Genomic DNA, 144,179 nt, shown 5'->3' with positions numbered 1-144,179 from the left:
CACAGTTACATTAAAACATACATTTATAAAAACATTAGCAGGTGTGCAAAAGGCCCTGTCTATGACATCACTTGCTGCTGCAGCCTGGCACAGGTCAGAGTATTTTGGCTATTGACATTTTCAAATGGTTGTATAATAAAAACTATACATCCTACAGCGAAGAGATTTATATTGTGAGAATCACAAGACCCATACCTACATTTCAGTATGCCTCTGAAGTATTAAAAATGAAGGCACAGTCGCAGTTTAGAAATTGCCCTTCAGGTTTGAGCTGGCTAGAGTGGAGTTTCAATGAATGTCAATGGACGGCATGAGTTGCAAACAAATGGTCATATTGTGAAAACTATAAGGACTATGGCTTAGCCATGGACATTTTTAGTGGCAGCAGGAATAGCTAAACGTTTTGATATAAGATTTGTGTAGGTGGGCTTGAAATTGAGGGAGTGGTGGCAGTTTAGAAATCATGTCCTGATTTTTCAGCTTTTGCCAGCTCCCACTCTAGTTTTGAACATTTGCCATTCATTCCTATGGGACAAATTTCACCACAAGAACGACGATATTCCGTGAACCATTCGGCGAAACGTTCCACAAAGTAATAGCAATCCAATCGGGAACAATCCGCACGTTTCGGTATATTTTTGTCTATGTAGTGTAAAAACTGTGGGACGAGTTAGGGTGGCAAATTTGGCTATAATAAGAATAATATTTTTGTGAGATAACATTAAGTGGTCTTGCTATGCAAGAACACTTAAATATGGTAACTAGGAGCCAGATTGTATGGACCCTTGTTCCCATTACACTAAGGAACTTAAACTCTGTCTGCTGTTGAAAGAGGCCACTGCCATCAGGGATCACCATTACCATGAAGGGGTGTACGTGGTCTCCAACAATCTCTAGGCAGGTGGTACATGTCAAAGTAACGTTCACATAAATGCAAGGACCCAAGGTTCCCAGCAGAACATTGCCCAAAGCATAATACTGCTTCCACGGCCTGTCTTCTTCCCACAGTGCATCCGTCTCCAATCTCTTCCCCAGGTAAACAACGCACACACACCTGGCCATCCACCAGATCTAAAAGAAAATGTGATTCATCGGACCAGGCAACCTTCTTCCATTAAACATGTGTAAAACATGAAAAAAAACAAATAATAAAAATAAATAAATAATGATTTCCCTGAAATATAATAATCCCCAGGAATCTTCTAAATCCTCCAAACACCATACCACAGGGGAGAACCCTGGTACAATATATTGCTTCTCTGCAGCATCAGGACAGCAAGGCAAGGTGACTTTATTTACTAATCCGATCATATTCATAATCCGTTCATATTACCCACTGGATAGAATGAGAACTTCACTTGAGAGGGTCGTCTTCAATGAACATAAAATACACTTTAATTATAATAAGAAATAATCATCATTAACCGTCCATAACCTACAAAAAAAAATAATAATAAATATATATAATATAATATAACATTCAGAGTTCAAAACACTGCCCAGATTAATAATACAGAGATATACGATAACAAATAGCAGAGAAGAAGGTTTAACAGAGCTGAACAAATACATCATCTGATTCTGTTAGCTTCCACAATGCTTTATATTGTAATAATCTTTATCAGACCTAGCGTTGCTTCGTACCACCAAATGGCCAATTGTACACGTCTGGCAGATGTTTCACGCAGTGTGTGCACACGTGGTATTCTGGCCCTGGGCTGAGGATGACAGTTATTATTACTATCTCTCTAGGAATTAGAAATAATAAATTTATACATAAAACCCTGATTTCTTTCATGACCCCTCCCTGTACGTCGCTACAATAAGATGTGTGCTTCCCTTTAACATAACTTGCCTGAGTGTCCACTCACTGCTAAATGTGAATAGAAGATATTTGTGACTTGCCTGAGTGTCCCCTCACTGCTAAACGTGAATAGAAGATATTTGTGACCTGCCTGAGTGTCCACTCACTGCTAAACGTGAATAGAAGATATTTGTGACCTGCCTGAGTGTCCACTCACTGCTAAACGTGAATAGAAGATATTTGTGACTTGCCTGAGTGTCCCCTCACTGCTAAACGTGAATAGAAGATATTTGTGACCTGCCTGAGTGTCCACTCACTGCTAAACGTGAATAGAAGATATTTGTGACTTGCCTGAGTATCCCCTCACTGCTAAACGTGAATAGAAGATATTTGTGACCTGCCTGAGTGTCCACTCACTGCTAAACGTGAATAGAAGATATTTGTGACCTGCCTGAGTGTCCCCTCACTGCTAAACGTGAATAGAAGATATTTGTGACTTGCCTGAGTGTCCCCTCACTGCTAAACGTGAATAGAAGATATTTGTGACCTGCCTGAGTGTCCCCTCACTGCTAAACGTGAATAGAAGATATTTGTGACCTGCCTGAGTGTCCACTCACTGCTAAACGTGAATAGAAGATATTTGTGACCTGCCTGAGTGTCCCCTCACTGCTAAACGTGAATAGAAGATATTTGTGACCTGCCTGAGTGTCCACTCACTGCTAAACGTGAATAGAAGATATTTGTGACCTGCCTGAGTGTCCACTCACTGCTAAACGTGAATAGAAGATATTTGTGACCTGCCTGAGTGTCCCCTCACTGCTAAACGTGAATAGAAGATATTTGTGACTTGCCTGAGTGTCCCCTCACTGCTAAACGTGAATAGAAGATATTTGTGACCTGCCTGAGTGTCCCCTCACTGCTAAACGTGAATAGAAGATATTTGTGACCTGCCTGAGTGTCCACTCACTGCTAAACGTGAATAGAAGATATTTGTGACTTGCCTGAGTGTCCCCTCACTGCTAAACGTGAATAGAAGATATTTGTGACCTGCCTGAGTGTCCACTCACTGCTAAACGTGAATAGAAGATATTTGTGACTTGCCTGAGTGTCCACTCACTGCTAAACGTGAATAGAAGATATTTGTGACTTGCCTGAGTGTCCCCTCACTGCTAAACGTGAATAGAAGATATTTGTGACTTGCCTGAGTGTCCACTCACTGCTAAACGTGAATAGAAGATATTTGTGACTTGCCTGAGTGTCCCCTCACTGCTAAACGTGAATAGAAGATATTTGTGACTTGCCTGAGTGTCCACTCACTGCTAAACGTGAATAGAAGATATTTTTGACTTGCCTGAGTGTCCCCTCACTGCTAAACGTGAATAGAAGATATTTGTGACTTGCCTGAGTGTCCCCTCACTTCTAAACGTGAATAGAAGATATTTGTGACTTGCCTGAGTGTCCCCTCACTTCTAAACGTGAATAGAAGATATTTGTGACTTGCCTGAGTGTCCCCTCACTGCTAAACGTGAATAGAAGATATTTGTGACTTGCCTGAGTGTCCACTCACTGCTAAACGTGAATAGAAGATATTTGTGACTTGCCTGAGTGTCCCCTCACTGCTAAACGTGAATAGAAGATATTTGTGACTTGCCTGAGTGTCCACTCACTGCTAAACGTGAATAGAAGATATTTGTGACTTGCCTGAGTGTCCCCTCACTGCTAAACGTGAATAGAAGATATTTGTGACTTGCCTGAGTGTCCCCTCACTGCTTAGTGAATAGAAGATATTTGTGACTTGCCTGAGTGTCCCCTCACTGCTAAACGTGAATAGAAGATATTTGTGACTTGCCTGAGTGTCCCCTCACTGCTAAACGTGAATAGAAGATATTTGTGACCTGCCTGAGTGTCCACTCACTGCTAAACGTGAATAGAAGATATGTGATGTGCAGGGTCTCTGTTTATTATCCTAATATATAACCAGTTCATGTTTAGAATTTGGGAAATCTGCCATTAATCTGCTGAGTTGGTCCTCCACCCCATGTGTGCTCTGAGCTTGGATTTGTAAATCTTGTAGGAGAACCATTTGTGACCAGGTGGAATGTATTTACTGGGCTAACGGGCTCTGGAAAAGTTAATCGTCCAGTGAGCCCTGCAGGCTCATTACCGCATTTAAATATTATCTCATTAAAGTGTCACTCCAGATAGATCGAATGACAACTCCATCATTAGACACATTTGGGCTCTGCTGAGGCAATACCTTGAATTCCAAGGACAGTAAAACATTAATTTGTTTAAATTCACGGCTAACAGTTAATAACCCTTTTAATGCTTGGAGTGTTTTCCTCACTTGTAAAACTTAACTCTTAGATAAACATGCAAAGATCATGCTAGTATTTAGAAAACTGGGCAGACTAGATGGGCCGAATGGTTCTTATCTGCCGTCACATTCTATGTTTCTATGTTTTACTCCATCATTGTTTGCCGGTGGTCGTCCAAAGAATCCTAATAGCTGAATTCCCATTGTGTACTGGGTACTGTGCACTATATCTGAGTCTCTGCTTGCACATATCTCTATATCAGAATGAAGGCATTCTACTGTCTGAATGACTGGTCAATGGCAGCAGGGCCTAAACCCATCGTAACCCCACACTCTATGGACATGAGATCACACTTACACCACTATAAACTGTGCCTGTGCTTTAATGACATTATAAAATGCAGTGTAATAGTCTCCTTAATAATCTGCTCCAATTTATGTCAATGCTTTAAACGTGAATGGCTTCTCTTTGTTTCTGCCGTTCGGTGAAAGATGTCCGTGTGTGTTTAGGGTCATTGATTCTTCTCGTGGTTGTACACCTGATATTCTGCTCTGGAATCTAGAATTCAGGGTCTGTTCCCTCAGTGATCTCCAGAAGCTCTGAATCTGCCCCAAACCGGAGCTCCAGGAATGGCATAGGGCTCTTTTATTGGGTAGAAAAAGTCTCTGAAAATTATACAGGAATACTTCATGCCCAAAACCAATACATAGTAATGTTTTGCTGAAATCCTTGATCCTTTCCCTCAGACAATGTTTAACATAACCATTTCTGAGACGAAATCCGACAAAGAGACATTACAGCTGCTTCCTCCGTGAGATCTCCAGTTCTCCCAGGTCTTCACCTTCAGTGACATCATACAAAGGAGAAGCGTGGGATGAGCGCAGCGCGGAGATTGGCGAACATACTGTGTATGTCCATAATACCTTTCTGTGAGAATCATTGGATTGGACCAGAAATGACCAGGATTCATGGCACCACTGATAAATAGATTTCTCTTTTACATTAATTTGTTCCTTTAGCTTTCGCTTCATTTACTTCCAGTACATAAAGTAAAGATGTTTCCGGATCACACAGTAACTGGAAGCAGGTGACGGAGTTCTTTTTAGAAATTCCCGTTCACAACTATGGCTTCTTTATAACTATGGCTTCATTCCGTCCTTTGCTCCTGCAGTTATTGTAGTTGGACAAGCATTCCTGGAGAGGGTGAAGAGAGAGTTTTTTCTTTCTATTTCTCTATGTCAGCATTTTCTCATCATTAATACATACAAGCAGACAGATGGCAGACAGGCAGATAAACAGACAGACAGGAAGACAGACAGACAGACAGGTCCAATTTAACAATGAACAGATTAACAATCTTACCTGTCTCTTTCTCAATACTTTCTTGAGGCTTCCATGGCAAGCGGAGTTCTCTGATTATCTCTGTCCATACATTTATATCCCTGGTTAGAGCAGAGCTGTATTTCCAGATTCAGAGGACGATGGAGGGAGAGACGAGGATTGCCATTCGAGGAGAAGGCAGTGAACCTGACTCAGAGTAAGACGAGACACTGTTTCTGTTGTTGGGGTAAACATAGCAATCCATTTAACGTGCATTTATTGTCTCGTGGAGAGAGAATAAGCCAGGGCAAGGAAAGGCTGGGAAATGAATCAATATTTACTTTATCAACATTAATACGTATGGCATCTGAATATGGACCATTAAGGAAGGGAATCGACTTACATATAGCCTCCACCAGGAAGAGATTCATTTGTTTTTTTCTTTATGTAACAGGACTCCTATCAATAAATATTGGGGCATGAGCTAGATACTCAGGATCATAGGTGTTAAATACTTGGAAGTAACAATCATTTGGTCATTGGTTAACACTGGCTTCGGTCACCATCTCATGGGTAATGATTCTATCTGGCTAAGGATCATTGGAGTTTTAGTTAGTCAAGACCTGTTAGCCCATTGCTTGGCTGAGTTTCAGTGGAGATTGTCTAGCAGTTTATCCTCTCTCTCTCTATTAATATTATTCTCTTTATAGCCTTCGAATAAAAAAGCCGGAGCCCTTGCGTTTCTCACTAAATGAAACAAAGAATAAATCAGCTGTTGCTCAGAGCCAGATGTCCCTGTAACGTATCCTAAAAGATATGTCTCTGGCAGCGTGGTGCCTCCTCGTGGGATGCCGTAAATGTACCTAACTCAAGGCCGCGGTGTGTCCTCTGCTTGGCTAAGCCACTTAAGCCAAGCTGGAAAGATGTGAAGAGTTGATAAGCGGAGATTAGTGCTCTCATTGTTCTGCGGGAGCCTCATCCCTTAGCAATCCTTCTGCCTCCATCTGTAAAACCGGTGCAGAAACTGTTATCATTAAACCTCACCCTTGGAAACAGAACACGATCTGTTATCGGGATGAAATATCCTAAATTCATGCTAAAACCTCACGGCAGCCAAATAATACGTCTGGATCTTTTCTGGATTTGAAAGCTGTCAGACAATAACTTGGTAGAACATGTCCCTTTTGTGCCATGAAAGCATTTAGCTGGTGAAGATGAACGTGCAGCGAGTTCAGCCATTTTGGCTGGTAACTGGGTATAGTAGATTATATTTCTTAAACACTGTAATCATTTATAACTGGCGGACACAATGCCCATAGTTATTGGCAGGTCGGAAAATTACTGTGAAATGAAGGATAACAGCTGGGTTGTGCGTGGCGCGGCGTCCACTCTCTGCTTGGGAAATCTGACATTGAGAAATTAAGGGAGTCTGGCTAAGGCCGGGAAATAGAGTGGCATCAGAAAATGGAATACGTACTGATTGATCGGATCAGTTCAATGTGGTTTCTAACTGTAAAAACCAATGCTTTTTGGACCAAGGCTTGAGGTTAACGGCAATTTATCTGTTCTTTCTTTGTGTAATAATACTAAAGATTAGCAACATTTGGGATATTCCTGAGACCTCGTAGCCTCTACAGAAATCTTAAACACTAGGGCCTCCATTTAATATTTTTAGATAAGATTTTCAAATGATTTCATATTTTGAAACATATTTGAATAAGTTGAAATATTTTTTGTTATATATTTTTACTATATTTACAATTTAAAAAATACTTTTTAAAAGTTTATCCAAAAATGTTAAGCTATTTGAAAAGCCTATGTATACATATTAAATCAAGGCCTAGCATACATCCCAACTCGTGCGTCCTGCTAATCGGGATGCCGGTGGGAGGGGAGGTAATGGGGGCAAGTCAGTGACGCAATTGTGTCAATAGCTGAAATCCACCCAGAAAGGGGTGGGAGGGTCCAATCTAGTTAATGACAGGTAAGCCTGGCGTGAATGCAAACCGAGACTGGAGTGCACAGTTTGAGAGCTCCCTGCAGGATTCTAGGGCCCCAATCATAGCACCAGCGAGCCTCATGATGCACTGCCACTATGATTGTTGGGGACAGTGCCCTAGCAGGAAACCATGGAACTAAGGTGTGATGGTGGGGCAGGTTGGCGGTTGGCACATTTTCTCCAGACGGTGTAAAGATGTACCTTCCACACAGATCAAACAAACAGTGCATTTCCCCAAACAATGCCGCCCCTTTATTATGGTAAGTAAAACATCGCAAGGTCGCCTTAACCCGAGACAACTAGTTTTACCTCTAGAAAACAAACGCTGGTTTTATTTACCATAATACTCTTCTTGGGCAAAAAAACAATATTGTGCAAAGCAAACCTTACCTGTTACCCGAGTATTAGTATTTCCAGTAAAACACGGACAGGGTTATTTTATTTACTGGAGCGTAATTTCAAAGTGAATTTCAAACTTAAGGCCAGAGTTGCAGAACTGAAAACTCAGCTGACTTCAGTGGCGTACATACCGCGTTCGCATGGGTCGCAGCTGCGACCGGGCCCGTCACTCCAGGTGGCCCGGCCGACCTGCGGTCCCATGCGACCGGGTACCAGCCGCCATCTTTTGCGGCCCCAGCCCACGCAGCAAACTGCCGGCGGCCGCCGTCCAAGGGGTCCATCGGGTAACGAATGCTGTCAGGGCCACCCGATGGATGTGGATTGTCAGGGGGCCCGGTCAGCGCTTGAAGCACTTTATCAGTGTGACAAGGCCCCCTGTGATTAAATCACATGCTGGGAGGAAGTGACTGCACGTCACTCCTCCCAGCTAACACACACAGTCTGTCTCCCATCAACCTGAGCCACCAATGGACCCCAGGTACCTAAAAGGTAGGAAACAGGAGGGTGACCTTAACATTGTGTGTGTTTGTTTGTATGTGTGTGTGTCTGTCTGTATGTGTGTGTGTGTGTCTGTCTGTATGTGTGCCTGTCTGTTTATATGTATGTGTCTTGTGTGTGTGTGTGTGTCGGTCTGTTTGTATGTATGTGTGTGTGTGTATGTCGGGGGGTGGGGGGCCCACGGATCAGTTTCGCACCAGGGCCCCATGGATTGTGTGTACGCCACTGGCTGACTTGGAGAATGTTTCCATCTCGGCTATTTTGACCTTAATTTGAAATTCCCTTTATCTTCACCTTGTCTTCTCACTTACTTAGTGAGATTCTCTCTCAGGACTTTCCATGTTTCCGATGTGTATACCAACTCTCCTTCTGTAAATCCCTTTAGGGGACAGGAGGTGGGATTCAGCAATAAACCTCATCTCCCTCCATCCTTATTACTAAAGAAACACTATAGTGTTAGGAAAACAGAACTGTCCCTCTATCCTACCCCCCATTCTCACCCCGGCAGCAAATAAAGGACCCATCTTCCCTTACCTGATTAAAGCACTCAGGTCCTTTGTCTCTGGGTCAGGCTCCTCCTCCTCTGGCATCAGCCAAAGTAACCTAATGCGCATGCACGATGAGCTCATGCATTAGGCCTTCCCCATAGGAATGCATTCGAAGACGCTGGATGTCCTCGTGCAAAACGTGAGGACGTCCAGCGTCATTTCACAAAGGGGTCTGAGTGCCTATAGTGTCCCTTTAATGAAAATCCATCTTACACACACATGATCATGACATGCAGTAACTATTCAGGGGCTTACATAAAAAAATCTATGGAAATGTTGACGTTCCTGCAACAAATCTGCAAGAAATAAGAGACTTTGTGCGAACTCGTAGGAGCTGACTATTGCTCACTTCAAACCTGCCCCCGTCCCCAATGATAAGGATCAATGTGCGATCTGCTTGTTGAAGAGACGCTTCCATGAGACATAAGAAGCTGCCTTCTAGTTAGAGCACTCCGGCAGGGAACGTTGCCCCCCATCATTAGTAATTACTGTGGGTTTGAGTCCTGAGCATGAGGCCAAGATCTTATGAAATAATTACTGACCGATAACACCGATATCAACGTCAAATTATTAGATACAATTCTAACGAGCCGTCTGTGGCCTCTCCTCCCCTATTACCCGTTCTTGCTATGTTCGACGTGTGAATAGAGAGGTATATTCCTATCATACGTCTCAGCAGGAGTAGAAAATGAAATGTAATAAGCCACAATTAAAGTGACACGAAGGGCAGATATGACACTGCGCAATAAGCGTAATTCACTGATAGGTGGAAAGAAGACATATCAGGCTTATTAAATTTCCTTGTGCGGCTAGTTAGCTCCTTAAAATGAATTATATTGGGAGATTTCTTATTTCTAAATGGACACTAATAAAGAAATGCTGTTCAGGAAGAGGCATGTTTTTACTGACAATTCTGCTTGTACTGAACTAGGATTCGAAAGTATTTTTGAATCCAATGAATCATTAGTCGAGTTTTACTAAGTTACGTCTATGTTGTCTAAATATGTTTCGATTCACTAAAACTGAACTTCAAAATCCCAAGTGCTTTCTAAAAAGGCAAAGGTGGGGCATTTTATGCAAATAATGTAGTTTACCTATGATTCTTGATATATTGGTGCTGTTGGATTGGACCTATGCTGCATTGGTTGGTGCACTACTGTTTGCATTTGAATTTGTCTTTTAAACAACTACTAGTCCAGCCAAGATGAGCCCTGTATGTAGTGCCATCAAGGACTCAATCTGTGATGTGACTCACACACACAAAGCCTCCAAAACCACACACAGCATTATACACACAAAGCCTCCAAAAACACACACAGTGTTATACACACAAAGCCTCCAAAAACACACACAGCCTTATACACACAAAGCCTCCCAAAAACACTGCCTTATACACACAAAGCCTTCAGAAAAAACACACAGCCTTATACACACAAAGCCTCCCAAACACACACAGTGTTATACACATAAAGCCTCCAGAAAAAACACACAGCCTTATACACACAAAACCTCCAAAACACACACAGCCTTATACACACAAAGCCTCCAAAAACACACACAGCGTTATACACACAAAGCCTCCCAAACACACACATCATTATACACACAAAGCCTCCCAAACACACACCGCATTATACACAGAAAGCCTCCAAAAACACACACACAGCCTTATACACACAAAGCCTCCCAAAAACACTGCCTTATACACACAAAGCCTCCAGAAAAAAATACACAGCCTTATACACACAAAACCTCCAAAACACACACAGCCTTATACACACAAAACCTCCAAAACACACACAGCCTTATACACACAAAGCCTCAAAAAACACACACAGCGTTATACACACAAAGCCTCAAAAAACACACATTGCCTCATACACACAAAGTCTCCAAAAACATACACAGCCTTATACACACAAAGCCTCCCAAACATACACAGCCTTATACACACAAAGCCTCGTAAACACACACAGCCCCCCAAACATACACAGCGTTATACACACAAAGCATCCCAAACCCACACAGCGTTATTGTCAGGGACCAGGAACCAGACAGAGACGGAACTAGATGCAAACACACCTTTATTAATAAATAACAAATAAATAACAAAAGCAAAGTCCAGGAATCAAGCAGGGGTCAGTCACCAGAGCGGGTAGTCAGACAAGCCAGGATCAGGAGCACGGAGAGCAGCGGAGTCAGGAACAAGGCCGGAGTCAGGAACCAGGAACAAACAGGAAACACAGGAACAAGACCGGAGTCAGGAACCATGAACAAACAGGAAACACAGGAACAAGGCCGGAGTCAGGAACCAGGAACAAACAGGAAACACAGGAACAAGGAGACTTCTGGGAAACAGGAAACCACGCAAGGGCAAGGAGGTTCTGGGATTTGCTGCTTAAATAGGCAGAACTGATTAGCAGCAGGGTTGATTACTACTCTCAGGTGAGTAACCGTGGTAACAAGCAGAAGGAGCTCATAGTAATTGCAGCTGAAAACTCATTCACTGAAACAGAAAGGGTTGCTGTTTAAAACAGCAAAGAAACCCTGACAGTACCTCCCCCTCAACGACTCCCCCCATCTCTGCTGGTGGGTCCGGGCTTCATGGGGAAGCGGGCGTGATAGGAACGAAGGAGGGATGGTGCATGGACATCAGAGGCTGGAACCCAGGAGCGTTCCTCTGGACCGTATCCTTTCCAGTGCACCAATTATTGGATCTGTCCTCTGAAGACCCGTGAGTCAATGATGCTGCGTATTTCATATTCCTCATGATTGTCAACCAGAACAGGACGTGGACGTGGCACTGAGGTGGTGTAGCGATTACAAACCAACGGTTTCAAGAGGGAAACACGGAAAACATTTTAGATGCGCATGTTAGCAGGAAGGTCAAGTGCATAAGCTACAGGGTTAACCCTTCGAAGTATACGAAATGGCCCAACGTATCGGGGTGCCAGTTTTTGTAAGGGAACACGGAGGCGTAGGTTGCGGGAAGACAGCCAGACCCTCTCTCCGATCTGATAGGTAGGTGCAGGAAGGTGTCTGCGGTCGGCCTGGAGTTTGTAGTTCTGCATTGCGCGTTGCAAAGAATTCTGAACCTGCACCCAAGTGGAACGGAGTTCCCTGAGATGTTCCTCCAATGCCGGTATCCCCTGTGGCAAGAACGTATCAGGCAACATGGATGGTTGAAACCCATAGTTTGCCAGGAATGGGGATAGCCGGGAGGAGGCATTAATCGCACTATTGTGGGCAAACTCCGCCCAGGGTAGCAGATCAGACCAGTTGTTCTGGTGGTCAGAAACTGTTCCAGTGTTTGGTTAGCTCGTTCCGCTGCACCATTGGATTGCGGGTGGTAGGCCGAGGAGAAGGAAAGCTGAATTCCCATTTGTGTACAAAAGGCTCTCCAAAATCTGGACACGAACTGGCTACCCCTATCTGAGACTATCACTTTGGGTAACCCATGCAAACGAAAGACCTCCCAAGCAAAAATTGTTGCAAGTTCACGGGAAGTTGGTAGTTTTTTCAAGGGAATGCAATGCGACATCTTCGAGAATAGGTCAACAACCATGAGAACGACTGTATTGCCACGGGAGACCGGAAGATCTACGATAAAATCCATGGACAAGTGGGTCCAGGGTCGTTCACCATTAGGTATGGTTTGCAGGAGACCCACTGGAGGGCGTCGTGGGGTTTTGTTTTGAGCGCACACAGGACAGGCAGCTACAAAAGCGGTGACATCCGAACGGAGACTAGGCCACCAAAATTGCCGGGAGACAGACCAGATTAACTGGTTTTTGCCTGGATGTCCAGCTGCTTTGGGGTCGTGGTATGTACTCAATAGTTTCGTACGGAGGTTAATAGGTACAAAACAACGGCCATTAGGTTTCTCTGGAGGAGCATTAATTTGTGCAGCCAGAATCTCCTCGCCTAGGGGTGAGGTGAGGTTAGTACGGATGGTTGCCAGTATATGGTCCGGAGGAATCACAGGAGTAGGGGTTATCTCCTCTCTAGATGGAGGGGAGAACTGTCGAGACAAGGCATCAGCCCGAATGTTTTTAGTACCGGGCAAGTAAGAAACCACATAATTGAATCTTGATAGGAAGAGAGCCCATCTAGCTTGCCGGGGGGAAAGACGCTTAGCTTCAGAAAGATATGTAAGATTCTTGTGGTCTGTGAGAATGAGGATTGGCACGGAAGTACCCTCAAGAAGGTGCCTCCATTCTTTGAGAGCTAAAATTATGGCTAGAAGTTCTCTATCACCAATCTGGTAATTGCATTCCGCCGGGTTAAATTTCCTCGAGAAATACCCGCACGGATGCCTGGAGCTCTCAGGGTTAGGACGTTGGGACAGGAGGGCGCCTACTCCTGTCTCAGACGCATCGACTTCAAGAATGAATGGTAAGGCAGGGTTAGGGTGTGCCAGTATAGGAGCAGCAGCAAAGGGGACTTTGAGAGACTCAAAGGCAGTAATGGCTTCTTGTGACCAATGCTGTGGATCAGCATCTCTCCTGGTCATGTCCGTGAGAGGTTTAACCAAGGAAGAAAAGTTGCGTATGAACTTCCAATAATAATTGGCGAAGCCCAGAAAACGTTGTATAGAGCGAAGACCCGTAGGTCGAGGCCATTTTAGTACAGCCGAAAGTTTCGCAGGATCCATAGAGAATACAGCATCTGAGATAACATATCCCAAGAATGTGACCTGTTTGCAGTTAAATTCACATTTCTCCAATTTGCAGAACAGATTATTTTCTCTAAGTCTCTGTAGAACACGAGAAACGTCTGCGTGATGGTTCTCGAGAGATGTGGAATGGATAAGAATATCATCAAGATAAACCACCACACATTGCTGCAGCATATCTCGCAGGACGTCATTTATAAATTCTTGGAAAACCGCCGGAGCATTGCAAAGACCAAAGGGCATTACTAGGTATTCGTAATGGCCGCTCCTGGTGTTAAATGCGGTTTTCCATTCGTGGTCCTCTTTTATCCGGACGAGATTATATGCCCCACTCAGATCAAGTTTGGTGAAGACCGTTGCTCCCTTGAGGCGGTCAAATAACTCCGTGATTAATGGAATGGGGTAGGCATTCTTAATAGTAATGCGATTCAGACCCCTAAAGTCGATACAGGGTCTCAACTCGCCATCTTATTTTTTTACAAAGAAAAAGCCGGCCCCGACAGGAGAAGATGACTTCCGAATAAAACCCTTAGACAGTGCATCGGTAACATACTCCTCCATGGCTCGATTCTCTGCTACAGACAGTGGGTAAATCCGGCCACGGGGAGGATTGGCACCAGGTTGGACTTCGATACCACAGTCATACGGACGGTGTGGTGGCAGAACCCTGGCTTGACCTTTATCAAATACATCTTGGAATTCTTGGTACTCAGCGGGTAAGGAAGAGGCAGAACATGTGCCCAAAACTTTGACCGGTTTCTGGAGACAGGAATATGTGCATTGCTGGGACCATGATAATATCTCAGCTTTGCGCCAATCAATTGTGGGGTTATGCTTCTGTAACCAAGGGTATCCCAAAACAACCTGGTAATATGGAGAGGAAATGACCTGGAATTGGATTGTCTCATGATGTAGAGCCCCTACAGCCAGAGATATGGGCACGGTTTCTTGGGTCACGTGGGTTGGCTGTATTGGTCTGCCATCGATGGCTTTGAAGGCTAGTGGAAAGTTGCGAGACTGTAAGGGTATAGAGTGCTTTGATGCAAATGCACAATCTATAAACAAGCCTGCGGCCCCAGAATCAAGAAATGCCCGGGTTTTAATGGATGAATCAGGCCAGGAGAGGATAATAGACACCAATGGTTTGCCCACACATATCTATGGGTCTGCAGAAAGACCACCCAAGATCTGCCCCTGACAGTATCTTGGGTGCGGGCCCTTTGCCGGACGAATCGGGCAAAACTTTAACATGTGACCGTGGTGTCCGCAGTATAGGCACAGACCCTCCCTCCTCCTAAAGGCTCTCTCCTCGACCGAGAGGCGTGAGAAGCCGCCTTGGCTCCACACAGACAGAGGACTCAGGACCAGGAGGCATGGGAGGTGAGGGAGGTTTGGGTGGGCAAGAAAAGCTTGGTGCCAAATCTACAGGAGGCCTCCACAGGCGCTCCCTGGATGAGGATCTCTCTCGGAGTCTGATGTCAATGAGGGTGACAAATGATATCAGTTCCTCGAGATCTTTAGGTAATTCTCTGGCTGCAATCTCATTTTTAAACACATCGGAGAGACCCTGTGCAAAGGCAGCCACGAGAGTCTCGTTGTTCCAGCCACCTTCTGCTGCTATGGTACGGAATTCACTGGCATACTCGACAATAGTTTTTGTGCCCTGAGCATTAGACATGAGTAGTTCGGCAGTAGGGGTGGAGCGAGCTGGAATATAAAAAACCCTTTTGAAGGACGCAACAAATTCAGGGTAATTGTAAATAATAGGCTTCTCTGCCTCCCAGAGAGGTTTTGCCCAAGCTAGGGCCTTTTCAGACAGCAAAGAAATCATGAAGTGAACTTTGTCACTGTCTGTAGGAAATGCCTGGGGCAGGATTTCAAGGTATCCTTTAACCTGATTTATAAATTCTCTGCACTGAGCTGGGTTGCCCCCAAAATACTGAGGGAGCGGGACAGACCCAGTCATTCCTCTAGCCGCTACAGGTTTGGAGGCTACAACCGGTGCTAGAACAGGAAGTGAGGCAGAGGCGGCCACAATCGCAGGCTGGCCGGGTACTGGATCCAGATGGGCATACTGGTCCAAATGGTGGTTCTGCTGGTCCCACCGGGTAAGTAGGTTAGGTATAGGTGTCTTGCCTGTACCATCTGTATTCATGGCCCTTGCGTAATGTCAGGGACCAGGAACCAGACAGAGACGGAACTAGATGCAAACACACCTTTATTAATAAATAACAAATAAATAACAAAAGCAAAGTCCAGGAATCAAGCAGGGGTCAGTCACCAGAGCGGGTAGTCAGACAAGCCAGGATCAGGAGCACAGAGAGCAGCGGAGTCAGGAACAAGGCCGGAGTCAGGAACCAGGAACAAACAGGAAACACAGGAACAAGGAGACTTCTGGGAAACAGGAAACCACGCAAGGGCAAGGAGGTTCTGGGCTTAGCTGCTTAAATAGGCAGAACTGATTAGCAGCAGGGTTGATTACTACTCTCAGGTGAGTAACCGTGGTAACAAGCAGAAGGAGCTCATAGTAATTGCAGCTGAAAACTCAATCACTGAAACAGAAAGGGTTGCTGTTTAAAACAGCAAAGAAACCCTGACAGTTATACACACACACACACACACACACACACACGCACAGCCATCAGCCTCCTAAACACACACAGACTCCTAAACATACACTCACATACAAACACACAGCCTTGCAAACAGACATACATGAGGTGGCATGACAAGATCTGCAAAGTGTTCTGGAGGCTCATTCTAAACAGGCCTCGCTTTCATACTCTACCTGCTACACCGGAGTGCACTGATGTGGTGGTGGTTCATCATTCCTGCTCACGGTTGGAGGTCTGCTCAGAGGTGCGCCACGCCAGCTGCCCAAACAACAAAAGGGCTCCTCAAATAGAATATGAGGGCACGGGGTACTGCCCAGAGGAGCGAGAAGGTCCTTGGATGTGCAACGCTGACCTTCCTCAAGACATGAGCTCAGGGAGGAGAAGACTCTGGGTACAACTGACCTTCCATGAACCATATGCATGTAACCCAGCTGTACTTGCGGAACTGTGGGAGGACTGGAGGCACACTCAAAACTGGCTTGTAGAAGGACATACATGAGGTGGCATATTATTTTGCTGGATAGAGGTTCATAGGATTTTTTTCAGATACGTAGACATATTTCCAAGAAAAAGCTTGTGAAATTCTGGTGTCCTGTATAAAAAAGAACAGGCAACTAACGTGACACTCATACTTTGGGCAGTGTAAAAAAAAAATAGTTAATTAAAACTGGCATCCTGGACCTTCAAATGGAGACATATCTTCTCAGTTGGTATATGGAGAGATGGAGGCAGACAAAGAAGAACTTGGGACCTCATGGTGCTAGGAGAGGGCCGTAGCTCCAGGACATGAGATCATTTACCTTCTTCTGCAGCTGGTTTTTCTTTGCCCAACTTTTAGACATTTGGTGAAACTGCGCATTTAGGTGCAAATCTTGACAGATACTCAATGACATCCCTGGAGTTTCGTGAATTATGAACAAATAACTTGCAACGTAAGTGCTACAGTCTGGAATATACCGACTGACCTGGTAAAGGGCTTTCTCTTAGCAGGCAACAATAAGACAAACCTTTAATGACAATTTCCAAAGCTGGTGGTGTGGAATAGAGCAAAATGAAAATATAAACTATAAAAGAACATTTGCAGGGGGCTGGGGCTGACAGCTAAGATGGCTGGACGTGTTCCTTGAGAGCTCTGGCACAGTTGTGCTTAATTACGGCTTTTACTACAATCTAGCTACTTACAGCCTTGTAAGAGTGTGGTTTGATGCTGCACCGAGTGGAAATTCGTGGATGCACATACCATATCAATCTGCCGAGCATTCACGCAGCCTGGCAATGCGGCATAGCATGAATGGCGGCCTGGTGTCTGAGGAGGTGGCCGCTCTCCCCACTCTATGCTCATCCTGAACAACAGCTTTCTTGTTGGCCCGCATCCCCCATGTGAATTGGTAGGTTTATTCTGGTCTCCGCTGGGGAAACCTACCAACTTGTACCAATATTATCTCTTGCTGAGCCGACGGCCGCATGCTGAGCCCAAGATGGCTGCTGCACCACGGCCTCCACAGCCTTAGGAGTGCTCAGAAAACCAGCGATGAGGGGGAACACCTCATGGCACAATTTGACAAAATCTGCAAAGTGTTCTGGAGGCTCATTCTAAACAGGCCTCGCTTTCATACTCTACCTGCTACACCGGAGTGCACTGATGTGGTGGTGGTTCATCATTCCTGCTCACGGTTGGAGGTCTGCTCAGAGGTGCGCCATGCCAGCCGCCCAAACAACCAGAGGGCTCCTCGAATAGAATATGAGGGCACGTGTTACTGCCCAGAGGAGCGAGAGGGTCCTTGGATGTGCAACGCTGACCTTCCTCAAGACATGAGCTCAGGGAGGAGAAGACTCTGGGTACAACTGACCTTCCATGAACCATATGCATGTAACCCAGCTGTACTTGCGGAACTGTGGGAGGACTGGAGGCACACTCAAAACTGGCTTGTAGAAGGACTGTGTCCTGAGGCCTCCTCGTGGCAATGGATGACTCCCGGATGGCAGAGATGCTGTTTTGTTCACAATACAGGGCTTTCTGTTCTCTCCCCTCTCTCTTCTTGTTTACATGACATGCCTAGTACCCAGAGATATTAACTCTCATCTGTCTTAGCTATTACCCTAGCCTGTTTAATAATACTTTTTTTTCTTATACAAAAATTGTGCATGTTCTCCATATGTTTAGTAACACCTTGTCTAATTCTCCTATATTGTGTAACTTCATTGACATGTCACTGTCTGCATGATTGTTACATACTGCACAAAATAAAATTTAAAAATGACAAAAATAAAGAACATTTTAAGGTCTCCGCCCGCTCCTCCACCCTGTCATGTAAGTCTCCCTCAGTCAGAAGCAGAGCATAACCTTACCTGACTGAAATAAACCAAGCATCTAACGTGACACTCAGCCTCGTATTCATATTGCGATGACGTCGGCCAGAGTTGCCATGGAGATCGATGTGATCTTTGGTCGGGTAAGCTTGTGCTCCCAACTAAGGGTCACGTAAATCGCTAGACAATTGGACAGAGCCTTCTATTTAAACAGGATCTGCCACGTTCCAGGATATTTAGGTTTTGTTTTATTATCCCTATATTATATTTGTGAGGTGTGAAAAATATAATTATTGTAGAAATCCACAACTCTATATCCATTAACTGGGCACCGCCATCTTAGCTCCCTGTCAATCATTGTTATAAGCTCCGCCTATTACACCTGTCAGTCAGCAAAGAGGAAGCAGACAGCGAGGAGGAGACATGTAATAATGTTTCTATCTCTCCTCATTTGCAATTTGTGCCCTGACTGAATAGGGTTGTGATGTAATTTGATAAATCTAATATGAATTTAAATGAAAGCAAACCAGAAAAAGGTTAAAACAAGTTATAGATGGTTTGTAATGTTTTATTCAATGGTGTAATTCACAGAAGTGACCATTCCCCTTTAATCCCGCTGTGAGACCCTTAGAATTCACGGCCTCTGGCTTACCAAATATACACTCCAGCATAAAAGCCTGTGTACAGGGACATTGACATGAACTCTTGTAGGAGACAAATAACCACGTAAGGATTTATCACTGTCTATGCCATCATAACAAAATGTTACGGAAAAATTACATTCTGAAATTAAATGGCCCACTGCTAATAATAACAGCGGATGTTACAGAGTGCTCATTGCTAAATAAACTAGAAATCCCACACTGACCCAAATGTGACGTGCGCAATTGTAACATTTTATCCTCAAAGGAATTAAAAATGAAATGTAAGAAAAATAAGATTGTGTAAGAAAGGGTAAACACAAACTGCTATTCTCATATTAAAGCAGGTATTTCAGGATGTAACCACTGACCTGGGGTTTGCTCTGTAGTAATACTGACACCTGATCAAAGAGGTCTCGAATTAAAACGATGGAATATGGAGGGCCGACCTGATCCACCGACGCTGCCGTGATGACTGGGCAATAGAATTTCACTGAACAAATTAAACGGTGGACGTCAGCAGAACGATGGCGTTAACGAACCCCTTCTCACACGCACATCAAGTGTCCTGTCATTTCAGCCAATCCCCACCACGATAAGTGTACAAACCGTCACTTTACAAGGCACTCGTCATTCCTTATTCGCCCGCCCCAATAAATGCCACGACTTAACGCAGTGGGGTGCAGCAGGGATAGGTAAATAACACTCTAACCTCATTCACATTTTAGAGTTTACAATTATCAGTTCGTGATGATGTCTCCCTGCTGGAATCGTGACATCAACTCAAAATAAGGGAAACAAAGAAAATCATAAAAAGTGGAGAGGAAGGGGTCTGACCCTGGTGTGTTCTATTCTACCCCCTGAGCTACTCCCATATAGTACATCTAGCAAGGGTTGGGGACGTCTGTTTCCACAGATATTACCAGGACAAACACATAACAAAAACAACTCTAAAATAATGATAATAATCAAATAATGTACTGACTGCACTCCTTGTCACATGGGAAAATGTCAGCTTCCAGGCTGTCACTGACTGATACAATGCAGCCTTCTCCACCTGCCGTCATTCCTGTAACCCTGTACAAACCAGCACGTCGGCTAAAAACAGGGGACGGGTGACCCTGGAATGTCATTAAAAATCATCTGCATTGTTCTCGTTATACAGATCCCGTACTAATTATACTAATTATTCAAATGGAAAATAAACAGCATTATCTTATAGACGTCTTACACTACTGAAATATCAACTATTTCCCATTTTTTTCACCAGGATTGTATAAATTTAAGATATTGTATACTATATTTTATTTTCTTGAATTTATTACGTGATGTAAATGTAATTTATAGCCTGTAATAATAGGTTTACACATTTTTTTTTCAGATAAAGAAATGCCTAGACAAGTCTAATAAATTGCAAGGAGATTTAGATGTTAAAAAAAATCTCATTATTTTATATGATTTTGATGGAGAAAAAAAATCATCGCCTCTTGGTAATGGGGTATCTTCACAGCAGGGGCTCTGATGGAGGAACGATACAGACTTGTTGTCACCCACTCTTAGATTTTAATGGTTCTGCCATTTACCACGCCAAGATGCTCGGCTTGATAACCTCAGAAAATACTTTGAAAGTTACATTCATCACTGGGCTCTGTCAGAAAAATCTCACTGGTGATAGCGTAGACGCAGAATTCCCTGGAAAGGTGGCAAAGCGTAAAACATTTTCAGCTCTCTGTAAAATGCTGTCTTCAGCGTGATATTAATAATAGCAACTGCAGTGATTTACATGCAAATTAGTGGAGAATATGCACAGTAAAAATTACAAATTCTAGCTGAGTATTTTTGTGGACAAGTGAAAAATGTTGACTTACGGATATAAATGTCTACATTTTGTTACAGTGACCAGTTTCATTTGAAGGGGGCGTTCTGCTCCATCTGCCAGTCCTGTTTCAATCACTTGGCTTCGAGCTGACGTGGTACCAATTGTACCTGTGGACAGCACTGACAAATGTGATGGAGCTTTATAAATAAATAATAATAATGTGTCTTTCACAATGACATAGAAACCAACGGCAGAATTACCACCGGTGCCCGCACTCTGGGGGGATCCATTGGTGGTCCATGCACTTAAGGGGCACCCCATGGGTAATGTTTAACGTGGCCCACGTGGCACCACGGCCCTTTAACTATGCGACTTGGCCCCTATAGTATTGGATGCTGGGAAGTAGTGGCTTCTGTGACAATGTCCTAGTGATGAATCTTGTCCCGAGCGTTGACTGGGATTGTGATTGGAGAATATGTGTCATTGTCTGTCTGTCTGTCTGTCCCAGGCGATCCTGTATACATTATCACTCGCCCATTAATTATACCACGCACCTCCAGCTCCAGGACGGGCCTTGTGAGGTTATTAGTTGCACAGAACCTGGGTATTTTGGGTCTAATGTCTATTCAACGCTATAAATCAGGATCAATTCGTAGGAAAAGTAACAATGCCAGAGCAATGCCCATGGCACACGTATAGGATTTATTAATGACAATCCATTTTCTTAGCCCAACCTCTGGGGTTAAAATCTATCTGGAAGCACGTCTGAGATTTTTTGATACTGAATTTGTTGATGGCGATGGGGTCTGACATTCTTCACACCTAGACGTTACCCATTGTGAAAGAGTTAAGCGCAGTGCTTGCCCCTCCCCCTCCTCTGCTCGTTTGTGGCTCTTATTTCCATATGAAGACTTTTTGCCAATACATTAATCATCGGTGTCTTCCTGGGAGAGAATATCCACAAACCTCCAGAATTACTAACAGCGTAAAGTCAATGATGGATCACGTCTCCAGTCCTGATTATACAAAGGTTATCATATTGCATTTATCATCTCCCGGAAAGTCAGGACGCAGCTGCTGAGAACAGGAGTTTTATATCCCAGAAATTGTACAGAATAACCTGCTACTGGCTATCGGAATACAGTTTATTAACATTCTGATTATTATTTAAAACACCAACATATTCCACATATTGGGACATTAAAAGGGCAAACAAGCATTTCAGTGCAACAAGTTAGAAGCAGAGATGTAGATTATATGTAAATTAAATCTATATGTGTTTACAGCTATAATAAGTAAATAAATCTCTCCCACTCTCTGTTAACCCCTTCATGACGGAGTCAATAGTACACTTTCTGATTAAAACAAAATGTAAACAAAAACTGGAATTTGTGCTATATGTCTGTTCAACCGCAATTCACCTCATTCATATTAAATGCACCCACACTTACTATATATATCATTTTGTTCAGGAGAAACTGGGCTTTCATTTCTCATGAACTATTTATATATGATCTATTGTGAATAAAATAAAAAAACTGTGAGAAATTCTTTCTAAAAAAAAATTGTAGTTCTTCTAACTGTGAATGTCATAATACTGTTTGCTTTTACTGCAATAAAATGCACATATTTGTATCCAGCAAAGTCTCACAAGTACAACAGTTCCCCCCATTTACAGATTTTACAGTGTTTTGGAAAGTTACAGGGTCAAATATAGCACATTCCATTTTTCATTTTTTTTCACGTAAAAATTTGCCAGATTGGTTACGTTGCCTTTGAGACGGTGTGGTAGCCCAGGAATGAGAATTACCCCCTAGATGGCATACCATTTGCAAAAGTAGACAACCCAAGGTATTGCAAATGGGGTATGTCCAGTCTTTTCTAGTAGCCACTTGGTCACAAACACTGGCCAAGGTTAGCATTCATATTTTTTTTGTGTGTGAAAAAAAGCAAAAAACGAATATTTGGCCAGTGTTTGTATACCATCTCTGTGTTAACTTAAAGTATTGTTCATGTAGACTGATACAATGCATGGCGGTTCTCGTGATTCGCCAGGCATTGTTCCAAATCTCTGAAGAAACAGTAAAAGCACAATCTCTCTCCCAACTGGACCCCGGTTTAGATTTATTTAAGATAGTTCTCTTATTTAGAATTTTACCAATTATAGCAATTGTTTTAGAGTTAAAGGACCACTCTAGTGCCAGGAAAACATACTCGTTTTCCTGGCACTAGAGTGCCCTGAGGGTGCCCCCACCCTCAGGGTCCCCCTCCCGCCTGGCTCTGGAACGGGGAAAAGTGGTAAAACTTTTTTTTCCAGCGCCGGGCATGCAGTTCTCCTCCTCCGATCCTCCTCCTCTCCGCCTCGTCGGCTGAATGTGCACGCGCCGCAAGAGCTGCGCGTGCATTCAGCCGGTCGCATAGGAAAGCATTTACAATGCTTTCCTATGGACGCTTGTGTGCTCTCACTGTGATTTTCACAGTGAGAATCACGCAAGCGCCTCTAGCGGCTGTCAATGAGACAGCCACTAGAGGAAATAGGGGAAGGCTTAACCCATTAATAAACATAGCAGTTTCATTAAGCTGAAGTGGTCTGGGTGCCTAGAGTGGTCCTTTAAGTTGTGTAGTATGAAGAATGTCTATTAATTCTGGATGACTTGTTAGATCTGAAGTAAGAAAATGTTTAATCCTAATATATTTAAATATTTCTCGTGATGGAAGAGCATACCTTGACTGCTGACCCTCTCCCTTTTCCTTCTGTTACCCTTCCCACCAATAACTCACATACAACCAAATTGTGAGTAAGGGCAACGGCCACAGCTTTTATTAGCAAGCCAGCATAACTTAAACAACTGTCAGCTGCTGGACTTTCCAAGCAGACCGCTAACCATAACTTTATTCTTCCCCTAGCCTCTTCAGCCTGAAGTCCGTCCTCAACCAGACCAGTCTGCGACTCCCCAAGCCTGTCCGGGCAATGATCTCAGTTCCACTTGCTGGCAAAGGACTAACCGACAAAATAAACAGAAAGAAACAACACCAAACACATCACATTCAACAATAACATATCTGGTAAGTCTTTTCCCAGTGTCCCCGGTCCAGGTGCATCCCAAACATTGTATCCCTTGTTGCAATGCCAACCTCTTCGGCAGCAGTCATGCTCCCCCTCCTTATCCATTCCGGGGGTTGGTCTTTCCTGCAAGTTGGAAAAAGGTCTTAAGGTTTTCGTTCTGATAACGATCTGAAATTATTTTTATATCGTAGTTTTGCCATTGTGAAATATCTAGATCTTCTATATACAGTGGGAGAGACTAAATAGGGCTAGCTCTAGTAATAGGATTTACGGTTTGTCCCTTTTCAATTCTCTTTCTGAATCTAAAAAACAGGTAATCAATACCGATATTATGTGATTCGATATTTTGAGTTGTGTAAAATGTTCATAGTCCAGTCAGAGGAAAAAGTAGGGATCAATCCCTCCACATTTACTCCTTTCTTGATTATACCATCCCAGATTTTTATTTATTTTAATGTTTAGCATAAATAGATGGGAGAGCGTACATATTTCATGAATTGTTTTGTAGATCAGGATATCCCAGTCCTCCTGAATTTATGTTTCTCTTGAGAACATAACCAGGTACTCTTGGTTTTTTAGCATTTTACACATATAAAGACAAAAAAAAAATCTATTTCTTTTATTATATTAGATGGAACTGGGATCGGAATAGTTTTATACAAATATACAATTTTTGGAACCAAATATGATTTAAGTATGTTTACTTGTCCGAGCCAAGAGATCTCTAAACCCCTATCTACTGTTTCCCTAAGATCTATAATCAAATCCATGTCGTTTTTATACATCTTAGACTTTGATTTTGCGCACAGTTTAATCCCTAAATATTGTATTTCTTTGTTAATCCAATTTAATGTTTCATATCTTTCACTTAAAGATAGATAATTAGAATTAGAAATATAAAAAGACATCATTTGAGTTTTTGAATTTTTTTTATTTGAGAATAGACTAAATGTCTGTAATATCCTAAGAAAAGAACGTTCTGGAGAAGATATCGTTAGAAGAATGTCATCTGCATAAAGGGAAACCAGGTGGTCCTATTGTCAAACCCTTATTCCTTTAATTGCAGCTGTCCTTATTAATCGGGTCGCCAAAGTTTCCACTGTAAGAACATAAAGGAGGGGGGCCAGCAGACAACCCTGACGGGTGCCATTTTGAATCTTCATGTTCAAAGAATTAAAAAGAGGGCCAATAATCCTTGCAGTGGGAAGCATGTATAGTACCATAGTCCTTTCAGCAAATGGGCCTGTAAGTCCAAACACTTGCAAAGTCTGAGCCATAAATCTCCAATTTACCCTATTGAAGGCCTTTTCGGCATCTAAGGCTATAATAAAAGACGGGGTTTTCTTATGGTGGATTTAATCTATGATATTAATGACTCTGCAAGTGTTATCATCCCCTGATCTGCCCACTACGAAGCCCACTTGATCGGGATGTATCAAATCTAAGATGACTAAGTTTAATCTCTGTGCCTGAATTTTAGAATATATTTTTATGTCTATGTTAATGTTAATTAATGAAATTGGTCTATAATTAGTTACCTTGGTAGGGTCTTTGCCTGTTTTTAAAACAGGTGAAATAGTGACTTCGAGCATTTCTTGAGGAAATCCATTTGATCCAGCTATGGCACCATACACGCGCTCCAACAGAGGAGTAATCTTAGGTTGTAGGATCTGGTAAAAAAGAGCCTGTAAAGCCATCAGAACCTGGCGCCTCCCGTCCCCCTTCATATCATTAATTGCATTCATGATTTCTATCTGTGAAAAAAGGTTTAAGTATATTTCTTTTTTCCAAAGATAGTACTGGAAGGTCTAGAGATCTTAAGAAATCTTCCATATCGTCGTTTTTATTAGGTTCGGGTAAATTATATAGGGGTTTATAATATGATCTAAAAGCCTTGGCAAACTGGAGAGGAGAAAGACAAGCCACTCCCTCATTTGTTATTTGTTTAATTCTATTTCTTTGATCCTGGGCTTTTCATTTATTTGTTAAGGCTCTGCCTGCTCTGTTATTTAAATAATACCATCTTAAGACGTGTTAATGTGTAATTAGTTTGTTCTTAATCTCTTGTTGAATAATTATTATGTTTCTACATATTTCAGGAGAAGGATGTCGGTTGTTCGTTCTCTCCAGACCGGCGAGGCAAATATGAAGACCAGCCAATGGTTTACCTTGTTTCCGTTTCTTATCGATTTCCTGTTTAATCAAGTAACCCCTAAGAAAACATTTCAACGAGCGCCATAAGGTGAAATCTGAGACAGCTTCATTGTCATTCTCCTGAAGAAGAAGTTCATCAGCCTTCAATAACTCTGTCTTATTAGACTCAGAAGTTAATATAAAATCCTTTCATCTCCATTTTGAACGACTCTTTAATAAGGATTATTTTTTAAAGACATAAACACAGGTGCTTGGACTGACCAAGTTCTATTCCAAAGATTTAAAGTTGCTTTCATTAAAAAAAATCGATTCGGGAATATGAATCATGAGGATTTGAAAAAAAAAATCTCTTTCTTCAGGGTGTTGTATTCGCCATATGTCATATAGTTTGTATCTATATATAAACTTTGCCAGAGCCTTCGATTGAGTCAGATCTCTCTTGTTAATTTCAGTATTTTTAATTAATCTTTTTCTATCAAGCTGAGGACAAGCTATAAAATGTAAGTCTCCTGCCAACACAAGAGTACCCTTAGAAATCTGTTCAACTATTTGCATGGTAGAATCCATAAACATTATTGGATGATCCGAAGGTGCATATTAATTTATTAGTGTAAAAGTAAACTCGTTAATCTTACCAATTAAACTGAGATATCTCCCCATATCATCAGAAACATGGTGAATGTAATCAAACGTAACCCCTGAAGAGATTATTATAGCCACACCACGTTTTTTTTCCTACCTAAAAAACTAGCTGTATAAATATTTGGATATTTACGATATTTCCATAATCCATTATCTATATTTTTCCAGTGTATCTCTTGAGTAAAAGCCATATCTATGTGATGTCTATTAAAAAAATCTAGAAAACATGCTCTTTTAAAAGGTGAATTAAATCCCTGTGAATTGATGGTAACAAATTTGAATGACATTTATCCCCATTTTCCCACCCTCGAGAGCCTCTTTCCCACATGTACCGCAAAACACATATTCCCAATTTAACCAGTATCCATCCAAAACATTAACATTCATTACACTTTGGTGTCTACAAAAAGAGGCACCCACAACATATACTCTCATAACACGTAGTTGGAATTGAAAATCTTCCATCGCGTGTTATAAAAAAGTCCCTACAAACCACCAGGGACATTACGTATTACGTACAGTGCAATAGAGTTATAAATAAAGAACAATAGGGTGAAAGGGAGAGAGAAGACCCTTGTTATACCTTCCTCTTTTTCTCCTCTTCTCCCCTTTATCTGACAAGAGAATCCAGAATATACAATAAGAATTATGAAAAAGAGATCGAATATTCTGAACCTGTGATATTATTAAAACTATTTAGCGTTGATTTACATGATGTCTAACTATATTGTCCCCTTATATATAGTACCTAGTGTATCTAATATGTATTTAGAATGTGATCTGTCTCCATATTATCAGTACCTTTATATACGGTAAGTGCACTTATACTTGACATTAATTCTAGACATTGGATATAAAAGTGATAAAACAATTCATAATACATTGATGCTGTGATTCAAAGTACCATTTCACCCTAACATTAATTCTAAAGTTTAAATAAAGTGATGAGACATTTTGTAATATCTGATAATATGATTCGATGTGCTTTTTCATCCAGGTCCTCTATGGACCGAAAAAAAATCTCTTAAGTGCTTGTTTATGCTTATTAATATTCCCTTTTATCCTTTCCTCCTTTGCTCTTTTTCTCCCTGTTATCTAACCGGAGAATCCAATATATACAAAAGATTTTTTTTAAATAGAGATTAAATATTCTAAACGTATGGTATTATTAGAACTGTTTAACGTTAATTACGTGTCTAACTGTATTATCCCCTTATACATTGTACCTAGTGTATCCAATGTGCATTAATAATATGTTCTGACTCAATATTATCAATACCGTTATATAGGTGCACTTATACCTGACATTAATTCTAGACATCAAATATAAAAATGACAAGACATTATAGCATTACTTCTATAGTTCAAATATAAAAGTGATGAGACATTTCATAATATTTGATAGTCTTCTATGGACCAGAAATAAAATAATAATCTATTAAGTGACCTATTTATGCTTATTAATATTATTTTATACATAAGTGAATTTTATCGCCGTGGAAAGGGGGAAAAACTTTTATTTATTTTTTTATTTAAAAATTACAAATTAGTTTTCCTTCCTATCCCCATCTCCCTTCTTCTTCCTTTTATAATGTTTTCTATAGAATCATACGCTTTGCTGGTTATCTTATTATTATTATGTTATTATTTATATAGCGCCCACAAATTCCGCAGCGCTTTACAATGGGTGGACGAACAGACATGTAGTTGTAACTAGAGACAAGTTGGACACACAGGAACAGAGGGGTTGAGGGCCCTGCTCAATGAGCTTACATGCTAGAGGGAGTGGGGTAAAATGACACAAAAAGGTAAGGATAGTATTAGACTAGTGACAGTTGCAGAAGATGAATCAGTTGGGAGCTATTAACAGTTTAATTGATCAGTTTTTATGAGGAAGTGGGTTTTTAATTATTTTTTGAAGGAGTTGAGACCGGGTGAGCATCTAACGGAGGAGGGAAGTAAGTTCCACAGGAACGGTGCAGCCCTCGAGAAGTCTTGAAGGCGATCATCAGAGGTGGGAGTACGGACAGAAGACAGACGTAAGTATTCAGTGGTGCGTAAGGGCTAGGGATCGACCGATATTGATTTTTTTAATACCGATACCGATATTCTGTGAACTTTCAGGCCGATAGCCGATATAATTTGCCGATATTCTGTACATTTACCATTTTGGAAAATAAAAACAATTTCTAAAGGTAAATGCACAAAATATAAATGCCACGTGTAGTGGATGCAGTGTGTTTAGACAGGGGAGCTGTGTGTGTTTGTGTAGTGTGTGTGTAGTGGATGCAGTGTGTGTTTGTGTAGTGTGTGTGTGTAGTGGATGCAGTGTGTGTTTGTGTAGTGTGTGTGTGTAGTGGATGCAGTGTGTGTTTGTGTAGCGTGAGTGTTGTGGAGGCAGTGTGTGTTTTTGTAGTGTGTGTGTGTTGTGGATGCAGTGTGTGTTTGTGTAGTGGATGCAGTGTGTATTTGTCTAGTGTGTGTAGTGGATGCAGTGTGTATTTGTCTAGTGTGTATATAATAAAAGCAGAGTGTTTGTGTAGTGTGCGTAAAGTGGATGCAGTGTGTGTGTAAAGTGAATGCTGTATATATTAAATGCAGAGTGTGTTTGTTTGTGTAGTGTGTGTATATAAGAAATGCAGAGTGTGTGTGTATTTGTGTAGTGTGTGTATAGTGAATGTAGTGTGTTTATATAATGCAGTGTGTTTGTGCAGTGTGCATTATATAAACACACTACACAAACACACACTGAATTATATAAACACACTACACAAACCCACTGTGTATATAATGCAGTGTTTATATAATGCAGTGTGTTTATATAATGCAGTGTGTTTATAATGTAGTGTGTGTGTATATAATATAGTGTGTGTGTATATAATGCAGTGTGTGTTTGTATAGTGTGTGTGTATATGATGCAGTGTGTGTTTGTATAGTGTGTGTATATAATGCAGTGTGTTTGTGTACTGTGCATTATATACACACACACACTATACAAACACACACTGCATTATATACACACATACTATACAAACACACACTGCATTATATATACACACACACTATACAAAACACTGCATTATATACACAGTATGTTTGTGTAGTGTGTGTATAATAATGGAGTGTGTGTGTAAGGGGGCATTTTTAATTTTTATATTAAATTATAATTTTTTTAATATATTTAATTATTATTATTATTGATTTTTTTTTTGTCCCCCCTCCCTGCTTGTTGCCTGGCCAGGGAGGGGGATATGTTAATCCCTGGTGGTCCAGTGGCATTGGCTGAGCTGGGAGCGGGCAGCAAGCGTTTACTCACCTCCCAGCAGCTCCTCCAGCTCCCCAGTGTAACTCTCGCGGCCAGCGTGCCGCGCGGAGCGTTGCCATGGTAACCCATGGCAACGCTCAGACGGCCGCTGGTTTTGCGAGGTTTACACTGGGGAGCTGGATGAGCTGCTGGGAGGTGAGTAAACGCTTGCTACCCACCCCCCCCAGGACCGCCGGGCTTGTAATGAGCCTGGCTGTCCTGGGAGGTATTATCGGCAATATCGGTATCTCTATTGGCCGATACCGATATCGCCGAAAATACCAAATATCGGCCGATTATATCGGTAAAACCGATAATCGGTCGATCCCTAGTAAGGGCCAAGACGGGACATACTTGTGTATTAGGTAGAATAGATAGGTGGGAGCAGCTTTATGTGTAGATTTAAAAGCAAGAACCAACATTTTAAATTGAGACCTATATCTTACAGGAAGCCAATGTAGGGACTGACAGAAGGGTGAGGCGTGGGAGGTGTGGGCAGACAGCAAGATGAGCCTCGCTGCCGCATTTATTATGGACTGTAACGGCGCAAGTTGTGAAAACGTAAGACCACTGAGAAGCCGATTACAGTAGTCAGGGCGAGAAAGGACAATGGAATGGACCAGCACCTTAGTCGCATCTGGCGTTAAGTAGGGTCGGAGGCGCACAATGTTTTTGAGATGGAAGCGGCAGGATATGGCGATAGACTGAACATGAGGCGTGAAGGAGAGCTCGGAGTCAAAGAACACTTACGCAGCGAGCCTGCAGGGTGGAGCTGATGGTAGCATTTATTTGTTAAGGCTCTGCCTGCTCTATTATTTAAATAATACCAATACCATCTTAAGACGTATTAAATAATACCATCTCCCTTCCTTGGAGGGAGACAGACACAGGAGTAACAACACTTGAGGGAGGAAAGAGCAGAATTTCAGTTTTGGTCAAGTTGAGTTTAGGGAAGTGGGCAGCCATCCAGTTAGAAACAGCAGAGAGGCAGTCAGAGACTGATAGGACAGATAGATTTGCGTGTCATCCGCATAGAAATAATATTGGAAGCCAAAGGAGCTAATGAGTTTACCAAGGGAGACAGTAAAGATAGAGAACAGTAGGGGACCAAGGACTGAACCTTGGGGGACACCAACTGAGAGGAGTTGGGGAGAAAAAAAAAGAGCCAGAGAAAGAAACACTGAAAGAGCGCTGGGAGAGGTAGGAGGAGCACCAGGAGAGAGCAATATCGTGTAGACTGATATTGCGGATGATGAGAAGAAGCTGTTGATGATGAACAGTGTCAAAACCGCAGAAAGGGTCAAGGAGAATTAGGATAGAGTAGTGACCACGAGATTTTGTAGCGAGTAGATCACTGGATACTTTGGTCACAGCTGTTTCAACAGAGTGACGAGCGCGGAATCCAGACTGAAGCGGGTCTAACAGAGAGTTGGACTTGAGGAAGTCTGTCAATCTCGCATACACAACCCCTTTCAAGGATCTTGGACACAAAAGGCAGTAACGAGAAAGGACGGTAGTTGGACAGGGAGTTAGGGTCAAAGTTGGGCTTCTTTAGAATTGGGGTTACAGTTGCATGTTTGAAAGGCGATGGAAATATGCCAGAGGAGAGAGAGATTGAGAATTTTAGTGAGAGGTGGAGAAAGAGAAGAAGACAGAGTACGGATGAGATGCGAGGGAATTGGATCTAGGGAACAGGTGGTGGGGCAGGAGGACTGGAGCAGAGAAGAAACCTCTTCCGCTGTAGCGGGTGTGAATAGACATAGAACAGCAGAGGGAGTGAGGTTAGGGGAAGTATTGTAAGGGGAAGAAGAAAGATGAGAGATCTCTTCCCTGATTGTAGAGATCTTGTCAGTGAAGTGAGTTGCAAAGTCTGAGGCGGTCAAGTTAGTTTGCGGAGGAGGAACAATAGGGCGAGAGTTGAATGTGTGAAATAGTCGTTTGGGTTTGTGGGAGAGTGTGGTTATGAGCGTATTTAAGTAATTTACTTTTGCAGAGGAAAGACCCAAGCTGTATGAGCGCAGCATAAATTTATAGTTCAGAAAGTCAGACACACAGTGAGACTTTCTTTAACAGCGTTCAGCAGCTCTGGAGCATTTTGGGAAGTATCGAGTCATATTGGTGTGCCAAGGTTGTTGTTGCTGCGTTTAAATGTAGGACATGCCATTATGTCTAGTTGAGAGGAGAGGGTGGAATTGTAGAAGAAGGTTGCAGAGCTAGGACAGGTGAGGTTTGAGATAGGTAAAAGGAGAGATTGGAGATTAGTGGAGAAATGCTCTAGGTCAAGACATTGGAGGTTTCTGTGAGATTGATGTACATACGCTGGTGTCAATTGGGTCTTGGGTATGCCAAAGTCAAAAGTCTGCAGATGGTGGTCAGATAGAGGAAAAGGAATATTGGAGAGAATAGAGGCGGTATAGAGATTGGTGAAGGCAAGATCAAGAGTGTTTCCCGCTGTATGGGTTGCTAAATTGGACCATTGCGTGAGGCCAAAGGAGGAGGTTACAGAGAGCAGACGAGAGGCATCAGGGCAGTTGGGGTTGTTGATTGGGATATTGAAATCCCCAAGTATAAGGGAAGGAGTGCTAGATGAGAGGAAGTGGGGAAGCCAGGAAGAAAAGTGCTCAATTAATAGCCAAGGATAACCGGGGGGAGTGGGGGCGGTAGATAATAGCAATTCTTAAAGGAGTGGGTTTAAATAGGCGGACAGTGTGAACTTCAAAAGAAGAAAAGGATATGGCAGGGGGATTGGTTGAAAGGTACATTGAGGGGAGAGAAGGATGCCTATGCCGCCTCCTTTACAGTTGAGTCTGGGAGTGTGAGAGAATTGTAGCCCACCAAAACATAAAGAGGCAGGAGTAGCGCTATCAGAGGGGGACAGCCAGGTCTCTGTAAGTGCAAGCAGTGTGAGTGGGTTTGAGATAAAAAAGTTGTGTATGGCTGTTGATTTTGAATTACTGCAGACGGAGCGGGCGTTCCAGAGTGCACACTGAATGTTGGTAAGTGAGGGTGAAGACAGGGTATTATGATGAGGTTTGTGGGGTTTCTGGTTTTCTTAGCGTGTGAAGAGAAGGTGAAGGGCCCTGGATTACCAGCTGCTAGAAGTAGGATGAGAGAAAGTGACAGGAGGTGTGAATGGGTTTTGTATGCATGGGGTCTGGGATGAGATCGATTGTGGGTCAGAGTCAGAGAGTAGAAAAATGAGTTTAAGGCATGAGATGAGAGAAGGGGGGAGTGTAGCAGAGAGGGGCATATGTAAATATGGATGGGGGGGATGAGTGAAGTGGGTGTAAGGAGAGATTTTTATACTGAGGGAGGAGGAGGAAATAAAGTGGAGGAGAAGACAGATCATTGCTAAACTGGTAATAAGTAAATTGGAAATAATTGGAATATCAAGAGCAGGTGAAGGTAGGGTAAATATTAAATTTCATGGGTTAAGAAAGTTCAGCAGTGTACTAATAAGAGGCAGTGTGTACACCTGTTATTTTACCTAACTAAAATGTGGGTGTGACAGACAATCTATAAATGTAATCATGGGCATGGGGTGGAGTGGGGTTGGATGGGGTAGGGAGGGGAGGGGAAGGCGGGTATCAGACTTTCTTACAGCTGTATTGGGGCTTGATAATTCTGAAATCAGGCTTTGCTTATTGCAGACGATCAACTGATGGAGCACTGACTTTCTTACAGCAGTATTAGGGCTTGATGTTTTGAAATCTTGATCCCTTTAATTATTCTGTTCCTGAAGTGGTTGGTATTTCACTTCCTGCCTTCAGTAATCCCCATCCTATCAATTTTTATTTAGGAAGTTTTGGATCAGCACAAAGATGGGATGAGTCGTTATAGAAAATAATCAATTTAGTAGGGAATCCCCATTTATAGGGAATTTTATTTTCCCCAAGACATTTAGTCATGTCTATAAATGTTCTCCTATTCGCTCTTGTTGGTGGTGATAAGTCCGCAAATGTAGAAATGGATTCGAATTTCTCTTACGTAATTCTTTTGTGAACAAATCCTTAATTCTTGCATTGTTGAAGCGTACTATCACATCTCTTGAGAACTGGGCCATATTTGGTGGCCTTGGTAGCCGATGTATTCTTTCTATAGGGTATGATCCCAATAACTTTGAGTCAAAATATATCTTCAGAAGTTCCATCATATATGTGTCTAAGTCTTCAGTTGTTTCTGGTGAATCTTGGATTTTGAGATTTGTTCTCCTTGATCTATCCTCAATATCTGTGATTTTCACTTCAAGTTTAGCAATATTTTGTCTTAGAGGATAATTTTGAAGTTGTAAATCTGTAAATTTTTGCGTTAGTTGTATAATTTCATGAGCTAATGTTGAGCGAATCTGGGAGATTTCCTCCTTCATTTCTGCTGATTCCTTTCCAGATCTTGTTTTTATTTTACTGTATAAATTATCTAATGCTTGGTTTAGATTGATGTTTGTTATTGCAATTGAAGAATCTGAAGCACTTGAATCTAATGTTTGATCCATCGGGGGGCTGGGAGATAAGCCCTGAATATTTATCTGTGATTTAGCAGAATAAAAAGCACTGATAGGCGGAGCCTTCGTTTTATCAGCTCTATCTGTTTTATTTTGTTTTTGCTTTATCCAACTTATCACTTTTAGATGCCATTTCTTAAAAAAAATAAAACAGGAACATAAACAAGCAGTTTTTCATATTCTTGATATCCTTTAACCCCTTAAGGACCAAACTTCTGGAATAAAAGGGAATCATGACGTCACACACGTCATGTGTCCTTAATCGGTGAGGTTCTTTAGTAAGTGGTTTTCTGCTGTTGACCCTCTGATTTGCAAATAAAGGAGACCCATAAACGCAATTTTAAGAATGTTGATGTGACTTAATCAAAATAAAATGTGATTTTGATATTGTTTAATCAGTATAAGATTCCTCATTGACTGGTTTTCTACTATTAGCCTCTTCAATACATCCTCTTCGTTACGCGTATGAAACCAGGACCAAGTACTTTTGAAAATGTTGATGTCACTTCGTCAATGTAATATTCTTTGTTTATTAGGTTTGTGCTATTAACCTCTTATTATTAACATAAAAGAAATCAGGAACAGGCATTTTGAGGAATTTTGATATCACAATCCTCCTATACTGGTTTAGGTCGACCAACCAAATAGATCAATTTATATACAAAAATACTCTTCCCTTATATTTCCAGCTTTTTTTTTCCCATTTTCTGTTCTCTCTGTTTTCCCCCATTATTTAGCATCACAAATTGGCGTTTATCATTATCTTACTTCATCTGAGGAGCCAGCGTTTACATTACCCTCTGTGGCGAAGGAACTTAAAGAGTGTCCTTGAAGTATTGTTGGAGTATAGTTGTTTTTTTCACAGGGGGTCAGCTTAATAAGCCCAGACATCCAGGCATTCCTCGTGTGTCTCAGCAGTTAGTATAAGCAGCATGGTCTCAGCTTGCCACGGGGATGATAGCGTGGCTGATAGCTCTCAACACCGTTACAGTGCTTGCCGTGGTTAGAATTAATGAGGGCAGTTGAAGAAATAGTTCATTAGGAGACAGCTCGTGCCGACCTCTCAGACCTCCCAAAAACAGGCTCTGTATACCACACAGCTCCGATAAAGCCCGCATCTGTATACCATACAGCTCCGATAAAGCCAGCCTCTGTATACCACGCAGCTCCGATAAAGCCAGCCTCTGTATACCATACAGCTACGATAAAGCCAGCCTCTGTATACCATACAGCTACGATAAAGCCAGCCTCTGTATACCATGCAGCTCCGATAAAGCCAGCATCTGTATACCATAAAGCTACGATAAAGCCAGCCTCTGTATACCACGCAGCTCCGATAAAGCCAGCCTCTGTATACCATGCAGCTCCGATAAAGCCAGCCTCTGTATACCATACAGCTACGATAAAGCCAGCCTCTGTATACCATACAGCTCCGATAAAGCCCGCATCTGTATACCATACAGCTACGATAAAGCCAGCCTCTGTATACCACACAGCTCTGATAAACCCCGCATCTGTATACCACACAGCTCCGATAAAGCCAGCCTCTGTATACCATACAGCTCCGATAAAGCCAGCCTCTGTATACCATGCAGCTCCGATAAAGCCAGCCTCTGTATACCACGCAGCTCCGATAAAGCCAGCCTCTGTATACCACGCAGCTCCGATAAAGCCAGCCTCTGTATACCATACAGCTACGATAAAGCCAGCCTCTGTATACCACGCAGCTCCGATAAAGCCAACCTCTGTATACCATGCAGCTCCGATAAAGCCAGCCTCTGTATACCACACAGCTCCGATAAAGCCAGCATCTGTATAACATACAGCTACGATAAAGCCAGCCTCTGTATACCACGCAGCTCCGATAAAGCCAGCCTCTGTATACCACGCAGCTCCGATAATGCCAGCCTCTGTATACCACGCAGCTCCGATAAAGCCAGCCTCTGTATACCACACAGCTCCGATAAAGCCTGCATCTGTATACCATACAGCTCCGATAAAGCCAGCCTCTGTATACCACACAGCTCCGATAAAGCCAGCCTCTGTCTACCACGCAGCTCCGATAAAGCCAGCCTCTGTATACCACACAGCTCCGATAAAGCCTGCATCTGTATACCACGCAGCTCCGATAAAGCCAACCTCTGTATACCATGCAGCTCCGATAAAGCCAGCCTCTGTATACCACACAGCTCCGATAAAGCCCGCATCTGTATACCATACAGCTACGATAAAGCCAGCCTCTGTATACCACGCAGCTCCGATAAAGCCTGCATCTGTATACCATACAGCTACGATAAAGCCAGCCTGTGTTTACCACGCAGCTCCGATAAAGCCAGCCTCTGTATACCATGCAGCTCCGATAAAGCCAGCCTCTGTATACCACACAGCTCCGATAAAGCCCGCATCTGTATAACATACAGCTATTGTTATGGTACTTTTTGAAAGTAAACCAAAATGTTCAAATGTCTATCTGTTCCTGTCCAAATCAATAAAATTAAATTGCGTATATACGCTGAAGTAATTAAGTCTGACACACAAGGTTCAGGTTAAAATAACTTCGAGAAAGTTTATTGGCAAGTGGAGTAAAAGCGGGCGCGCAGGCCCTTTTAAGAGGCATTTTGCGTCATCATTGATTATTAGAATATCAGCAAATAAACATCATCAATTGGATTAATTGTTAAGTGTCGGGGTTAGTGTCTTACCTATTGGTTTGAAAAATTAAGAGGTTAGTCCCGTGCCCACCCATCAGAGGTGGGATTATTCTGGACACGGGTGGGGATAAGGGGGTCTTGAGCGTCATTTTACACGGTCAATGATATCAGGCTTCATGTCCAGGTGCAAGGTCTCTTATGAATAGAACATTTCATTACTACTGTGTTCTCGTGGCCTTCAAACTACATTATCTTACAAGTTCTAAGGAGTAGCCAGCAAGGTTTAAGGAGTAGCCAGCACCTCCTGGTGCTTGTCCTTGCAGGAAACACAGTCTTTGTCTACTATACTAATTGGGTTGAGAAGTTCAGTCACGTAAGGTAGTTTTAAAATGAACAAGTTAAGTCATGAGGACAAAATGGAGGATTGAAGAAGTCAGGTTAGGGGGACAAAATGGAGGAGGAAGTCACAGTATAAAGTTAAAATGGAGTTAGTACAATAATTCAATACAAGTACAATAATAATTTTTAATAATTCCACATCAGTCCCCCCTATGAAATGTTAGATTCTAAGAGATAAAACTTTATTATGTTAGTATCAGAAGACGTGTTAACCCAAAGGCACAGAAACCCCGTGGCCGCTATCTAGGTGTTAATGCAAAGTGCAAGTCTGTCCCTAGAGCTGATCCTAATAGGCTAACTCATCCGTCAGTATGGCTCTCGAACACTTCACACCCATGGGTGTCCCACGGCAGCTAACCCACCACTTCTCCACACGGGGCCTTTACCATTCACTGACAGATGCTATCCCTAAGCTAGTCCCTTCCTAGAATTCCTGCACTTTATCAACAAAAGGGAATGTTTGCAGCGGCAGACAGGGTGAATTGATGTCTTGGGATTCTTGGTCATCAACTTCGAGATGGGTGAAAGTGGGTGCCGCTTGGTCAACAGTCTTCATGAGGGATTTTCTCAGACAGGGGAGGATACAACAAAAGAGAAGAGCAAAAATAAAAAGGAAAATTAGTATAGCCATACCAATCTGCATTAAAGCCTTTTGCCATCCTGTCATCCAACCAAACCATCTTTCCCAGGGATCTTTTATCCCAGAATTCCTTTTTAACTCTTCAGACAGGTCATTTAATTTTTCTATGGCTAATGTAACTTTACCATTAGGCCCTGTGTTTTCTGGGATGTAGGTACAACATGTCATGGTGTCGGGCAAAATTTTACAAACCCCTCCTTTTTCGGCTAAGATCATATCTAGGGCCATTCTATTGTGGAAGGCCATTTGGGATGTGGCCTGCAACTGTTCGGCCAACCCCTGGAGGGCGTCTCTAGTGTAATTAACAAAACGCTGTTGGTTATAATAAATGTAATTTATCCAATTTAAATTCTTGTTTGCGGTAACTATGGTAAAAATTGATTCAAATCCTGCAGCAACTTCATCCCTTGCTTTAAACTCATTGGGCACCCCCCTAGGCACTCCAATGGCATCAATATACACATGAGGATCAAAACTTCCTTTCACTGGGGCGTCACGTTTAACCTTAGTGTGTTTGGACCCATGGGTGACGAGGTGTGTGTCAGAGATGATATGTATAGGCATAATAGCTTTAGCTAGAGTACACTCCCCCCACCACTGCTTGTCCATTCTGGATCTTAGCTGTAAATCCCCACACAACCAGTAAATATCCCCTAATGACCTGGTGTGAAACTGCAACAAGTCCATAGAGACATTTCTGTAGGTAGCACAATACCCCTTAGAGAAGTTACCCAAGAATTTACCTATTCCATCGTAATTAGCATAACAAGTATAGTTACCTTTATACACAGTAATACCATCTGGGGGTTTGACATCCTGGGTTAGGAGAGGATACTCTTTTGTCCATGCAATACATATGGACCTGTTAAAATTATGGTGATAGGCAAAAAGGCTTAAAACACATTCTTCTATATCTACTGGCAGGATTAAAGGCACAGTACCCAGGTGAGGCCGGGCACCGCCACACACATAACATGCAGTTCTATTATGCTTATTAGCATTATATTTCATCCATTCTAACCATAGATTTACATCATTAAAACCTGTTTCAGCGGCCATGGTATCTTCAAAGGTGGGGTTAGCAATGGCCATCATGTCTTGAAAGGTCTGGATATGAGGTTTTAATGGGTTAGGGACCATATGGGTGGCCCCTTGCCACTCAGAAGAGTTGCACATATCTTTGAGGTAGAAATGCCCTAATTTTTGGTAGGAACCCTTTTTCCAATACATTCCCATCACATACTGGTCTGCATCTGTTGGGCTTGGATGTTCAATGTTAAGGATTAATTTCATTGGTGTACTCCCCCCAGGCTTTCTCAAAGTCATTCTCTGGAGAAGAGATCTACCATGATCATCTACTTTAGCTACGGCACTTTTTGGTTTGTAACCCCAGGCAGGCCCGGCATTCCATCCCGCCGCCCCCCAATGGTCACAATTGTGCCCCCATTGCTTGTCAACTACACAAACATATGGGTCTTTCGAATGAGGGATATCTCTATAGATGCTCTGGATTTGTGGTGTGGGAAATGGGCATTCTACAATATCACAGTAATCAAAGGTATAAGTAGCCACCTGGGTGCACGATGAATTATACCAGAAGGTGTACCCACTAATATCTTTGGTAATGGCTACTTGCTGGGCCTTTATAAGGCTAATTAGGGAGAAGGTGTACCAGAGATACATGTTTGTGCGGTACTCGCTTCCTCTGGGGCAGGAGATTTCTTGCAGTGGGAAGCGTGGATCCAATTTGGCCTACCGGCCAGTTTGACGGAGGTTGCGGTAATCAGAAGAACTTGGAATGGACCGTCAAATCTTGGTTCCAGGGTATTTTTCCGCACAAACTTCTTGACCAGGACCCAATCTCTGGGAAGCAGGTTATGGGAACCTGTATCCAATTCGGGATCTGGAATTGAAGAGAAAACTTGGGCATGTATTTTGTTTAAGGCACTTGCAAGTTCAGTTACATAATCTACTAAAACATCTGATTGGAGCTGCAACTGTTGCGGATAATAACAACCTAGTCTGGGTGCTGTCCCAAATAGAACTTCATATGGGGACAGTGAATGCTTCCCTCTAGGTGTGTGCCTAACGCTAAATAAAGCTATTGGCAGGCTTTCTGGCCAGGGCATCTTTGTTTCTTGTGACATTTTTAACATTCTGGTTTTTAGAGTGCCATTCATGCGCTCCACTTTACCACTACTTTGTGGGTGGTAAGGGGTGTGGAAGGCTAGAGTCACCCCTAGAGCAGTCCAAATTTCTTTAGTCACTGTTGCTGTAAAGGCTGGGCCTTGGTCACTTTCAATGACTTCTGGAAGTCCGAACCTACATACTATCTCGGTAAGTAGGCGTCTTGCGGTTGTTTTTGCAGTGATATTGGCCACTGGGTATGCCTCTGGCCATCCCGAGAACATGTCCACTATGACTAGTGCATATTCATGGGGCCCACTCTTGGGCATTTGGATGTGGTCAATTTGAATTCGCTGGAAGGGGTACATGGGCTTTGCCAGGTGTTTTGCAGGCACCTTGACTGGTCTTCCTGGATTGCATTTTGCACAAATGACACAGGCTTTACAGAAGTTGCTGATCAATGTTGTAATTCCAGGTGCTTCATAATACTTCTGTATGAGGGCGGCCATCAGTTCTTTTGACAGGTGTGCAGGCCCATGTGCCCATTGGACCACTGCTGGGTATAAATTTCTGGGAAGACAAAATTTGGAGTTGTTGTAATATATTCCGTCCTTTTGGACAGCTCCTTTCTTTTTCCATTTCTGGATTTCCTCAGGAGTGACTGCAGCTTGCTGTTCTCGCAAAATTCGTAAATCAGTAGGAAGAGTCTGCAGAGCAAAAATAGGAACTTCTTCTTCTTCTTGTCCGGACACTTCTTCGTCCACTTCCTGCAGATCCCTGGCCGCTAGCTTAGCAGCTTGATCAGCCAAATGGTTGCCCTTTGCTTCATCTGTATCCAATTTCCCATGGGCCTTGACTTTTAAAACGGCCACCTCTTTGGGGAGTAGGAGGGCATCCATTAGCTCCTTGATTGCAGTGCTGTGCTTGACTGGTGTACCGGCGGTGGTAAGAAATCCTCTTGTCTTCCAAATTAGGCCGAAGTCGTGTGCCACACCCAGAGCATATCTTGAATCTGTATAGACGTTGGCACGTTTTCCTTCGGAAATTTTGCATGCTGAGGTCAGAGCCTGTAATTCAGCTTCTTGCGCAGACATTGCTGGCGGTAAGGATGATGATTTGATAACTTCATCTGTTGTGGTTACGGCATATCCTGTATGGTATCTTCCTTCTTCATCAGCATATCTTGAACCGTCCACAAACAGGGTAAAATCCGGATCTGGTAATGGATTCTCATGCACAGTTGGTAAGTGCACTGTTTCCATTTTCATCTGTTCAAAACAGTCATGAGGTGTTTCTGGGTCATAATCATTCTTTATGACCAGATCTTGAAATTCCTTTTCCAGGAAATGGCGTGGCCATGCTTCTAGAAGGTCAGTTGTTGGGTATTTGACAATACCATTTTCCTGTAGCTGTTCTTCATTCATGGTGGCCCATAGTTTTGCCATGGGCCCAAGATCATTCCATGACCTTGTCTTCAACTTGGTAACAGGAATATGTGGGATAGCGGTATCCCAATGACGGTAAAGGTAGTTAAGTTGTTGAGGTAGCTGGACCAAGACCATGCTATTGCCTTCAGAGTCACAATAGAAGTCTTGTGCAGTGAGCTTTACATCAGTCCAGTGGTAAAGCTCATCTTCATAGCAAGGTTCAGGAGTAATGTTCGGCTTGTACCACATGGTGCAGAAGGCGTAATCCGGGCCTTCACAAAGAGGTGTCTCATCTTCATAAAATGACAAATGTGGATGCATGACTTTCTTGATACATCCACAGAGCAGGTAGATGTAGGTTTCATCTGTGATAAATCCATAATAGATACCCCCCTCAGGGAGTGGAAGAAGAGTGGACGTATTAAGCACTTGACATATTTGGATGGAAATGTTGTCAGGCAAAAGAAGATGACACTGTAGGCGCAGGTGTCTGGCTGGAGACACGTGCTTGAGCTGGACTTGGTTGATAATAGCAGAAATGTCATGAGGGGCCAAAACAACCAGAGGGTGGCCAAGGACCAGGTCTGAGGTTCTGTCTATGAGTTCTCTCGCAGCAAAAACAGCCCTGAGACAGGAAGGAGTCCCTCTGGCCACAATGTCCAGTTGACATGAGAAATATCCAATAGGCCTCTGGCGGCCTCTTAAGTCATTAGTTTGGGTGAGAACTCCTGTTGCATGGCCTTGTCTTTCAGAGACATATAATTTGAAAGGTTTGGAGTAGTCAGGTAGGCCCAAGGCAGGAGCTGAAGCAATGGCACGTTTGAGAGCATTGAAATTGTCCAGAGCTTCATTGGTCAGACAGAATGGGTCAGACTTAAGAGCATCATAGAGAGGTTGCATAAGCAGAGAGGCTTCTGGGATCCATGCTCTGCAGTAGGAAATGAGGCCTAGGAAGGCATGAAGAGACTTTGAAGTCCTTGGAGGCGGAATGTCCAGCACAGCTCTCACCCGGTCCCGAGTAAGATGTCTGGTACCTTGAGATAGGCAATGCCCGAGGAAAATTACTGAAGGTTGGCAGAATTGTAGCTTGATGAGCGAAGCTTTGCATCCTTGTTCTGCCAAATAGCAAAGGAGACTAATTGAGCAATTTTCAGTAGTGGGTATATCAGCTCCACAGAGTAACAAATCATCCACATACTGGAGCAGAACAACTTCTGGGTGTTCGGCTTGCCATGGATCAAGGATGGTACCCATGGCCTTTGCAAATTGACTTGGAGAATTTTGTGCCCCTTGGGGCATGACAGTCCAGGTATACTGTTGCATCTCATGAGTGAAAGCAAACAGGTATTGACAGGAAGGGTCCAGGGGGACACTGAAAAAGGCATTGGCCAGGTCAATGACTGTGAAGAATTTTGCAGATGGTGGGACTCCAGAGAGCAGAGTATGGGGATTTGGTACAAGAGGGGTATCCAGGACGGTAGCTTCATTGACAGCACGGAGATCCTGGACCATCCTGTACTTCTCTGGCTCACCCTTTGGAGTTTTCTTTTTCACAGGAAATAATGGGGTGTTGCATTCAGATTTACATTTTACCAGGGCACCCTTCTCTAAGAGTGCCTTGATGTGGATAGAAATGGCAGCAGACTGTGCTGGTTTTAAGGGATATTGTGGTTTTCTTGGTAGCTTAGCTCCTGGAATGAGCTTTACCACCACAGGGGGAACATTTAGGTGACCTATGTCCTCTGGGCCTGAGGACCATAACTTGGCGGGCACCTGTGTTTTTAATTCCTCTGGGAAATTAGACCTTAATTCTGCTGCTTCCTCACGGGGCTTTTCTAAATGCAGCATCAGAGGCAAGGAGCACAGGGCTGAAGTGTCTGATACAGATAGAGGTGTAAACATTTCTACCTGTCCATCCGGGGTAAAGGTGATGGATGCTTGCAGGCGTGAGAGAACATCAGCACCTAACAGGTTAATTGGGCATGTGGAGGATACTACAAAGCGAGCGAGCAGGCTAGAACCAACTCGTAGTGGAGTTGTTAGAGGGCTATGTCTCGGCTGGCCATCCACTCCAACACAAGAGACATCAATATTTGACAGAAAAGATGGGTCTGGCAGGTCTTGTTCTCGCAGAACACTACGGGCTGCACCTGTGTCAACAAGGAATGTGGTAGGGTGGCCTTCAATGGGCAAAGTCACTGTGGCAAGTGGCCCCCCTTTATCCCCTGTAGACACTGCCATTACAGGGGTTACAGACACAGGCTTGCCAGCTTCCTAATCATCTGGTTCTTCAACAATTGGAACCTTTTTCTCGGTCTTGGGGCCTGGGGCAGGCTTGGAGAACTTTTTGGGTGCCCCTGGTTCCCTTTTAGGTTCCGGACAGTCACTTCTGTAGTGTCCCTGAGCCCCACAATTAAAACAAATTACATCCTCTAACTTGACTCCCTTGGTGCCAGAGGTGATGGGGGTAGCGCGGGCCACCATGAGGGGAGCTGGATTGGGTCTCCTTGGGGTCTGAACAGATTCCAAACCTCTAGCAACTAAAAGCAGGGTATCCAGGGGAACAACCTTATATTCAGGGCGTGCAGCAATGATTCCCTTACGTATAGAGTCTTTAACACCTTGGACAAACGCACCTGACAGCATTTGTGAATGAATTTTGTCAGTAAGATCAAATCCTAAATCTGTAAACATTTGATACAGTCTTGCATGGAACCTTTCTACTGATTCTCCTTTATCTTGAATAACATCAGTGAGGCCAGCAGCCTGATCTGCAAGTTTGTCTTTAGCCCATTCTCTTAATTGGGTGCAAAAGGTTACCCCGGAGGGGTAATCAACATCACTGGAAAGCAGATCTGTACTGAGGTGACGGGCCATGCTCGGCCAGTATGCATCCCCTGCTTTAATAGCACAAATGCTCAGCAAATCACGCCATGCGGCGGAATAGGTCTTTTGAATTTGAACTATCCCTCGGTAAAAAGGCATAGGCTGTTTTTCTGGGTCAGGGAGCGATTTCATTAATGCGCTAGCTTGAGTGGGGTTAAAGGCAACATATTTAGGAGGGGTCCGTTCACCCCGGCCCTTGTGTCCAAAGGGATCATCGATGGAACGATGAGTTGAGGCTCCTGCAGCGGCTCCTGCAGCCTCCGACGAGTCCTGGGATGAACTATCCTCATCTCTCTCATCTAATTCTATGATCTGAGCTTTCTTTCGTGCAGGGCCCGGGTAAGGTGACAGGACCGGAGGATGAGCGGGGGTCCCAGATGCGGGGGTGGCTAGCGAGTCATAACCGGGGGATAGGTAGTCACCGGGAATTACCGGCATCAGGGCTGTACTGGGGGCCGCCATATTAGTGGCCGGAAAGGGTATTGTATTAGGGTTAAGGGAAGAAGTGGCGGCCATGTTGGATGTGGGCACATCCGGAGCAGACTGTGTCGGACTGGGCATGACCGGAACCTGGGGAGTGGCTTGGGGAAGGGGTAGTGGATATCCGGGATAGGGCAGGGTCATGGGATACGGGAAGGGGTAGGGCCAGGCTGGGGAGGGGAAGGAGGTGGGGTATTGGACTGGGGTGGAGATGGGAGGGGACGGAGAGGGATTGGTAGGGGTGGGTGTAGGGGGAGGAGCCGGGGCGAGGGTGGAAGAGGTGGTTAGCTGGGCGGATGAGGAGGGGAGGGGATCATGAACGGAGAGGGAGCGTAGGGAAGGAATGGCAGATGAAATGTTAGGGGAAGGTACAGTAGGTAGCGTAGGGATGGATGAGGATGATGGGAATGTTAGAGACGGGGAAGGGGAAAAGAAAGATCCGTCAGAATTCAGGACCGGGCAGACAGGGGAGGTGATGGGAAGGGTATTGGGAGGATTGGGAGTGGGGAACATAGTCAGCTGACTATCACTTATAGCTGATTGAACCTTGGGGATAAATATCCCCTGGGCGCCATTTTGGGGCGCTGGCTGAGGGTAAACCCCAGTAACACAATTATTATGATACACAAACAATTTCACACCTTTGTGATTTATTTCTTCCTCAACCCAACCTTCTAGCTGAATAGCCTTCGCTACTCTGTACCATGCTTCAGCAGTCTTTAATAAACCATTATCTGTAAGCTTGCCTTTCATTTCTGCCAGTAACTTACGCCAACTTTCTGGTTGCAATCTTCCACCCGTTGGTACAGTAATTTTACATACTTTTGCAATCTTTACAACACCTTTAACCATCTCCTCACCCTCTCTGTTTTCTACCAAATCACATGCTAACCAGCCCTTACTGGGCTTACCCAAATCCTGCCCCATAATCCCCCTACCCCTATACCAGCGTCCTAGATATAGAGAGAGAGAGAGAAAACTGAACAAGAACGTCTACAATGCTCGACTGCCACCTGAGAACCGTGGGACTTTCTCAGATGCGTCTTCCCAAAACGTAGACTAGTCACTGAATCCGCCTACCCGGGGTGGTAGACACGGATTGGAGCGAGGTGAGAAGTGTGTGACCAATCACTTCTCTTTTAAGAGGAATGGGAGTGGATAGTATAATAATATAGGAAGTACAGAAAAGATGAAAGGCAAGGAAAATTCTTAGAGACAGACACAGGAGTTCATAAGACTCCTATTAAACAAACAGGACAACAATACAGTTGAAATACAATGCATGCATTACAGTTCGAATGAAATCAACAATAATCCCTTTCCTTTTACATGTGCTTACTCCAAAGTCACCTCCCTCAACCTCGTAGTGTCCCCGCTCGGAGAATGACTTCCTCAAGTCTCACTACCAGCGGCCAAGGATAACAGCTAACACCGGTCCGAAATCCTTTCTAGCCTCCCTCGTTACAGCAGTCCACTTAAAGTGGCCGCGCCACCCTCACTCCCGTAGTGCCCCTATAAAACCCACTTTATAAGTCTCACTACCACGTGATGCAGAAAACAAGCAATGCCTGCCTGAATCCCCCCAGGAAACTGAGTCCCCTGCCACAAGGCTAAGTCTCCTACCACAATTAAATAATCAGTGGACCTTCAACTCAACTAGAGCCGAAGGGTCCGGGTCAGGACGTCCCCAACTCAACTAGAGCTGGATGGTCCGGGTCAGGACGTCCCCAACTCAACTAGAGCTGGATGGTCCGGGTCAGGACGTCCCCAACTCAACTAGAGCTGGATGGTCCGGGTCAGGACGTCCCCAACTCAACTAGAGCTGGATGGTCCGAAAGCGCACAGTGAAGCTAGCTAGGCTATCAAAGTGACACAAAATTGGATCACAGGAAACTATGATTCTACACAGATCCCACAGTTCCACAAACTTCTTTTTCCATACAGCCACAGCCACGAGGCTCCTAAAAGAAATAAACAGGCAACAGAAGACCCCCAGGAACACATCCACAGGTCAACCCCCCTTTATCCCAAAAGGGGTAAAATACAAACAGATAGACAGATATACTGAAGACCCAGGCAAGTCCCCTCAGGTCCGCCCCCCTTTATCCCAAAATGGGGAAACAGGCAAACAATTCAGACACACCCAGGCAACAGATAGACTAAAATGCAGGTAAACAAGTGAGTAACGAGGCACCGGGCAAGATATTACCTGTCTTTGATGTCCTCCCGGGAAGCAGTCACAGACACGTGGACGGGTCAATCAAAGGGGCCGGAACATACCGGTGGCTCTGCAGAAGTCTCTACCGTGTACCTGGAGGTGATCAATCTCCTTTCCTTCCCCCCGGATTCCTCCGTCCACCCTTGTCTTCCTTAGGACGGCTCACCGGCCGGACATAGCCCGATGCCCCACGTTGGGCGCCAAGATTGTTATGGTACTTTTTGAAAGTAAACCAAAATGTTCAAATGTCTATCTGTTCCTGTCCAAATCAATAAAATTAAATTGCGTATATACGCTGAAGTAATTAAGTCTGACACACAAGGTTCAGGTTAAAATAACTTCGAGAAAGTTTATTGGCAAGTGGAGTAAAAGCGGGCGCGCAGGCCCTTTTAAGAGGCATTTTGCGTCATCATTGATTATTAGAATATCAGCAAATAAACATCATCAATTGGATTAATTGTTAAGTGTCGGGGTTAGTGTCTTACCTATTGGTTCGAAAAATTAAGAGGTTAGTCCCGTGCCCACCCATCAGAGGTGGGATTATTCTGGACACGGGTGGGGATAAGGGGGTCTTGAGCGTCATTTTACACGGTCAATGATATCAGGCTTCATGTCCAGGTGCAAGGTCTCTTATGAATAGAACATTTCATTACTACTGTGTTCTCGTGGCCTTCAAACTACATTATCTTACAAGTTCTAAGGAGTAGCCAGCACGGTTTAAGGAGTAGCCAGCACCTCCTGGTGCTTGTCCTTGCAGGAAACACAGTCTTTGTCTACTATACTAATTGGGTTGAGAAGTTCAGTCACGTAAGGTAGTTTTAAAATGAACAAGTTAAGTCATGAGGACAAAATGGAGGATTGAAGAAGTCAGGTTAGGGGGACAAAATGGAGGAGGAAGTCACAGTATAAAGTTAAAATGGAGTTAGTACAATAATTCAATACAAGTACAATAATAATTTTTAATAATTCCACATCACTATGATAAAGCCAGCCTCTGTATACCACGCAGCTCTGATAAAGCCAGCCTCTGTATACCACGCAGCTCCGATAAAGCCAGCCTCTGTATACCACACAGCTCCGATAAAGCCTGCATATGTATAGCATACAGCTACGATAAAGCCAGCCTCTGTATACCACGCAGCTCCGATAAAGCCAGCCTCTGTATACCATGCAGCTCCGATAAAGCCAGCCTCTGTATACCACGCAGCTCCCATAAAGCCAGCCTCTGTATACCACGCAGCTCCGATAAAGCCAGCCTCTGTATACCAAGCAGCTCTGATAAAGCCAGCCTGCAGCAGGGGATTCTGCACCCGTCCTTTCTTTCTCACGGACTCACGCCACGCCCACTCATCCGCACGCTCTACGTCATCACGCGCCTCCTTCTATATTTTGAGGCCGATATTTTTTTAATCTGGTCCAATTTCTTCGGAAACTCCTGGTCCCCCATACTATATTAATATTAAAACCCCGAAGCAAAGTGGACGGAGAAAGAGGCAATGTCTCCAGCACTGTTCCCTCTAAGGTGTGTATGCGCACACGCCTTTTTGGGAGTGAGTACAGAGGGTCTGAAGCTGCGCACAGATCCTTGTGGCACCTGCCAGAAGTTGGGGAGAGCAAGGAGCGGGCCAATGGCCTGTCACAGGGGGCCCAGGAGGTGGTCGATATAGATGGGTAATGATCTTTATTTCTGAGCTGATGTCACTTGTACCATTTAGTGCGATAACTATATGGTGATCGCTATTCATGTAGATACCTCCTTTTGAAGCACCAGTGATACGATTGTAACTCAAGCAGAGTTTGCATTTGGATCGCATGGAAGTGCATAACTGAAAATACCCCCTGGAATGCAAGAAAAAGTGGACATTACAACGTACGGAAGTGTCTATTTATATTCTCTGTAGATCGGAGGACAGGTATCAGAAGAGTTGATTGCGGCTGTGCACAAGGATTTACGTTGAGTTTCAAGAAAGGACAGCTGGACTCATCAGTAGGAGAACCAATCCCAGACAGAGAAGTAACAATACCCACTATGCCGCCCATGGCTTAATATTATTATAATTATTATTATTCAAAGGATTAGCACTATTCAAGGGGACTGTGGAAGGGTCTTTGGGCTGTTTGTAGCATTGTTTGTTTTTACTTTTTGGTCCCTGAGAAAAGAACCACGTAGGGCCTTGGAACCTTTCTTTGGTTCATTTTATTTACTTTGTATTTGTTTATGTGTTTCTACAATAAAAGCTATTTTAATTGACCTACTTAAATGCCTGAGTCCAACTCCCTGCATTAGAGAACTTCAAGAAGGAAAGGAGGCTACTGGCCCCCCTACTACCACCAGGGAAGGCACCTCTGATATAGACATATATATGTTATCGATTATCATCCTGAAAGGAGCAAAGGATTATTATAAAGCGAGAGTAGAAGGTGGGGCTTCTAATCCTACCCATCTTCCTCTAGAATGTAAGCTTGTTTGAGCAGGGACCTCAACACCCTCTGTTCCTGTTGGTCCAACTTGTTTTGTTTCACATACTTGTAACAATGAATCCCCTTATTGTACAGCGCTGCAGAATTTTTGGCACTTTGTAAAGAATAATAGTGAATGGCATAGAGCCAGGATAGAGGCAAATACAACCGTGTGGATTTTTATAAAATTTCACAACCTCATGGACATACTAACCAGCTGGGAGTGGGTGTTTAATAGGAGATACATTATTAGAAATTACTATATGCCATTTATCAGTGAGCTTTTCCATTGAGTTCAATACAGGCAAAACTATTTAATTTTACAGCAATCCAAGCATGAGGCCAGGGGACCCGTATTAATTTCCTTTTTAGATTAAAGCGGCGCTGTCACCCTTTGGGGACATTGACGAATTTGCGAAATCCCTCGACTGTGACATCGCTGCTGGAGGTCCAGTGGTAGAGGGGGGTAGGTAAATGTGAGTTTACTTACCTGAACCTGTCCCTTGCGAGCGCTGCCATCTTGGTCTGGTGTGGTCCTCCTCCTTTCGCGCATGTGCAGCATTTAGGACACAGCCAATTCCCTGCAGCCGCAGTCACACGGCTGTTGGGATTAACTCTTGGACTCTGCCCTGAGTCTAAAAAATTCAGGAGACAATGTATTCTATAAAGATTCTATGAAATACTATAGATGGGTAATTCAGGGGGGTGACAGTGTCGCTTTATTTGGACTTTTATTATACAGATAAATGCAAAGTTGTGCATGTTAGAATTAGAAACACACGAGCAATGTATAAATTAAATGGGGTTGAGTTAGCAATAATATTAAAGGGACACTCCAAACCCGAAAAGCAGTTTATGTTGCTGAAGTGCTTTATGTGTGAGTGTGTCGTTTTTTTAATTTTAGAAATAGTATAGATTTCAATAGAAATTTGCACTTCTATAAATTAACCTGGTTACACCCCCCTGGCTGTCAATCAGACAACAGGCCCAGTTACTTCCTGGTTTGGTTAGCTCAGTGGAACTAAACTCAGGAAGCAGCAATTGCCCAGAGCACCTGCCTTGCAAAGACTTCTCATTGAGCTGCATTGGGAAGTCTGTGATTGGACAGACACAGAAAGTCTGGGAGGGTTTAGAAGAGGAGGGCTTGTAAAGGCTGAAGACAAGAGATCTGGAGTTTCTGCAAGGTGTTTTTAAATATATTTCGAATGAAAAAATCCATACTTTAAATGCATGTATGTATTTATGAGATAGATCGACTAAACAGTGTTTTTTATTTTTATTTTTTTATTTGGACAGTGGAGTGTCCATTTAGATGGAAAGGACTTGGAAACGAAATGCTAATAAGATGCTGTCAGGCAAAAAAAACGGATTTTATTTTATTTTTTAGAAAAAAAGGCATCTCTAAGGGGATATAATAGCACTATACTGGGTCAGTACAAACTGCTACGTGCTAACCTGTTCATTAGCAGAAAAACAGACAAGAGGTCACCCATTGAGACTGGAAGAAAGGTTTTATTTTCTGTAATAAAAATACACAGGTTGTATGATCATGTTCTGTCGATATTATTTTAAATATATATATTTATATTTAAGGATATAAGTAATATATGTATGCGAACGTGTTATTGATGCCGAGAGAAACCGGATTGCCATTATAGAGTCAAGAAATAATCCCTCCCCCCTTTTTGTTGCATAGTTGGGATTTTTTTTATTAACATTCTTTATAAAAACATGTGTTTCAAGTTGAATTGATGTCTTTTTTCAACACAGACTACAATTAAAAATTATAACTACATATCTAAACACATAACAAAACAAAGAACAAAGTAGGACTACGAGGGCAGCTTTATTAGCCTATTCTGTGTTGTTTTTTTTCCCACGTCATACAGTACATTTTAAAGAACAGTTTTAATTTAGATTCATTGATATCATCTCTATATTATATTATCAACCCTCCCTCCACTAACTTTTCCAAAACTGAAGACCCTCCTCCGGTCTTAGTGTTTCCCTAATATTTTTCTCTTCACCCCCCCCCATCCCTCCCCATTCTTAAATGATCTGCGAACCACCAGCTACTATCCCCCAAACAGCACCCCGTCACAGAGGATCAGCATAGAACTAATTCACAAGGAAACCGCAAAATAGTCTGTGAACAAAGCTTTTGTTTGATTGTATTCATTGAAAGCTTTGTATACAATGAATATATTTAAATTTGGGCAGGGACATACAGCGTACAGGCCTGCATGTTTCTCTTATCAGAGAGTAGACTCAAGCTTTCCTTTGAAGAAGCTCTCTTGTTGTATTGATTTTCGCTGTGTGCTGGCGATAGTCTTGTGTATTTGATTATAAAATCCATACGGCTCTTCTGTCCAGTTATCCCCACTAATCATTTCTAATTCAGTCTAACATTCTCCAAACACAGAGCAGGTGATTGCACACTGAATTCAGATGGGGAACCACTCCGGCTCTAGAGAAGAACTTCAAGCAGATTAAACAATGAAAACTACAAAGAGGAAATTTTGTACTGTAGATAAAAATGGGCTGACACCAGTCAAACTATATCTCCAAATATAATGTCTGTCTGAACACAGCCTGTCAGTCCATCCCATAGTTATATCACTACATGCAGTGTCAGTCCCAGTCTGGGGAATAGAGCCCATCATAGAGACAGTCCCAGTCTGGGGATAGAGCCCATCATAGAGACAGTCCCAGTCTGGGGATAGAGCCCATCATAGAGACAGTCCCAGTCTGGGGATAGAGCCCATCATAGAGACAGTCTCATTCTGGGGGATAGAGCCCATCATAGAGACAGTCCCAGTCTGGGGATAGAGCCCATCATAGAGACAGTCCCAGTCTGGGGATAGAGCCCATTATAGAGACAGTCCCAGTCTGGGGGATAGAGCCCGTCATAGAGACAGTCCCAGTCTGGGGGATAGAGCCCATCATAGAGACAGTCTCAGTCTGGGGGATAGAGCCCATCATAGAGACAGTCTCAGTCTGGGGATATGGCCCATTATAGAGACAGTCCCAGTCTGGGGGATAGAGCCCATCATAGAGACAGTCCCAGTCTGGGGGATAGAGCCCATCATAGAGACAGTCTCATTCTGGGGGATAGAGCCCATCATAGAGACAGTCCCAGTCTGGGGAATAGAGCCCATCATAGAGACAGTCCCAGTCTGGGGAATAGAGCCCATCATAGAGACAGTCCCAGTCTGGGGAATAGAGCCCATCATAGAGACAGTCCCAGTCTGGGGAATAGAGCCCATCATAGAGACAGTCCCAGTCTGGGGGATACGACCCATCATAGAGACAGTCTCAGTCTGGGGGATAGAGCCCATCATAGAGACAGTCCTAGTCTGGGGATAGTCCCAGTCTGGGAAATACAGCCCATCATAGAGACAGTCCCAGTCTGGGGATAAAGCCCATCATAGAGACAGTCCCAGTCTGGGAAATACAGCCCATCATAGAGACAGTCCCAGTCTGGGGATAGAGCCCACCATAGAGACAGTCCCAGTCTGGGGGATAGAGCCCATCATAGAGACAGTACCAGTCTGGGGGATAGAGCCCATCATAGAGACAGTCTAAGTCTGGGGGATAGAGCCCATCATAGAGACAGTCTCAAACTGGGGGATAGAGCCCATCATAGAGACAGTCCCATTCTGGGGAATAGAGCCCATCATAGAGACAGTCCCAGTCTGGGGATAGAGCCCATCATAGAGACAGTCCCAGTCTGGGGGATAGAGCCCATCATAGAGACAGTACCAGTCTGGGGGATAGAGCCCATCATAGAGACAGTCTCAGTCTGGGGGATAGAGCCCATCATAGAGACAGTACTAGTCTGGGGATAGAGCCCATCATAGAGACAGTCACAGTCTGGGGAATAGAGACCATCATATAGACAGTCTCAGTCTGGGGATAGAGCCCATCATAGACAGTCCCAGTCTGGGGAAGAGAGCCCATCATAGAGACAGTCTCAGTCTGGGGAATAGAGCCCATCATAGAGACAGTCCTAGTCTGGGGATAGAGCCCATCATAGAGACAGTCCCAGTCTGGGAAATACAGCCCATCATAGAGACAGTCCCAGTCTGGGGATAGAGCCCATCATAGAGACAGTCCCAGTCTGGGAAATACAGCCCATCATAGAGACAGTCCCAGTCTGGGGATGGAGCCCATCATAGAGACAGTACCAGTCTGGGGGATAGAGCCCATCATAGAGACAGTCTCAGTCTGGGGGATAGAGCCCATCATAGAGACAGTCTCAAACTGGGGGATAGAGCCCATCATAGAGACAGTCCCAGTCTGGGGATAGAGCCCATCATAGAGACAGTCCCAGTCTGGGGGATAGAGCCCATCATAGAGACAGTACCAGTCTGGGGGTTAGAGCCCATCATAGAGACAGTCTCAAACTGGGGGATAGAGCCCATCATAGAGACAGTCCCAGTCTGGGGAATAGAGCCCATCATAGAGACAGTCCCAGTCTGGGGATAGAGCCCATCATAGAGACAGTCCCAGTCTGGGGGATAGAGCCCATCATAGAGACAGTACCAGTCAGGGGGATAGAGCCCATCATAGAGACAGTCTCAGTCTGGGGGATAGAGCCCATCATAGAGACAGTACCAGTCTGGGGATAGAGCCCATCATAGAGACAGTCACAGTCTGGGGAATAGAGCCCATCATAGAGACAGTCTCAGTCTGGGGATAGAGCCCATCATAGAGACAGTCCCAGTCTGGGGGATAGAGCCCATCATAGAGACAGTCCAAGTCTTGGGAATAGAACCCATTATAGAGACAGTCCCAGTCTGGGGGAAAAAGAGCCCATCATAGAGACAGTCCCAGTCTGGGGGATACGACCCATCATAGAGACAGTCCCAGTCTGGGGGATAGAGCCCATCATAGAGACAGTCCCAGTCTGGGGGGATAGAGCCTATAATAGATAGTCCCTGTTTGGGGGATATGGCCCATCATAGAGACTGTGGCGAAACCAACCTCGCCACTGGGCCCTGGAGAAGCCTGTTTGCTAGCCTCCTACCTACTGACTATGGCCCCTGGGTTATTTGGGGCATATTGTACTGTATATTGCTGCTACTGGCCCTTTTAACAGCATCTATGGACATATTGGGACTTTTGGGACTACTGTCCCTTTAAGATTGTGAAGCATATTCAAGTGTACTGCCTGTAATATTATATATGTATTTATAGATGTGTTAAGTTTATCCTGGGTGATTTGTATGCAGCATTCTGATTGTTCGGTAGAATCACTCCATTCAGTATATTGAGTGAAACTACCGAACAACCAGACCACCCAGGAATGAGTGTGCCTCCAATTACCGTTTGCAACAATGTTGCAAACAGGTAATTGGCAATCAGTGCAGTGTGGTCTTTGTCCTCTGGGTGGCCGCCATTCGGGAAACAAACACGTGGCGGCGGCCATCTTAAACTACCGAACAGCGGTGTTTTGCCGTCGAGTGTCTGGAACTAAAATCGGACACTTGACTAGGCAAACACCGCTGAGACCTCCATACTTCCAGAAATTCGTATGGAAACTACCGAATGACCCGCCGTTCGGTAGAAAGAGCCCCATAAACAAGGGAATTCATTCAAACCCTCTCCAGGCTCTATAACACAGGCAATTCGCCTGTTTTCATTCCCTTGTTTGTGACCGACCGCAGGGCCAAAATGCATGGAACTGTTTTCGGATACTTTACCCATGCGGTCGGTCAAATCTTTGGAACCCCATATCTCACGAACCATTCATCCGAATTACTTGAATTTTGAATATGTTGTCCCCCTGAATAAGGGCTATCCAGCGATGCTGGATTTAAAGGTGTACCCCCGGGTTTTGGGGTACATCCAGAACTTGGCTGAAAATGTGTACCGGATAATTGAGTTTAATGTTATCTGAGGGGAGGGGATGTGTGGGCTGAACCATGTATGTGATTGGTTATTTTATGCCTCCCCCTGGGTGTGGCCTGTATGTGGATTAGTGTAATAAAAGCCAGGCTGGATGAGCCAGTCGAGAGTTCCTGTTTTACCCTCAAAGTGATGTGTCGTCTCATTATTGGGGGGAAGGATTTATTGCATGCTGTTCCAGTTGACTGCTAGGAGTACAAGCCTATTCGTATGGTTCCTATTCAATGGTCTACAGCATTCATATGCTTGGGAGAATTCAAAAGGTTTCTCGGATTTGGTGATTATGGTGTCTGCCAGAGTGCTTGGAGTCCTCAGGAAGCACTAGGAGCATCCATTAACGGAGGTACCAAGTCGGGGTGCCAGGCGATCCGTTACATTGGTGGCAGCGGTGGGATGGCGTCCTAGTGCGAGGTAAAGCAGCTCGGAGACACAGTGCGTTTGGATTTACAATTGAGGGCAACGCTAGCAGTCGTGCAGCGCCCCTGGGAGCAGACAAGTATGGAAGGTTCTGGCTCTGGAGATGATTGGCTGGCCGAGGTGAGGCAGCGAGTGGCTGAGTATGGGGATGATATACCCATGGAGACACGCCGGGTGATCTGGAACCAGGTCATGGCCGAGCGAAACACAAGGCTGGACCGAGAATTCCGGTTGGCAAAAGAGAGGAAGTATGCTCAGCAGCAGGAGCGTTACAGCAGCCGGGTAGAGGCTGCATCCGAGGAGGTTAGCCGTCTTTCCCTGAGGCGGCGGGAGGAACCCGAAGTGGGGGTCCTCATAGACTGGTCCTGTGAGGAACCACAACAGGCAGGTAGAGATGGGACCAAGGTCACTCCACCGGGATGCTGGGCAGCCGGCCCAGATCCCCAGCAGCAACCAGAGTTGCCAGGTGGGGAAGCAGGTGGCCCTTACTCACAAATGTTGAGGGGCCTCACGGATTGGTCCTGGGAAGACCCACCAATGGCAGGTGGAGATGGGACTGCGGTCTCTCTACCGGCCCTACAGGGATGCTGGGCAGTCGGCCCAGATCCCCAGCGGCAGTGTGCGTTACAGGGAGCTGAAGGTGCCGTTCTGGCTCCCCAGCGGCAGTCTACGGTGCAGGGAGAGGAGCCTGTTATCCCCTCTCCCCAGCGGTTGAAGGTGTGTAAGGGAGAGGAGTTTGTTATTCCCTCTCCCCAGCGGCAGCACAGCTCACCAAGGGGAGACAGTAAGCCCCTCACCAGCGCAGATGGGACCGTGGTCTCTGCGCCCTGCCTACAGGGAGTACAGAGGGTCAGCCCTGCTCCCCAGCGGCTGAAAGTGTGTAAGGGAGTGGAGTTTGTTACCCCCTCTCCCCAGCAGCAGCTTAGCACACCAAGGGGAGACAGTAAGCCCCACACCAGCGCAGATGGGACCGTGGTCTCTGCGCCCAAGCTACAGGGAGCTGAAGGGGCCGTCCTCCCTCCCCAGCGGCAGTGTGATTTGTTGGGAATTGGGAGCCCAGTCTCCATTCCCCAGCGGCAGGCTGAGTTACAGGGGGCAGAGGTAGTTGGTCCTACCCCCCAGCAGCAGAGTGATATGCCGGGAAGGCAGTGTGAAGTGCAGGGAGAGGAGAGCAGCGTCCTCCCTCCCCAGCGGAAGGCTGAGTTACAGGGGGCAGAGGTAGTTGGTCCTACCCCCCAGCAGCAGCGTGATTTTTTGGGAATAGAGAGCCCAGTCTCTATTCCCCAGCAGCAGGACACTGAATTGGGAGGAGAGACAGTCGGTCTCCCTCCACAAAGACTGAAAGTAGGCATGGGAGAGGAGATTGTTACCTCCTCTCCCCAGCGGCAGATCATCAATGGGCAGAGTGTTCTAATGGGAGAGGAGATTGTTACCACCTCTCCCCAGCGGCAGATCATCAATGGGCAGAGTGTTCTAATGGGAGAGGAGCTGGTTACCACCTCTCCCCAGCGGCAGCTTAATGTACCAGGGGGAGACTGTAAGCCCCACACCTGTGCAGATGGGACCGTGGTCTCTGCACTTCCAGCACAGGGGGTAGGGACGGTCGGTCCTGCCCCCCCACAACAGGGCTGTTTAGCCAAAGGGGAGAAAGTCGGTCTCCAGCAACCAGGCTCCAACCAGACTACTCCTGTAGTAGTGCTGGCACCAGGGCAGAGTACCGCTGGTCTCTGCCCACTCAGCAACCCACCAAAACAGCCTACCAGTCCCCCACACAGCCGGGGTGAGGCACCTGGACCTGGACAAGTTTTTCCATTACTCAGGTGTAGTAACCATTTATTGTGGGTGGGCTGTACTGCTGTTTCTGTTTTGTGGGTGGGCTGCTGGACTAACAAGGGCACTGACCGGCAAGAGGTCAGGTACCCTGTTAGTCTGTTTGGAAAAGGGGAGAAATGTGGCGAAACCAACCTCGCCACTGGGCCCTGGAGAAGCCTGTTTGCTAGCCTCCTACCTACTGACTATGGCCCCTGGGTTATTTGGGGCATATTGTACTGTATATTGCTGCTACTGGCCCTTTTAACAGCATCTATGGACATATTGGGACTTTTGGGACTACTGTCCCTTTAAGATTGTGAAGCATATTCAAGTGTACTGCCTGTAATATTATATATGTATTTATAGATGTGTTAAGTTTATCCTGGGTGATTTGTATGCAGCATTCTGATTGTTCGGTAGAATCACTCCATTCAGTATATTGAGTGAAACTACCGAACAACCAGACCACCCAGGAATGAGTGTGCCTCCAATTACCGTTTGCAACAATGTTGCAAACAGGTAATTGGCAATCAGTGCAGTGTGGTCTTTGTCCTCTGGGTGGCCGCCATTCGGGAAACAAACACGTGGCGGCGGCCATCTTAAACTACCGAACAGCGGTGTTTTGCCGTCGAGTGTCTGGAACTAAAATCGGACACTTGACTAGGCAAACACCGCTGAGACCTCCATACTTCCAGAAATTCGTATGGAAACTACCGAATGACCCGCCGTTCGGTAGAAAGAGCCCCATAAACAAGGGAATTCATTCAAACCCTCTCCAGGCTCTATAACACAGGCAATTCGCCTGTTTTCATTCCCTTGTTTGTGACCGACCGCAGGGCCAAAATGCATGGAACTGTTTTCGGATACTTTACCCATGCGGTCGGTCAAATCTTTGGAACCCCATATCTCACGAACCATTCATCCGAATTACTTGAATTTTGAATATGTTGTCCCCCTGAATAAGGGCTATCCAGCGATGCTGGATTTAAAGGTGTACCCCCGGGTTTTGGGGTACATCCAGAACTTGGCTGAAAATGTGTACCGGATAATTGAGTTTAATGTTATCTGAGGGGAGGGGATGTGTGGGCTGAACCATGTATGTGATTGGTTATTTTATGCCTCCCCCTGGGTGTGGCCTGTATGTGGATTAGTGTAATAAAAGCCAGGCTGGATGAGCCAGTCGAGAGTTCCTGTTTTACCCTCAAAGTGATGTGTCGTCTCATTATTGGGGGGAAGGATTTATTGCATGCTGTTCCAGTTGACTGCTAGGAGTACAAGCCTATTCGTATGGTTCCTATTCAATGGTCTACAGCATTCATATGCTTGGGAGAATTCAAAAGGTTTCTCGGATTTGGTGATTATGGTGTCTGCCAGAGTGCTTGGAGTCCTCAGGAAGCACTAGGAGCATCCATTAACGGAGGTACCAAGTCGGGGTGCCAGGCGATCCGTTACAGAGACAATCCCAGTGTGGGGGATACGGCCCATCATAGATAGTCCCTGTTTGGGGGATATGGCCCATCATAGAGACAGTCCCAGTGTGGGGGATACAGCCCATCATAGAGACAGTCCCAGTGTGGGGGATAGAGGCCCTCATAGAGACAGTCCCAGTCTGGGGGATAGAGCCCATCATAGAGACAGTCCCAGTCTGGGGGATAGAGCCCATCATAGAGACAGTCCCAGTCTGGGGGATAGAGCCCATCATAGAGACAGTCCCAGTCTGGGGGATAGAGCCCATCATAGAGACAGTCCCAGTCTGGGGGATAGAGCCCATCATAGAGACAGTCCCAGTCTGGGGGATAGAGCCCATCATAGAGACAGTCACAGTCTGGGGAATAGAGACCATCATATAGACAGTCTCAGTCTGGGGATAGAGCCCATCATAGACAGTCCCAGTCTGGGGAAGAGAGCCCATCATAGAGACAGTCTCAGTCTGGGGAATAGAGCCCATCATAGAGACAGTCCTAGTCTGGGGATAGAGCCCATCATAGAGACAGTCCCAGTCTGGGAAATACAGCCCATCATAGAGACAGTCCCAGTCTGGGGATAGAGCCCATCATAGAGACAGTCCCAGTCTGGGAAATACAGCCCATCATAGAGACAGTCCCAGTCTGGGGATGGAGCCCATCATAGAGACAGTACCAGTCTGGGGGATAGAGCCCATCATAGAGACAGTCTCAGTCTGGGGGATAGAGCCCATCATAGAGACAGTCTCAAACTGGGGGATAGAGCCCATCATAGAGACAGTCCCAGTCTGGGGATAGAGCCCATCATAGAGACAGTCCCAGTCTGGGGGATAGAGCCCATCATAGAGACAGTACCAGTCTGGGGGTTAGAGCCCATCATAGAGACAGTCTCAAACTGGGGGATAGAGCCCATCATAGAGACAGTCCCAGTCTGGGGAATAGAGCCCATCATAGAGACAGTCCCAGTCTGGGGATAGAGCCCATCATAGAGACAGTCCCAGTCTGGGGGATAGAGCCCATCATAGAGACAGTACCAGTCAGGGGGATAGAGCCCATCATAGAGACAGTCTCAGTCTGGGGGATAGAGCCCATCATAGAGACAGTACCAGTCTGGGGATAGAGCCCATCATAGAGACAGTCACAGTCTGGGGAATAGAGCCCATCATAGAGACAGTCTCAGTCTGGGGATAGAGCCCATCATAGAGACAGTCCCAGTCTGGGGGATAGAGCCCATCATAGAGACAGTCCAAGTCTTGGGAATAGAACCCATTATAGAGACAGTCCCAGTCTGGGGGAAAAAGAGCCCATCATAGAGACAGTCCCAGTCTGGGGGATACGACCCATCATAGAGACAGTCCCAGTCTGGGGGATAGAGCCCATCATAGAGACAGTCCCAGTCTGGGGGGATAGAGCCTATAATAGATAGTCCCTGTTTGGGGGATATGGCCCATCATAGAGACAATCCCAGTGTGGGGGATACGGCCCATCATAGATAGTCCCTGTTTGGGGGATATGGCCCATCATAGAGACAGTCCCAGTGTGGGGGATACAGCCCATCATAGAGACAGTCCCAGTGTGGGGGATAGAGGCCCTCATAGAGACAGTCCCAGTGTGGGGGATAGAGCCCATCATAGAGACAGTCCCAGTCTGGGGGATAGAGCCCATCATAGAGACAGTCCCAGTCTGGGGGATAGAGCCCATCATAGAGACAGTCACAGTCTGGGGGATAGAGCCCATCATAGAGACAGTCCCAGTCTGGGGGATAGAGCCCATCATAGAGACAGTCCCAGTCTGGGGGATAGAGCCCATCATAGAGACAGTCCCAGTCTGGGGGATAGAGCCCATCATATAGAGACAGTCCCAGTCTGGGGGATATGGCCCATCATAGAGACAGTCCCAGTCTGGGGGATAGAGCCCATCATAGAGACAGTCACAGTCTGGGGGATAGAGCCCATCATAGAGACAGTCCCAGTCTGGGGGATAGAGCCCATCATAGAGACAGTCCCAGTCTGGGGGATAGAGCCCATCATAGAGACAGTCCCAGTCTGGGGGATAGAGCCCATCATATAGAGACAGTCCCAGTCTGGGGGATAGAGTTCACCATAGAGACAGTCCCAGTCTGGGGATAGAGACCATCATAGAGGCAGTCCCAGTCTGGGGGATACGGCCCATCATAGAGACAGTCCCAGTCTGGGGGATAGAGCCCATCATAGAGACAGTCACAGTCTGGGGGATAGAGCCCATCATAGAGACAGTCCCAGTCTGGGGGATAGAGCCCATCATAGAGACAGTCCCAGTCTGGGGGATAGAGCCCATCATAGAGACAGTCCCAGTCTGGGGGATAGAGCCCATCATATAGAGACAGTCCCAGTCTGGGGGATATGGCCCATCATAGAGACAGTCCCAGTCTGGGGGATAGAGTTCACCATAGAGACAGTCCCAGTCTGGGGATAGAGACCATCATAGAGGCAGTCCCAGTCTGGGGGATACGGCCCATCATAGAGATAGTCTCAGTCTGGGGGGATAGAGCCCATCATAGAGATAGTCCCAGTGTGGGGGATAGAGCCCATCATAGAGACAGTCTCAGTCTGGGGATAGAGCCCAACATAGAGATAGTCCCAGTCTGGGGGATACGGCCCATCATAGAGACAGTCTTAGTCTGGGGGATAGAGCCCATCATAGAGACAGTCCCAGTCTGGGGGATACGACCCATCACAGAGACAGTCCCAGCCTGGGGGATAGAGCCCATCATAGAGACAGTCCCAGTCTGGGGAGATAGAGCCCATAATAGATAGTCCCTGTTTGGGGGATATGGCCCATCATAGAGACAGTCCCAGTGTGGGGGATACAGCCCATCATAGAGACAATCCTAGTGTGGGGGATAGAGGCCATCATAGAGACAGTCCCAGTCTGGGGGATATACCCCATCACAGAGACGGTCCCAGTCTGGGGGATAGAGCCCATCATAGAGATAGTCCGATAGTCCCTGTTTGGGGGATGTGGCCCATCATTGCGGTAAGTTGTTAAACCGTTAGTAAATGGTAGGATTTGGGGGAGGAACACCATGGTACTCCTGGCACCGTAATAACTTCAGTGTGCTGTAGTGATTATGGTTCTTGGAGCATTCCGTTAATATAACAGACACATTATCTGAGGGATAAGAGTGGAGTCCCGTGGTCCATGCATTTTATTTGTTGTTCTATTATCTTACCTTTATACCACTCAGACAGAGACTGGTGCAGATAGAGGGTCACATTTTGAGTTTTCGGATTACTGGTTTTATTAATCCTCGGCCGCCCATTTTTAAATTTGGATTCTCACACATTCTGTACATTTTGCGGGAGCCAGTTAATTCATCCCATAAACACTAATGTTGATAGGATAATATTAGCAGAGCAGTGCCAGGTCTGACTGGGGAAGATACGCTACGTAGAACAGACACAGAGAGGGTGAGCGGAGATTTTTAGAGCCAGATATTGTCCTCTGGGCGCATATAACACAAACTAGCGTTTGTCAGAGGTTGACTGATTTCAGCAAAGATTTTATCTTAAAAATAATAGGACTGCTTTTCTGGGAGACATTTTCATGACGGGTTTTACGTTATGTGCTGCTCCCTGATTTGTCTCTCTGTAAAATATACATTGCGGTTCTACTCAGGAGACTGGAGGATAAAACACAGCTGAGAGCACGGTGGCTCTATGATACGTGAGCTATGGTTTCTGTATGGTTATCAACCTTCGAAATACTGCGCTCATTCATTTTACTTTTGTTTTTGCCAGAGAACCTTCTTTACCGACCAAAAGATTCTAAAGAATTTCTGACAGATACGAACTTGGACTGAACTAATGTGAATATATTTTCTTTTTTATTACGTTATGATTGACTGGGGCATTGTTACCATAATATGTTTTATAGAAAAAATTTATATGTATTGATACAATAACATGCATTATTTTTATATTTTGTCCCTTTCTCATTTTATAATTATATTTTCTGATTGACTTGTTTTTTGTTTTTTTATCTAGATGACATTATGAAGACTTGTGTTTTTATGAATTCTTTTAATTGATCAACACTAAAATAACTATTAGTTCGGCATATCAATCCAGTGAAATAGCAGCACACACGGCAGAACAACAAATAACTTTTCTGTGTTTAATAATAAGAGGCTATTAACCAGTTAAATATTGGTTTTATGGCAGTCTGGGTTCATTCAATGAAATCATACATTTGATTATGTCCTTCTGATTCTACGAAAATGTTAAACAATGAGTTGGATCAGCTCGTTGGTTAGAGCGTAGCGATTACCGTCCCAATTAAAGTGAGTTGGATGACCGGTTTTGGATTCACTGCTATATTCAAAACAAGGACTCAGTTCAAATGCAAGGGAGGATTTCACAAGTCCAACAGCGCCACACTTGGCCGGAGCTGGGTGGTAAACCCGTCCATTCTCCGGAAACATAACAAGTTTCTCAGGTTCGAACATCACAGTGAGTTTATCTCCTCCCCCGCAGTAGGACAAGACATGTCTCCCTGTGCTCTGCTCGGACAGCAGGTGTGTGAAGACTATGGGTCGGTCATCGCAGCGAATGAAATTCCTCTCTCTGCCACATGGGGAAATATACGGGAAATCATCCTCATACCGGCCTGTTTCATTCCTCCTTACTTGCTTGAAGAAAAATACTAGAAATTGCTTATCTGTCAAAAAATTAAAATAGTTTCAGCGTTTTATAAAACTATTAGGTTCTGTTTTATAATACAGCTAAAATATCCAATACTCAGAACTATGATACGGGTGCCCTGTATAACGATAGATGGAAAAAGAAATATCCAGGCACACCCGAGGTTTCTTCTAAAAGTCTTTTTATGTGAAGCAAGGAAGTGGAGACAACGTTTCGGCTCCTCTCTGAGTCTTTATCAAGTCTAAGGTGTGCCTTTGGCAGAAAGTATTCCCTCTTCTTTTAGTGTGTGCATTATACTCTAGTTTGTTTGCAATCTGTATTCAGACATACATTACGGCTACAGGCTGTCATTGTGATCTCACATGGGGAACAAAGTAGCACAGTATGGTTCTACCTACATTCAACACGTGTAAAAAGCTTACTCCACTGCCGAGCACTGCAACTGAACAAATATTAGCATAGCATTTATTTGAAGCAAGGGATGCATAGCTAGCATATAAAGATATCATAACACAGCATGCTGTGTATAGATTGCTATACAGACAAACCTTAAAATTACAATTATGTAAATTTGCAACATTTTTATTGTTCACATATTTGTTTATCTTTCATAAAAATATTGGTAAATGAAAAGCTTTAGCCATTATATAATGACCGTTATCTTGTAATATTTCATACAGGTTCTGAAATTTTAGTATAAAAGCAAAAATGGACATTTTCGGACATACTACAGATGTAACAAATATAGATTAATAAACATGGAAACTAAAGGCCTTACTAGCAGGGCAGCTTACTGAAAATGGCAACAGAAAGTGAAAAGAAAGTCTGCAATTGAGCACAATGCCCACATACAGTTAAATCATATATTTCTAATAAAAAGATATATAAAACCGCTACAATAATCTAAATCAATATCTGGACTGCTAATGCAATGCTAATAGTGAAATGGTAGACTCCATTCACTCCTTCCCCTCTCTGACTGTAGGAATGGTATAACCCAGCGGTTCCCAAACTGTGTGAACGGGCACACAAGGGCGCTGCAAAATATTCCGCCGGTGCTATGATGATAGCACCGGGAACCATGCCTCACTCTTCCCTGACGGCTCTGCAGGACCGGAGGGGAGATCCGAGATTTCCCTCTCCGGCCCGCTAGCACTGTAATTTCGGTGGCCGGCAGGGGAGGGAGAGAGAGAGGACCTAGGGGAGCTCTAAAAGGCAACTCCGCTGGGTTCTCCTCTCCCAAGCTCGGAGCGTTGCTGCGGTTACCACGGCCCCCCCCCGAATCTCCCGAGAGTGAACTCTAGCTTCAGGAGCTGCACCACATGGACCACCAGGGCTTCCACACCAGACCACCAGGGTTTAGTACGGTCTCCCCTACCAGGCAAAGATAAAAGATTTTTTTTAAAGTGATATATTTATATTTATGAATTTGCCCTCCTACCCCACAGACCCAAACAAATTCCCCCATACACACACACTGCTCCCCATGCACACAATTACCCCACAATTCACACACACTGCCCCCTCGCAGAAACTGTACCCCTCACACAAACTGTACCTCTCACACACTGCACCCCTCACACAACCTGCACCCCCACAAACACCGTACCCCTCACACACAAACTGCCCCTCACACACACTGCACCCCACACACACAGTGCACCCCACACACACATGTATTGCACCCCTCACACACCCAATACAGCCCCTGTCACGGGAGATCCAAGGTAAGTTGTCAAACTGTTCTTAAACAGTTTTACTACGTACCGTGGGGGGGCACTACAGCACTACTGGCACCATAACCACTACAAAGTGGAGTAGTGGTTATTGTGCCTGGATTGTTTCTTTAAATAATCTACCAGTGATTATTTACCCCTTAATCTACCCCTCCCAAGATTAGGTTCTGGATCTGCGCCTGAACGGCAAACATTTCTGCGAACAGGGGCCCAGTATTTGCCGCAGCTCATATACCTTTTGACCTACATTTGTCTGCACTTAAAGAATAATCGTTTTAATTTTAATCTAAAAAATTTAATAAGAGGCTTTACACAGATAGAGAAATGTGTAAGCAACATAAAAAATATCAGGCAAGATAAGATAATGGCATATCAAAAAATCAAGATAAGAGAAAGGACAATATCAATAAATCTGATTGGATAAAGCATTGTACCAATAAATTAAATCCTACACAGAACACCACATATTGACCTATGTAATCCCCCGCTTCCTTCCACGGTAGCACATTGCACAGATAGAACCTCAGAAAACAGAGAGCCTCATCTTCAGTTTAAATCCTAAATATCATTCTTTAGGATCCTCATTTCTTTTTTACTTTACTACTAACTTGAACCATGACAGCTGATCATTTTCAGCCACGGACAACAATCTATGCACTCTAAGCAACACGCCGATGTCGGATCTTGAAACAAAAATCTGGCATTGTAAAATGCAGGTAGTTCACTTGCCACAAACTTGCGGCTTCGGACAGTATAATTTGCAACGTGGTCTTCTGGACCGGGGGCTCCAATCCTTCTGAGGTGTGTAACTTCAAGAAGATGCTCACAAAGCTGAATGCTGTGTCCCCTCCAAGTGCTGCTGCAAGCAAGAAGTCAATTGCAGACAGTCCAATCAAGGAGACGGGAAGGGAGCAGGAACCGGACCTCAATGACCTCCATGCTCCAAGCCAGTTGTATCCACTACAAGTCATCACGCCCCCTTGCAAGTCCTCTCCTTCTAACCACCCCACCCCCCACTCCCCAGACTTTCTGTGTCTGTCCAATGACAGACTTCCCAATGCAGCTCAATGTGAAGTCTTTACAAGGCAGGTGCTCTGGACAATTGCTGCCTCTTGAGTTTAGTTCCACTGAGCTAAACAAACTAGGAAATAACAGGACAGGAAGTCTGATTGACATCCATGGAGGGTGTAACTAGGTAATTTTTTTTACACATAAAGCATTTTTAGCAAGCTAAAGTACTTTAGGGCTCTGGAGTGTTCCTCTAACTCACCTTTTCACCCATGCCGCATTGGTCTCGCTGTGGCTGGCCCCGCCTCCATGGCTGAGATCAATCTTTATGATCTCAGCCAATCCGACGCTTTCCCCTTTGAAAGTAATTGGAGGCAATAGCGCATTCATAGCAAAATGCTGCGCCAATCAGCATCACCTCACAGAGATACATTAAATCAATACATCTCTATGGGGAGCATTCAGCGTGACATTGGAAGCACTTCTAGTGGTTGTCTGAATGACTGTCACTGGAGGTGTCTCTAGGCAGTAATGTAAACACTTCCTTTTGTCTTAAAAGGCAGAGTTTACATTGAAAACCCTGCAGGGACATGCTATTGACACTAGAACCACTACATTAAGCTGTTGGTGACTATAGTGTCTCTTTAAATTGTGTATAATATGTATGGAACATACTTCAGTAACACAAAAGTGTTACACAGTACCTCCCCATTCATAAAAAAAGTAAAACATTTTTATGAACCGGAAACTAGCGATTGGCTTAGAGCATCAGCTGACCACTCTAGCCAATTAGTTGCTCCCATGCCTGACGCCAATCTGCACTTCCTGACATTCCGTTTCAGAAACCGAGTACCACTGAGCGACCTGGAGATCTGGAGCTGGAGGAAGCCTTTGGGGGTTAAACCATTTGAGAGCGGGTTAACCCATTAAAGGAAAGAGAGGGACCTCCTGGCATTATAGCATTTTCATTTAGATTCAGTTGTTATGGTGACCAGAATGTTCCTTTAATTTGATTAAAGGAACACTATAGTGTCAGGAATACAAAGATGTATTCCTGACACCATAGTTCTGAAAACGCTATTCACCTTGGCTTTATGTGATTATTAATTATGACACTGTCAAAAAGGGGCCAAGCATGGATGTCATTACAATTATGCCACCCTCCCCCCCCCCCCCATGTAAACATCCCTCCTTCATTCCTTCCCCGCGTATAATATGCCTCATGATCCTCTAGATTGTAAGCTCACAGGCATGGATTTCTATCCCCTGTTTGCATATTTACTAATTTTATTTTTGCATAAATTGTAAATATAATAAGGTATATTCAGCACCTTGGACAGCAGTAAGTTTTACAATGGGGGTACTATGACCCTGGATAGCAGAGGATTATGGTGGGGGAGGTTGCATATTCCTATTCTGTAGGATTTTATCATCATTGTAAAGCCAATAAGGACGCAGGTGCAGTGTGTTGTTTGAAGATGATAGAATAATGAATGTATAAATATCCTAAAAACTGCCGAAATCGACTTTCAAATACGAATACGATACAAAAGTTTAAAAAAAAAATGAGTACTGTAAACTATAATAAAAATATAAAATGATGCCCACTATCAACTTAACTTTCACATTTCATCCTCAAAATATATAAATACCCCCCCAACCCCCACCAAATAATAGGATGAATTGTGGGTTAGCAGATGCTTAGTAAACAGCAACAAATCACTTCCATGAAATATGGGATGAAATTAAATTTAAAACAGATGGTGACATCAACGTGTTCTCATAAAATGTGTGATTTACTTCCCGTAAATGGTATTAAGAATATTACTGTTACATGCCTCCAACGTGATCTCTCTCTTAGAATATTTCTGATATTTTATAGAATGAAAGAAAACTCTTAAAAGGAACCGTCCCAAATTCATGGACAGATAACCTGCTTTTATTTATTGATCCTGGTAAATCGTATTAATGCGTTTATTGGGATGTTTTGTGGTGAACAGACAGAGAATGGAGGCATTATAAGTAGAGTTAAAGGGATACTCCAAGCACCGAGACCACTTCTGCCCATTGAAGTGGTCTGGATGCCAACTCCCACCAACCTTAACCCTGCAAGTGTAATTAATGCAGTTTTCATAAACTGCAATATTTACATTGCAGGGTTAAGTCCTCCTCTAGTGGCTGTCTACTAGATAGAACACGAAAAAGGATGCTGGATGTCCTCAAGCTGTGAGGACCTCCAGTGTTGCCGAAATCCCCATAGGAAAGCATTATATAATGCTTTCCTATAGGGAGGTTTAATGCGCGTGTGCGGCCATTGCTGCACATGCGCATTAGGTCTCCCCCGCCGACGGCCGCACATGCGTAGGAGCGTAGGCGGAGCCTGACCCAGCGCCGAGGGACATCGCGCTGGACTCCGGTAAGCCATTGAAGGGGTTTTAACCCCTTCAGCAACTTGGGATGGGGGTGGGAGGTAGAGGGGCACTAAAGGGTCCTGCAGAGCCAGGAAAACTAATATGTTTTCCTGGCACTGGAGAATCCCTTTAACCCCTTAAGGACCAAACGTCTGGAATAAAGGGGAATCATGACATGTCACACATGTCATGTGTCATTAAGGGGTTAAATTAGCTAGTTCTGGTAACCCTATAGTGTCAATTCACTGTTTAGTGAACAACTGTAGTGTACTTTAGTGTACAATTGTAAATACAAACCATACACTGTTCTGTGCGGTAATACGGAATAACCACAAAAACTGCTCAGTGAGATAATACAAAATACAGATTAAGGAGCAGCGCAGAGTTTAAAAAACAAAACACCTGTCTGTGTTTTGTAACAAGGCTGGAAAATGTATGTTTGGACTTGAATGACTCAAAACACACAAAATTCTCATTACAATATACAATGTAATATATTATATTTATAGCCACAACCTACGCCGCAGCGCTTTACAATATTATTAAATAATTAAATAATAAATGAGAAAATTACAAAATCTTACAGGATCAATAGATAGACGAGGACCCTGCTTGAAAGAGCTTACAATCTAGAGGAGGTGGGCTATAACAACACAGGAAGGGCAGTGTGGGGGATAGCAACCAAATGACAAGGTCAGAAAGTAGCAGAACTGGAAGGTGGGACGAGTGTGGCCCTTTAAGTGAGAGACATAGTTACAAATGCTAAAAAAAAGAGACATGTGTCCATCAAGTTCAGCCTTCCTCAAATTAGTTTTTTTTCTGTTTTACAGAATACACTGGAGCTGTATTGAAGCTCCAGGAAAGTGTGAGTGCACATATTGTATTTTACTTATCACCACTACAGTTTTAAATACTACACTATTATTCCTTCTCTGGTTCTCTTCACATATACCTTGTCAAGGATTGCTGAAGCGCTGCACCTACCCCCCTGTTTTTGTCCTTTTTTGCTGTTGATCTAAAAGAAGGCAAAAAACCCAGTTTGCTACACGTCCAATTTGCAAACAAACTAGGAATAAATTCATTCTTCACCCCAGAATGGCAGTCAGATTTATCTTTGGAAAATGAAGCTATTACCCTACAATTGAAAAATTATATCCTTGAATATTCTGTTTTTTGCAAGTATGCATCTAATTGCTGTTTAAAAATCTGTATGGATTCTGATAAAACCACTTCTTCAGGCAGAGAATTCCACAAAAAACTTTCCTTTGCCTTAGACAAAATCTTCTTTCTTCCAGTCAAAACGCATGACCTCGTGTTCTATGTAAAATCCGGTTTGTGAATAGATTTCCACACAATGGTTTGTATTAGCCCCGAATATATTTGTATAATGGTATCATATCCCTCCTGAGGCGCTGTTTTTCTAAACTAAAGAGGTTTAAATGTGTTAACCTTTCTTCGTAACTAAAATGCTCCATTCCTTTTATTAATTTTGTAGCCAGCCTCTGTACTTTTTCTAGTGCCATAATATCCTCCTTCAGAACAGGTGTCAAAAATTGCAAAGCACATTCAAGATGTGGTCTTACCAGTGATTTATAAAGAGGCAGAAAGATATTCTCATCCCGAGAATGAATGCCCTTTTTCATGCATGACAATACCTTACAGCCTTTGGCCACTGCGGATTGACATTGCACATTGTTGCACAGTGTGTTGTCTATAACAATTCCCAAACCCTTCTCGTGTGGTGTTATCCCTAATCCACTACCATAGGGTATAAGCTGCTTGTGCATTCTTTACCCCGAAGTGCATCACTGAATTTTTTTTGCTCACATTGTATTACTTTAGTGAGTTTTGTGTTATCATTTATAAATATGTTAAATAGAAGCGGTCTCAGAACAGAACCCCGAGGGACACCACTTACATGTGTTACTACAAGAGGCCTTAGGCTTTTTTAGATCTAGATCTGGGTTTTGAGGACTTCTTAATAATTGTAGACATCGGGGGAGTCTAATGGAGGTAGGGAGGCTGTTCCAAAGAAAAGGAGTCGCCCGCAAGAAGTCCTGCAAGCACGAGTTAGCAGTAAGGGCGTAAGACAGGAGGAGGTCAGTGGCCAAGAAGGGAGACAAAGAAGGAACGTACTTTAAAATGAGTGAATAAATGTAGTTGAAATCTCACTGTAAGGATCCTTTAACCACTGATGTCCATGAAGATGTATTTAGTATTCATAATCTTCCTGCGACCAAAAGATTAAAACAATGGATTTTAACCACAGTGAACAAGAAAGATGAACATAAGGAGTTTGAGTCCTAATGGGATCATCTGAAATGGTCCCGTAATGTACATGATTGCCACCTAGTGGCTAATTAAGGCGTAGCACAGTCTGTAATAAAACTCAGAAAATGGACATGTTTTATAATGCTACTTCAATAATAATAATAATAATAACTAGTATTTATGTAGCGCCTTTCTCCCAGCGCACACTGAATAGTAATAGATGTTACCTTTGGAGCAGACAATATATTTTTACAGTAACAAGGAACAGACTCAGCTCCTATACCCCTCACACCTTGTTCTAGTATCGAAACTCGCAGTGCCCAGTAGTGACCTCTTCACATTAGCAGCAGAGTGGAAAAACTCACTCTTCTCTGCCAAAAGGGAACATCCACTATAACAGATACTTTCTGCTGTCCCACCTTTCTCAGGCAGCCACGCTAAAGGAAAAATACTAGCTTGTAATACCGTGCAACTGACAAGGCACCCAGAATGTCCGGATGGTCTCCGAGATCCAAACTACATGTTTTTTTTCTTCTTCCTTGCTGCCATTAAAGAGAACTTGCCATGAGAGATATAGGTTTGCAGTTTTCTAACCACCTGTCTTGACTTACGTTACACAATTTGTGTTTCTTCCTTTAATACTGTTAAAAGCTCATATTTTATTTCATTTCCATTTCCTATGTCTCCTGCTGAGACCACCAGTCATGTTTCAGTGGATGTTTCACTGTTGTACGACACACCACTCCTGCATACCTTTGTTTGGGAAGCACTTCCCATGATAGATTAAACGTCCCCAACATTTTATGTTGGCTTAGTGTAAAGAACACTTATCTGTTCTAATCATTCTGGCACTTTCTCTCCGTGCAGCTACTGCTGCTCTCACATAAAGCCTGTCCCTCTCCCTCCTTCCCCTTGCCAGCACTGCTTGCCCTTAGGCTAAATTCAAGCAGAAGAGATGTCTAGAGGAGGGTTTTCCTGAGAACAGACTTGCAGAGTTCTTATCTCTATGCTGGTCAACACACGCAGAACTGACAGAGACGAGGGGAAAGGGCTGTTTTATAAACCCCTGTTTTTAACCCCTTAAGGACACATGACATGTATGACATGTCATGATTCCCTTTTATTCCAGAAGTTTGGTCCTTAAGGGGTTAAAGAACTATAAACAATTTCTGACAATTCTTCTAGGACAATGTACAATGTACATTTGAGAATAAGTTATATTTGTCATGACCATTTAAGTTGATATCCAGATTCTCGAACTTCTCTGTGATTTGTTTCAAGGTTCTTATGGACAGGGAACAATCTGCTTGGTTCCACTTCTTTAGGTTTACCAGTTACTGCACTGTTGGTGACTTTAATGAGGACTGCTGATAATTAAATTAAATTAAATTAAATGATGCGCTGTCCTTACCATAATTTTCAAGCAGATTGAGAACCGACCGACGAGATCGAGTTCGTCACTGGTGATTTAGATGTGCAACTGTAGTCGTGTTGCCTTGATCTTGAATCATAGATGCCAATACTTGGTTCAAAGTCAAGACACCTGCACTCAGTTCCCAGAAGTTGGATGATTTGCTACTAATATTCTTGCACTATCTTCCATGGACTGCTCGTTGGTAAATACGAACCCCCATCCTGTAGGCAAGTAATCGGTTATAATGCTATTGTGGGTTAAGTTCCTGTAGGACTTCCCTTATAAAGGTGACTTCATCCACCTAGATTAAAACGCCTGGTAGTTCAGAGTAGGTTAAGACCTTTTCTGCCGATTTAGATTCTTGGCTTGTAGAGGTCTTAGATGTGTTTTTCTCATCACGGTCATATGTCCCACAACTCTCATGGCTGTTCTGAGAGATATGACTCTTTCTTATCAGCAAGGAGACTGCTGGCTGCAATTTTTTTTTCCACTCTATAGAAATCGTCAGAAGCATTAAATCTGTATTTATGACAAGGCCAAAGAGCTTTATAATTCCGGCAGATATCAAGGAGGATTACTTCCAATTTATAATCCACCTGTTTGACTTTAAAAATGGTAATCTTAACTTCCATAAATTCTGCTGAGTTTTTATTAGACAGCAATCTAAATACAGAATCACTGCTCTTCATAATTCGGCTGCTTTACCAATAAGATTTTTTGTAAAAACCACTGGCATATATATAAGCCAAAACAGCAAAAACCTAAACAGGAAATTGTACAATTTCACTTGAAAGTGAGAGACAAACCTTGGAAACTCCCTGCAGTGCACTGAAATAAGCAGAAATGAGCCTTTTAAATCGACAGTAGTCGTGTGTGACTGGGAACATAAGATGGACACCTTAATTAGATCCCTGGATGACTCCTATGTTTAAGTCACCCTGTACCCATTGTAGGTGCAGGGTGTGTGTAATGGTTGTGTATTATGTATTTATTGTTAATTATTTGTTTGCTCTCCTGTCCTGCGGATGCTTGCTACCAACTAGGAGGATTTGGCTATGGAGCCTGTATAGCGCCCTCTGTTGGTTGCATATTGCATATTGCCAATTCTGCAGGCAGGAGAGATATTTTGTGTTAAATAATATCTTCCCAACCTCCTTATAAATATGTAATTGTGTTTTAATAGGTTGCTGTATGTTGTCTGCTATGATTTGGGTTTTTGTATTTTAATTAAGTTGTCACAGCAATCTACATGCAATGAGTCTATTGGCTAGTCCTGAGAGAAAAAATTTTTGTATGTCAGTTCCTTTTGGAACTTGTGTCCTGTGTTGATTTTTAGGGATCCTAGTGACAGATACTTCGGACCTGTTTACTGGTTGCAGGATCCCTCTAGCCCTGGGATAAATCAAGGGAGCTAGGCCACATAGCCGCAGTTGCCTTTGTAAAGGCAATAACTATAATCACTGTAAGCAGAGCTGCAGAGGAATAGGCAGAGGGGACGATACCTGCCTGGAAGGAGGACTGCAGTGGAATAGGCAGAGGGGACAATACCTGCCTGGAAGGAGAGCTGCAGAGGGGACGATATCTGCCTGGAAGGAGAGCTGCAGAGGAATAGGCAGAGGGGACGATACCTGCCTGGAAGGAGGACTGCAGTGGAATAGGCAGAGGGGACAATACCTGCCTGGAAGGAGAGCTGCAGAGGAATAGGCAGAGGGGACGATACCTGCCTGGAAGGAGAGCTGCAGAGGAATAGGCAGAGGGGACGATACCTGCCTGGAAGGAGAGCTGCAGAGGAATAGGCAGAGGGGACGATACCTGCCTGGAAGGAGAGCTGCAGAGGAATAGGCAGAGAGGGTGATACCTGTCTGGAAGGAGAGCTGCAGTGGAATAGGCAGAGGGGACGATACCTGCCTGGAAGGAAAGCTACAGAGGAATAGGCAGAGAGGGTGATACCTGTCTGGAAGGAGAGCTGCTGCCTGGTCGGGTGCAAAAGCTCCAGAAGGACTCCAGTCCAGCTGCGGCGACTGGGGAAGGAGCGTTCCAGGGACCCTGCAAGCGGCTAGGAAGCTGACTTGGCAGAGGTACCCAGCTGGGGTACAGGAAGCTCCGTCACACCATGTAGTTGCCTCCTCCCAATATTCCTGTTACAGTATGGATTCCATTCTAAGTTTTATTTTTTACATTTTAATTGACAAAAAGCCTGAAGTAAAATTCTAGAACCCATTTCACTTCTATAAATGCCTTTTTTAGTAATCCGTAGTTTGAGAATTTTTTTTTGTTCCTTTTCTTAGTTTATCAACGAAAACATCATCTTCGATCAGTAATTTTTCCAACATCTATACTGTAACCTTCTGAAATGGTCTTTTAAAAATAGAGTGGATCTCATCCAGATTTCTGCGAGTCCTTGCAGAATCCTGCCCACAGGAAACGTTGTGTCAGGATGTTTGGACTGCTCTCTCTAGGGTTGTTTACATCTCCCGCGCTCTCCCTGAATCTTGCTGATAAGGATGAAAACTGTTTGGGCCTCTCGGTCACCTGTCTTACCAGTTCCTCTAATGCCTTCAGAGAGAAGGCTGCAAAGATAAATTTTAAGACAGATTTTGCAGACCAGGACTTCAATCATAATGCTCTTCTGGCCACTGTTGCTAAGACCATAAATCTGGTAGGAAGCTTTTCCAGACTTTTCCAAAGAGGCGTCAAACAGAAGCCTCAGTTTTTTCATCATTTGGGTCTCTCAGATGGTGACATTAGGAGATTTCTACAGTTATACAGAGCAGTCAAAAAGGAGCACTGGGGTCCGGGGCTGTGTGTTTATTTAATTTTAGGTCTACCTGTCCTGTGGAAAGGAGGGGAGACAACTTATCGCGGTTACTGCAAGAGACGTATGGAAAAAACAGGTGTGCTAGAGAAGAGCTGAAAAAGTTTGGCCACTCTGCAGTAAGATTCTCCATTCAATGTCCTGTGTGAAGCTCCTACTTACCAACTAAGAAAGAGAGAAACTAAGCTTACTTCATGTATAATTTGTGAAAAATTGTAAAATCCAGTTCCAGCTTCCTCGCGGCCTGAGCTGTATAATTTATAGACTAATCCTCACCGCATCGATAGTAGATCATGTTCATTGGAACAACTGGCACTAGGTACACACTCTATTTATGAATGAAAACTAATAGGTTTGAAAAAAACATATTCTGATTTATCAAACACATTGATTATAACAATATACTGTCCTGTAGCATATTCTCTAAACCGTACCCAATTTATTTTTTGGTATAGTGGCAGATACTGTGAGGAGAGTACTTTTGGGGTGGAGAATGACCCTCAGCCGGGCACATTACGGGTGAAGAATGAGATTCATCCGGACACCTAATGGGTGAACACCTTTGGGGTGAAGAGACCCTCTGTTGAACACATTAGGGGTGAAGTGACCTTCAGCCGGACAAACTAGATGCAGAGAGTAATAAACCCCCACTTAACAGATAATAAAATCACTATTGTATTCGAATAACAACAAAAAATAAAGTACCTTTCTTTGTGTAGACCCCCCTCCCGCCCTTCCCATAAAATGTAGACTTAATCACCAAATACAAAGTCACGTATCATGCCATATCATATTCAGTCCCCGGTCCTGTAATACTAATCTCTGGTGTTTCATTTCAATTCTAATGCTTTATTTTGTCAGCAAAGAGCACGTTGTGCCTGGAGGGAGAACAGATGGCCACTTGCATTGGGTAATATAAATAATAGGATTATCAGACAGGTCAGCGATGTTCTGGCCAATGTAAGACAGTCCAGGGACAGCACACTATCAAACATCTACTTACATTACTAGAGAAGTGACAGCAAGATCTGAGGACTCGACATTATGTTTTATTTCACTGCTTGGATTCAACACGGACATTCCAATATAGCCCACTTTCCTATGGCATTATTAAGTCTCCAGACCCAGAGATAGATAGGACCATCGACGCTCTACTTGTAATTAATTCTCTGTCCTGATGGCCTTTCCAGTTAGATTTGCATGTCAAGCCTTCTGATCCAGTGCTTAGCAGATGACAATGCCCTCCGCCAGTTCTTCTCAATTGAGATGTAATTAATCTACTCTGAGACGCTGAATATCCAGGTCTCAGTGACATTTTAGCTTTTTTCGATTATGGCCTTTATTTATAATCTGCTGAGAAAGACAGAACTATTGAAGTATTTAAAGGTGGTGACAAAGATTTGAAGATTTAAGCGTCTCCCAATAAAATATTGTCATTCACAGATGATCTCAGCACTGCGTTCAGTATGGATGCGCACGCCGTATTCAATCAGCTGCAAAAAGATTCTAAAGAATCTGTATTACCGCAATTCCTGAGAAAATGAGATTTTATTCGATGTCAAAGAAAAATGAAAGATGCATTGTTTCTGACTGTTTAACAGTCTTGTGAATTAAGCACTACTAAATATAAATAATACAGCTACTAAACTATCTCCATAATCTTACATAAAACATATTTGTGTGTGGGGCATTAAACCGTAATGAGAGTAGATTAGAAGTAGGTATATAGGACTCAACATATAAAATACAGTAAAATGAAAAGGTCACTTGTGCTGTGCCAGAACAGACGATGCAGTAGGCCTGGAATAAAAGAGGGCCCACCCTAGATAATGATGAAAAGATCAAGATTCTTCTCTTTCAGGAAGTGTTCCGGAGGATTGGAGGAAGGCAGATGTGGTTGCTAAATTCAAAAAGGGTTCAAAATCCTTGCCTGGAAATTATAGACCTGTGAGCTTAACTTCTGTGGCTGGAAAAGTATTTGAAAGTTTATTAAGGGATAATATTTAAAGGACCACTCTAGGCACCCAGACCACTTCAGCTTAATGAAGTGGTATGGGTGCCAGGTCCAGCTAGGGTTAACTAATTTTTTTATAAACATAGCAGTTTCAGAGAAACTGCTATGTTTATCAATTAGTTAAGCCTTCCCCTTTTTCCTCTAGTGGCTGTCTCACTGACAGCCGCTAGAGGCGCTTGCGTGATTCTCACTGTGAAAATCACAGTGAGAGCACGCAAGCGTCCATAGGAAAGCATTATGAATGCTTTCCTATGCGACCGGCTGAATGCGCGCGCAGCTCTTGCCGCGCGTGCGCATTCAGCCGACGGGGAGGAACGGAGGCGGAGAGGAGGAGGAGAGCTCCCCGCCCAGCGCTGGAAAAAGGTAAGTTTTAACCCTTTTCCCCTTTCCAGAGCCGGGCGGGAGGGGGTCCCTGAGGGTGGGGGCACCCACAGGGCACTCTAGTGCCAGGAAAACGAGTATGCTTTCCTGGCACTAGAGTGGTCCTTTAATAATTCCTTGAGAAGAACATGGTTATCAGCAAAAATCAGCACGGTTTTATGAAGCACAGTCATGTCAAACGAACTTGATTGCATTCTACGAAGAAGTAAGTAGAAGTATAGATCAGGGTGTTGCAGTGGGTGTGATCTATTTGGATTTTGCCAAGGCATTTGATACAGTTCCACACAATAGATTAGTGTTCAAACTCAAGGACATCGGTCTAGATGAAAATGCTTGTTCTTGGGTAGAACATTGGCTTAAAAATAGAGTACAAAGAGTTGTTAATAACAAGCTGGACATAGGTGGCAAGTGGTGTCCCTTCAGGGGTCTGTAATGGGACCCCTTCTATTTAACATATTTATAAATGATCTTGGGAAAAAAAGCATTGAAAGTCATGTTTCAGTGTTTGCAGATGACACAAAACTTTGTAAAGTAATACAATGTGAGCAGGATATTGCTTTACTGCAGAGGGATTTAGATAGACTGGGGGACTGGGCACTAAAATGGCAGATTAAATTTTATGTTGAAAAATGCACTTCGGCGTAAAGAATACACAAGCAACGTAATACCCTTAAAGGACCACTCTAGGCACCCAGACCACTTCAGCTTAATGAAGTGGTCTGGGTGCCAGGTCCAGCTAGCTTTTACCCTTTTTTTTTATAAACATAGCAGTTTCAGAGAAACTGCTATGTTTATTCTGAGGGTTAAGCCAGCCTCCAGAGCCTCTAGTGGCTGTCTCACTGACAGCCGCTAGAGGCGCTTGCGTGCTTCTCACTGTGAAAATCACAGTGAGAGCACGCAAGCGTCCATAGGAAAGCATTATGAATGCTTTCCTATGCGACCGGCTGAATGCGAGCGCGGCTCCTGCCGCGCATGCGCATTCAGCCGATGACGTCGCGAGAAAGAAGAGGAGGTGGAGTAGAGCTCCCCGCCCGGCGCTGGAGAAAGAGGTTAGTTTAACCCCTTCCTCCCCCCAGAGCCCGGCGGGAGTGGGTCCCTGAGGGTGGGGGCACCCTCAGGGCACTCTAGTGCCAGGAAAACGAGTATGTTTTCCTGGCACTAGAGTGGTCCTTTAATGGAAGCGAATTAGGGATAACAACACACGAAAAGGACTTGGGAATTGTTATAGACAACAAACTATGCAACCATGTGCAATGTCAATCAGCAGTGGCTAAGGCCAGTAAGGTGCATGAAAGAGGGCATTAATTCTCGGGACGAGAATATCATTTTGCCTCTTTATAAATCACTGGTAAGACCACATATTAAATATGCTGTGCAATTTTGGGCACCTGTTCAAAAGAAGGATATTATGGCACTAGAAAAAGTGCAGAGGCGGGCTACAAAATTAATAAAAGGAATGGAACATATCAGCTATGAAGAAAGGTTAACAAATTTAAACCTATTTAGTTTAGAAAAACATCGCCTGAGAGGGAATATGATAACATTATACAAATATATTCGGGGGCCAATACAAACCATTGTGTGGAAATCTATTCACAAACCGGACTTTACATGGGACACAAGGCCATGCGTTTAGACTGGAAGAAAGAAGATTTCATCTAAGGCAAAGGAAAGGTTTTTTTACTGTAATGTGGAATTCTCTACCTGAAGAAGTGGTTTTATCAGAGTCCATACCGATGTTCAAACAGCTACTAGATGCATTCTTGCAAAAATAGAATATTCAAGGATATAATCTTTCAATGTAGGGTAATAACTGCTTGATCCAAGGATTAATCTGACTGCCATTCTGGGGTCAAGAAATATTTTTTTTCCTGGTTTGTTGCAAAATTGGAAGTGCTACAAACTGGTTTTTTTTTTTTTTTTGCCTTCTTTTGGATCAACAGCAAAAAACAAATGTGAGGAAGGCTGAACTTGATGGATGCAAGTCTCTTTTCAGTTATGTAACTATGTGTATATATATATAACGGCCTACACTATGTGTATATGTAAAACTACCTACACTTTGTATATATGTATATTGCTCTACTCTATGGATAACGGCCTACGCTATGTGTCTATGTATAACAACATACACTATGTGTCTGTGTATAACGACCTACACTATGTGTCTGTGTATAACGACCTACGCTATGTGTCTATGTATAACGACCTACGCTATGTGTCTATGTATAACGACCTACACTATGTGTCTGTGTATAACGACCTACGCTGTATATGCAAGAGCAGATTTTAAGATACCGGTCTGTCACTGGGGAGTAATTTGTGCTGAAATTTGTACTATAGAACTGATGATTTGCCATTTTTAAATTATAATCTATCAACAATTGAAGTTAATGCTTCCTTTCCAGCAGATAATCTATTTAAAGAGGCCCCAATGAATGGTGCGAAGATCAGGACAATACACAATAAATCAAAGTCCACTGATCTCCAGGGCTTGCCCCTCCATATGGAATGCCCTCCAGTCCTTAAAAACACACTTCTTTAGAGAAGCCCAGCAGCTCGCCCCTCCTCCTCTTCCCCTACAACCTTCCTTTGCCGTCTCCCACCTAGTGTGCAGACCACCTAATTCCCTCACTTCTCTCAGTGATTTGTCCCTCATTTTTTTAGATTGTAAGCTTTTTTGGGCAGTGCCCTCTTTACAAACTGTTCCGGTATCTCAAACATGCTTTGTTAGAATTGTTTGTGTTGTTGGGGTGGGGGGGCTTGACCGCCATACTGAACAGTCACAGCAAGCGTGTGCTCTTCTACAATCTTAATATCTAGACTATTGTGGCACAATTTCATGCAGCAAATCGACCTACACTACTATGTACCCAAGTCTACTGTTTGCAGGGCAATCGTATTGCAGGCTCCAGCTATCATGGACACTGTGGCTGAGATCATCTGGAAAACAGCCTTTGTGGCCTAGTGTGTTCTCGAGGGGAGAAGTGGCTAATCTTTCTGACTGGGAAGAAGGCTTTCATGAGGCATTTGACCCTCTGCAAGCAGTTCTGGAAGTTCTGGAAGAACCTAAGTGATCCAGCACCACAACAAACTCGAGTTATTGCAGCATGTGCCAAGTTGCTACTCGACAATGAGGCCACAGTTTTGAACCGCCGTCCTGGGTGGGGTGCCACAATGGAATTTACAGCAGAGAACAGTCCACATACCTGGGACCTCCATCAGTGCCCAGGATTTTTTGGAGCCATACCCTGGAGATAGGGAGGGTTGCCCATGGAAATAGAGTCTAGTTCCTATTGACGCCCAGGGCTGGAGTGTAGCTGCTCAGGGGCAATGTGGCGTATATTCAGACAGCAACAACTGTACCGTACACCTCTCTGCGACCTGACTGGCACTTCATCTGAGCACGGGCATAGGTTAAATAGGCTTAAATGCAGGGCCTTCTACTAAAGCTGGGCTATCTGGCTAGGGCACTATATATTCTACACTACAGCCGATTATTACCGTAATATTTTCTTTACAGTTGTTTTTTCAAGTTTCTTTTGTTGTGTTGCATATGGATCTGCCAAAGCTTATTTCTACAGCCCAGCATTCTATCTCCTTGGTGAGGTTATCATTCCTTACCTGGATTAGCTGATCTCTACGTGGGGTCTGGGACGGCCTCTTTCGAAGGTTGCATGCTTAAATTCTGCTGCTTCGGAGGTTACTCCTATACCACTACCTCCGCTAGTATTCCTACAAGATTCCGGGGTCTTTAATCGCAGTTGCATGTTATACTCACTTATATCACTGCCTAAAAGTTTGTTTTAAACATGCTCCATTGCTATACTTAGAATTTCTTATTTTAAAATGTGCAGTTACGTTTTACAACCAGCCATTACAGCAGTGTGCAAGCAAAAGATCACTTTGTCACATGTCTGGTACTTGCCAATTGGTTTATATGTTATCTCAGCGTGTATCAAGCACCACATTAACCTGCCCTATGGAATAACGTCATGGAATCAACCCATATACAGATATCCCTTACTAACCTGCCCTATGGAATAACGTCATGGAATCAGCCACCATACAGATACCCCTCATTAGCCTGCCTTATGGAATAACGTCAAGGAATCAGCCCTCGTACAGATACCCCTCATTAGCCTGCCCTATGGAATAACGTCAAGGAATCAGCCCTCGTACAGATACCCCTCATTAGCCTGCCCTATGGAATAAAGTCATGGAATCAGCCCTCGTACAGATTCCCCTCACTAACCTGCCCTATGGAATAACGTCATGGTATCAGCCCTCGTACAGATACCCCTCATTAGCCTGCCCTATGGAATAACCTCATGGAATCAGCCCTCGTACAGATACCCCTCATTAGCCTGCCCTATGGAATAACGTCAAGGAATCAGCCCTCATACAGATACCCCTCACTAACCTGCCCTATGGAATAATGTCAAGGAATCCACCCTCGTACAGATACCCCTCATTAACCTGCCTTATGGAATAATGTCAAGGAATCAGCCCTCGTACAGATACCCCTCACTAACCTGCCCTATGGAATAACCTCATGGAATCAGCCCTCGTACAGATACCCCTCACTAACCTGCCCTATGGAATAACCTCATGGAATCAGCCCTTGTACAGATACCCCTCACTAACCTGCCCTATGGAATAACCTCATGGAATCAGCCCTCGTACAGATACCCCTCACTAACCTGCCCTATGGAATAACCTCATGGAATCAGCCCTCGTATAGATACCCCTCATTAACCTGCCCTATGGAATAACCTCATGGAATCAGCCCTCGTACAGATACCCCTCATTAACCTGCCCTATGGAATAACCTCATGGAATCAGCCCTCGTACAGATACCCCTCATTAACCTGCCCTATGGAATAACCTCATGGAATCAGCCCTCGTACAGATACCCCTCACTAACCTGCCCTATGGAATAACCTCATGGAATCAGCCCTCGTACAGATACCCCTCATTAACCTGCCCTATGGAATAACCTCATGGAATCAGCCCTCGTACAGATACCCCTCACTAACCTGCCCTATGGAATAACCTCATGGAATCAGCCCTCGTACAGATACCCCTCATTAACCTGCCCTATGGAATAACATCATGGAATCAGCCCTCGTACAGATACCCCTCATTAACCTGCCCTATGGAATAACCTCATGGAATCAGCCACCGTATAGATACCCCTCTTTACCTGCCCTATGGAATGACATAAAGGAATCAGCCACCGTATAGATACCCCTCTTTACCTGCCCTATGGAATGACATTTGTTTTCATTTATTTTTAGCTCCTTTTTGTTGAATATGCGCCAATTTTTCATCAACATGACTGATTTATGAATATGTCTGAAACTTTTCCCTATAAATTTGGGAGTCTTCTGAAATGGAAATTTTGGCAAAATCTACTGGAATTTACCATGAAGAAAACAGTCACCTCTTTTTTCAGAACACTTTGATAAATAGCTAACAACGTTTCTCCTTTCGATCTTTGCTTCCTCTGTGCTGACTGAAAGGTGCACATATACAGTTAAAGGGACATTATAGTCACCAGAACAATTACTGCTTATTGTATTTGTTCTGGTGAGTAGAGTCATTCCCTTCAGGCCTTTTGCTGTAAACACTGTCTTCATAAAATACAGTTTTTACATTACAGGCTTATGATAACTCCACTGGTCACTCCTCAGATGGCTGCTAGAGGTGTTTCCTGGGGCAGTGCTGCACAGTGTGACTGACATTCAGTGTCTCCACCCTCTGCATGCAGACATTGAACTTTCCTCATAGAGATGCATTGATTAAATTCATCTCTATGAGGAGATGCTAAATGGTCAGGGCTGTGTTGAGCTTGCGCTGGCTCTGCCCCTGACCTGCCTCCTTGATAAGCTCAGCCAATCCAATGCTTTCCTATGTGATTGGCTCAGAGAATCACATCTGATGATGTCAGTCAAGCAGGCAGATCAGGGGCAGAGGCAGCAGCTGCAGACTGCAATAAAAGTAAGATGTTACGATATTCTGGGGGTAGGGGGCTAGATGGTGGTTTTAACTCTATAGGGTCAGGAATACATGTTTTTGTTCCTGACGCTATAGTGTTCCTTTAACCCCTTAAGGACACATGACATGTGTGACATGTCATGATTCCATTTTATTCCAGAAGTTTGGTAAAATGACAGACATGGAGTCAAAATAGAGACACATAGATCCAGAGATGAATATCGTTCTGTGGATTTCTACATTTCATTTTATTTTTTTAGACCTCACACATCCTTAAATACAGGACATAAGTAAACATTACATTTTTGTAAAGTGATGATTTGTCTTTAAAGTTCATTTTTAGATATTGCTAACAGGTTACATTTCCTAGTTTTACAACAAAAACTCTGTTAAATGAAGAAGGCCTATTTTTAATAAAGACACAGTGGGATTCTCGGATCTTCCTGTCTATCAAATACATGAGGTCAGAGAATGACCTACAGAATCAGCTTAGAAAGGGATACCGTTAGTCTACTGACGGCAGATTCTGCTTTTCCAGAGTTCTGCATTGCAAGTGGGACACCAGATCAATAAAACACGGAGAACACATAAAACCGAACTATAGCCGTAACACTACAAAACCTTCCGAGATACAAAATGCCAATACAGATTGTTCAGGAAATACTCCCTTTATCGGATGCATAAAGATGTGTTTACGCTGGGAGAAGTGACAGTAGATGACAAATTAGCCAATTAAAGGGTTTATGAGACAATATATTTATAGAAACATTTTTGTTAGTCATTATAAACTGTCAGCGGGGACCACTTTGCTGCCCAACTGTTTGCAATCGAAAATGTTGTTATGTTCGCCCTTATAATAGCAGCCATTTATATGGACAGATGGGAAATCAGTGAGGGATGTCAGGGCTCCGTCACGCGCACAGCAGTAACGTTTACAGTGGATTTCACACACACAAAAAACAACACAGAACTTTTTTCCAAGCCACCATTTGGAAACATTTACCATTCCAATGTACTGTTCATTTTTGTGCTGTTCCTGCGCCGGTCGCTGCGAGCACCAACCTCCAGCTGCTCTCCCAACACTGCACTTTACCGACATGTTTCGCCATCTGCCGGTAATCAGCCTTAGTTAACACCTAATTTCTCACTATCTGATCAGCCCGTGAGTGCCCACTTTGCAGTATCAGGGCGACTGCCCAGGCTGTATCCTGACTGGCTTCCAAGATGCACTCACTGCCTGCTATACTTCGGTAATAATTTGTTTTGTCCATAAACGAATCGATTCGTCCCAGGCGAAAGCCTTTCACTCACCAAGAGAATGGATCCGTCCATTTCATTCCTAGACGGACCACTTAATGCAGATAAGGTTTTTGATTTGGACGAATCTAGTTGTTTACTGGCTTCTCTGTCCCCAATTCCTCCATGCTCACTCACTGTATAAAACATATGGCTAGGAGTTTGGAGAATAAAAGGTAGAGAGATGTAATTCACCATCGGGACAATAATCTTCTCTTTTTATACCTCCCATTAGGTTTTGTGAAGACAGATACAACTTGCTATTCCTCCTAATTCTGCTCAATCTCCTCTACTTTAATGCCAGAAACATTGAATATATTTTCCTCTGTCAGACACTGATTAGAGGTTGATTAGTGGATACAATCTACTCTATGTTAAACATATATTTTCTCTGCTTATAATGGGCAGACAGGAAGCCTATTACACAGATTCTTTCTTTTCGATGAAAGGTTGATGACATTAGTGAGATCTGGTGACATTTCTATTTATGACAGTTCATTCTTATTTTCTGTGTTCTACAGGATTAGCCCCCAGTTTTTTGGAAGTTCACAATAATTAGCCCCATTACTTCAATTGTATATCAATATCTATACCATCATTCATAACCTACAATGGCCTTCATTTAATATTTTTGGATAAGTTTAATATTTTAAAAGATATTTTAATAATTTTTGATATAGAAATATATTTCTTTGTCTTATATAACCAGTAACTGGTGTGGCATACAATGACAGTAAAATAAAGGTAAAGTTTTACCTGATAGGCACATACAATCTAGATTTAATGATAACAGGAATAAAAAAAAATATATACAATGTTTAGGCCTGACTGACCTTAATCATGTATCATATCATCACAAACTCAAGGAGTATCTCCAAAAGAATCCTTCAAAGATTTAAAAAACAAACAAACAAAAAAAAAACAGTCTTCTATAACATGTACTAAGATCCCATTAAAGGAAAACAGAAAAAAATAAACAATTTACTATATATACTCAATGTGTATGTAGTTTTTTTGTATGTGTTCATTAGGGGTACATTTAATATTGTCTGCAGCCCAAACTTTCTGTGACTGTCCAATCACAGACTTCCCAATGCAGCTCAATGAGAAGTCTTTGCAAGGCAGGTGCTCTAGGTAATTGCTGCCTCTTGAGTTTATCTCCACTGAGCTAAACAAACCAGGAAGTAACAGGACCAGTTATCTGATTAACAGCCGGGGGGGTGTAGCCATGTTAATTTTTTTAAAGTGGCAAAGTCTTTTGAAATCTGCCTTTTAAAAAAAAAAAAAGAGCTGAAGCTCTTTATGTGTTTGGAGTCCCTAATGTTGTACAGATGACATGTTAATATTACATCAGATGTTCTCCTCCTCTCCTCACCTCCCCACAGTGATCCATGAACCTCTCCTGCATTTCAAATGGTTTGTGATTACTCTTTGTGATTACTTTTTGCTGCAGCAGATTGTCTGATAACAGTCGAGTTTTGGCCAACCAAAAAAAAAAATATGCGGGATGCGGATATTGGCCCCTCAGCCAGATAAAAAGTAAAATTTTAATAAAAAAATACATTCATTAAAAATAGTTTTATTTAACTCTTATATATGTAACGGTCAAAATGTTATTCTGTGTATTCAGTTATTTTAATGTGATTGCAATTCATTGTATTTATTCAAATTTGATATAAAATCCACGACAGAGACACACAGCAGTATCTGAGGATAACCAAGAATGGGAAATGAATAAGGATAAAATGTAGCTGGTAATTACACTTACTATCCAGCGATGGCGTTAGTGACACTACAGTCTGTTCTCCTCCTCACCTCCTAATCTGTTCACTTTCAATCGATTTATCCTAAAATACATAATGCAAAATATGGACTACTGTATTTTATGTATTTTCCTCTACTTGACAAGAGTAGCTGGCTTTTTTAGGTTTCCTCACGCTAGCGCTGGCTGGGGGAATAATCACAGACAATATCTATGGAGGCTCCTGCAGGATCATCCATAGATCTCAGTGTTGTACTCTCACACATGCCGAGAGTACAAAGACAATATCTATGGAGGCTCATGCAGGATCATCCATAGATCTCAGTGTTGTACTCTCACACACGCCGAGAGTACAAAGACAATATCTATGGAGGCTCCTGCAGGATCATCCATAGATATCAGTGTTGTACTCTCAAACATGCCGAGAGTACAAAGACAATATCTATGGAGGCTCCTGCAGGATCCTTCATAGATCTCAGTGTTGTACTCTCACACATGCCGAGAGTACAAAGACAATATCTATGGAGGCTCCTGCAGGATCATCCATAGATCTCAGTGTTGTACTCTCACACATGCCGAGAGTACAAAGACAATTTCTATGGAGGCTTCTGCAGGATCATCCATAGATCTCAGTGTTGTACTCTCACACACGCCGAGAGTACAAAGACAATATCTATGGAGGCTCCTGCAGGATCCTTCATAGATGTCATTGTTGTACTCTCACACATGCAGAGAGTACAAAGACAATGTGACGAAACCAATCTCGCCACATTGTATTGGAGGAGCCTGGTTGCCCGCCTGCTGCCTTTGGACTATGGCCCTGGGAGATTGGGCCCTTTACAAACAGTATTCGGCCCTAACAGAGTGCATGTCACTCATTCTGGCCCTTTAAATACAGTGGGGCCATTCGGTACTTGCCCTGTGTGAGCAGTGATACTCCCCAGATAGCTATGCCATGGAGCCTATTCATATAATGAAAGACTATGGGAAAGACTTTGGCTCCATGCCAATTAAACTGTATTTGTGTGGTCTGCGTGCCATTCACCTAATAATGTGCACGCAGACCTGAGCTATCTGGGGATATGTTAAATGTCTGTGTTTAATGTATAAAATATGACTTTATGTATTTTAAAGAGTTTTATGTTGTTTTGCAACCATGTGGTTAATGGAGTCTGCCTCTAGTCCTGGATAATTAGATTTCTTCTCCAATTATCTCCAGGGCAGAAGGGAGGAAGCCAGGATGCATTGTGGGGATGTTTTACTTTTACTGTTTGAGCCAGGGGGAATAAAAGATAATTTTATTAACTTTTGAACCCCTGGTCTGATTCATGCCATTTTTTAATATGTTGTTCCCCTGAATGGATTGATTGTGGATATGTATTTTTATGTGAATGTGATGTATGGTTTTAAAGTTATGAAAGTTGTGTAAAAGTATATTTTGAACTGTACACATAATGGGATTAAGTGTCACACTAAGGGGAGGGGATGTGTGGGAGGTAACATCTATGTTATTGGTTATTTTATGCCTCCCCCTGGGTGTGGCCTGTATGTGTACTCATGTAATAAAAACCAGGCTGGGTGCCCAGCACCTCAGACCACTGCTTGACCTTCAACACGGAGCCTTGTCTCGTTCTTGGGGGGATTCACTGTATGCTGTTGGAGATTTGACTGCTAGGAGTGTAAGCTGATGTCTGCTTTTCCTATTCATCTGCTAGCAGCTATTTGTGAGGTTCCAGCTGGAGTGCTACCTTATTCACCTATATCCAGTTCGTGAGTTTTGGTGCTTTTACAGTAGCTGTGCCTTTCTGAGAAAAGGGGATTATCGCCTAAACGGATTTTAACCCCTCATATGCTGAAACGGTCCGTTACAATTGGTGGCAGCGGTGGGATCGTTCCTACAGCCAGAAGGACAGCTACAGAACACCATTTCTTTGGATTTACAATTTGAGGACAACGCATGTCTGAGTACAGCGACCCTGACAGCACCAGGATGGAACCAGCAGTGGAGTACAATAAGGGTGTTGCGGTCGCCGGCCCGCCGAGCCTCACGGTCGTGCCCGACCGGCACGACCGCTCCGACTACACGAGCTTACCTGCTCGTCGGCGAGCCGGGAACCGCGCACATAGTTCTTCCGGGCATCGCGCCCGGATCCAAGATGGCGCCGACCGCGTGGTCGCGTCTATTACCAGCCCCGCCCCCGAGAATTATACCAACGTGTGCGTGACGTCACGACGTCAACGCACACGCACGTTTTGGGGTCAGAGGTCGCCCTCTGACCAATCATAGCCTAGAGAGGGGTATTTAAACCCCTAGCTTTCCCCATTACTTTGCCATGTCGTGGTGTCAGTTTCCTGGTTTCCTGAAAGTGCTATTCTCGTGTTTCTGATTTCCTGGTATCCTGATCCTTGGCGTTTCCCTGGTTATTCTGATCTCTGGTTTCCCTGACTTGGCTTGTTTATCGGTATTGAGTATTTTCTGGCTTCCTTGACCTCGGCTTTCCCTTTGACCATTCTCTGTCTCTAGCGTATTAGTCCGGCCATTCTAAGGACCGGTTTACGCTCTTTCCTATTATTTTCCTTTTCTTACTTATGTATATGTTTACATAGTTTCTGCGTGCTGGACCACATTACTAGTCGTGACATTACGACATGGCCATGGATCCTGCAGAACTATGCAAGCATATGATCGCATGTGAGAGTAGGGTGGAGGATATGGACCACAGGTTAGACCAATTTGCCCAGGCATTTCAGACCTTGCTCCAGAGGACTGCCTATTTAGAGGTCCCTCCGGTACCACCTGTGGTTCCGCCACCTGTAGTGGTTCCCGTACCACATAAACCACCGTCCATAACCTTGTCACCGCCCCCACGCTATGGAGGTGATTCTAAGGAATTCAGAGGTTTTTTAAACCAAATTGAATACCACTTTGAGGCCTCTCCAGGTTCATTCCCAACAGATAGATCTAAAATAGGCTATCTGATGAACCAATTAACTGGAAAAGCTTTGACCTGGGCTAACCCCTTATGGGAAAGTGGTGACGCAGTAGCTCGTGATTACAATACTTTTCTTACGGCTTTTAAAGCTACATTTGAACCTAAAGGCAGGGAGAAGAACGCTGCCAAAGCCCTTATGCGAATCAAGCAAGGCAGTCGTTCTGTAGCCGATTATGCTATAGAGTTCAGGACATTAGCGTCTGAGGTTGATTGGACCAATAGCGGTCTGGTGGCTGCTTTCTCTGAAGGTTTAGCTGAGAATATACAAGATGAGACTGCAGCTAGAGACCTTCCGGTTAGTCTAAATTAGTTTATTGCCTACATGATAGACATTGACAACCGGCTCAGAGAGAGAGAGAAAAACAAACAACGTAACAGACGCTCTAATTTGTCCATAGCTCCTCGTTTCTCTAACCCAGTGGTGAGTAGCCAGACGCCTCTTCCAGAACCAGAACCCATGCAATTGGGTAGTGCTAAACTCACTGAGGCAGAGAGACAACACAGACGTAACGAGGGGTTATGTATGTATTGTGGCAAGAAAGGGCATCTAAGGTCATCATGCCCGGTTCGGCCGGAAAACTTGCACACCTAAGGCACGTACGGGGACCGACCTTAGGTGTGATGTATATGTCCCCTAAATTGACTAAGAACCGTTTCCTTATCAAAGTAACCTTATCTTTCGAGAACACTACTATTCAATGTGAGGCTATGATTGACTCTGGGGCAGCGGAGAATTTCCTAGACAAGGAATTCTCTGCAAAACATCTCCTGCCCTTAAGACATAAAGAGAAACCTATAGCAGTCGAGGCCATTGATGGGAGGCCTCTTACCCAGCCTTTCATCACACACGAAACTCTGCCAATCACTGTTTCAGTGGGTGTTCTCCATTCTGAAGAAATGACCTTTCAAATTATCTCTTCACCTACAGTTCCGATAATACTCGGTTTCCCTTGGCTCCTTAAACACAATCCACGTTTGGATTGGATTGAAGGAGAGATTGTGAGTTGGGGTGAGAGATGCAAAGATGTCTGCTTTAAACAAATCCCACAACCTATTGGCACCATTAATGTTCCTGTTACACCTCCCTTGACCACACAAATTCCACAACAGTATATGGATTTGAAAGAGGTATTTAACAAGGTCCAGTCAGAAGGGTTACCTCCTCATAGACCTTATGACTGTACCATAAACTTATTACCAGGGACTGTGCCTCCCAAGGGAGGAATCTATGCCTTGTCCCCCCAGGAAAATCTTTGTTTAGAGGAATACATTAAGGAGGCTCTCAGAAAGGGTCATATCCGTAGGTCCTCCTCACCAGCCGGGGCTGGATTCTTCTTTGTCTCTAAAAAAGAAGGAGACCTACGCCCTTGTATTGATTATAGGGGTTTGAATAGGATTACCATTAAAAACGCCTACCCTATTCCCCTTATATCAGAACTATTTGACAGATTGAAGGGAGCTCGAGTCTTTACCAAGCTCGATCTCCGAAGTGCATACAATCTAGTCAGGATTAAGGACGGTCACGAATGGAAGACCGCATTTAACACCAGAATGGGACATTACGAATACCTGGTTATGCCGTTTGGATTATGTAACGCTCCAGCGGTATTCCAGGATTTTATTAACGATGTCCTAAGAGAGTACCTTCACATGTTCGTTCTAGTGTATTTGGACGACATTCTCATCTATTCCCCAGACCTAGAGACACATCACAAACATGTGAGAATTGTACTGAAAACCCTGTTACAAAACGGCCTTTACTGTAAACTGGAGAAATGCCAGTTTGACCAAACGGAGATACAATTCCTTGGATACGTTATATCTCCGTCTGGTTTCCAGATGGATCCTCGTAAACTGGAGGCAGTCTTACAGTGGCCATTACCCAAGGGCCTTAAAGCTACTCAACGCTTTATAGGTTTTGCGAATTACTACCGCAAATTCATAAGGGGATTTTCCTCCGTGATTTCCCCTATAACCAATTTAACAAAAAAAGGAACAAATTGTATATCTTGGCCCAAAGAAGCAAGAGAGGCATTTGAACAATTAAAATTTTTATTTTCCTCAGCACCTGTCCTGGCCCATCCTGATCCATCCAAACCATTTATCCTAGAGGTGGATGCATCAGAAACAGGAGTTGGAGCCATTCTGTCTCAAAGAGAAAGTCCTGATACGCCTTTACATCCCTGTGGATTTTACTCTCGCAAACTCACACCTGCAGAGAGGAATTACGACATAGGGAATAGGGAACTTTTGGCCATTGTACTTGCCCTTAAGGAATGGAGGCATCTCTTAGAAGGTTCCAAAGAGCCACTTTTGATCTTTACTGATCATAAGAATTTGGCTTATATTGGGGACGCTAAGAGACTGTCCTCTCGTCAGGCTAGGTGGTCATTGTTCCTCTCCCGATTCAATTTCGTAATTACGTACCGGCCTGGTACTAAAAACATCAAGGCAGATGCACTTTCTCGGCAGTTTGAGACAGATGAAGTACCAGAACAGGAGATATATCCTATTGTACCTCCTGAATGCCTCATTGCCACTACTGTTTCCGAAGTGTCTTCTCCACTCTTCTGTGCCATAATAGCAGATCAAACTCAGGCACCTGTGGGAAAACCTCCGGACAAACTGTATGTGTCACCTCAGTTTCAAAAGAAGATACTAGATTTGTTCCATGACAACCTCACAGCGGGCCATCCTGGAGTCCATAAAACTCTCTCAGCCGTCTCCAGGAGATTTTGGTGGCCTGCTCTTAGAAACGACATCAAAGATTATGTTGGGGCATGTCAAATATGTGCAGTTTCTAAAGTTCCTCCTAGGTCACCTCCTGGACTGTTACAACCACTGCCCATACCTAGTGCTCCCTGGACCCACTTGGCCATGGATTTCATTGTGGATCTACCCAGTTCAAACGGGTTTAATACAGTCCTTATGGTTATTGATAGATTCACGAAGATGGCACATTTCATCCCACTTAAGAAATTACCATCTGCTCAAGATCTTGTTCAAATATTCTTGAGAGAGATCTTTCGGTTGCACGGTGTACCCAAAAATATAGTATCTGACAGAGGTACCCAGTTTGTTTCTAGGTTTTGGCGTTCCTTTTGCAAACAATTGGGCATCGAACTCTCCTTTTCATCAGCATATCACCCTCAAACAAATGGAGCAGCAGAGAGGGCGAATCAGTCTTTAGAAGCCTATTTACGTTGCTTTATAAATGCCAATCAATCTAACTGGTATGAGCTCTTACCCATGGCTGAGTTCGCCAGAAACAACGCCACTCATGAATCTTCTAATCACAGTCCATTCTTTGTTAATCAGGGTTATCACCCCGCTGTTTTACCTTCTGCATTCTCAGACACAGAAATCCCCGCTTTGGACACCCGTTTAGAATCGATTCATGATACCTGGGATTCCGTCCATTCAGCTCTGCAAAAAGCCTCATTCCGAGCAAAGGTCCAAGCTGACAAGAAACGGGGCGCTAATCCTGTCTATCTTCCAGGTGACAGGGTGTGGCTCTCCACGAGACATATCAAGCTTAAGGTCCCATCCATGAAATTTGCCCCTCGGTACATTGGTCCCTTTCGAGTTACCCAACGTATTAATCCAGTGACCTATTCTTTGGCACTACCGGCTCATATGAGAATAGCGAATACTTTCCATGTGTCTCTGCTCAAGCCCCTTACTTGCAATCGCTACACCAGGGTATCCACTCCTCCTCCGCCCTTGGTAGTGGGTGATCAAGAAGAATACGAAGTCCATTCTATCATGGACTCCAAATTATCCAGAGGTGTCTTGTCCTATCTCGTTGACTGGAAGGGTTATGGTCCCGAGGAACGTTGTTGGGTTCCTGCTGACCGGGTCCATGCGCCCCGTCTTATCCGGTCGTTTCACAACCGCTTTCCTCTTAAGCCGGGTCCTTCCCGCCCGGTGCGCGGTCTTCGAGTGGGGGGTACTGTTGCGGTCGCCGGCCCGCCGAGCCTCACGGTCGTGCCCGACCGGCACGACCGCTCCGACTACACGAGCTTACCTGCTCGTCGGCGAGCCGGGAACCGCGCACATAGTTCTTCCGGGCATCGCGCCCGGATCCAAGATGGCGCCGACCGCGTGGTCGCGTCTATTACCAGCCCCGCCCCCGAGAATTATACCAACGTGTGCGTGACGTCACGACGTCAACGCACACGCACGTTTTGGGGTCAGAGGTCGCCCTCTGACCAATCATAGCCTAGAGAGGGGTATTTAAACCCCTAGCTTTCCCCATTACTTTGCCATGTCGTGGTTTCAGTTTCCTGGTTTCCTGAAAGTGCTATTCTCGTGTTTCTGATTTCCTGGTATCCTGATCCTTGGCGTTTCCCTGGTTATTCTGATCTCTGGTTTCCCTGACTTGGCTTGTTTATCGGTATTGAGTATTTTCTGGCTTCCTTGACCTCGGCTTTCCCTTTGACCATTCTCTGTCTCTAGCGTATTAGTCCGGCCATTCTAAGGACCGGTTTACGCTCTTTCCTATTATTTTCCTTTTCTTACTTATGTATATGTTTACATAGTTTCTGCGTGCTGGACCACATTACTAGTCGTGACAAAGGGTGACATGGATGACCGGGATGCAATAAGGAAAGGCATCTGGTACCAGGCCCTGGATAATGTACAATACCAGCGGGGTGAGAGTCTCCCCAGTGAAGAGCAGCGGTTGCAGAAGCAAGTGGCCCTGCGGATGCCCTTCCTGGGAGAGCAGCCCCTGGAGGAATGGGTGAAGGAACTAGAGCACCGGGTATGGCAGGAGCTATGGCTGGAGGATGCCTACCAGGCGCTCTGGTGGTATATGGCACAGTATATACCCTGGACAGCCGAACATGACAAGCCAGAGGGAGAGGAGTTTGATGGTCCTGGCTTGTTATGGGAGTCCTTTGCAGAGCCTGGCTTCGGGAGCCCTGCGCAAACCAGACTGCAGGACATTTTCTATGAGAGGGAGGCTAGGCATGAGTGGGATGACCCCCATGAGGTAGAGCAAGACCTGGCTCACCTAGCAACCCTGGAGTGGGAACTGGAGCAAAACTACCAAGATCTCTTCCACTTCATTGGGAAGGCTCAGCAGGACAGTAAGGTGACAGACCCAGATCCAGACCCCTTCCGCTGGGAAGATATTGTAGAGATTTACTGGGAAGAACCCCAGGTGGCCGGTAGAGATGGGACCGAGGTCTCTCCACCGGTCCTGCAGGGAATTGGGAGCCCAGTCTCCATTCCCCAGCGGCAGGCTGAGTTACAGGGGGCAGAGGTAGTTGGTCCTACCCCCCAGCAGCAGAGTGATATGCCGGGAAGGCAGTGTGAAGTGCAGGGAGAGGAGAGCAGCGTCCTCCCTCCCCAGCGGCAGGCTGAGTTACAGGGGGCAGAGGTAGTTGGTCCTACCCCCCAGCAGCAGAGTGATATGCCGGGAAGGCAGTGTGAAGTGCAGGGAGAGGAGAGCAGCGTCCTCCCTCCCCAGCGGCAGGCTGAGTTACAGGGGGCAGAGGTAGTTGGTCCTACCCCCCAGCAGCAGCGTGATTTTTTGGGAATAGAGAGCACAGTCTCCTTTCCCCAGCGGCAGAGTGTCCAGCAGGGAATAGAGAGCCCAGTCTCCTTTCCCCAGCAGCAGGACACTGTATTGGGAGAAGAGACAGTCGGTCTCCCTCCACAGATGATGGAAGTATGTATGGGAGAGGAGCTTGCTACCACCTCTCCCCAGCGGCGGATCATTGATATGCAGGGAATAGAGAGCCCAGTCTCCTTTCCCCAGCGGCAGAGTGTCCAGCAGGGAATAGAGAGCCCAGTCTCCTTTCCCCAGCAGCAGGACACTGTATTGGGAGGAGAGACAGTCGGTCTCCCTCCACAAAGGTGGAAAGTATGTATGGGAGAGGAGCTTGCTACCACCTCTCCCCAGCGGCGGATCCGTAATGTGCAGGGAATAGAGAGCCCAGTCTCCTTTCCCCAGCGGCAGAGTGTTCTAGTGGGAGAGGAGCCTGTTACCCCCTCTCCCCAGCGGCAGCTTAATATACCAGGGGGAGACTGTAAACCCCCCACCGGTGCAGATGGGACCGTGGTCTCTGCACTCACCACACAGGGGGTAGGGACGGTCGGTCCTACCCCCCCACGACAGAGCTGTGTATCCAAGGGGGAGACAACCGGTCTCCCCACTCAGCAGCAGAGCTATGCAACTAAGGGGGAGACAGTCCGTCTCCAGCAACCAGGCTCCAACCAGACTACTCCGGTGGTAGTGCTGGCACCAGGACAGAGTACCGCTGGTCTCTGCCCACTCAGCAACCCACCAAGGCAGCCTACCAGTCCCCTACACAGCCGTGGTGAGGCACCTGGACATGGACAAACTTCTCCTCTACCCAGGTGTAGTAACTATTTATTGTGGGTGGGCTGTACTGTTTTTTTTGCTTTATGGGTGGGTTGCTGGACTAACAAGGGCACTGACCGGCAGGAGGTCAGGTACCCTGTTAGTCTTTTTGGAAAGGGGGAGAGATGTGACGAAACCAATCTCGCCACATTGTATTGGAGGAGCCTGGTTGCCCGCCTGCTGCCTTTGGACTATGGCCCTGGGAGATTGGGCCCTTTACAAACAGTATTCGGCCCTAACAGAGTGCATGTCACTCATTCTGGCCCTTTAAATACAGTGGGGCCATTCGGTACTTGCCCTGTGTGAGCAGTGATACCCCCCAGATAGCTATGCCATGGAGCCTATTCATATAATGAAAGACTATGGGAAAGACTTTGGCTCCATGCCAATTAAACTGTATTTGTGTGGTCTGCGTGCCATTCACCTAATAATGTGCACGCAGACCTGAGCTATCTGGGGATATGTTAAATGTCTGTGTTTAATGTATAAAATATGACTTTATGTATTTTAAAGAGTTTTATGTTGTTTTGCAACCATGTGGTTAATGGAGTCTGCCTCTAGTCCTGGATAATTAGATTTCTTCTCCAATTATCTCCAGGGCAGAAGGGAGGAAGCCAGGATGCATTGTGGGGATGTTTTACTTTTACTGTTTGAGCCAGGGGGAATAAAAGATAATTTTATTAACTTTTGAACCCCTGGTCTGATTCATGCCATTTTTTAATATGTTGTTCCCCTGAATGGATTGATTGTGGATATGTATTTTTATGTGAATGTGATGTATGGTTTTAAAGTTATGAAAGTTGTGTAAAAGTATATTTTGAACTGTACACATAATGGGATTAAGTGTCACACTAAGGGGAGGGGATGTGTGGGAGGTAACATCTATGTTATTGGTTATTTTATGCCTCCCCCTGGGTGTGGCCTGTATGTGTACTCATGTAATAAAAACCAGGCTGGGTGCCCAGCACCTCAGACCACTGCTTGACCTTCAACACGGAGCCTTGTCTCGTTCTTGGGGGGATTCACTGTATGCTGTTGGAGATTTGACTGCTAGGAGTGTAAGCTGATGTCTGCTTTTCCTATTCATCTGCTAGCAGCTATTTGTGAGGTTCCAGCTGGAGTGCTACCTTATTCATCTATATCCAGTTCGTGAGTTTTGGTGCTTTTACAGTAGCTGTGCCTTTCTGAGAAAAGGGGATTATCGCCTAAACGGATTTTAACCCCTCATATGCTGAAACGGTCCGTTACAGACAATATCTATGGAGGCTCCTGCAGGATCCTTCATAGATCTCAGTGTTGTACTCTCACACATGCCGAGAGTACAAAGACAATATCTATGGAGGCTCCTGCAGGATCATCCATAGATCTCAGTGTTGTACTCTCACACATGCCGAGAGTACAAAGACAATATCTATGGAGGCTCCTGCAGGATCCTTCATAGATCTCAGTGTTGTACTCTCACACATGCCGAGAGTACAAAGACAATATCTATGGAGGCTCCTGCAGGATCCTTCATAGATCTCAGTGTTGTACTCTCACACATGCCGAGAGTACAAAGACAATTTCTATGGAGGCTTCTGCAGGATCATCCATAGATCTCAGTGTTGTACTCTCACACACGCCGAGAGTACAAAGACAATATCTATGGAGGCTCCTGCAGGATCCTTCATAGATGTCATTGTTGTACTCTCACACATGCAGAGAGTACAAAGACAATATCTATGGAGGCTCCTGCAGGATCCTTCATAGATCTCAGTGTTGTACTCTAACACACGCCGAGAGTACAAAGACAATATCTATGGAGGCTCCTGCAGGATCCTTCATAGATCTCAGTGTTGTACTCTCACACACGCCGAGAGTGCAAAGACAATATCTATGGAGGCTCCTGCAGGATCCTTCATAGATCTCAGTGTTGTACTCTCACACACGCCGAGAGTACAAAGACAATATCTATGGAGGCTCCTGCAGGATCCTTCATAGATCTCAGTGTTGTACTCTCACACACGCCGAGAGTACAAAGACAATATCTATGGAGGCTCCTGCAGGATCCTTCATAGATCTCAGTGTTGTACTCTCACACATGCCCGAGAGTACAACAGTGACGCGGGGTGCTGGCAGGTAAAGCGTCCGGAGCTGAAAAAGATTAAACAGATGCACTTGGCGGTGGTGTGGGACAACTTCAGGTAAGTAAAACTTGCCTATCCCTGCACGCAATAGCCAACAAGTGAAGTGGCAAAATTGCCAAGTGGCATTCAACAAGTTTATCACTGGTTTACCATATGTTTTAATTAGTTTGCAAAAATTCATTGCTCTCTACCTAGACCTGCAATCCTCTACTGACACCTGGTGGTTAAAAGCAGGAAATGAACAATATCACACTCTAACCCTGGGAAGTGGTTAATAATATTGCACTGTTGTGTCTTTCTCATCTCAAATGTTTCTCAACTCCATTTCCTATGATCCTTCGAAAGCCATTAAACTGGAGGATGAACGGAGATAGCGTATAGCCCTTATATCAGATAACGGAGGGTAACGCAGATAGTGTACAGCCCTTAGATCAGATAACGGAGGGTAACGCAGATAGCGTACAGCCCTTATATCAGATAACGGAGGGTAACACAGATAGCGTACAGCCCTTATATCAGATAACGGAGGGTAACGCAGATAGCCTACAGCCCTTATATCAGATAACGGAGGGTAACGCAGATAGCGTACAGCCCTTATATCAGATAACGGAGGGTAACGCAGATAGCGTACAGCCCACATATCAGATAACGGAGGGTAACGCAGATAGCGTACAGACCTTATATCAGATAACGGAGGGTAACGCAGATACCGTACAGCCCTTATATCAGATAACGGAGGGTAACGCAGATAGCGTACAGCACTTATATCGGATAACGGAGGGTAACGCAGATAGCGTACAGCCCTTATATCAGATAACGGAGGGTAACGCAGATAGCGTACAGCCCTTATATCAGATAACGGAGGGTAATGCAGATAGCGCAAAGCCCTTATATAAGATAATGGAGGGTAACACAGATAGCGTACATCCATAGATCTCAGTGTTGTACTCTCACACACGCCGAGAGTACAAAGACAATATCTATGGAGGATCCTCAGGATCCTTCATAGATCTCAGTGTTGTACTCTCACACATGCCGAGAGTACAAAGACAATATCTATGGAGGCTCATGCAGGATCACGCCGAGAGTACAAAGACAATATCTATGGAGGCTCCTGCAGGATCCTCCATAGATCTCAGTGTTGTACTCTGACACACGCCGAGAGTAGAAAGACAATATCTATGGAGGCTCTTGCAGGATACTTCATAGATCTCAGTGTTGTACTCTCGGCGTGTGTGAGAGTACAAAGACAATATCTATGGAGGCTCCTGCAGGATAACGCCGAGAGTACAAAGACAATATCTATGGAGGCTCCTGCAGGATCCTTCATAGAGCTCAGTGTTGTACTCAGATAACCTATAGCCCTTAGATCAGATAACGGAGTGTAAAGCAGATAGCATACAGCCCTTATATCAGATAACGGAGGGTAACTCAGATAGCGTACAGCCCTTATATCAGATAAAGGGTAACGCAGATAGCGTAAAGCCTTGTATTAGATAACGGAGGGTAACGCAGATAGCGTACAGCCCTTGTATCAGATAACGGAGGGTAACGCAGATAGCGTAAAGCCTTGTATTAGATAACGGAAGGTAACGCAGATAGCGTACAGCCCTTATATCAGATAACGGAGGGTAACGCAGATAGCGTACAGCCCTTGTATCAGATAACAGTGGCGAAGTTGGTTTTGCCACAATTCTCCCCTTTACCAATTAGACTAACAGGGTACCTGACCTCCTGCCGGTCAGTGCCCTGGTTAGTCCAGCAACCCACCCACAAAACAGAAACAGCAGAGCAGCCCACCCACAATAAACAGTTACTACACCTGGGTGAGGGAGAATTTTGTCCAGGTTCAGGTGCCTCACCACGGCTGTGTGGGGGACTGGTAGGCTGCCTTGGTGGGTTGCTGAGGGGGCAGAGACCAGCGGTACTCTGTCCTGTTGCCAGCACTACCACGGGAGTAGTCTGGTTGGAGCCTGGTTGCTGGAGACCGACTGTCTCCCCTTTGGATATATCGCTCTGTGGCTGGGGGACAGGACCGACCGTCCCTACCCCTGGTGCTGTAAGTGCAGAGACTACGGTCCCATCTGCACAGATGTGGGGCTTAACATCTCCCCTTGGTGGGTTAGGCTGCCGCTGGAGAGTGGGTGTAACAAGCTCCTCTCTCTGGACGGTAAACTGCCGCTGGGGAGAGGGGTTAGCAGGCTCCTCTCCCTGCCACTCTCTCTGCTGGTGGAAAGGGAGACCAGTTGTCTCCCCTTTCATTCTCTTGTCCTGCTGCTGGGGTGCGAGACTGACTGTCTCTGCTCCCTGCAGGACACACTGCCGCTGGGGAGGAAGGACGGCACCTTCAGCTCCCTGGGGTACACACTGCCGCTTGGGAGGAAGGACGGCACCTTCTGCCCCCTGGGGTACACACTGCCGCTGGAGAGGAAGGACGGCACCTTCTGCTCCCTGGGGTACACACTGCCGCTGGGGAGGAAGGACGGCACCTACGGCTCCCTGGGTTACACACTGCCGCTGGGGAGGACGGACGACACCATCAGCTCCCTGGGGTACACACTGCCGCTGGGGAGGAAGGACGGCACCTTCCGCTCCCTGGGGTACACACTGCCGCTGAGGAGGAAGGACGATACCTTCTGCTCCCTGGAACACACACTGCCGCTGGGGAGGACGGACGACACCATCAGCTCCCTGGGGTACACACTGCCGCTGGGGTGGAAGGACGATACCTTCTGCTCCCTGGGACACACACTGCCGCTGGGGATCTGGGCCGACTGCCCAGCATCCCTGTAGGGCCGGTAGAGAGACCTCGGTCCCATCTCCACCTGCCTGCTGGGGGCCTTTCCAGTACCACTCCATGCAGTCCTCTACTTTGGGTTTCTCTGGTTTGTGTTGGAGGAGGATATCGGCTACCTCATCTCCTTGACCATGTCTCACCATTAACAGGATGAAATCGTACTCAAGATCACGTGACCTCTGGTTCTCTTGAAGCAGTTGCTGCACAGCTGCATCAACAATCTCCTTCCGGGGATTCGGGCCATATTTGGCTATTCTTCTCAGTACCTCAGTATCAAAATCTACGCCTTCATATCGATAGAACATGACTGCTGGTGGTGACGCTGTACGGGTACTGGCGTTGCCCTCACTTTGTAAATCCAGGGGATGGTGTTACCTGTAGCTGTCCTTCTGGTTGTAGGAACGATCCCGCCGCTTGCCACCAATTGTAACGGACCGTTTCACTTACAAGAGGATAAAATCCGTTTAGGCGATAATCCCCTTTTTGAGAGACAGGCACAGCTACTGCAGAACACCAAACTCCCGAACTGGATACAAGATAACACTCCGAACTGGAACAGCTGAACAAGAAAAGCATACAATCCGCTTACACTCCTGGCAGTCAGCTTACAATCCAATTCCCCCCAAGAACGAGATGACACTTCATTTTGAGGGTTAAACAGGAACTGAGGACTGGCTCATCCAGCCTGGCTTTTATTTCCAACTCACACATACAGGCCACACCCAGGGGGAGGCATAAAAGAACCAATGACATAGATGTTACCTCCCACACATCCCCTCCCCTTAGTGTGACACATAATCCCATTATGCATACAGTTTAAAATATACTTTTACACAACTTTCCTAACTCTAAAACCATACATCACATTCACATAAAAATACATATCCACAATCAATCCATTCAGGGGAACAACATATTAAAAAATGGCATGGATCAGACCAGGGGTTCAAAAGTTAGTAAAGTATCTTTTAAAACCCCTAGCTTCCCAGCTCAGACTGTTTTTTACAGAGCCTTCTCTGTGCTGGAGAAGTAATCTAATTATCTCCAGCACAGAGACAGACTCCATTAACCACATGGTTACAGAAAGACATAAAACACTTTAAAATACAGAAAATTACTTTTTAACCATAACACACAGACATTTCACATATCCCCAGATAGCTGGGATCTGAGCGCACAAAACTACCGAATAGCGCGCAGATCCTATTCACACAGTACAATTGCCATGGAGCTAAAGTCTTTCCCATAGTCTTTCATTATATGAATAGGCTCCATGGTATAGCTATCTGGGGTATCACATTCCCATAAAGTCTGGTCCATAGTCCAAAGGCAGCAGGCGGGCAACCAGGCTTCTCCAGTTCACAGTGGCGAAGTTGGTTTCGCCACAGAGGGTAACGCAGATAGTGTACAGCCTTTATATCAGATAACGGAGGGTAACGCAGATAGCGCAAAGCCCTTATATAAGATAACGGAGGGTAACGCAGATAGCGTACAGCCCGTATATCAGATAACGGAGGGTAACGCAGATAGCGTACAGCCCTTATATCAGATAACGGAGGGTAACGCAGATAGCGTACAGCCCGTATATCAGATAACGGAGGGTAACGCAGATAGCGTACAGCCTTGTATTAGATAATGGAAGGTAACGCAGATAGCGTACAGCCCTTATATCAGATAACGGAGGGTAACGCAGATAGCGTAAAGCCTTGTATTAGATAACGGAGGGTAACGCAGATAGCGTACAGCCCTTGTATCAGATAACGGAGGGTAATGCAGATAGCGTAAAGCCTTGTATTAGATAACGGAAGGTAACGCAGATAGCGTACAGCCCTTATATCAGATAACGGAGGGTAACGCAGATAGCGTACAGCCCGTATATCAGATAACGGAGGGTAACGCAGATAGCGTACAGCCCGTATATCAGATAACGGAGGGTAACGCAGATAGCGTACAGCCCGTATAACAGATAACGGAGGGTAACGCAGATAGCGTACAGCCCTTATATCAGATAATGGAGGGTAACGCAGATAGCGTACAGCCCTTATATCAGATAACGGAGGGTAACGCAGATAGCGTACAGCCCGTATATCAGATAACGGAGGGTAACGCAGATAGCGTACAGCCCGTATATCAGATAACGGAGGGTAACGCAGATAGCGTACAGCCCGTATATCAGATAACGGAGGGTAACGCAGATAGCGTACAGCCCGTATATCAGATAACGGAGGGTAACGCAGATAGCGTACAGCCCGTATATCAGATAACGGAGGGTAACGCAGATAACGTACAGCCCGTATATCAGATAACGGAGGGTAACGCAGATAGCGTACAGCCCTTATATCAGATAATGGAGGGTAACGCAGATAGCGTACAGCCCTTATATCAGATAATGGAGGGTAACGCAGATAGCGTACAGCCCGTATATCAGATAATGGAGGGTAACGCAGATAGCGTACAGCCCGTATATCAGATAATGGAGGGTAACGCAGATAGCGTACAGCCCTTATATCAGATAACGGAGGGTAACGCAGATAGCGTACAGCCCTTATATCAGATAATGGAGGGTAACGCAGATAGCGTACAGCCCGTATATCAGATAACGGAGGGTAACGCAGATAGCGTAAAGCCTTGTATTAGATAACGGAGGGTAACGCAGATAGCGTAAAGCCTTGTATTAGATAATGGTTGTCCTATAAACATGTTCTGCAGGAGGCAGCATTGATCATAGTGAACACCCTCAGATGGTATTTACAAATCATCCACAACATGGTGGTCAGACTCCTCTTTAACATAAGAGCCCTAATGTCTGAAATTGCAGTGTACCTACCTTTGAAACAGGTAATGAAATTCTTTACTTTCGCATCATCTAAGAAAAGCTGGAAAAAAAAAGAAATAAAATAAAGATTTATTAAAGAGAAGCTTGTCTAAAACGTACAGTTAAAATATAATGGACTGCACATATTATACATGAACCAGCCTGGGGGAGGGGTACAGTGCAAGCACTCCCAGCTCTGGTCTTTGTCGAATTCTATTAAATACACCTGATTTAATGTCCTCTCAGGGAAGCTATGCATGACGTGAGCATACTTTATATGTTCTCAGTAACCTTTCTAGACTCTCTCATACTGTTCTGCGAGACTGGCTGTGCTGATTTCACAAGCGTTCACTACAGTCATACCTTTTCCTGAAAAAAACAACGTCGTGTTTTACGTACAGTGAATTACATAGAAAGGGCTTATTATGGGTAATACACTCCCTTGGAAGAGTCGATATTCGGCGAATCGCACGTCGGGACATTTGTAGCAGAGGGTGGAAGGGATTATGCTGCACCTAACACTTCTGTCCCGGATTAGCCACCCTGCTATATTATTTTAACTAATCATATGATACGTAGCTATTAGGTATTTTTGGCTACATTTCTTACGTTAGGGGGGAAGGAGATTTTGCTACCACTTTGGCACTGGGTGATGGGAGTTGGAGTTCCGGGAGTTTCCTGGAAGACTGAGACTATTTTTTTACCTTGATAAAATCCCCGTGCCATAGGTGCTATTACCTGACAGGGGTAGTACCTTCTAGTATATATCTCCCTTTTTTATTTCACGGTTTGTAATTGTATATATGGATTATAACCCAAAGTAAATTACAAGTTATATTTTATTTTTACCAGTCTATATGGGGGTGCTCCAATATTCTTAAAGCTTGGAAGGGGAATTGCTCAGACCTATCTATTCCCTATCTAGTGTTTTGCTCTCTATTTCTTAGTTATATTCTATCTAGGGGTTACCCCCCATTAAGTATTAGCACCCTGACACACTCTCTCTACTCTTTCTCTGACTTAGCAATGGGTAATACATTGCACTCCAAATGAAAAATATGGGGGGACCAGGATTGACAGAGAAGTTGCAGCCACCTTTTTTGGGAGGGACGTTGAAATCTAAGCTATACATTTAAATTAAACGTCTGATAAAACTGTGCCTCAACGGAGATTGCCACAGCAGAGTTCTGCTGAAAACCTGCCTGCAGAAATGCCTGTTGTGGCAGCGGATCAGAACGCAGTGAGAGCTATTCATTAAAACTCTTAGAACCTCTGATACCTACTGTCAGCACAGCCCGCATCGTGTCAGTGGACACCCGGCTATCACACTGCTGGCAGAGACATACAGATATCTCACACCATGGTTTCAGCCTTCTAAGGGCCTCGTTAGCATGGTGTAGCTGATATCTCTCCAGGAACAGTGAGCATGGGGTCATCATTCATTGCAACAAAAACAGAGAATATGAGAACTCTGAGGACAAGCAATGGCTCAGAGAAACCTCAATAGCCCTTCGGTTAGTCAGTCTGAAAAATGTTCCTGCTCACTTGTTAAATAACAGAGAGTAACTGTACCATAATATGTTACCCGGCTCTGCTGTGACTTCTTAATTTATTAAACAAACACCTAGTACCATAACAACATACACTGATCAGCCACACCATTAAAACCACCTGCCTGATATCATGTAGGTCCCCCTTCTCCTTGCCCTGTGGTATCTGGCACCAAGAAACGTGTCCTGTGGTATTAGCCACCGAGACATTAGCAGCAGATCTTTTAAGTCCTGCAAGTTGCATGGTGGGGCCTCCCACCATGCAATTTCTAAATTTTTTCCCACTTCCAACTCATGGAATTCATGTTCTGACTGTTCATGTACTGCCCAATAAATCTCACCCATTGACAGGTTCCATTATAATAATATAATCAATGTTATCCACTTCACCTGTCAGTGGGTTTGATGTTGTGGCTGATCAGTGTGTGCTACTTGCAAGAGATCCCATGCCACTATCTCACTGAATAAAGTTACTAATACCTGCAGCGATTTGCAAAACTCATTCGGCTAAAACCCATGTCACTGCAAGAAGCTTAGCATCTACCGCTAAACTTCCAGGTATCTGTAGGTGAGAAAAAGCAATGCAACCTAGAGTGAAGCAGCCTGCGCTGTATCTGTGAAATGCTCATCTCCCTTTAGAAATAAGGGGAGCATCCCGAATGTCAGCCTAGTCTGGGCACAACTCACTGCAGAAACAGGGGATTTGCAGGAACTTCATTAGACATAGTATGTAATTCTAACACTATTGTGACCTGTTATGAAGGAGAAAGGTGAATAACGTACATTTTAGCCCTTGCCGCAGTGCTCTCAACATTGCCAGCCTTGTCTCCTTCGCATAGCAAAGCACAGGAGGCTGGAGCACATCTGCAGCATAATGCTGTGCTGTGCCATTCAAATGGTAGAGGCATTTTAACCCTGCAATGTAAACTACTATAAACTACCAGGGCATGGCACCCAGACAGCTTCACTGAGATACTGTCCTATTAAAGCCAAAGTATATGAATGGAAAGCAGAACAGAATTATTCCAGGGAGGCTACTTGAACCATAGATAGAAAATGCACATTACTGGGAGTATTATTGCCGTGGAGCTCTGTTATACACTCAGACACATTACTGGGAGTATTATTGCTGTGGAGCTCTGTTATACACTCAGACACATTACTGGGAGTATTATTGCTGTGGAGCTCTGTTATACACTCAGACACATTACTGGGAGTATTATTGCTGTGGAGCTCTGTTACACACTCAGACACATTACTGGGAGTATTATTGCTGTGGAGCTCTGTTATACACTCAGACACATTACTGGGAGTATTATTGCTGTGGAGCTCTATTATAAATTCAGACACATTACTGGGAGTATTATTGCTGTGGTGCTCTATTATACATTCAGACACATTACTGGGAGTAGTATTGCTGTGGAGCTCTGTTATACACTCAGACACATTACTGGGAGTATTATTGCTGTGGAGCTCTGTTATACACTCAGACACATTACTGGGAGTATTATTGCTGTGGAGCTCTGTTATACACTCGGACACATTACTGGGAGTATTATTGATGTGGAGCTCTATTATACATTCAGACACATTACTGGGAGTATTATTGCTGTGGAGCTCTATTATACATTCAGACACATTACTGGGAGTAGTATTGCTGCGGAGCTCTGTTATACACTCAGACACATTACTGGGAGCATTATTACTGTGGAGCTCTGTTATACACTCAGACACATTACTGGGAGTATTATCTCTGTGGGGCTCTGTTATACACTCAGACACATTACTGAGAGTATTATTGCTGTGGAGCTCTGTGATACACTCAGGCACATTACTGGGAGTATTATTGCTGTGGGGCTCTGTTATACACTCAGACACATTACTGGGAGTATTATTGCTGTGGAGCTCTGTTATACACTCAGACACATTACTGGGAGTATTATTGCTGTGGAGCTCTGTTATACACTCAGACACTTTACTGGGAGTATTATTACTGTGGAGCTCTGTTATACACTCAGACACATTACTGGGAGTATTATTGCTGTGGAGCTCTGTTATACGCTCAGACACATTACTGGGAGTATTATTGCTGTGGAGCTCTGTTATACACAGACACATTACTGGGAGTATTATTGCTGTGGAGCTCTGTTATACACTCAGACACATTACTGGGAGTATTATTGCTGTGGGGTTCTGTTATACACTCAGCCACATTACTGGGAGTATTATTGCTGTGGAGCTCTGTTATACACTCAGACACATTACTGGGAGTATTATTGCTGTGGAGCTCTGTTATACACTCAGACACATTACTGGGAGTATTATTACCGTGGAGCTCTGTTATACACTCAGACACATTACTGGGAGTATTATTGCTGTGGAGCTCTATTATACACAGACACATTACTGGGAGTATTATTGCTATGGAGCTCTGTTATACACTCAGACACATTACTGGGAGTATTATTGCTGTGGAGCTCTGTTATACACTCAGACACATTACTGGGAGTATTATTGCTGTGGAGCTCTGTTATACACTCAGCCACATTACTGGGAGTATTATTGCTGTGGAGCTCTGTTATACACTCAGACACATTACTGGGAGTATTATTGCTGTGGAGCTCTGTTATACACAGACACATTACTGGGAGTATTATTACCGTGGAGCTCTGTTATACACTCAGCCACATTACTGGGAGTATTATTGCTGCGGAGCTCTGTTATACACTCAGACACATTACTGGGAGTATTATTGCTGTGGAGCTCTGTTATACACTCAGACACATTACTGGGAGTATTATTGCTGTGGAGCTCTGTTATACACTCAGACACATTACTGGGAGTATTATTGCTGTGGAGCTCTGTTATACACACAGACACATTACTGGGAGTATTATTGCTGTGGAGCTCTGTTATACACTCAGACACATTACTGGGAGTATTATTGCTGTGGAGCTCTGTTATACACTCAGACACATTACTGGGAGTATTATTGCTGTGGAGCTCTGTTATACACACAGACACATTACTGGGAGTATTATTACTGTGGAGCTCTGTTATACACTCAGACACATTACTGGGAGTATTATTACCGTGGAGCTCTGTTATACGCTCAGACACATTACTGGGAGTCTTATTGCTGTGGAGCTCTGTTATACACTCAAGACACAGGTGTTTTCACGTTGGGTAGCACTTCACCTTTTCTTTGAGTTATCTCAGCAGGGTCTATGGTTTAGGTAGGCACTAGCCCAGTGCGGTGCCGAGGTATTAGGGACAGTTTTTTTGTGGGGTATGATGGTTACCTATTATTGATTTTCTACCAATATTGGTATTTTAGTAATTCGGCTCTTTGTATACTCTGCTTTTTATGTACAATTACTGCTGGATGAGCGGTTTCATTGCTTCTGAGTGATATGCAGACAATTCCCTTGTGTCCCCCATCTACCCTTTGATAGTACCTGTATATTAGCAGGATATCTAACCAGTGTGCCTCCCATATGTCCTCTACCCAGCATTCAGACACGGTCTTTCCTATTTAGGACCCCAGGTTAGATATAGTGGCACTATGTTTACGTTTTTATAAAGGTTTTTCATTTTTTTTGGTTTTGCCACTTTACTATTTTAGGTCGTACTCTTTCTCATACACCCCCTCTGTTGGGAGTGGATGTCTGGGATTCTGTTCCTCTACTTTCTAACTGTTAATTATTAGGGTTACCCCCTTTATATGAGTATGACCTGGTGACCTTTCTCTCGTAACTAGCGGATATGGTTAGGTGATTACCCTGGCTTTATTCGTCTTGGCTGGGGGAATATCATGTGACCTATCCTACGGTTAATATTCCTTTCAGTTTCTACTCAGTCCTCAGGTATCCCCTACCAGTCCAGGATTTAGGGATTACCTGGTTGTGTCTAAAGTGTTTTTTTTTCTTTTCTACAAACACCTTAGACACAAATGGGTTATCCCTAGATCCTGGACTGTCAGGGGGGGCTGGAGGACTGTGTTGGGGAGTCCCTGGTTGCTGTAGTTGGGGGGTCCCTGGTTGCTGTAGTTGGGGGGTCCCTGGTTGCTGTATAGGGGGTCCCTGGTTGCTGTATAGGGGGGGTCCCTGGTTGCTGTATAGGGGGGGTCCCTGGTTGCTGTATAGGGGGGGTCCCTGGTTGCTGTATAGGGGGGGTCCCTGGTTGCTGTATAGGGGGGGTCCCTGGTTGCTGTATAGGGGGGTCCCTGGTTGCTTTATAGGGGGGTCCCTGGTTGCTGTATAGGGGGGTCCCTGGTTGCTGTATAGGGGGGTCCCTGGTTGCTGTATAGGGGGGGGTCCCTGGTTGCTGTATAGGGGGGTCCCTGGTTGCTGTATAGGGGGGGTCCCTGGTTGCTGTATAGGGGGGGGTCCCTGGTTGCTGTATAGGGGGGTCCCTGGTTGCTGTATAGGGGGGTCCCTGGTTGCTGTATAGGGGGGTCCCAGGTTGCTGTATAGGGGGGGTCCCTGGTTGCTGTATAGGGGGGTCCCTGGTTGCTGTATAGGGGGGGTCCCTGGTTGCTGTATAGGGGGGTCCCTGGTTGCTGTATAGGGGGGTCCCTGGTTGCTGTATAGGGGGGTCCCTGGTTGCTGTATAGGGGGGGTTCCTTCTTAGTGAGGCAGCCCGTTTGATGCTCTGCCCGCAGACAGGTCGCACCGTGTATTATTATTATTATGCTGAGCCAGGTGCGGCCCCCGGGGGCCCATGCTGCCGGCTCACCTGGCCCTGGTGGTCGATATAATAGAAGTACTCTCGGAGCCGGGGCTCGGGGCTCTGTCCCTGCCGGTAGGTCAGGGCTCTCCGGGGGAGGAGCCTCGGGGACAGGAAGCCGCGGAGAGCCCGGAAACAGAGCAGGGGCCCCTGGGAGCCCAGCAGGAGCGCGGGACAGGCCATTCTACGCCGTGATAGGCCGCACGGTTACTATGGAAACAGCGGGTCCGTCACTTCCTGGAGTTCGGAGAGAAACAGGCGGCGCGGAGATCAGTTCCGGAGTCTGAGTTAGCGCTCCCCCTGCCGGCAGCCCGAGTTACTGCAACCAGCTCAGCGGGAGGGGGACTGCTTCACTGATACTGGGTTATTATTATTCACTGATACTGGGTTATTATTACTCACTGATACTGGGTTATTATAACTCACTGATACTGGGTTATTATTACTCACTGATACTGGGTTATTATAACTCACTGATACTGGGTTATTACTCACTGATACTGGGTTATTATAACTCACTGATACTGGGTTATTACTCACTGATACTGGGTTATTATAACTCACTGATACTGGGTTATTATTACTCACTGATACTGGGTTATTATTATTCACTGATACTGGGTTATTATTACTCACTGATACTGGGTTATTACTCACTGATACTGGGTTATTACTCACTGATACTGGGTTATTATTATTCACTGATACTGGGTTATTATTACTCACTGATACTGGGTTATTACTCACTGATACTGGGTTATTATTATTCACTGATACTGGGTTATTATTACTCACTGATACTGGGTTATTACTCACTGATACTGGGTTATTACTCACTGATACTGGGTTATTACTCACTGATACTGGGTTATTATTCACTGATACTGGGTTATTATTACTCACTGATACTGGGTTATTATCACTCACTGATACTGGGTTATTATTACTCACTGATACTGGGTTATTACTCACTGATACTGGGTTATTATTACTCACTGATACTGGGTTATTACTCACTGATACTGGCTTATTATTACTCACTGATACTGGGTTATTACTCACTGATACTGGGTTATTACTCACTGATACTGGGTTATTATAACTCACTGATACTGGCGTATTATAACTCACTGATACTGGGTTATTACTCACTGATACTGGCTTATTATTACTCACTGATACTGGGTTATTATTCACTGATACTGGCTTATTACTCACTGATACTGGGTTATTATTCACTGATACTGGCTTATTACTCACTGATACTGGGTTATTATTACTCACTGATACTGGGTTATTATTACACACTGATACTGGGTTATTACTCACTGATACTGGGTTATTATTACTCACTGATACTGGGTTATTATTACTCACTGATACTGGGTTATTACTCACTGATACTGGGTTATTATTCACTGATACTGGGTTATTATTACTCACTGATACTGGGTTATTATTACTCACTGATACTGGGTTATTATAACTCACTGATACTGGGTTATTATTACTCACTGATACTGGGTTATTATTACTCACTGATACTGGGTTATTATTACTCACTGATACTGGGTTATTATTACTCACTGATACTGGGTTATTACTCACTGATACTGGGTTATTACTCACTGATACTGGGTTATTATTACTCACTGATACTGGGTTATTATTACTCACTGATACTGGGTTATTATAACTCACTGATACTGGGTTATTACTCACTGATACTGGGTTATTATTCACTGATACTGGGTTATTATTACTCACTGATACTGGGTTATTATTACTCACTGATACTGGGTTATTATAACTCACTGATACTGGGTTATTATTACTCACTGATACTGGGTTATTATTACTCACTGATACTGGGTTATTATTACTCACTGATACTGGGTTATTATAACTCACTGATACTGGGTTATTACTCACTGATACTGGGTTATTATTCACTGATACTGGGTTATTACTCACTGATACTGGGTTATTATAACTCACTGATACTGGGTTATTATTCACTGATACTGGGTTATTATTCACTGATACTGGATTATTATCACTCACTGATACTGGGTTATTATTCACTGATACTGGGTTATTATTCACTGATACTGGGTTATTATTACTCACTGATACTGGCTTATTACTCACTGATACTGGGTTATTATTCACTGATACTGGGTTATTATTACTCACTGATACTGGGTTATTATTACTCACTGATACTGGGTTATTATTACTCACTGATACTGGGTTATTATTACTCACTGATACTGGGTTATTATAACTCACTGATACTGGGTTATTACTCACTGATACTGGGTTATTATTCACTGATACTGGGTTATTATTACTCACTGATACTGGGTTATTATTACTCACTGATACTGGGTTATTATAACTCACTGATACTGGGTTATTATTACTCACTGATACTGGGTTATTATTACTCACTGATACTGGGTTATTATTACTCACTGATACTGGGTTATTATTACTCACTGATACTGGGTTATTATAACTCACTGATACTGGGTTATTACTCACTGATACTGGGTTATTATTCACTGATACTGGGTTATTATTCACTGATACTGGGTTATTACTCACTGATACTGGGTTATTATAACTCACTGATACTGGGTTATTATTCACTGTTACGACACTCGCCGCCTGGAGAGTGAAGCCGCCGTTTAGCCGATAATCCCCTTTCTCCAGAAATGCAGTTCCAGCATAACCGATCATAAGACTCCCGACCGGAGCATACGAACACGGTCTCTCCCGATCAGCAATCCATCCGAAATCCTTCCACAGCTAGAAATAAACGAAAACGCTGTCCCAATAGTCAATCCCTCCACAAACGAGACAAAGCTCCGTTTTGAAGGTCAAGCAGAATGTGTTTAATGGGGGCTACCTGCCCAGTATTTATGCAGGTCTCCACCAGGTAGACACTCCCCTAGGGGACCTGGTGGAAGACTGTAAAATATATTTAACAGTAGCCAATCGCAGTGGCCATAACACAAGCCCTCCCCATTTTACCCATAAGACATTTCTTCCTATCCCGGAGATAATTAGGGAGAAATCTAATTAACTCCGAGGATAGGAACCATCGCCATTTTAAACACAAACATACAAAATGCAATAAAATACATAAAATCCGAAATACCGAAGATATAGTGTTCGTGCAACGTATCCCCAGATAGCCTGAATCTGAAGGCATATTCCTGCCGAATAGCGCTCAGATCCGAAGTACACAGTCCAATCGCCATGGAGTCAAAGTCTCTCATAAGTCTTTCGGTGTACGAAGGACTCCATGGGCCGGCTATCTGGGCAAGTCCATACGGATGAAGAAAACCCCCGAACGGAACAGGGTTCGTATGCCTCCAAGGGAATAGAAGGAGGGACGGCCGTCTCCAGCGGTGTTCGGTAGATAAAGAGTCCGTTTTTAGATCCATGGGTTTTGCACCGAACACCGCTGATTCGCCTCGTGTCCAAAATGGCCGCCGCCTCGTGGTCGGCATACGAACGACGACCACCCGTATGAAATGGAATGGAGAGGTGTTTGCGGTTAACCACAGCGTTCTAATTTGTGGTCAAGGTGTTAATGAGCCGCACACTCCTCTCCTGGGTGGCCGATGTTCGGTAGTTTTATTCGGTACTTTAGGAAACGAAAAACCAATAGCGTACGGACAGGAAATCCACGAATCCCATGGAAACAGATGAACCCGCAATACAGGTCTATGCAGTAGGGTTCGTCACACGGCTCCCCCCTTGTGGAACACTCCGGCAGACCCGGCTTGGCCCTTTAGCGGGTCAACGTGGGGATGACCGGACTAGGAAGTAGCAAGGACGTCGGTTTGCCGGGATAACCCATCTGCATTCCCATTCTGCTTACCGGGTCGGTAACTGATGGTGAAGTTATATGGCTGTAATGCTAAACTCCACCGCAGCAGTCTACCATTGTCTCCCGAGACCCGGTTAAGCCAAACAAGGGGATTGTGGTCCGTGATAAGGGAAAATTCCTGTCCATACAAATAGGGGCTCAATTTCTTCAATGCCCAGACCAGGGCCAAACACTCTTTCTCTACTGCCGCATAACTCACTTCCCGGGGTAACAGCTTTCGACTGAGGTATGCGACAGGGTGTTCTCCTCCATCTTCCCCGACCTGGCTTAGCACAGCCCCCAGTCCATACATGGAAGCATCTGTATGGACGAGAAAACGTTTGTTAGGAAGTGGGGCAGCCAGGACAGGGGCATTCATGAGGGCCTGCTTAAGTGCTTGAAACGCAGCTTCACAAGCTGGAGACCACAGGACCTGCTTAGGGAGGTTCTTCTTAGTCAGGTCTGTCAGGGGTTTAGCTATCGAGCTATAGTCGGGGACAAAGCGTCTGTAATACCCTGCAGTCCCTAGGAAGGCCAATACTTGGGTCTTGGTTATAGGTGTGGGCCAGTTCGCTACTGCCTCTATCTTGGCCGGCTCTGGTCTCTGGCTCCCACACCCTACCCTGTGACCCAAGTATTGTACCTCAGCCATACCTAGATGACACTTTTCTGGCTTTAACGTCAGGCCAGCGGCCCGAATTTTATCCAGTACTACCCCTATGTGTACCAGGTGTTCCTCCCAGGACTCACTGTAGATCGCAATATCATCCAGGTATGCACAAGCAAAGTCCTGGAAGCCATCAAGGAGCCTATCCACCATTCGTTGGAAGGTAGCTGGGGCGTTCTTCATCCCAAATGGCATAACCTTAAATTGGTATAAGCCAAAGGGGGTGACGAAGGCCGACTTGGGGATGGCGTCCTTGGCCAGGGGAATCTGCCAGTAACCCTTACACAGGTCTATGGTGGTCAGGTAGCGTCCCCTGGCAATGCGGTCTAATAACTCGTCTACCCGTGGCATCGGGTAGGCGTCAGTGGTGGTCCGCTCGTTGAGCCTCCTGTAGTCCACACAGAACCGGGTGGTCCCATCTTTCTTAGGCACCAGGACTACAGGGGAGGCCCAAGGGCTATCGGAGTGCTCGATGACCCCAAGCTGGGTCATCTCCTCTATCTCCTTCCGCATTCCTTCTCGGACTGCTTCAGGGATACGGTAAGGGGGCTGTCGTAAGGGGTTCTGTCCAGGGGTCTCTACCTTATGTACAGCTAGGGTAGTGTAGCCGGGTTCTTGGGAGAACGTCGCCTGCTTCTCCCACAGAAGCTGTTTCGCCTGTTCCTTCTCCGTGGGGCTTAACCTGTCCCCTAGCTGTACGAGCTCAGTCAGATCCGTCTGGGCACCTCTGGCTAATAGGTCGGGTAGGGGTAAGCTTTCGGTATCGTCTGCAGCGGGGGCACACACTGCGGCTATATCCTCCGGTCGTTCCTGATATTCCTTTAGCATGTTCACATGAAAGGATCGCTGGATCCTGTCATCTGAACAGCTGGCTATAAGGTACGTAGTATCGCACACCTGGGCTAATACTTTATACGGGCCCTGCCAAGATGCCTGCATCTTGTTCGCCTTCACAGGTTTGAGCACTAGTACCTTCTGCCCAACCTGGAATACTCGCTGTCGGGCACCCCGATCATACCATTCCTTCTGTCTCCCCTGGGCCACCCGGAGATTCTCCCTTGCCATCAGAGACAGTTTCTCCATGCGGTCCCGAAGTTCCAGAACATACGGTACTATGGGGGTACCTTCCTGCTCTGTCTCCCCCTCCCAGTGGCCTCTAATGAGATCTAGAGGTCCGCGGACCCTTCTCCCATAAAGCAGCTCAAAGGGGGAGAACCCAGTAGATTCCTGGGGCACCTCTCTGTAGGCAAACAACAGATGAGGCAGGAATCGCTCCCAGTCTCGGCAAGTGTCAGAAAAGGTCCTCAGCATCTGTTTGAGGGTGCCATTAAATCGCTCGCAGAGACCGTTAGTCTGTGGATGGTATGGGGAACTAAGTATCGGTTTAATGCCGCATACCCTCCACAGCTGCTGGGTGAGCACAGCGGTAAATTGGGTTCCCTGGTCAGAGAGAATCTCTTGAGGGAACCCGACCCTGGTAAAAATCCTAACCAGGGCATCAGCAACTGTCTCTGCCTCTATGTTAGACAGCGCCACTGCCTCTGGATAGCGAGTGGCATAGTCCACCACGGTGAGAATGTATTTCTTACCAGATGGACTAGCCCTGGCCAGTGGACCCACAATATCAACGGCTATGCGGGCAAAGGGCTCCCCAATAATAGGCATCGACATAAGCCTACCTTTTGGGTGGTCCCCCCGCTTCCCTACCCGTTGACAAGTGTCACACGTGCTACAATATATCCGCACAGCCTGGTTAATTCCTGGCCAAAAGAAATTCTGCATAATCCTATGGCCTGTGCGGCGGGACCCTAGATGTCCGGCTAGCGGGACATCATGCCCTATCCGCAGAATCTCTCGCCGGTATTTCGCGGGCACTACCAGCTGTCGATTCGGCGGAGGGGCAACACTTTTCTGGGATGGCTTAGGGATCCGATATAACCTGTCCCCTACCCACTCATACCGCTCCCCCTCTGCTCCCTCCTCTCCAGTGTCTGCTCTGCCTCTATACCTCTGGAGAGATGGGTCTGTCTGGGTTTCCCTCCCGAACTCCTCCGGGGAATCCCAACTAGCTAACGTCGGCCCTGGGGTGTCAGTCGGGGAATCGGTCCTTACCTGGGTCTCAGCAGCAGGTGGGCCGGTTCCAGCAGCACGGGTCTGAGCACGGGTAGTCACTGGGTTGGCTTCGCCAGGTCCCATAGTAGCATAGGCGGAAATCAAAGGGGCCAAATCATTTCCCAGCAAAACATCGGCAGGCAAGTCCTTCATAACCCCCACATTCACATGTCCAGCTCCCGCTCCCCAGTCCAAATGAACCCGGGCAACAGGCAGACGGAACACGGCGCCTCCTGCCACCCTTACTGCCACAGTGTTCCCGGTGTGTTGGTGTTCCGAAACCAGGTTCTTTTGGAGCAAGGTCATCGTAGCCCCGGTGTCTCTTAGACCAGTGACCTCTTTCCCGTTCAACTTAACGGTCTGTCTGTGGTGTTGGCGGTTGTCCTGCTGAGCTGCGTGAACTGGGTCTGCTTCGTGCAGGAAACCCCAAAACTCCTCCTGCTCCAGGCAGTGAGCAGAAGGCTGAGGTGGTTGCTGGGCTCCGCCGGCTGGGTTTCTCCAGGATGGTGCTTGGTTGGCGTGGTTTAAAGGGCATTCTGGTTTTTTATGTCCCATCTGCTTGCACCCAAAGCACTGGACCTGGTTGGAGTAACCCCGTTTGTTGAATCGGGCTGACTGCCCATGGTTGGTTGCTGGCGGTATAGCGGGGGTACGTTGTGCTGGGGGGTGATATAGGTTGGTGGTTGGAGGTGCTGCCGGTTTGTATTCCACTCGGGCAGGGACCTTGGCTGCTGTCTGATCGAGCTTACGGGCATCAGTGTATTCGTCAGCCAGACGAGCAGCTTCGTGGAAGGTAGCGGGTTTTCGGTCCCTGACCCACTCTCGAACTCCTGCAGGTAATTTGTCAAAGCAGTGTTCTAGCAGGAACACTTGCAGCACCTCTTCCCCAGTTACCGCTCGACATCCTGTCATCCAGTGGGCTGCCGTGCGGTGTACCCGGCATGCCCATTCCACATAGGAATCACCAGCCTGTTTATTATTGTCCCGGAATCGCCTCCGGTACGCCTCAGGGGTAACAGCGTACCGGGTCAAAAGAGCATCTTTTACTGTCCGGTAGCTAGTGAGTTCCTCTTCTGGGATGGCCCGAAAAGCTTCACTAGCCCGGCCGGATAATTTCCCAGAGAGGATAGGAACCCATTCTTCTGCGGGTACCTGGTGTAAAGCACACTGTCGTTCAAAGTCCGCCAGGAACCCGTCTATCTCTCCTTCAGTTTCAATAAAGTTTTTAAAAGCAGCAAATGGTACCTTTTTCTTCCCATTGTTATTATGGGGTACCTCTGCTGCTGTAGCTCCGCTTCTCTGGAGCGCCTGTTGTGCTGTTACTGCGGCTTGTACTTGAACCACAATATCCGCTGCAGGGTTGGGGCCAAAGTGTGCCAGCCTGATCTGAACTGCCCGGTTAAACGCTATTTCCTCGGGTGTTAGATCCAGCAGGCCAGGCACATTAGCTATCTCCCTTCCCTGTGCTGTATCCATCTCCACCAATATAGCAATAATCTCTCTTTTCTTGAGATTGCTCGCTGATCGTCCTCTGCGCTCCAAAATGTCTTTAAGGGTAGCACGCCTTAACTCCTCATATTGCATTTCCAATCCGGGGTGTGTAGCTGGCCTTCAGGGCGGTGGGATTCATCCCGTCGCTTGCCACCAGTTGTTACGACACTCGCCGCCTGGAGAGTGAAGCCGCCGTTTAGCCGATAATCCCCTTTCTCCAGAAATGCAGTTCCAGCATAACCGATCATAAGACTCCCGACCGGAGCATACGAACACGGTCTCTCCCGATCAGCAATCCATCCGAAATCCTTCCACAGCTAGAAATAAACGAAAACGCTGTCCCAATAGTCAATCCCTCCACAAACGAGACAAAGCTCCGTTTTGAAGGTCAAGCAGAATGTGTTTAATGGGGGCTACCTGCCCAGTATTTATGCAGGTCTCCACCAGGTAGACACTCCCCTAGGGGACCTGGTGGAAGACTGTAAAATATATTTAACAGTAGCCAATCGCAGTGGCCATAACACAAGCCCTCCCCATTTTACCCATAAGACATTTCTTCCTATCCCGGAGATAATTAGGGAGAAATCTAATTAACTCCGAGGATAGGAACCATCGCCATTTTAAACACAAACATACAAAATGCAATAAAATACATAAAATCCGAAATACCGAAGATATAGTGTTCGTGCAACGTATCCCCAGATAGCCTGAATCTGAAGGCATATTCCTGCCGAATAGCGCTCAGATCCGAAGTACACAGTCCAATCGCCATGGAGTCAAAGTCTCTCATAAGTCTTTCGGTGTACGAAGGACTCCATGGGCCGGCTATCTGGGCAAGTCCATACGGATGAAGAAAACCCCCGAACGGAACAGGGTTCGTATGCCTCCAAGGGAATAGAAGGAGGGACGGCCGTCTCCAGCGGTGTTCGGTAGATAAAGAGTCCGTTTTTAGATCCATGGGTTTTGCACCGAACACCGCTGATTCGCCTCGTGTCCAAAATGGCCGCCGCCTCGTGGTCGGCATACGAACGACGACCACCCGTATGAAATGGAATGGAGAGGTGTTTGCGGTTAACCACAGCGTTCTAATTTGTGGTCAAGGTGTTAATGAGCCGCACACTCCTCTCCTGGGTGGCCGATGTTCGGTAGTTTTATTCGGTACTTTAGGAAACGAAAAACCAATAGCGTACGGACAGGAAATCCACGAATCCCATGGAAACAGATGAACCCGCAATACAGGTCTATGCAGTAGGGTTCGTCACATTCACTGATACTGGGTTATTATTCACTGATACTGGATTATTATCACTCACTGATACTGGGTTATTATTCACTGATACTGGGTTATTATTCACTGATACTGGGTTATTATTACTCACTGATACTGGCTTATTACTCACTGATACTGGGTTATTATTCACTGATACTGGGTTATTATTACTCACTGATACTGGGCTATTACTACTCACTGATACTGGCTTATTACTCACTGATACTGGGTTATTATTACACACTGATACTGGCTTATTACTCACTGATACTGGGTTATTACTCACTGATACTGGATTATTATTACTCACTAAAAACAAAACAATGAGTAAGTGCTAAATAATACAATATGGCAGCAACCCTAAAGGGAGTCCCTCAAAGAACCCTTAGAGATAACACAAAGAAGACAAATACAAGGTAAGGGCTGCGCCTGGTAAAAAGTTAAATAGAATCGTCCAGTTAAAATAAAAAGAGAAAGTCTTATCTCACAACGTCTGATAAAAACGTGTAGTACGGTGGTGTTCAATCCGGAACACTTATCCTTATAGGATTCTTCCTTGTGTCTTCAGCTCGTATATGAAAAACAAAGGAATATATAGGAAGCCAGATAGTGTAGTATGTTAGGTAATAAATGGGATAAAAATGTAGAAATCTCGAATGCAAACTCACATTTGGAGGAGCTAGAACCCGCTCTGGTATAGCAAGCGTACAGCGATTTTGATCCTCGCTTATGGGATATGGAGTAGATAATCTTCGTCTGTGGTATGTATCCTCGATCCGAAATAAGATGGTCACTCGGGTAGAGAGAAACAACCAATAGTGCACACTGAGTAAAAACTTTGAATAAAATAATAAGGTAAAATGGATACTCACAAGATAGGAGCAGGTCACCTGCTCCTATTTAATAGCGCTGGTGGTATAATCCCCACCTAGGATTGCTTGGAGTCCGATGAATAAAATGCCAGGTAAAAAAGTGGATAAGTGTATATAAAAAGATAAATTGTACAATTAAAAGTAACAATATACTTTAATATTAAAATACACAAATATTGTAACCATAAACGCGTTTCACCAATACGGCGTTATCAATATTGATAACGCCGTATTGGCGAAACGCGTTTATGGTTACAATATTTGTGTATTTTAATATTAAAGTATATTTTGTTACTTTTAATTGTACAATTTATCTTTTTATATACACTGATCCACTTTTTTACCTGGCATTTTATTCATCGGACTCCAAGCAATCCTAGGTGGGGATTATTCCACCAGCGCTATTAAATAGGAGCAGGTGACCTGCTCCTATCTTGTGAGTATCCATTTTACCTTATTATTTTATTCAAAGTTTTTACTCAGTGTGCACTATTGGTTGTTTCTCTCTACCCGAGTGACCATCTTATTTCGGATCGAGGATACATACCACAGACGAAGATTATCTACTCCATATCCCATAAGCGAGGATCAAAATCGCTGTACGCTTGCTATACCAGAGCGGGTTCTAGCTCCTCCAAATGTGAGTTTGCATTCGAGATTTCTACATTTTTATCCCATTTATTACCTAACATACTACACTATCTGGCTTCCTATATATTCCTTTGTTTTTCATATACGAGCTGAAGACACAAGGAAGAATCCTATAAGGATAAGTGTTCCGGATTGAACACCACCGTACTACACGTTTTTATCAGACGTTGTGAGATAAGACTTTCTCTTTTTATTTTATCTGGACGATTCTATTTAACTTTTTACCAGGCGCAGCCCTTACCTTGTATTTGTCTTCTTTGTATTATTACTCACTGATACTGGGTTATTATTACTCACTGATACTGGTTATTATTATTCACTGATACTGGGTTATTACTCACTGATACTGGGTTATTATTACTCACTGATACTGGGTTATTATTACTCACTGATACTGGGTTATTACTCACTGATACTGGGTTATTACTCACTGATACTGGGTTATTATTCACTGATACTGGGTTATTACTCACTGATACTGGGTTATTATTCACTGATACTGGGTTATTACTCACTGATACTGGGTTATTATTCACTGATACTGGGTTATTACTCACTGATACTGGGTTATTATTCACTTATACTGGCTTATTATTCACTGATAGTGATGTACCGAACTGTTTGCTGGCGAATAGTTCCCGGCAAACATAGCGTGTTCGCGTTTGCCGCCGCGGGCGAACAGATGGGCGGTTCGATCCGCCCCCTATTCGTCATCATTGAGCAAACTTTGACCCTGTGCCTCACGGTCAGCAGACACATTCCAGCCAATCAGCAGCACTCCCTCCCTTCCACACCCTCCCACCTCCCTCCCAGCATCCATTTTAGATTCATTATGAAGCTGCATGCTTAGTGAGAGGAGGGAAAGTGTAGCTGCTGCTCATTAGATAGCCAAATTGATAGCTAGGCTAGGGTATTCAGTGTCCACTACAGTCCTGAAGGACTCATCTGATCTCTGCTGTAAGAACAGCACCCCAAAAAGCAATTTTTAGGGCTAGAACATCAGTCTGCTTTTTTTTATTATTTTTTTCTGTGTAATGTAATTGCAGTTGCCTGCCTGCCAGCTTCTGTGTCAGGCTCACAGTGCATACTGTGCCCATTTGCCCCGTGCCACCACTCACTCACTGTTGTCACAATAGCTTAAGCTTGACATTTAAAAAGAAAAAAAATGTTTTCACTGTAATACATTGAATAGCAGTTCGTTGTCTGCCAGCTTCTGTGTCAGGCTCAGTGGATACTGTGCCCATTTGCCCAGTGCCACCACTCATATCTGTTTTCACAATAGCTTATGCTTGACACTTAAAAAGAAAAAAAATGTTTTCACTGTAATAGATTGAATAGCAGTTAGTTGCCTGCCAGCTTCTGTGTCAGGCTCACAGTGGATACTGTGCCCATTTGCCCAGTCAGTGCCACCACTCATATCTGGTGTCTCTATAGCGTGCTTTTACAAAGAAAAAAGTTTTTCCAGTGTTAGCTAATAGCAGTCAGTGTCCTTAAAGCGGGTGTGTCAGGCCTTCAGCGTGTGCCCTGCAGACCCCTGCCAGTGTACTTTGACAGTTGCCACTCATATCTGGTGTCTCTATAGCGTGCTTTTACAAAGCAAAAAAGTTTTCCAGTGTAAGCTAATAGCAGTCAGTGTCCTTAAAGCGGGTGTGTCAGGCCTTCCTTCATCGTGTGCCCTGCACAACCCTGCCAGTGTACTTTGACAGTTGCCACTCATATCTGGTGTCTCTGTAGCATGCTTTTACAAAGAAAAAAAGTTTTCCAGTGTAAGCTAATATCAGTCAGTGTCCTTAAAGCGGGTGTTTCAGGCCTTCAGCGTGTGCCCTGCAGACCCCTGCCAGTGTACTTTGACAGTTGCCACTCATATCTGGTGTCTCTATAGCGTGCTTTTACAAAGCAAAAAAGTTTTCCAGTGTAAGCTAATAGCAGTCAGTGTCCTTAAAGCGGGTGTGTCAGGCCTTCCTTCATCGTGTGCCCTGCACAACCCTGCCAGTGTACTTTGACAGTTGCCACTCATATCTGGTGTCTCTGTAGCGTGCTTTTACAAAGCAAAAAATTTTTCCAGTGTAAGCTAATAGCAGTCAGTGTCCTTAAAGCGGGTGTGTCAGGCCTTCCTTCAGCGTGTGCCCTGCAGACCTGTCAGGGTATTTATATCGGCAGACATTTTGTGCTATGATAGAAATACAAAGTATATATTCTGAAGTAATCTGAACATACCAGACTCCATTTTGTTATATTCAAGTTAACAAAGACACAAAATTTCTATCCTTTCTCTAAAACTGACTGCTTTGCCCGAGCTGAATGGAATGTGTAGTATATATAAACAACCTAGAGATAAGACATTGAGAACGGAGGATGGACAGACTGTCTAATTACTAATGGAATATAATAAATTCTAAACCCAGACATAGGTGACAGAGGAGATTAAATAATTGTATTTTACTTTCTATACCTAACAACGTCCCATTATAGTGGAAGTTGAAATAAAGTTCACAAACTGTCATATTAGGAATTACTACAGAAAATGGAGACACATAGTCTGGATAAAACTGAGAAAGACCCTGTGATCTGAAAGGATAAAATAAGTTATAGCCACCATATAGATAACGTAAATGACGTCAAAATAGCCACCAGGAAAAGTTAACTCTTTCCTGGATAGGTATGTTTAGTGGGACAAGACTGCCATCTAGAGCCCAAATACTAAAATGGTTACCTGGAAAGAAACCACACCCACAGTGATGCTATTGGTTATCACTTAGAGGAATTTTCCCTTTAAAAAGTTAAGACAAGGGAAGAGAGAAGGCAGAATCGGGCGATCAGAGTAATCAAGAAAATCAAGACACTCCATGCAGAGCCAGAGAGAAACATTCCTTGACACTTAGCTACCTGAGAACATCTGATGAGAAAATATCTACTTAACTGGTAAATATACTGGCTTCCATTAATTAATTAAAATTAATTAAAATTAATAGCATGATATATGACTGGATAAATCATGATTAGATTTCATATTTCGAAATCTTAATTATTAAAGAATATATATATGGTTATAGCATCCTATCTGCAGCTGGGAGTAATATAGCCATTAATGTATTTATGTGATTAATATCACGTTAGCATATTGTGACAATTATCCAGCTGTATTGATTGGCTCTAAAATAAGATAAAATATCTATTTAGACAAATTAATAAAATTATCAGCTTATACAACATAGTAAGATTTCTCATTGGATGGATCAAGGAAGTGATTACTGACTGTTTAAATATTATTTTTATTTAAAATTACATAGGAGTAGATCTTAAATCCCTAGAAGAGGTCTAGCCAGCATTGAAAGGGTTACTCTGCCAGCTAAGTTTTTATTGCTCTACACTCTGTCTCCCTGTGAAACTTTCACATTCCTTCTCTGTGAAGAAAGGGTCATAAATCTCTTGACGGCCTAATGCTATAGATAAGACTGTATTAACCAATGTTTTTATATTACCATATTGTATGGCATATTCATGTTATACTGAAATTCCATTGATTATTATCATGCATGTTACTTATATTATTATCATTTGAATATAAAAATAAATATTATCGATTTGGCTGACTGACCGCATTTAGCAATACACCACAAGAGGACACTGCTGCACACTGCTCCACGAGGCGTATAAAGCACAATCTAAATCCTTATGTATGAATGTCATGTTAAAACTTTAAAAGTTCCATTTTGGAAGCGGTCTTTATTACATAGACTACTGGCGAATTTATTATGCACTTACAGCAATTCGAGTTACTGCTTTATATCCGTTTACGCTAGACCTTGCTCTGCTTCCTTATTAACTGCGCAATGTCTTATTCAAGAATTATTTACAAAAAAAATGTGCATTGTATTTCTATGTCATGCCACACAGCAATGCTGTTTACTGTTATATAGCAGGTGCCTGCCGTTGGGGCATGGCACACGCATTTGTGGATGTTAACCTTCTATATGCACTCAAAAATAAAGAATAAAAAAAAAAAAATATTATCTATTTTTATAACAATTGTGATTTTAATTATATGGTTTACATTTCACTTATAACGATACGTTCTTTGGGATCTGAGAATTAAATTAGTGGGTAATTCTCTCTGTTTACAATTATTATCCCATAAATATCCCCACAGACCCTTGCCAGTGTACTTTGACAGTTGCCACTCATATCTGGTGTCTCTGTAGCGTGCTTTTACAAAGAAAAAAAGTTTTCCAGTGTAAGCTAATAGCATACAGTGTCCTTAAAGCGGGTGTGTCAGGCCTTCAGCGTGTGCCCTGCAGACCCCTGCCAGTGTACTTTGACAGTTGCCACTCATATCTGGTGTCTCTGTAGCGTGCTTTTACAAAGCAAAAAAGTTTTCCAGTGTAAGCTAATAGCAGGCAGTGTCCTTAAAGCGGGTGTTTCAGGCCTTCAGCGTGTGCCCTGCAGACCCCTGCCAGTGTACTTTGACAGTTTCCACTCATATCTGGTGTCTCTATAGCGTGCTTTTACAAAGCAAAAAAGTTTTCCAGTGGAAGCTAATAGCAGTCAGTGTCCTTAAAGCGGGTGTGTCAGGCCTTCAGCGTGTGCCCTGCAGACCCCTGCCAGTGTACTTTGACAATTGCCACTCATATCTAGTGTCTATATAGCGTGCTTTTACTAAGAAAAAGTTTTCCAGTGTAAGCTAATAGCAGTCAGTGTCCTTAAAGCGGGTGTGTCAGGCCTTCAGCGTGTGCCCTGCAGACCCCTGCCAGTGTACTTTGACAGTTGCCACTCATATCTGGTGTCTCTATAGCGTGCTTTTACAAAGCAAAAAGTTTTCCAGTGTAAGCTAATAGCAGTCAGTGTCCTTAAAGCGGGTGTGTCAGGCCTTCAGCGTGTGCCCTGCAGACCCCTGCCAGTGTACTTTGACAGTTGCCACTCATATCTGGTGTCTCTATAGCGTGCTTTTACAAAGCAAAAAAGTTTTCCAGTGTAAGCTAATAGCAGTCAGTGTCCTTAAAGCGGGTGTGTCAGGCCTTCAGCGTGTGCCCTGCAGACCCCTGCCAGTGTACTTTGACAGTTGCCACTCATATCTGGTGTCTCTATAGCGTGCTTTTACAAAGAAAAAAAGTTTTCCAGTGTAAGCTAATAGCAGTCAGTGTCCTTAAAGCGGGTGTGTCAGGCCTACAGCGTGTACTCCAACCTCTGCCAGTGCACATTGCCACTTATTTCTGGTGTCACAATAGCGTGCATTTAAAAACCAAAACATTTTTTCACTGTTATAGATTGAATAACAGTTAGTTGTCTTCAAGTGGGTGTGTCAGGCCTACAGCGTGTACTCTGCAGACCTCTGCCATTGCACATTGCCACTCATATCTCGTCTCACAGTAGCTTGCACGCATAGTACCACTAATCCCCCAAAAAATTACAGGCAGAGGCAGGCCACCCCGCAGGGGCCATCGTGGTCGTGGTGCTGTGATTCCCTTTGGCCCTAGAATAATGCCCAGTTTTCAGAGGCCACGTACCCTGAACTTGAAAAGTTCTGAGGACATAGTTGACTGGCTAACACAGGACACCCAATCTTCTACAGCTTCCTCTCGGAACCTTGACGCACCATCCTCCTCCAGCTAAGCTTCAGGCACCTCTCAAGATACCACTCACCCGCCTGCCGCCACCACCAAAACTAGCACCACAGCCGCTTTACTTGGTATGTCAGAGTAGTTATTCACACATCCGTTTGAAGAAATGAGTGATGCGCAACCATTATTGCCAGAGGATGTAGATAACAGGGATATGTCTCAGGCAGGCAGCATTACACACATGGACGTACGGTGTGATGATGATGATGTTGTACCCGCTGCTGCTTCCTTTGCTGAGTTGTCAGATACAAGTGAAGCGGTTGATGATGACGATGCGTCCATGGATGTCACGTGGGTGCCCGCTCGGCAAGAAGAAGAACAGGGCGAAAGTTCAGATGGGGAGACAGAGAGGAGGAGGAGACGAGTTGGAAGCAGGGGGAGGTCGTCGCAAGGAGCTAGTGGCACAGTCAGACAGCATGCATTGGCACCCGGGGTCAGCCCGACAGCACGCCAATCAACGCATGCTGTGTCCACCACCAGAATGCCGTCATTACAGAGCTCAGCAGTGTGGAATATTTTTTGTGTGTCTGCCTCTGACAACAGCGATGCCATTTGCAACCTGTGCCAAAAGAAACTGAGTCGCGGGAAGTCCAACACCCACCTAGGTACAACCGCTTTGCGTAGGCACATGATCTCACATCACAAACTCCTATGGGATCAACACATGAGTACAAGCAGCACGCCTACTCTAAGCATCCATCCTCCTCCTGGTCCAGCATCTTCAGCCACGTCAACCACTGCTGTCCTCCTTGCCCCCTCTCAACCATCCGCCACTCCGTCTCCCGCCTTGAGCAGTTCCCGCTCATCTGCCCACAGTCATGTGTCTGTCAAGGACATGTTTGAGCGTAAGAAGCCAATGTCAGAAAGTCACCCCCTTGCCCAAACTATTAGCCCGCCAGCTTTTACCATACAAGTTGTAGATATTGGGACACTGCAGTGGAAGGTACTCGGCAGAAATTTCTTTTCACAAAAGGCAATCCCCAACCTGTACTCGATTGTGCAAAAGGAAGTAATGGCATGTCTGGCACACAGTGTTGGGGCAAGGGTCCATCTGACCACTGATACCTGGTCTGCAAAGCATGGTCAGGGCAGGTATATCACCTACACTGCGCATTGGGTAAACCTGCTGACTGCTGCCAAGCATGGAATGCATGGCTCTGCAGAGGAGTTGGTGACACCGCCACGACTTGCAGGCAGTCCTGCTGCCACCTCCTCTACTCCTCCAACTCCATCCTCTTCCATAACCTCCTCGGCTGAGTCCTCTTCTGCTGCTGTGTCTTGCTCCACATCAACGGCACCCCCCCAGCTCCCCAGGTACTATTCCACATCCCGGATACGGCAGTGTCATGCCGTCTTGGGTTTGACTTGCTTGAAAGCAGAGAGTCACACCGGACAAGCACTCCTGTCCGCCCAGAACGCACAGGTGGAAAAGTGGCTGACTCCGCAGCAACTGGATATCGGCAAAGTGGTTTGTGACAATGGAAAAAAATTGTTAGCGGCATTGAAGTTGGGCAAGTTGACACATGTGCCGTGCATGGCACATGTGTGTAATCTGATCGTACAACGCTTTGTGCATAAGTACACAGGCTTACAGGACATCCTGAAGCAGGCCAGGAAGGTGTGTGGCCATTTCAGGCGTTCCTACATGGCCATGGCTCACTTTGCCGATATCCAGCGGCGAAACAACATGCCAGTGAGGCGCTTGATTTGCGACAGCCCGACACTTTGGAATTCAACACTCCTAATGTTTGACCGCCTGCTCCAACAAGAAAAAGCTGTTAATAAATTTTATGACCGGGGTGCTAGGACAGCCTCTGGGGAACTGGGAATTTTTTCGCCACGTTACTGGACGCTCATGCGCAATGCCTGTAGGCTCATGCGTCCTTTTGAGGAGGTGACAAACCTAGTCAGTCGCACCGAAGGCACCATCAGCGACATCATACCATTTGTTTTCTTCCTGGAGCGTGCCCTGCGAAGAGTGCTGGATCAGGCCGTAGATGAGCGTGAAGAGGAAGAGGAAGAGTTGTGGTCACCATCACCACCAGAAACAGCCTTATCAGCATCGCTTGCTGGACCTGCGGCAACACTGGAAGAGGATTGTGAGGAAGAGGAGTCAGAGGAGGAATGTGGCTTTGAGGAGAAGGAGGAAGACCAACCACAACAGGCATCCCAGGGTGCTCGTTGTCACCTATCTGGTACCCGTGGTGTTCTACGTGGCTGGGGGGAAGAACATACCTTCATTGACATCAGTGAGGAGGAGGAACGGGAAATGAGTAGCTCGGCATCCAACCTTGTGCAAATGGGGTCTTTCATGCTGTCGTGCCTGTTGAGGGACCCTCGGATAAAAAGGCTGAAGGAGAACGACCTGTACTGGGTGTCCACGCTACTAGACCCCCGGTATAAGAAGAAAGTGGCGGAAATGTTACCGAATTACAACAAGTCGTAAAGGATGCAGCATTTGCAAAATAAATTAAAAAGTATGCTTTACACAGCGTATAAGGGTGATGTCACAGCACAACGGGAATCTAACAGGGGGAGAGGTGGAAGTCATCCTCCTCCTCCCACGACCACGCCATATCTGCCAAGTGACCCTATGTAGGGGTAACAGTCTCTATTCTGCTCTGTGTCAGTGTGTATCATGGTCTCTGAGGACGGGGAACAGTCTCTATTCTGCTCTGTGTCAGTGTGTATCAGGGGCTTTGAGGACAGGTGTCAATCCATACCTGCCAAGTGACCCTATGTAAGGGGAACAGTCCCTATTCTGCTCTGTGTCAGTGTGTGTAACGGAATGCAGTACATTAGTCCACGATATCCGTTGGTATCCTCAGGAAATCCACAGTCAGAACAGAAAGCACGGCAATATTCCCCATCCTCCCAATAACCGGACGAAACACAGTTTGGGAGTCAACTAACTCAGTTTATTCACAGGCTGGCATATTTAAGCAGTTCCCCATGCAAGGGGTTTCCTTACAGATAATCCAGGGGATTTCTCCCAACATGCATTACTCTTTTCCCAGCAGGCATTGCTGCACGAGAGGGATACTCCCACTAAAATGGACGATTAAGTGGATTATCCCCTCGTGCAGCAGAACTGACAATTTACTTTAAAATACATATTTTCCACAATATTCGGTATTTTAAGATGACCAAACGTTCGGTAGATAGCTGGGGTCGAAGCGCATACTTTGTGGGAATACCGCTCCGATCCCAGCTGAATTGAGCGAACGCCGCACAAAACACATTAAAACATTGAGTTCGGTTTAAAAGTACCGAACAGCTAGGGGGAACAGAATGTGCCGAACGCGGGACTCCCGAACGCTCTGGAAGTCCAGCGGTGTTCGGATCATTGAGTAGCCGTTTTCAGTTCCAGGCACTCGACGACCGAACACCGCTGCAGAGACAAAGGATCCAAGATGGCCGACCGCCGCATGGTCGGTAGCCGAACGGCGGCCACCTAGGAGAGCCCTTAATTACCGATTGCAACATTGTTGCAATCGGTTAATTGGTGCCACACGACTTGTGAATGGGTGGTCTACCTGGGGAGCCCGCATTCATACGGCGAACGGCCGGGATAGCCGTGTTTCGTCGAATGAATGTTTTGTATGCTGGCAGCGTACGGCTGCCAGCATGCGAACAGCCATAACACAGCACATATACAGGTAAGGACACACAGTATGCATTCAGCCTATGGACAACCTACAATAAATATAGTTCAGAAGTGGCTAGGTTTGCCACAATGCTCCCCCAGAACCAAGCCGGCATACACAGTCTGATCCCAACGGATCGGCTTTGGGATGTCCGGGAGAGTACTCACAGATCACTTCTCGAGTTCAGTCTGTCTGGATAACCCGTCAGCGTTACCGTTTTGTTTTCCTGGCCGGTAATGGATGGTAAAGTCAAAGGGCTGCAGCGCCAAACTCCAGCGCAGCAGCCTGGCATTGTCTCCAGACACACGGTTTAGCCACACCAACGGGTTGTGATCTGTGAGTAAGGAAAAAGGTTGTCCATACAAATACAGCTGTAACTTTTTAAGGGCCCACACCACGGCCAGGCATTCTTTCTCAATGGCGGCGTAGCTCACTTCACGGGGCAACAACTTGCGGCTTAAGTAGGCTACGGGATGTTCTCCGCCATCGGCTCCCACTTGACTCAGCACTGCCCCCAATCCAAACATTGAAGCGTCTGTGTGGACAAGAAATCTTTTAGTTGGATCAGGAGCAGTTAACACAGGAGCATTAGTTAGGGCTGTCTTGAGTTGTTGGAATGCCTGCTCACACTCTGGGGCCCAGACAACCAGTCGGGGAAGGTTCTTTTTGGTCAGGTCCGTCAGGGGTTTGGCCAGGGTGCTGTAGTCGGGTACAAATTTCCTATAATACCCTGCAGTCCCTAGAAACGCTAGCACCTGAGTTTTGGTCCTTGGGGTAGGCCACTTAGCTACGGCCTCAATTTTGGCTGGCTCGGGTCTCTGCTGCCCACACCCTACTCGGTGTCCCAGATACTGCACCTCGGCCATACCTATGTGGCACTTACTAGGTTTTAAAGTTAACCCGGCTTCCCCAATACGGTCTAAGATCGCCCCTATATGGTGTAGGTGATCTTCCCAGGTCTGGCTGAAGATGGCTATATCATCCAGATAGGCACAGGCATACTCCTGGAAGCCGTCCAGTAGCCGATCTACCATCCGCTGAAAAGTAGCCGGAGCGTTTTTCATTCCGAAGGGCATGACCTTAAACTGGTACAGGCCAAACGGAGTGACAAACGCCGACTTGGGGATGGCATCCTCGGCTAGCGGAATTTGCCAGTATCCTTTACACAAGTCAATGGTAGTGAGATACTGACCCCTTGCCATCTTATCTAGCAGCTCGTCTATCCGAGGCATCGGGTAGGCATCAGACACTGTCTTGTCATTCAGCCTCCGGTAGTCAACGCAGAATCGGGTAGTGCCGTCCTTTTTAGGCACCAGGACTACCGGCGATGCCCAGGGGCTATCTGAGGGTTCGATAACCCCTAGCTGTAGCATTTCATCCAACTCGGCCTTCATATGGGTCCGGACTGATTCCGGAACCCTATATGGAGCCTGTCGCATAGGTAGCTGTCCCGGGGTTTCGACTCGGTGGGTGGCTAGCGGAGTGTACCCAGGTAAATTGGAGAAGGTAGCCCCTTTAGCTACGATCAGCGCCTGTACCTGGGCACGCTCGTGCGGGCTTAGCCGCTCCCCCAGCTGAACTCCCCGGGAGGGCTCTATCGGTTCTTCCGGCTCTAGTAGATCAGGTAGGGGCAAGTTCTCCTGATCTTCTAAGGCGGAGGCACAGATTGCCATCACATCCTCTATCCTCTCATGGTAGGGTTTGAGCATGTTTACGTGGAGCATGCGTCTCTTCCCTACCCCTGAGCAGGGGCCGATCACATAGGTAGTGTCGCATCGCTGCTCTACTACCTGATATGGGCCTTGCCAGATGGCCTGCAGCTTGTCTGTGCGGACAGGTTTTAAAATCAAAACCTTCTGTCCCACTTGAAAGCTGCGGTCCCTGGCTCCTCTATCGTACCAGCGTCGCTGACGTTGCTGCGCCGCCTGGAGGTTGGTGTGCACCGCCTGAGTTAGCGCCTCCAGACGGTCTCTGAACTCCAGTACATATGATACGATAGGGGTTTCGCTAGCCGTACTCTCCCCCTCCCAGTGTTCCCTAATCAAGTTCAAGGGTCCCCGTACCCTTCTCCCAAACAATAGTTCAAATGGGGAGAACCCGGTCGATTCTTGGGGAACCTCTCTATACGCAAAGAGCAGGTGAGGCAGGAACCTCTCCCAGTCTTTGTGGGTTTCCCCGAACGTCCGAAGCATCTGCTTCAGCGTCCCATTGAATCTCTCACATAGTCCATTGGACTGGGGGTGGTAGGCGGAATTGACTATTGGCTTAATGCCACATACCTTCCACATATGTTGGGTGACCTCGGCAGTAAATTGGGTGCCCCGGTCGGATATTATTTCTTGGGGGAATCCTACCCTGGAAAACACTTTCATTAAGGCTTCAGCTACGGTTTCAGCATGAATGTTAGTGAGGGCCACCGCTTCGGGGTACCTGGAGGCGTAGTCCACCACGGTTAAAATATACTTTTTGCCAGAGGGACTGGGTTTTGGCAGGGGCCCTACTATGTCTACCGCTACCCTGCTGAAGGGTTCGGCAATAATGGGTAGGGGGCATAACTTGGCCTTGTGGCGATCCCCTCGTTTACCTACTCGCTGGCAAACGTCGCAGGAGGTGCAATACTGTCGCACATCCTGCGAGATTCCGGGCCAGAAAAACGCATGTGTCAGGCGGTATCGGGTGCGGGTCATCCCTAGGTGTCCCGACAAGGGGATATCATGAGCAATTCTAAGCAGCTCCTGCCTATACTTCTGTGGTACCACTAACTGTTTGTTAGTCAAGGTGACAGATCCCCCCACGTCCTTGGCCGTGACACGGTACAATAACCCTTTCTCCCACGTGTAATGCTCCCCCTCTAGCCCTGTCTGGTCAGCTTGTGCCCGGTCCCTATAGACTTGTAAAGTGGGATCGGTCTGTACTTCAGTGACAAAGGTAGACGGGGTATCCCAGGACATGGGAGTCGGGTGGGGGTCATGGTCTCTTACCTGAGCCTCCGAGTGTATCGGTGTAGCCGTGGTGCGAGCCTGTTGCCGTGTGGTTACTGGATGGGCTTCCTGGTAGGGAGCCTGTGGAACAAAGGCCGAGGTCATCTGGCCCAAATCATTCCCTAGCACAACATCTGCTGGTAAGTTCTGCATTAGTCCCACTTCCACTGTCCCCTCTCCCGCACCCCAGTTCAAATGTACTTTCGCCGTGGGTAGTCGGTATACCGCTCCCCCGGCTACCCGAACGGCCACAGATCCGCCAGTATGCGTGCCCTCCGATACCAAATGGGGTGCTATCAGGGTTAAGGTAGCTCCCGAATCCCGCAGTCCCTGAACCTCGTTCCCCTCAGCTGCCGGTGATGTTGCCGGTTATCGGTGGCTCGGACCGACATTACCTATTGCAAGATACCCAGGGGTTCCTCCGCATGAACACTCCACAACTCCTGCGTGGCTGGTTCCCTCTGGTAATGGTGAGCAGCCGCCCTGGGTACGGGGCTTGGACGCCCCTGATTCCAGGTGGGCCTGCCACGATTCTGGGTGCATTCTCGGGCCATATGCCCCCATTGTTTACAGGAATGGCACTGGATGTTGGCCCGCCCGTTGTATCTGGAAGGGGGCGGTACATGTCCTTGCGAAGGACGGAACGGGGCGGCTGTGGGCGCTAGAGGTGGTGGAGCGCTAGGTAGTCCTGTGGGTCGGGAGTAGCTTTTGGCTACAGGTCCCTGGTGCCTCCGGGCATCAAAGTGTTGATCGGCCAATCGAGCTGCTTCAGGTAGGGTGAGGGGTTTCCTGTCCCGCACCCATTCTTGAGTCTCCGGGGATAATCCGTAAAAAAATTGCTCCAGCAACATCATCTGACGCAATTCCTCCATGGTGGTGGCGTTGCTGGCCTGTATCCACCCTTGGGAGGCTTGATCCAGTTTGTGTGCCCATTCGGCGTGCGAATCTCGCTCTGGTTTGCGTAAGTGTCTGAACTTGCGCCGGTATGCCTCTGGGGTAATGGCATACCTCTCCAAGATTGCGCGCTTTACTTTTTCGTAATCTTTGCTGTCCTCACTGGGCACAGCACGGTAAGCTTCAGCTGCCCGACCTGCTAGTTTGCTTGCTAGCAGTTGCACCCATACTGACCGTTCTAGCTCATGTAGATCACACAGTCTTTCAAAGTCCTGCAAGTACCCATCGATCTCGTCCTTTTCCTCGCAAAAGGCTCTGAAGGCCTGGTACGGGATCTTGGGCTTTACCGGGTTGTAAAGGGACCCTGTGTTGGACTCGGTTCGAGTCAAGGCGCGTTGTGGGCTGTGTGCCATTACGTATTCCTGCACATTTGCCATCACCATATTCAACATGGCATCCGATATAGGCTGCGGCAAAAATGCTAGCCTGGTCCTCATCTCTCTTTCATAGAGCGTTTCTTCCATAACTACTGGGGGTGTAGCGCTGCGGGCTTGGTCTCCCTCCATCAGCTCGGCAATTAGTACCGCCTTGGTTTTGCTGCTGGCTACTTTCCCCCTGGCTTCCAGTAGTTCTTTTAAAGTCTGTCGTTTCAGTATGGTATAATCAATCTCCATACGAATTGCCCTTGCTTTCCTTGTTCGGTAGTTCCAGTTACACGAACTCTGCTTTTCGGCTGTAAGGTTCGGATCCCGTCGCTTGCCACCAATTGTAACGGAATGCAGTACATTAGTCCACGATATCCGTTGGTATCCTCAGGAAATCCACAGTCAGAACAGAAAGCACGGCAATATTCCCCATCCTCCCAATAACCGGACGAAACACAGTTTGGGAGTCAACTAACTCAGTTTATTCACAGGCTGGCTGGCAGTTCCCCATGCAAGGGGTTTCCTTACAGATAATCCAGGGGATTTCTCCCAACATGCATTACTCTTTTCCCAGCAGGCATTGCTGCACGAGAGGGATACTCCCACTAAAATGGACGATTAAGTGGATTATCCCCTCGTGCAGCAGAACTGACAATTTACTTTAAAATACATATTTTCCACAATATTCGGTATTTTAAGATGACCGAACGTTCGGTAGATAGCTGGGGTCGAAGTGCATACTTTGTGGGAATACCGCTCCGATCCCAGCTGAATTGACCGAACGCCACACAAAACACATTAAAACATTGAGTTCGGTTTAAAAGTACCGAACAGCTAGGGGGAACAGAATGTGCCGAACGCGGGACTCCCGAACGCTCTGGAAGTCCAGCGGTGTTTGGATCATTGAGTAGCCGTTTTCAGTTCCAGGCTCTCGACGACCGAACACCTCTGCAGAGACAAAGGATCCAAGATGGCCGACCGCCGCATGGTCGGTAGCCGAACGGCGGCCACCTAGGAGAGCCCTTAATTACCGATTGCAACATTGTTGCAATCGGTTAATTGGTGCCACACAACTTGCGAATGGGTGGTCTACCTGGGGAGCCCGCATTCGTACGGCGAACGGCCGGGATAGCCGTGTTTCGTCGAATGAATGTTTTGTATGCTGGCAGCGTACGGCTGCCAGCATGCGAACGGCCATAACACAGCACATATACAGGTAAGGACACACAGTATGCATTCAGCCTATGGACAACCTACAATAAATATAGTTCAGAAGTGGCTAGGTTTGCCACAGTGTGTATCAGGGTCTCTGAGGACAGGTGTCAATCCATATGTCAAGGTGTCAATCCATATGTCAAGGTGTCAATATGTCAGGTGTCAATCCATATCCATTGCGATTTAGGAATGTTAGGTGATTTCTGCCCTTTATGGATTAAAACCAGACTCTGCATCAACTGTGTAATTTTCCATGGGAGTTTTGCCATGGATCCCTGTAACGGACCGTTTCAGCATATGAGGGGTAGGGACGGTCGGTCCTGTCCCCCAGCCACAGAGCGGTGTATCCAAAGGGGAGACAGTCGGTCTCTCCCTCCGGCAGCCGAGCTATGCACCTAAAGGGGAGACAGTCAGTCTCCAGCAACCAGGCTCCAACCAGACTACTCCCGTGGTAGTGCGGGCACCAGGACAGAGTACCGCTGGTCTCTGCCCCCTCAGCAACCCACCAAGGCAGCCTACCAGTCCCCCACACAGCCGTGGTAAGGCACCTGGACATGGACCAGATTCTCCCTTACCCAGGTGTAGTAACCGTTTATTGTGGGTGGGCTGTACTGCTGTTTCTGTTTTGTGGGTGGGCTGCTGGACTAACCAGGGCACTGACCGGCAGGAGGTCAGATACCCTGTTAGTCTATTTGGAAAAGGGGAGAAGTGTGGCGAAACCGACCTCGCCACGTGTCCGTGGAGGGGGCTGCTTGCCTGCCTCTTGCCTTTGGACTATGGACCAGACTTTATGGGAATGTGATACCCCAGATAGCTATACCATGGAGCCTATTCATATAATGAAAGACTATGGGAAAGACTTTAGCTCCATGGCAATTGTACTGTGTGAATAGGATCTGCGCGCTATTCGGTAGTTTTGTGCGCTCAGATCCCAGCTATCTGGGGATATGTGAAATGTCTGTGTGTTATGGATAAAAAGTAACTTTCTGTATTTTAAAGTGTTTTATGTCTTTCTGTAACCATGTGGTTAATGGAGTCTGTCTCTGTGCTGGAGATAATTAAATTACTTCTCCAGCACAGAGAAGGCTCTGTAAAAAACAATCTGAGCTGGAAAGCTAGGGGTTTTAAAAGATACTTTTAGTAACTTTTGAACCTCTGGTCTGATCCATTTTTTAATATGTTGTTCCCCTGAATGGATTGATTGTGGATATGTATTTTTTATGTGAATGTGATGTATGGTTTTAGAGTTAGGAAAGTTGTGTAAAAGTATATTTTAAACTGTATGCATAATGGGATTATGTGTCACACTAAGGGGAGGGGATGTGTGGGAGGTAACATCTATGTCATTGGTTCTTTTATGCCTCCCCCTGGGTGTGGCCTGTATGTGTGAGTTGGAAATAAAAGCCAGGCTGGATGAGCCAGTCCTCAGTTCCTGCTTAACCCTGAAGCTGAAGTGTTGTCTCATTCTTGGGGGGAATTTGACTGTATGCCGACTGCCAGGAGTGTAAGCTATTCGTATTGCTTTTCCTGTTCGGCTGCTTCCAGGGTTCGTGTGTCTGCTGTTCGAGAGTTGGATAATCCGTGCAGTTTGGGAGTTCGGGGAATTGGTGCTTATAGTAGCTGCTGGTCTATCTAAAGGGGATTATCGCCTAAACTGGGTTTTATCCCCTCTTGAGCAAAACGGTCCGCAACAATCCCCCTCCGGCATGCCACAGTCAAGGTGTTAGTCCCCTTGAAACAACTTTTCCATCACTTTTGTGGCCAGAAACAGTCCCTGTGGGTTTTAAAATTCGCCTGCCCATTGAAGTCAATGGCGGTTCGCCGGTTCGCAAACGTTTGCGGAAGTTTCCGTTCGCCGTTCGCGAACCGAAAATTTTGTGTTCGCGACATCACTATTCACTGACACTGTTTATTATTCACCGATCCTCACTTCTAATCCACTGACACTGTTTATTATCCACTGACACAGTTTATTATTCACTGGCTTTGTTTATTATTCACTGACACTGTTTATTATTCACTGACTGTTTATTATTCACTGACACTGTTTATTATTCACTGACACTGTTTATTATTCACTGACTTTGTTTATTATTCACTGACACTGTTTATTATTAACTGATCCTCACTTCTAATCCACTGACACTGTTTATTATTCACTGACATTGTTTATTATTCACTGACTTTTCTCTGATCCTGGGATCCTGGCTGGGAGGGGCACCCAGGTGACCCCAGGTAAAAAGTTATTCCATTTCAAATGTTTTGACTACTTTCACGCCCTGTACTATAGGGAGCAGAGCTGTACAGGGGACAGTGCAGTGCCCACAAGGCATTATACATTATACATTATACATCTGTCATATCAGATTTTTCTTATATTCAAAGTCTTTATATTTCACAGTGTGCATATAGTGAATTACACCTCCAGGTTTATTGAATGATAAGATCAGGTTTAATGAGAAGCAAATCATGATTTTAATATTTTTATTATTTTATTTATTTATTTTTAATATAAATGCCTTACTTATCCTTTTGAAAATACTATAATTGCACGAAGAATTACATTTCAGAGATACATTCAGAGACAGTTCTATAAATAAAATGTAGAATTCAGTTAATTTGTTTAGACAGTTGTGTCTTTGGTCAGGAGACTGCAAGCACCGCCAGTGGCCATCTAGTCTTTTCACAGCCTGTGTGAGCTGATGGCAGTGGGTTAGATATTCCTAGTTACATAACAGGAAACGAACAAGAGCCTCTATAGAAACGAGGAAGGAGCTTCTGTCAAAAACATGATCTGGATAAATCCAAGGAATTCGACTCAGAGATGACGCCATGATGTATTTTTGTAATTCATTGTGTCACGTGACATGAACACGCCCACGCGGAGTCTACCAACATACATGAGGTTCCGACATCTGTCCATAGATTTCGACTTCGCATAGCGTGAGATAGTCTTCTCGTGATGGAATAGTCACCCCCACATATTGCCCTTCCATCCCGTTACAACATACGGAAATCTTCACAGCGGGCACAACGCCTGTTATCGTTCCACATCTGCCAGGAAGAAAAGGAAAGACTAGAATTCAACAGCATCTCTGACATTACAACCAATTATGCTTCCAGAAGTTCCAGCGCAAAGTATAATCGCTAACTGGCAACGCAAACGCAACGATTACTAAGGTCCTATACCGCTGGAAATACGTTCTCCCATTTTCACTCATCCCCCTTGGATTTTCAATGTGGTGCAGAGTTCATGTACAAGCTTAAAACAAAATCCCCAACAATAATAATAATAAAAATACATAAGTACAAATACAGTCAGAAAAAATAAGGGGGCAGGGGAAAAAAGGAGGATGAAAAGGAGAGATGAGAACATGAAAATGGGGGGAACAGTAAAAGATAGAGAGCACTGAAGCACAGGAAGGCCCAGGTAAAACAACAGACCTAGTAGTAAGAACTCTGGGCTGAGATAAAAGGGGGGCAAATGAAGGATAGAGATCATGTTCTGGTGACATGAAGATGGCGGATCTCTAATCCCTTATTCCCTTATAGGTGGGCAGGGCAGACATTTTATCTTTAACCACATGCATGCATCCAATCTCTTCTGAGTTCGGCAGCACAGTCCTGATGTTTGAGTCCTGTCCCGCATCCCAACTTAGTTCCCTTGTGTCCCACTGTGACGAACTGAGCCTCGTCACGTGTTCTTGGAGGGGCCTGCTGGCCAGCCTCTTACCAAAAGACTATGGGTCCTTTAAAAAACCTGTAAACAGACTTGGTTCGTGGGATTTATATTTGGTTCGGGAACCGAACAGCCGCACAAACCGGAGACCACCCTGGAGCTTGTTAAGCCTAATTGCTACTTTGTAGCAATTTCTACCACAGTGTTCGTCTGGGTGACTGCTATTCCTATGGACGACCACGAGGTGGGGGCCATCTTGTTCCCGCAACGCAGGCAGCAGTGTTTGGGCATGAATTTAATGGAACTGAAAACAGACACAGAAACTCCCGAACACCGCTGGACTTCTCCACTTAGAAAAGCGCTGTTCGGTGGAAACGTTCCCACAAACAAGGGGATCAAGCTTCAGGGTAAGACTATTGACTATGTTCGGTAGTTTGTTCGTTTTTAAACTACTGAACTAGACCAACCGCAAGCCCTGATTCTCTGGATCTGTTTTGGGCATGGGACCATGTGGGCGGTCGGTCAGGAAATTACTGAACCAATCTGAGTGATTTTTGGATATGTTGGTCACCCAGACCGGGGCTATCAGTGGATGTGACTTTTGTGGGAATTTTGTATGTTTTAAGGTATTGTTAGGGTTTTGTAAAAATGTATGTTTTCTGTGCCTGGAGATAATTGAGTTTATTACAGTACTGACTTAATTATCTCCCAGGCATAGGGGAGGGATTGACCTATTTTGTAGGTCAAGAAGGCAGGTCCAGAAGGGAGGACCCCTTGCATGGGGATCTGCATATAAGGCCAGTTGTGGCTGCCATTAAAGAGATTTGTTTTACCCTTCATGAAGTCTAGGCTCATGTTTGGGGAATTGGAGAGCTATATTCACTCTGGGAATTGCTATAATCACTATACTCCCTTGGATCACAACGATTGCTCTTGTAAGAGCAGCATGCTTCGCTCTCGGGACTATGAGAGGTCTATCCACTGGAAGCTGGATCCTGGTCTTGGGTCCAGGGTGGGTGGAGGACAGCGACAAAGCTGCGTCGGTGTTCCAGTGCGGTGCTGATGGTACTCAAGGATTACAAGGAAGCAGCGATTGACGGAGGTACCCAGTCGGGATGCCAGGTGGTCCGTCACACCTACTTTTGGGGACAGTAGAGAACTGTCCCCAACAAACTTAGTGAAAACATTCACGCCAAGATGACCTGCTAGTAATTGGGTAATTTAACTACCTCCCACCTGCTTCTGGAAGCCATATCTGGGAGGTACGCATAATGTTTACTTATAAACCCAGAAAGATTAAAATGTCATTGGGAATAGGGTGGCCGGTGAGAACCAATTCTCTGTAGATATGAGGGGTTCTGTAGAAAGAGACATTGTGATTAAAAAGTACTAAACATGAAACAATCAGCAGGAACAGTCTATTGAGTTCCATAGTGATTGCTCTCCTTTTAGAACATTGTCCAACAATTGTTCTTCAATATACCCCACCTTCGTAATGAGTTAAAGAGACAGGCATGATGGCCTAGTTACTCACACAGGGTTTGTTTTAACATCTGGTGAGTTTCCGACACGGACCTCGGCTCCAATCAGACGTTCTGAGCAGCAGTCCTGTCTGGCAGCAATTATAATAGTCGATATTTTATAGGTCAGATGGAGATCCACTTTCCACCAGGGATCCTTTTCTTTACTGGTGTGAGAGCAGGAACCGAAGTCATAAATACCATCGCTGTTCCCATCTATGGCTTGTCTAGCGTACCCCATTACTTGATATAGGTAGACAGAGCTCTGCGATGCAAAGCCGTTTCTGGCTAGATTTATTGCTGCAAGAATGAAATGAGTATGGAGTTATTCACGGTATTGGCCGGTGTAGTACAGACTCTTGGTAAAACATACTTACTGTATATGGACCTTATGCTCACATACAGGCAATATTTTAAATCCTGGAATTTACAACTCCCAAAATGTATATTGCCACCGGTCTGTAGTATTGACAAATTGTTCCCTGGTGCGATTGCGTCACTGTTCTGCCCCATTTCCCCCCTCCCACCGGTGTTTGTCTTTGCCAATGTATACAGAAAATATTCAGAAGTCTATAGTTAACATCTACGGCGATTTCTGCAGATAAATCATTTGACAAGCTTATCTAAAATAAATAATCTGGGCCTAGATTTGCAGACAGTGACTTGGCTACACCTAGCAAAGCCAATAAACTAAATACATGACTCTTCCGATCACCATTTTTATGAGTTCTCCCTTTGTAATGGAATTCACCCTCTCCTTCCCATACAGGTATTTGTCTCACCTCTCGGAGGAGGAGCATCACAGCAATGAGAAACATTCAGGAATCCGAGCGCAATCAGAACCGAGATTACCTTCATGCTAAAAGGAACCAGAAATGCTGAGAGTTAATATTATGCCACCATTAAAACGAATAGATATCTATCTTAGGACCCGTTATAATATTTTTGGATAAATTTTTTAAATGATTTGATTTTTATCAGTAAACATTTAAAATGTTGTTGTTGTTTTTTTAAATATAAAAAATATCAAAATGTAAGAAAATATCAATAAAGAAAAAAAATATTAAAAAAATTACAATATATAAATATTTTTCTAAATATAAAATAAATTTAAGCGTCCCCCCCCCCCCCAAATAGTAAATGTTTTTATAAAGCTTATCCAAAAATATGAAATTTAGACCATAAATAAAGAGACGAGGCACATTGAATCCACAAAACCTAGCTTGACATCTTTTTTTATGCATTTTATATGCACCGAATGGTTCTTATCTGCCGTCACATTCTATGTTTCTATGTTTCTATTTTGTTGCCATGTTCTGTTACATGCAGCGCTAAGGCTCCAGGGAGCAGCCATCTTGTCTTTGTATTAGGTCCTAATAAGACGTATCACAAGGTATCACTGATATAACCTACATCCCTGATTACACAGCACATACAAGTGATGTCTCTTTTTTGTAATGATGCTTGAAGTAAAAGTTGTCTAACTGGGAATCGTATTACATAAACTGTAACCGGTAAGATAATTACACCATACATTGTACGTGTGTGCTGGCTCTATGAACAATCACTGTGCATATAGACAATCTGTGAAAATCTGAACAATAACATCTCAAACCCTAGAAACTTTTGGAAAGTCATAAATAAACTACAAACTCCCTCAATCCACTCCCAACCCTCCACTGTCAAAGTGGATAACCAAACCCTGCAACTTCCCTTAGATGTAGCAAATGCCTTTAACAATTATTTTGTTGGATGCTCCACTGCCCTGATTGCAGTGGCGGATCCAGGGGGGGGCAACGGGGCCCCCCTGGAATACCGACGGTCTCCCTCTCCCTCCCCCTCCCCCTCCCCTGCCAGCCCTGAAATGTGCGTGCGGACCGGAGGGGAGATCACAGATCTCCCTCCCCGGTCCGCAGGCACTGTGCTGGCGGCCGGCGGGGGAGGGAGGGAGTGAGAGGGAGGACCCGGAGGTCAGGCTGCAGCTCCTCCGGGTCCTCCTCTCGCAAGATTTGGAGCGTTGCCACGGTTACCACGGCAACGCTCCAAATCTCGCGAGAGTGAACTCTAGCCCGGGAGCGTGGGCTAGAGTTCACTCTCCCCACTGGAACCACCAATGAATCGCCCACCGGACCACCAGGGAAATGTCCCCCCTCCATACATAGAATATTTATTTAAATAAAAAATAAATATATATTAAAAAAAAAAGACCCCATACCCTTATATCACACATACACTGCCCCCATACACACACACTGCCCCCCATTACACACACACTGCCCCCATACACCCATACTGCCCCCCATACACCCACACTGTCCCCCATTACACACACACTGCCCCCATACACACACACTGCCCCCCATACACCCATACTGCCCCCATTACACACACACTGCCCCCATACACCCATACTGCCCCCCATACACCCATACTGCCTCTCATACACCCATACTGCCCCCCATACACCCACACTGCCCCCATACACACACACTGCCCCATACACACACACTGCCACCATACACACACACTGCCCCCATACACCCACACTGCCCCCATACACCCATACTGCCCCCATACA

The 144,179-nt window shown here is 45.0% G+C and overlaps 2 protein-coding genes across 2 annotated transcripts; both read right to left on the bottom strand.

Annotated features, from left to right (window-relative positions):
* Positions 1 to 63,647: 63,647 nt before the first annotated feature.
* Positions 63,648 to 110,920, bottom strand: C4H8orf82 (chromosome 4 C8orf82 homolog). Its single transcript, XM_063450222.1, has 3 exons — positions 110,686 to 110,920; positions 104,411 to 104,459; positions 63,648 to 64,202 (listed from the first exon to the last, which is right to left on the bottom strand). The coding sequence occupies exons 1-3, from the start codon at positions 110,857 to 110,859 to the stop codon at positions 63,766 to 63,768; spliced, it is 660 nt and encodes a 219-aa protein (XP_063306292.1). The 5' UTR covers positions 110,860 to 110,920; the 3' UTR covers positions 63,648 to 63,765.
* Positions 110,921 to 138,937: 28,017 nt separating this feature from the next.
* Positions 138,938 to 142,459, bottom strand: LOC134607679 (fucolectin-6-like). Its single transcript, XM_063450221.1, has 3 exons — positions 142,384 to 142,459; positions 141,616 to 141,901; positions 138,938 to 139,456 (listed from the first exon to the last, which is right to left on the bottom strand). Exons 1-3 carry the CDS (start codon positions 142,457 to 142,459, stop codon positions 139,291 to 139,293), a joined length of 528 nt encoding a protein of 175 aa, XP_063306291.1. The 3' UTR covers positions 138,938 to 139,290.
* Positions 142,460 to 144,179: the final 1,720 nt, after the last annotated feature.

The sequence above is a fragment of the Pelobates fuscus genome, chromosome 4, assembly GCF_036172605.1.
Source record: "Pelobates fuscus isolate aPelFus1 chromosome 4, aPelFus1.pri, whole genome shotgun sequence".
Lineage (NCBI taxonomy): Eukaryota > Metazoa > Chordata > Amphibia > Anura > Pelobatidae > Pelobates > Pelobates fuscus.
This window is presented reverse-complemented; position numbering and strand designations above follow the sequence as displayed.

Coding starts and splice junctions, on each gene's coding strand:
- C4H8orf82 (XM_063450222.1), bottom strand. CDS start 110,859: ATGGCCTGTCCCGCGCTCCTGCTGGGCTCCCAGGGGCCCCTGCTCTGT. Junction 104,460..110,685: donor ATATCGACCACCAGGGCCAG/GTGAGCCGGCAG, acceptor TTTTTTTTCCAG/CTTTTCTTAGATGATGCGAA. Junction 64,203..104,410: donor TTTCATTACCTGTTTCAAAG/GTAGGTACACTG, acceptor ATTTTTTGACAG/ATAAGCAATTTCTAGTATTT.
- LOC134607679 (XM_063450221.1), bottom strand. CDS start 142,459: ATGAAGGTAATCTCGGTTCTGATTGCGCTCGGATTCCTGAATGTTTCT. Junction 141,902..142,383: donor TGATGCTCCTCCTCCGAGAG/GTGAGACAAATA, acceptor TCATTCTTGCAG/CAATAAATCTAGCCAGAAAC. Junction 139,457..141,615: donor GATGTTAAAACAAACCCTGT/GTGAGTAACTAG, acceptor TCTTCCTGGCAG/ATGTGGAACGATAACAGGCG.